Source organism: Thermobia domestica, chromosome 14 (genome assembly GCF_964235325.1).
Source record: "Thermobia domestica chromosome 14, izTheDome1.hap1.1, whole genome shotgun sequence".
Taxonomy (NCBI): domain Eukaryota; kingdom Metazoa; phylum Arthropoda; class Insecta; order Zygentoma; family Lepismatidae; genus Thermobia; species Thermobia domestica.
Genome location: NC_137467.1, coordinates 172128362 through 172272540, shown reverse-complemented (window position 1 = coordinate 172272540; position 144179 = coordinate 172128362). Strand labels below are relative to the sequence as shown.

Genomic DNA, 144179 nt, shown 5'->3' with positions numbered 1-144179 from the left:
TTCTGATCATCAAGCCTATATTGTTTCTCTTCGAGCTCCAGGCCTAAAGATTGAAAGAGGTAGAGGGTATTGGCATTTTAATACATCTCTTCTCGATGATAAACTTTTTTGTGAGGAATTTCAAAATAAATGGAAATATTGGGTGCTTCAACAAAAATGTTTTCTAACAATAACTGAGTGGTGGTTTCAGTACCTTAAACCTCGTGTTGCGAGTTACTGTCGTTGGTTTTCCTCGGAGAAAAGCAGGGATCAACGAAAACTTTATTATTTTTACTATAGATGCTTGAGTGAAGCACAAGCTGCTGCGACACATGATCCAAAACATATCACAGACGTTAAAAAGTACAAGGCCAAATTACTGAATATAAACAGGCAACGGATGGAAGGTATGAAAGTTAGAAGCAAAGCTCCTTTCATTGATCCTGAAGAAAACCCATCCTTGTACCATCTGATTCAAGAGTACAAACGTGGCAGTAGAAAATTAATTACTAATATAAAAGATGATGAAGGAATAGGTTGGAATTCAATAGTAGATATCAAAAGAGTTTTCCAATCATATTATACAGAATTATATGGAAGATCGGCTTTAACAGTTATTCCAGAACATGTTATGTCTCAGATTCCCTGTGTTTTAGATTCTGATACGGCGAAGTACATTGAATCGCCTTTTAGTGGAGATGAGGTGCGACAAGCTGTTATGACTGCGTCAAATGGAAGATCACCTTGAATAGATGGTCTTCCTGCTGAATAGTATCAAAAGTTTTTCCCGATAATTGGTGAAACTTTAACGAAAATTGTAAATGAGCATTTTAGTGAAATTCAACGTTGAAATATAAATCACCTGGAGTAACCGCTTTTATTCCAAAGCAGGCTAATCCTACAAAAGTATCTAATTATCGACCAATTACGCTAATGAATTTTGATTATAAAATAATGGCACGATGTTTAAATAAGAAATTAACCAGTTATATTGACTCGTTAGCGGGACCCTTTCAATATGCTTGCGTTGGAAAGAAGAAAATATATCACATTTTACAGTGTATAAGAGATGTTATTACTATGTTCGAAGATTCCTCAGGAAATAATGCTCTGTTGTCAATTGATTTCCATCAGGCATTTGATAGGGTTAACCACGAATATTTTTGGCTAGTATTAAATAAACTTGGCTTGGGCGCAAGATTTATTAAGTGGATTCGCGTGCTTTATGATGAAGCTAAAACCAAGTTAAAAATTAATGACTTTTTTACGGAGCCGGTTTGTATTAGAAGAAGTGTACGTCAAGGATGCCCATTAAGTATGACATTGTTTGTAATATCGTTACGTCCGCTGTTAGACAGTATACATAATCGCCTTCAAGGTATTACTTTCAACAATCGAACTCTGAAAGTGTGTAGTTATGCAGATGATGTAACTGTTTTTCTTAATAATCCTTTAGATCTTTCTACATTACAAGGTTGTCTGAATGAATATACAGCATATTCTGGTGCGATGATTAATGTAGGTAAAACTCAACTTCTCCCGCTTGGCACACAAACACAACAAAATTACTGTGGATGGGTAACTGTATCTTCATATTTGAAAATTCTTGGTGTTAAATTTAATTCTCGAATCAGAGATACTATAGATCTAAATTATAATATATTGCTCAATAATGTACGTCAAGTTCTACAGATGAATAAGTCACGCCAATTGTGCTTATTATCACGTGTATATTTCATTAATAATCATGCATTTTCAAAATTATGGTATATTTCACAGATTCTTCCAATGCCCAATATAGTAGCAAAGAAACTTACAAGCGTAGGTAATTGGTTTCTTTGGTATGGACATGTTTTTCGTGTAAGGTATCCGTACACATGCTTACCTAGAAAAATTGGTGGTCTTGGTCTTGTCCATGTCGAATACAAAGCCAAAGCCTTTTTCAATCATAGAGGCAAACAGAGCATGATGAACGATTCTGCAGGAATAAGTTTCGAAATTCTAACAACTCTTCTTAAAAACATTGGAATTAATTTGCCAGTTAATATTCAAGTAATTCCAAATTCTTTCTGGTATTATAAAGATGTTGTGTGGGAGTACCTTTATTGTAAGGCTGAGTTACAAGACAATCAGTTGAGCTCAGTTAAGTCTCTGTACATAAAACTTTTGAAAAATCTTGAACTCCCGCCTTCTAAATTAACAACTAAATACCCAGATGTAAATTGGACACAAGTGTGGCAGAATGTATTTTCATCTCATGTCAAAAATTTACTTCAATCAACGTGGTATGCTGTAGTAAATGATATAGTTGACACAAATTCTAAAAGACATCGTTTAAAATTTGGAGATACGAACAGCTGCATGCAATGTGGTCAAGTAGATGATATAGAACATCGTTTAACAAATTGTACTGCAACAACAGAAATTTGGAATTGTTACCAGAAATTAGTTAGTAAAATTTGTCGTACTGTTCCAAATATGGTGCATGTTCGAACATTATTAACACCAGATATTAAGCTCTTTCCAAGAACTAAGAATAATGCTGTTATGTGGTTGGCTGCAAATACTGTGCATTACATGTTATTATGCTATAAGAGTCATCAGCAACAAAAGTATTATGATTACATTTATGATCAATATCGTCATTTTCCACCAGTTAGAAGAAAAGAATTATTTGCAAATTTCCTAGAAATTGTTATAAAAGATTGGCTTTCTTAACTAAATATTCCTTATACAAATACTTTTCTTCACAATGCATATTGTTTAAAGATAAAGTGATATCCTAACTGCTGAGTTTGCTACGTATGATCAAGAGCTATTATAAGAGTGAAATGATTCTATTTTTGTGATTTTTATATTTGTTTTAAATACTTTTATTGTTTTGTAAATGTATATAAATTGTTAATAAAAGTGAATTTAAAAAAAAGTGGGTTAGCGCAACATACTAGTAAGGAAAATCGTTGTTGGCGTGGGTTCAAGTCCTGCTTCAGGAAAGTTTCTCTTACTACTTTTAAAATTTTTTTATAATACTTCTTTCGTTAAAATAAGATTAAAATAATACTGAAAAAGTGATTTAACGATTATTTTTTAAAATTTTCATTAAACTTCTTTCATTAAAATAAGTTTGCCTTTGTACTTGTACAGATCCATAGCAATAATAATAATAATAATAATAATAATAATAATAATAATAATAATAATAATAATAATAATAATAATAATAATAATAATAATAATAATAATAGTAGTAGTAGTAGTAGGAACTGGTTAGAATGCAATTGAGCATTCGTTTCCGTGCGATGTTGCCAAACCTAATGCCTTCTGGCTAGGGCTGAGTGTATTTCGAAAATATGCGGTACGGACTAACAGAATCACCCGATATATGAAGTAAAAAGGTCAAAATTTGCTTTGTAACAGAGAAAAACTTATTTATACTTAGAATTCATGTACAATTTTAAGTCTAAATTGGAACATGTCAGCTGGGAGGAATTTTTTTATCCTTTTTATGGGCAACATTTTACGATATATTGTGCATTGTTGGCTATAGTAACTTCGAGCTGCTCAAGATGCTTCTTTTTTCTACAAGCTGCAGTTAAAAAAGTGTTTACATAAATAAATAAATAAAAACGGACTAATCTGATAAAGCAATTTAGCGAAAACTCATAATTAGAAGATTATAATTAATTTTTTAAAGACCAGTCCGTATAATCAAATGGACAAAATATAATAATTTTTATATCCAAGTCTGATAAAATTTTTTTAAAAAAAATTAATTTTATGTATATCAACAGAGATCAACAATTTCAGAGAAGACCTAATTATTTGATTTCAAGGATTATACGGAACCGCACTGACAAGGAATTTTAACTTAAATTTTGGACTATTAAAACAGAATACATAAAACAATATAAAACAATCCAACAATGTGTAATAGGGAATACAGTTCGAAGCTGCCTAAATAAAACCTAAACCCTACTTTTGGGTTAAAGAAAGAAAGAAAAGATATGATCGTCAACTTGAATGTCCTGCCCGTGACAGAAAACTACCAAAAGTTATTGTATTGAATTATTAAATTTGAGAATGCAGTTCGTACGTAGTAGAAGTATCAATTTGCACGTGCAATTTACATTCACAAAATTTTGAACTAATGCTATTAATATTTCGATTTATTTCAATTTGAAAACTTGTGCTGCCCGTGACAGTGGGCAAGCCACTGGTGGGAATATGTGTGTACATTAGTTTTTTATTATGGAAAATGATTCCGTGTGTACTAAAATAACGTTTTCTAAGCACGAACATTATATACTTAAATAGAGAATTATCTATTACTGTCAGTATGATGTTTTAACTTAAAATAAGTATCATATAAATATTATCATTAGCGTCAACTTTTTGTTGGTTTCAAGCGAGCAGTGGATGGGAGTACGTACAAAAAGGCCAGTATGGAATTTTGTGAAACAAAAGAAAGTAGCTGTAGATGGTGCTGCTGATTTCGTAGCAGCTTTAAGCTCTTCGTTTCAAAATATATTTGTTTTACTACTATCATCAGCAGAAATGGAAGTAAACAAAGAATAATTGAAGTATAAGACATTTTGAATAAAAGACGGGAAAATGCTCTGTCAATTGAATGTCTCCAATCAAAACACTTTTTCCCTGCGATTTGACAGCGAAAATTTGGTCCTTCGTCGAACTTTTAAATCAGAGCTTCATCCGTGTAATTTTTTAAAATTCCTAACAGATGTTTATTTAATTTTGAAAATGATGATTGCGAAAGCTACGAAGCTATCCTGAGCGACGACTTAGGTTTGGATGGTAACAAGACTTGTGTTAGGACAGCTGTTGAAGATATAACACAAGGAACATTTTTGTTGGTGGAATTTTTCTCTAGTGGACATAAAAAGAGAACAGACAGGCATCCATCTATCGCACAAAGCCCAGTGGAAGAGGACGAAGAAGTCAAGGTAATTTGTTTAAAGGCCGTCAGCGATTGCGGTAAAAAATTTTCAGGAGTGTTGAAGAAGCTGTGTTTTACGTGCATTTCGATCAAATAATCCTTGTGATACCAGTAGTGCCGTGCCGTGGGAGGGGGGCAAGTGAGGCTACGTCCCCGGGCGTCAAAGTAAGGGCCGCAAAATTCGGGAGGAAAAAGAAAAGATATGTATAAAATGGAAGGAAAAAAGTATTAAAATGTGCTCAACATCAAGGAAAAGCAGGGTTTATTTTTGAAAATTTTTTCACGCTTCGCGCCAACCATGGTGGCGTTTTGCGGGTGGTCTGTTGACCTCACTCATAATTACTGGGGCGCCGTCGTATACTCGCGCCCCAGGCGCTGATTTTCCACGGCACGGCACTGGATACCTGCACCCAGGGTGTCCGAGAAGTCCTTCCCTGATTACAGAAATTGATAACTCAGGCTAGAAATAAGATAGAAATATGAAACTGGTGTTGAATTGTTTACAAACTATAAAAGTTTTGGTCACATCAGTACACTTCCACATGAGCACCCTTGGTAGCACGGTAGACCTCATCCTTGACATAACCCCATAAAAAGAAGTCTAATGGGGTTATGTCAGGAGAGCGTGGAGGCCAAGCTGTTGGTCCATCACGACCAATCCATCGCCCAGGAAATGTTCTATCGAGATAGGCACGGACGTCCAAACCCCAATGAGGTGGTGCACCGTCTTGCTGAAAAACGACATCGGGGCGATACTGAAGCAGCTGAGGAACAGCATACAGCTGCAACATATCCAGGTACACTGCAGATGTGATGGTATCCTCAGCGAAGAAGAATGGCCCGATAATTCGATCGTGCAATAACGCGCACCAAACATTCACCTTTGGACTGCCTCTGGTGAACTCCCTGACCTCCCTGGGGGGTTCTGAACCCCAAATGCGTACATTATGGCGATTCACTACTCCACTGACAAATAATGTCGCTTCGTCGGAAAAGGCAATTCGTCTGAGATAACCATTATCGTCCTCAATACGTGATAGCATTTCGACCGCAAAGTCATATCGACGTGTACCGTCGTTGGGCAACAAGGCCTGAACGAGTTGCACTTTGTAAGCACGAAACAATAAACGTTTGTGTAAAATGTCATGGATAGAGCTTTTTGGCATCTGTAATTCACATGAGGCCCTGCGCACCGATTTCTTAGGACTTCTCAGAAAAGACTGCCATGTATGCTGAGGTTCTTGGTCGACCAGACCTCGGAAGGTCAGCAACCGACCCTGTGTTCTTGAACTTCTCATACCAGGCTTTAATGCTCTTGACATCAGGTGGACTCCTCTCAAATGTTGTCTGGAACTGTCTCTGCACCGTGGTTAATGATCGTGTCTCATGGTACCACAGGAACACTGTGCCTTCTCCTGGTTGGTTGGCATGGCTTCTTGGGCTTCTTACTTACGTACTACAAACCTAAAACAAAAAAATTGAGACTTGGTAAAACAGAACAAACCTAACACAGACAAAAACTTTTATATTTTGTAAACAATTCAACACCAGTTTCATATTTCTATCTTATTTCTAGCCTGAGTTATCAATTTCTGTAATCAGGGAAGGACTTCTCGGACACCCTGTATTTTATATACTGTTAAACAGTGTTTGTACGAATTTCTCTACAAGATGGGTGTAAATGGGCAAGCAGAAACATTTCCTAAAGAGTAGGTGGTGAGAAATAAGTGTACTACATATTATTTTTGCGTCATAAAAGCGAGCCTCAAGTAAAGTAAATAGAATTATTTGTGTACAATGTTACAGCAGAACAACAGAAATTGACTTATTTTCGATTTTATTTCACTTTTGAAATCATTCTTATTGAGATTTTGTGTGTTGATTCACACGGTGTCCTGTCCGTGACAACCATGTGTCCTGCCAGTGACACAATAAAGTTTGTTTTTTTTATTAATACAAATGTTTGACAATTTCTCTTATATGAAGTTTGTTGAAAAATTTCATCATTTATGTTGGTATTGTAAGTTGGGTTTTTCAAAATACATGTTATGGCAACAGTGTTGTGAGTAGTAGAAGTTTGTATTCTGTGATCGATATTGCACTTGCACCTGACTTGCACAAAAATTATGGTAATCAATAAAGGTTCTGTGGTTTAATTCTTGTGTGTCATTTCACAAATCAGAACAGTGGTTATGGGCCCCAGAGAGATAAGTATTTAAACCCAGTGAAATATCGGTGAAGACGAGAAAAATGTAAATGAACTGGTTTAAAACTGTTAAAATTGTATTTGTGATTTTGATGTCTCGCAGTCATTAGGATCGATCGTTTTTTTCTCATTGGCGCAAAACTTGTACGAGATGGCGGATACAGCAAAAATTTTGTTTCCAAAGTTAAACAATAGCAATTACAGTGTTTGGAAATATAAAATGCAGTTGCTTCTCATGAAAGAACTGTGGGATGTCGTACAAAAGCCAAAACCGAAATCTCCTGATGCAGAATGGTGCAAGAAGGATGGGAAAGCTAGGGCAACGATCGGATTGCTAGTTGAAGATAATCAGTTAGTTCATTTACGGCGACAGGAAACTGCAAAGGATTACTGGAAAGCCTTTAAGTCATATCATGAAAAATCGACTTTGACAAACAAGGTGTTTCTGCTGAAAAGACTGTGTCGTATGCAGTTAGAAGAAAATGGTGACATAGAAAAACATATTAATAGTATGTTAAACATCGTGCATCAACTTACCGGACTAGGAGAGACATTGGCCGATCATTTGGTAGTGGCGATGCTATTATGCAGTTTGCCGGACAGCTATGAAACTTTGATAACAGCATTGGAAACACGTCCGGAGAACGAGCTAACACTAGAATTAGTCAAAGGAAAGCTCATAGACGAGTACAAGAGGCGAAAGGAAGTGCAAGGTCACAACAGGAATGAAGAAAGTGCCATGAAAGTGGACTCAAAGAAGAAAGGGATTGAGTATAGCCCGCTCCCCCCAGTGATTTTTAACGAATCATAGTGATTCTGACGATTCATACTAGTTCATAATGAATCGGAATCGCATGTTATAAAGATTTAAGATGTAAATCTTGCTGTAAGGAAGCTTTAGTATAAGTAGTAGTAGTTAGTAGCAGTAGTAGTAGTAGTAGTAGTTAGTAGCAGTAGTAGTAGTAGGAACGGGTTAGAAGCCCCGCAGGGGTTTGTTGGGTTCTGTTCTTGATATACGTATTAGTATTAGTAGTATCAGTAGTACTAGTAGTAGTAGTAGTAGTAGCAGTAGTAGTTAGTAGCAGTAGCAGTAGTAGTAGTGACTCTTCCAGTTCCGGTGACAAAGAACTGGGGGGAGCGGGCTATACACAAGCCGAAGAAAGTGCAAGGAAAAGAAGAGAAAAGTGTGTGTTTCTGGTGTAAAAAACCAGGTCATTTCGAACGTGATTGTGCAAAATTTAAAGCTACCGGTAGTAAAAAGAAAAATTTTTCAAGGGCAAATAAAGTGCAAAGTGCTAGTGAAGTGATTGTAGAAACGCATTGTTCACAAGAAACACAAGAAAGTGAAGATGCATATGTATGTTTTAAGGCTAGTGCAAGGGAAGTAAATGTAGGTGAATGGTATGTAGATTCTGCTGCTACTTGTCACATGACAAATGATAAACAATTTTTCAAAACATTAAACTATAATGCAGAAAGTAAAATTTATTTGGCAGACGGTCGAATGTTAGTAGCCAAGGGTATTGGGGAAGGTGTTTTACTGTGCAAAAATGAAGCTGCTAAAAATGGAAAATGTAATGTTGTAGTAAAGGATGTTTTGTATGTGCCAGAATTAGATGGTAGTCTCTTATCTGTGAATCAACTAACAAAAAAGGGTTTTGATATATATTTTTCGGGGAAAAAATGTCATATTAAGAAAAATGGCAGCATGATCGCTAGTGCTACAGAAAACGGTTCTTTGTACAAACTAGATGTTTGTAAACAAGAGTACAGTAATGATACACAAGCTTTAAAGGTTACTCAAGGAGAAATAAACAATTGTATTCATGTGTGGCATAGTAGGTTAGGACACAGAAGTCCAAAGGTACTTGAAAACATGGTTAAAGATGACTTAGTTTGTGGGGTAGTATTAAAGCAATGTGATACTAAAAAGATATGTGATGTTTGTGTACAAGGGAAAATGACAAGAGAGCCATTTTCGGAAAGCAGCTATAGGGCCAAAGAAATTTTAGATTTGGTACATTCTGATGTTTGTGGGCCTATGCAAACACCAACTCCAAGGGGAAACAGGTATATTTTAACATTTATTGATGATTGTAGTAGGTATACTGTTATTTATTTACTGAAAAACAAAAGTGAGGTTGAAGAAAAGTTGAAAGAATATGTGCAATTCACCGAAAACTATTTTCAGAAGAGGCCAAAAGTGCTACGTACAGATAATGGCGGCGAATATACATCGACTAGTTTACGGGCATTTCTTACGCAGAAGGGCATAATTCACCAAAAAACGGTACCGTACACTCCCGAACAGAATGGTGTAGCGGAAAGAAAGAATCGAAGCATTACAGAAATGGCACGGTGTATGCTAATTGATGCAGACATGGAAAATAAATTTTGGGGTGAAGCTGTACTAACAGCAAACTATCTTCAAAATCGTCTTCCCACTGGAGCGTGTAAGGTGACACCATATGAAAAATGGTTCTGCAAGAAACCATATCTTGGACACATAAAGGTTTTTGGATGTATTGCATATGCGATTATCCCTAATCAGCAAAGATCGAAGTTAAATGCCAAGGCAAGAAAACTAATTTTAGTTGGGTATGAAGAAAACACAAAAGGGTACAGGCTACTAGATGTCACTACAAACAAAGTAGTGATAAGTAGGGACTGTCATTTTGTTGAGAATGTATCGCATGAAGTACCAACCTGTGAAGATTGTACTGTCTTAGACACACAAAATCTTCCCAAAGAGGATGCAGTATTACAAGACGAAGATGATGACCTTATACCGTTAAGTTTAAATAACGGTGAAGCATGTGAAACTCCTGAAACCTCAGAAAGTACCGGTAGCTACCATGGAGAGAGACCTCAAGATGAAATTTTTACCGGTAACAATTTAGAAGCAGAGACAGTGAGAAGATCATCGCGTTCCACCAAAGGAAAACTACCTGCCAGGTATGCAGAGAAGGTGGTGGTAATGACACAAGAAGAACCAAGAAACTTTCAGGAAGCTATGAGTAGACCGGACAAAGAAAACTGGAAGATGGCAATGAAAGAAGAGATTAGTTCTATGCACAGAAATCAAACTTGGGATTTGGTGAAATTACCAGAAGGAAAGACAGCACTAGGTAGCAAATGGGTTTATAAAATAAAAGAAAATACTGACGGCAAAGGCTCACAGTATAAGGCTAGACTTGTTGCGCAGGGGTTTTATCAAGTCTCGGGGGAAGACTATGATGAGGTTTTTGCACCGGTTGTTAAACAAACCACTTTGCGTGTGTTACTTACTGTAGCAGGAAAAAGAAATATGGAAGTGAAACATTATGACATGAAGACAGCTTTTTTGTATGGGGACTTACAAGAAGAAATTTACATGAAACAACCTGAAGGTTTTGAGCAACCAAGTAAAAAAACCTTGTATGTAAGTTGAAGAAGAGCATATATGGTCTTAAACAGGCTGCTCGATCTTGGAATAAAAAGATAAATGATTTCCTTGTAAATAATGGGTTCAGGAGGGGAAAGTCAGATCCTTGTTTATATTCTAAGGAAGTAAATAATACTCATGTGTATGTATTAATATATGTTGATGATGTAGTTATAGCTTGTACCGATAATAGGATTATTGATGAAACACAGCAGTTGCTTGCAAAAGAGTTTCAGATTCATTGTCTTGGCGATTTGAGCAGGTACTTAGGGTTCGAAATCAGCAGAAATGTTGATGGATATTTTGTGATTTCGCAAGAAAGTTACATCGATAAAGTGTTAAAAAGATTTAGGCTAGAAAATGCAAAAACGTCAAAATTTCCATTAGATCCTGGTTACATTAGAAATGTCTCATGTGTAGAATGGAATGGCCCATGTCTCTATACAGATGCCACGTAGCAAGGAAAAGTAGAAAAGAAAACAGCCATCCAATGAAATTATATCTAGTGCGGTGATGGACGTAATAAAGAACAAGATTAGTATTCGTGAATCGGCCAAGAAATTTAATATTTCAAAAAGGTGTTTAGCTTTCCATGTTGCTCAATTTAAGAAATCCTCAGCGAAATCATATGCTTACTCACCACGGTATGATAATCATAGGGTGTTTAGTGATGAACAAGAAGCTATACTAGTTAACTACGTAAAACAGTGTGCCTTTATGCAGTATGGACTTACACTAAAAGACATTAAGAAACTTGCGTATCTCTTTGCGAAGAACAAAATTCATTATCCTTCTACGTGGGACAGGGATCAAACAGCTGATGAAGGGTGGGTCAAGTGGTTCAGGGCTCGTCATGTGGCTGATATCTCACTTCAAACACCTTAAGCTACCAGTCTTTCAAGAGCTACATCCTTTAACAAAGGAAATTCTTTGAAAATTATATAAATTTAATGGAACGCTATCATTTCGATCCCTCAAAATGTTGGAACATACATGAATGTGGTATATCAACTGTTCATGTTCCGCCAAAAGTTCTCGCTCCAAAAGGTGTTAAGACTATCGGAAGAATGACGTCGGGAGAAAGGGGGGAAAATGTAACAATGATTTCAGCTGTAAGTGAGATAGGAAATAGTGTGCCTCCTATGTTTTTATTTCCAAGAGTGCATTTCATATCCCACATGCTGAAAGGTGCTCCCTCTGGTTCTATTGGTGATGCAACAGTCAGGATGATCCAATGAAGACATGTTTTTTTAACATTTGAATCACTTCATAAGCCATACAAAACTATCACCAGAAGACCGTGTACTTTTACTACTCGACAATCACGAAAGTCACATGTCTTTCAAGACAATTTGTCGTGCTAAAGAGACGGGAGTGGTTATGATCACCTTCCAAACTCATTGTTCACACAAGCTCCAGCCTCTAGATAGGACAGTTTTCGGTCTTTTTAAATCGTACTATAATAGACCAGTATCAGATTGGATGTCATCAAGCAGTGGGTCAAATCTAGATGATAAAACATCAGGTAGGCCAGTATCCATATATGAAGTAGCTGAGTTCGCGGGAAAGGCATACCCATTAGCGTTTACTCCATCAAATATAACGAGTGGTTTTCGAGTGACGGGACTTCATTCACTTAATCGGGACATTTTTCTGGATCACGAATTTTTACCTTCGTCAGTGACTGATCGCCCAGAACCATCAACGAATCTCGCAGAGTCTACAGAAGGTGCTCAGTTTTCGACTGTTTCAGGTTCAGTCTCTGGATTTACAGATTTCTCTACTGCAAATGAACCTTCAACATCGAATAGTGTCACAAATCCAATGCCTTCCGGAACCATTGAAAACCACCCCGTTGTCACGCCGGAACAGATACGTCCTTTCCCGAAGGCTGGAGTACGTAAAACTGTAGGGACCATTAAACGTCGCAAAGGAGGATCAAGGATTTTAAGAGATACGCCCGAGAAAATGGAAATTGAAAAAAAGAAAAGGAAGAGGAAAGGTAAGCAACAGGGACATAGGCGCCGACTTTGGGAGGGCAGGGCACTTTTGCCCCCCAATATTTAAAGGTGGGGTCCTCGCCCCCCATATAATCCAGTTGAGGAAGAATTACCAAAGAGGAGCAAGAATTTCTGTTGTAAATTACGTCGTGCCTTTAATTTAATATTAGGAACAGCCTTCTTATTCGATGAAAAGCACCGCTTTCAAATCGGCGTTTAACCTTTTTAGAATTTGAACTTCTTGAGGTAAATTTTAGACTTTCACTCTTAAACAGCTACAGCTTCCTTACTATTTATCGTAGGATCATGGTTCATACCTCGTTTTTCTCAGGATAGATCATACATTCCAACGGTAGCACTCTTGTCCGTATTGTACACCAGAAATAAGAAAATTGAAAAGAAACATGAGAAACATGAAACCAATAACCGACAGTGAGGTAATAATTTCCTAGGAAATTTTTACCCCCCTAAAAAATCTCCGGATTTAAAGGCATCTTGGACAGAGTGACTGCGTCTGTTAAGAGATACTACAGAGTTATATCAATTTATAATATAACATTTGAGTTTGTCTTTGAAGTAACCAATAACTGACAGGGGGTAATAATTTCCTAGGAAATTTTTACCCCCCTACCAAATCTTCGGATTTAAAGGCATTTTGGCCAAAGTGACTGTGTCTGTTAAGAGATTATACGGCGTGGTATCAAATTATAATGAAACATTTGAATTTGTCTTTGAAGTAACCAATAACCGACAGTGAGGTAATAATTTCCTAGGAAATTTTTACCCCCCTACCAAATCTTCGGATTTAAAGGCATCTTGGCCAAAGTGACTGTGTCTGTTAAGATATACTACAGAGTGATATCAATTTATAATATAACATTTGAGTTTGTCTTTGAAGTAACCAATAACCGACAGTGAGGTAATAATTTCCTAGGAAATTTTTACCCCCTACCAAATCTTCGGATTTAAAGGCATTTTGGCCAAAGTGACTGTGTCTGTTAAGAGATTATACGGCGTGGTATCAATTTATAATGAAACATTTGAATTTGTCTTTGAAGTAACCAATAACCGACAGTGAGGTAATAATTTCCTAGGAAATTTTTACCCCCCTACCAAATCTTCGGATTTAAAGGCATCTTGGCCAAAGTGACTGTGTCTGTTAAGAGATACTACAGAGTGATATCAATTTATAATATAACATTTGAGTTTGTCTTTGAAGTAACCAATAACCGACAGTGAGGTAATAATTTCCTAGGAAATTTTTACCCCCCTACCAAATCTCCGGATTTAAAGGCATCTTGAGCAAAGTGACTGTGTCTGTTAAGAGATACTACAGAGTGATATCAATTTATAATATAACATTTGAGTTTGTCTTTGAAGTAACCAATAACAGACAGGGGGTAATAATTTCCTAGGAAATTTTTAACCCCCCTACCAAATCTCCGGATTTAAAGCCATCTTGGCCAAAGTGACTGTGTCTGTTAAGAGATACTACAGACTGATATCAATTTATAATATAACATTTGAGTTTGTCTTTGAAGTAACCAATAACCGACAGGGAGGTAATAATTTCCTAGGAAATTTTTACCCCCCTACCAAATCTCCGGATTTAAAGGCATCTTGACCAAAGTGACTGTGTCTGTTAAGAGATACTACAGAGTGATATCAATTTATAATATAACATTTGAGTTTGTCTTTGAAGTAACCAATAACCGACAGGGGGTAATAATTTCCTAGGAAATTTTTACCCCCCTACCAAATCTCCGGATTTAAAGACATCTTGGCCAAAGTGACTGTCTGTTAAGAGATACTACAGAGTGATAACAATTTATAATATAACATTTGAGTTTGTCTTTGAAGTAACCAATAACCGACAGTGAGGTAATAATTTCCTAGGAAATTTTTACCCCCCTACCAAATCTTCGCATTTAAAGGCATCTTGACCAAAGTGAGTGTGTCTGTTAAGAGATACTACAGAGTGATATCAATTTATAATATAACATTTGAGTTTGTCTTTGAAGTAACCAATAACAGACAGGGGGGTAATAATTTCCTAGGAAATTTTTACCCCCCTACCAAATCTCCGGATTTAAGGACATCTTGACCAAAGTGACTGTGTCTGTTAAGAGATACTACAGAGTGATATCAATTTATAATATAACATTTGAGTTTGTCTTTGAAGTAACCAATAACCGACAGGGAGGTAATAATTTCCTAGGAAATTTTTAACCCCCCTACCAAATCTCCGGATTTAAGGACATCTTGACCACAGTGACTGTGTCTGTTAAGAGATACTACAGAGTGATATCAATTTGTAATATAACATTTGAGTTTGTCTTTGAAGTAACCAATAACCGACAGGGGGGTAATAATTTCCTAGGAAATTTTTACCCCCCTACCAAATCTCCGGATTTAAAGACATCTTGGCCAAAGTGACTGTGTCTGTTAAGAGATACTACAGACTGATATCGATTTATAATATAACATTTGAGTTTGTCTTTGAAGTAACCAATAACCGACAGGGAGGTAATAATTTCCTAGGAAATTTTTACCCCCCTACCAAATCTCCGGATTTAAAGGCATCTTGACCAAAGTGACTGTGTCTGTTAAGAGATACTACAGACTGATATCAATTTATAATATAACATTTGAGTTTGTCTTTGAAGTAACCAATAACCGACAGGGGGGTAATAATTTCCTAGGAAATTTTTACCCCCCTACCAAATCTCCGGATTTAAAGACATCTTGGCCAAAGTGACTGTCTGTTAAGAGATACTACAGAGTGATATCAATTTATAATATAACATTTGAGTTTGTCTTTGAAGTAACCAATAACCGACAGGGAGGTAATAATTTCCTAGGAACTTTTTACCTCCCCTACCAAATCTCCGGATTTAAAGACACCTTGGCCAAAGTGACTGTGTCTGTTAAGAGATACTACAGAGTGATATCAATTTATAATATAACATTTGAGTTTGTCTTTGAAGTAACCAATAACAGACAGGGGGGTATTAATTTCCTAGGAAACTTTTACCCCCCTACCAAATCTCCGGATTTAAAGGCATCTTGAGCAAAGTGACTGTGTCTGTTAAGAGATACTACAGAGTGATATCAATTTATAATATAACATTTGAGTTTGTCTTTGAAGTAACCAATAACCGACACGGGGTAATAATTTCCTAGGAAATTTTTACCCCCCTACCAAATCTCCGGATTTAAAGGCATCTTGAGCAAAGTGACTGTGTCTGTTAAGAGATACTACAGACTGATATCAATTTATAATATAACATTTGAGTTTGTCTTTGAAGTAACCAATAACCGACAGGGGGTAATAATTTCCTAGGAAATTTTTACCCCCCTACCAAATCTCCGGATTTAAAGACATCTTGGCCAAGGTGACTTTGTCTGTTAAGAGATACTACAGAGTGATATCAAATTATAATGTAACATTTCAGTTTGCCTTTGAAGTAACCAATAACCGACAGGGAGGTAATAATTTCCTATGAAATTTTTACCCCCCTACCAAATCTTCGGATTTAAAGCCATCTTGACCAAAGTGAGTGCATACACTGAGAGATCACATTTAATTATATGAAGTTTTAATGTGACTTTTGACTTTTCCTTTGAAGTTACCAGAAACTGACAAGGGGGTAAAGATTTCCAGGGGGTATAATTTTCCAGGGGGTAAAAGTTTCCAGGGGTAAAAAATCCCTGTGACACCGGCTCAGTTGGAACGATCCATCGACTCGGCTCAATTGATCCGATGGCTCGAGCTTTCTCGGTTGGATGGGTCACCTACTCGGCTCATGGGAACCGGTTCGAGCCAGCTAAGTTGAAACTAGTTCATCGGCACGGTTCGACTCAGCTCAACTAAGCCGATGGGTCAAATCGGCTCGGTTGGGTGAGCTGTTGGCTCGGCTCGTTTCTCGGTTCGGTTCGGTTCGGTAGTGAATGAGCTATAAGCCGAGCCGCTTGAGCCGTTGAGAAGCCTAAACCCGGTCCCAGCTGTTTTGAACATGTTTGGCTGAAGCCTATAACTTTTAACAATTTTTGGCTCGAACCCGAATACTTGCCCCTTCGGAACTCAAACCCAGAACGTGACCTATGTCCATGCCTCCTGAAGACTTCTCGACGACCGAGATCGACAGTCAATTAGCTTTTACTATTCAGATACAAAACGCATATCTTTTAAAGATTTTACACGGTGTTGATATAATAATAATAATAATAATAATAATAATAATAATAATAATAATAATAATAATAATAATAATAATAATAATGGCATTAAAAGTTTTAAACTTGCCCTAAAATTTGGCGAAACTTACTTAAATTAGAGATTTCGGGGAAATTGTTCTGTACCTTCAAGACACATCTCTGCAACTACCAAAATTTGAAACTAGAGCGTTCCACTGAAGTTTCATGTAAAAAGTATTCTACTGTGTTTTAAGGAAAATAACTGTAATAAAAATAACTGAATATCACGCAACAGTAAGGCATATAATATACTAATTTTTAGGGTATGCAGAGGTAAATATAAAAGCTTTGCTACAAAAATACCTACACAGACCATAATTCAATGAGCTCTGAAATACAATGTAACGAAATAGCCTATGAGATTCAGTCTACAGAACAATTGTTACTTAAATAATGGACATACACTATTTCGGGAATCGAGACAAGACGAAAAATGTTTACGATACTTTCCGTCTCGTCTCGATTCCCATCTCCAAAGCGAGACGTAAGTTTTGAGTTAGCCTTGTCCCGTCTCGAATGTAAAATGTTAATTCTCATGTTATTTTGTTTGTTTTAGAAACAAGATGAGAAATTCCTCTTCTCGTGGGCAACATTAAACCAAACCGAAATATTCTTTCCAAATGTCACGTTTCTGCTTGTAACGGTATGACCAGGGCGATAATTAGGTCCTAGCTTTTAATCTTGTACGAGATAATAATAATTATTATTAGTTTATAATTATTACTATTATTATTCCTGAAGATTTGATGGTTCAAGTATTGAAACATCCGAGTATTCAAATATCTGAATATAATAAAACGTATGTCATCGCCGATCAATCGCCATCAAAAATCCTAAAGGAAAAAAAATATTGCGACGTGGATTCGCACAAGCACCTTGACCACTGAACCGCGATCGCAACGCGGTAAACGATTCGTCTTTATTCTGGTTACGTTAGGTTTCTTTGTCTCCACTTGCAAACTTGTATGTTATATTTCTTCGATTGAAAATGTCTTTCGTATTTCTTTCCTGATGTCGGTAAAGTTTACATTAATAACTTGAGTTGTTCTTAAACCGTTGGTTCACAAGTTTGTTTTTTCTCCACACGAAACTACAAATATGACAGATTGAATACTCGTACTCTCCATTTCTTTCAAAGCAGTCGCCATTACCTGGTCAAAGACTTATTTCCGCCATGATTCATATTAACCAATATAAATTCATTTTTCGGAAGCAGAATTTTCGCTTTCCGGATTTCGGATAATTATGGAATTAAGTTAAACTACGGAATTCAGAAAAATTCCGGAACTCGGAAGGGATCCGGAATTTAGAAAATTCCGGAATTGAGAAAAACTCCGGATTTCGAAAAAATCCGGATTTTTCGAATTCCGGAATGTTAACGAAATCACAAATGTCTAAATTCCGGAATTATTCCAAAATCGGAATTTTCCCAATTCCGGAATTTGTCCGGTTTTACTTTCGGGAGTACGGAAAGTAAAAATTCCGGAATTGGCTATCCCTAGTTTATACACAACCTTTCAGAACAATAAGCAAGTAGCTGTCTACAAAGAAACAAGTAATGCAAAGCATTTTGTATCCTGCAATACGTCATGTATTAAAATCCGACAGGAATTTCAGTATCTAACCAGAAATTGCATGTATCTGGCTACTGGAAGCTGAGGTATGAAGAATTGTATTGCGTCTTATCTTTTTGTGTCTTATACAACCCTGCAAACCACTGAATATCTAAACGCCTTTCGTTAAATCCAAGTTGTAGTACCCACAGTTTCATCCATATGTGTCTATATGATCTTGTTACTAAAGCTTATTGTATGATAACGTTAGTAAGTCTTTCTCTGCTCTCCCGTAAAGTTGTGATACGATCTACTACATGATACAGAACGAATTATCAATTTAACCAAGTTGTATTACTATACATCTGCTTCCGCCTCTGTCAACTCTGGTCGATCTCGTTGATTGCGACATATTTGCTTTATTATACCCCTTTCTTCGTTTACTGAACTAAACAGTAACTATTCTGAAATATACTACTGCGCATGCCTCGTAGATAAATGTTTCTGATTCCAATAGTTTCCGTTTTGTCCAATCAATATACTTTAACTTATTCTTTTTCTTATGACCCTTTTATTACATTATATGAAGAGCATGTAGGTCTAAATACCTCATGTATTACATAGAATGTAGGTTTAACTCTTCCAGCAAAGAAGGAACATGTGATAATAGTATACAACCCACAGAAGTGATAGCTGGCAATACAGTGGTCGAAATCCCTAACGACACAGGGGGTGACCGGTGTCCTACCCGCTGGTCTAGTGGCTAGCACGTGCGCCTTTGGTGTATGGTGTCCTGGGTTCGATTCCCGGTGGAGAGCATTTATAATTTTTAACTGTCCTCGATGTTTCTGTGTTCGTGTCCCTTCGTTATAAGTTATTAGAAAAAGCAAGTTAAACGAGTGAAGCAATTAAAATTAGCAATAAGTAAGTTACTGAAACACGTTCGTTGAGTCAGTTAAAAAAAGTGGTCAAAGCACTGGCTTTTCGCGCCGTCCATGCGAGTTCGAATCTATCTCGACTTGATTGTTTATCCATTTGAGATAAAGTATTTTTTCTTTTCGCTACAGGTAGTCCTTCTTTTCGTATTTTTCGCCATCCTGCACAGTTAAAGTGACTGGCTATTCTTATTCTTTCTACGAATGATGGATCTTCTCTTTGGTTTCATACACGTAACGTAATGAAAAGACGTTGTTGATAATAATAATAATAATAATATGAAATATTACTAGCTAACTCGTGTGGTATTTCGACAATATAATTTTATATTATTATGTGGAAATAAGTAAGGCTGTCTAGCGCCCCCCCTTCTAATTTTTTCGATGCACCTTATGGGTCCACGGTGTCCAACGTTGGTCCCATCCCACTATCATCTCCTGTTCTCTCGATATAAGTTATCTACATTTTGCCTAAAGAGGGCTCTGCCGTGGCCCCATAACTCCCCATGACATGACTCTTCGTTCATTTTGTATTGAAATCGCTTTTTTTCCTGATTACTATGAGTGCATACTGTCCAACGTTGCTCCCATCACTATACAATTTCCGGTTCTGTCGATATAAATTGCTAACATTTTGTTTGTAAGGGAGATATGGCGTTACAATCATTACGTTTGAAGAAGAATTGAGGAAGACATTGCCTTGCCACAAACAACACCTATTATTATTATTATTATTATTATTATTATTATTATTATTATTATTATTATTATTATTATTATTATTATTGTTGTTTTACTTACACTAATGTTGCCTACCTTTATGTGCAATGCAATGTGTTACTATAAAGCAAATCAAATAACACTCGTCACCATTCACGCTCCCGAACTCGAAATACATTATTTACAGCTCTCTGTGTTAGGGGAAAGCACATTTATTATATTATTCTTTCAAATAACATTTCACAATTTATTTCACTTTCAAGGTTTAATTTCATATGGTCACTAACAATCATCTTGTTCCGATAGGAAACCTGCCCCCCCCCCTCCTGCAAAAAAAAAAAGCCTGACCGTAGCGAAAGGGCGTGAACCTTCTTTAGGCGATTAATCGGGTCAAATATTTCAATAAAAGAGGATAAGTCCCTACACACAAATATTTCAGTAAAAGAGGAAAAGTTACTCAAATTTTTGAATACCTATTCATGGGCGAAATTTGGTTCCCTTGGAACTTTTTAAGAGTTTAAAGGGCCGCCATTTTGAACATTTTCATCTGACTATTCTGGTTAACGAACTCATCAAGATATTTCAACAGTTAATGTTTGTGCTAAGTTTCTTCTCAATCTGCTGAAAATTAGGGTGGTTATGGCATTCTCAAATAGCGTTATATATATATATATATATATATATATATATATATATATATATATATATATATATATATATATATATATATATATATATATATATAGAGAGAGAGAGAGAGAGAGAGAGAGAGAGATAAATAGATAGATAGATAGATAGATAGATAGATAGATAGATACATACATACATACATACATACATACATACATACATACATACATACATACATACATACACACACACACACTTAGCGAGAGAGAAAAAGTGTTTTGCTCCCTTCCCGCACCTGTGGTGCGTCAGAGCTAAACCGGGCCCCTTTGCAAAACTATTGACCAGCCTACCCTAAACACAAGCCTGTTATTTGTTAACGTAGAAACATGATCGAGAGGTGTAAGGCATGTAGATATTGTATTTTTAATAACCATGAGTATGGGTTCGAGCCTCTCCACTTCCATATTTTTTTTACTTTTTGCAGCTACGTCGGAATGTTCAATTTTTATTCTTTACTAATTACAAATGGCGTTTACATTCAAAATAAGAGGAATTTTGGTGGCGTTTGTTCGGATATTATTCTCTTTCTAAATGAAGACAAGAATAAAAGGAATACGCAAAGACAAAAAGTATTATCAGTACTAAACATTACCATTAATAATTGCTACGAAGGACTAAATACGACCTCTTTTACCGTCTCTCATGAGCTGTATGTATTATTAACAAAAATTTTTAAAAACGTCCCTGGCGGGGATTTGAACTGATGTACTTTGCATTTATAAGCCAGCGGCTTAACCACTACACCAAGATCATGGCGTAGTGAACATTTAGTTGTCGGCGTATTTATTGTATTTGTGTTTTATGTTCCCACTTCGACAATTTTTAGTATTTTTTCTTCGTTTAAGAGCTGTTTCTGGCTTTCTCTTTCGGTGTCATCCTTTATTTACACAATGCACTATTCGTATTCACAGCCTGTGTCCCTCTGTAATGTCTTATTCAGATTAGACTTTTCTTTTTGCCCCTCAGTAAACATTTGATTGATTTAATTCTCATACTCTCCATGGATGGAGCGCAGGAATGCCAGACTCGAAAAATAGGTGTACATTTACTTTCCTGACAGATAATGCATGGCCCCGTTGTATCTCAGGACACGAAATATGGGTTTCAAAAATTGGTTATTGCTTGGTTTTGAAAAGCGTTCAGGAACTGACAATTTTTTGTGTAATAAAGAACGAATGTCTAAAGGTTTTTAAAGGAATCTGGCTCCCTTGGTGTTATTTGTTTAACAAATAAAAAATAAAATTCAAAAAATGTCCATAGGTACGACACTTTCCCCTACAAGTGAAGAAAGAAAAAAGCGTACAATTACAGTACAAACATGAAAACGAACACAAACCGATGAGGTGAGGTGATTTTAGTTTAGCGTCCCGTTCAGCAGCGAGGCTATATGAGACGTGGATCTACTGATTAACGTGGAATCCGAACCACATGAGCTCCCGCCAGGAATCGAACCCGTGTCTCCCACGCCAAAGGCACAAACCGATGAATAACACAGAGACAAAATAATGTATGCTTGTCATTAACAGTGAGGGGGGAAAGATAATGAAATATTTCTAGAATGCATGATTATTTAATAAAAAAAAAAGGTGTAGCAAGTCAAGTCTGATTTCATTTACGTGGTCGAAGTGATAGAATACAAATCATGGGTACCTGAACTTGAAAAATTTGTTGGCTGAGGTGAGTAAATACATTTTTAACATTTTCTTGAAGGAATTAAATGGTTTAGCTTTTACTACATTTCGTCCGTCTCGAGACAAAAGGGCGTATCTCATTTTCTTAACCCTTTAGCGCGCAGCTTTGCATATATGCAAAGTTTACTTTGAAATTGTATTGCACCTTGTAGTTTCTAGTTCGGACATAGGAAAGCAGCTTTGTGTATCAGCTAAGATGCCCTTTCACTAATGAAGTTCTTAATTTCCCGCTAGATATCACAGTAAGCCAGCGTTGGACTCTTTCTTACTTGCTGCACGTGTAGTTATCATCTTGTCCTCTTTAAGCTTACTTTGCTCTTTTAGGTGGACATGTTTTGAACTGTTGATTTTTTCTGTGTTAGACAGAAGTATAATGAGCGCAAAAGTGTAAGTACGATGACATTCGTAACGTTTTATTGGTCCTATCTGGTTTTAGTGCAGGAGCAAGGGCGCAGATCCTGGCGGGCCCCCCAAAGCTCATGTGGGCCCCCTCATTGTATTTGTAATTTTACAATAATTGGCATAATTTGAATGCAATTTGTCTTAAAATCCTCATATATGCTTTCTGCATCTGAATTGGCCTCCCCAAATTTACAGAGAAATCGGCATCCTTGTGCAGGAGCGTCATTTCAGACTTTGCTTGAGGGGGGTAAAAGCACCGTCGACATAAGATTTTCATGTTTTGCACTAGTATATTAATAGACAATCGATTACAATATATGTATTCCTCAAACTCTTGAGGGGGACAATTGCCCCCTCCAGCCCCCTTAAATGACGCCCCTGTTTTAGTGTACTTTGCAAGTGTCGACGCGCAACTTTGCATAGACCCTATATACAAACACAATAAAATATAGGCCCAATATTATTTGCATTAATATTTTTTAAAACAATTCCCGTGTTTCCTATACAAAAAACACTTCAAATTTTTAAAATATCAGTTTGATCGGGAAAAAATGCGTTAAAGGGTTAATTTTTTTAGGAGACAAGTTTATTCTATCGTCTTCTTTTAAAATTTAGTTTGATGTCCTTCCTGTCAGGATGTAACTTACGAAATCAAATTAAATTTTGACAGAAGACGATAGAATAAACTTATGATAACATCTCTAAACTTTTCTCCTGGAAAAGTTAGAAAAATGAGATACGCCCCTTTGTCTCGAGATGGACGATTTGGAAGAGCAGTCCATGACCTTGGAGCTAATACTGAAAATGCCACAGTGGTTTGCTTGAGATGGTGTGGAATTTCAAACGTATTTCTTTTCCGTGTTAAGTGAGTATGAATAGTTGATATAGCAATGAGTTTCTTGTAATACGCGGGAAGTGTTGTTTTAAGAATTTTATAAATGGGAGAGCAATAATGCAAATGCCGTCTTCTGGACATTGTCAGCATGCTACTGTTGTTCACAATTGGCAAAATATGATCGAATTTTCGTACATTGTAATAGAAACGGATGAATTTTATATCTTTTGAATGAGAATAGCATTGCTTTTTGTAAGAAGTAGGCCATATACAAAATCACAATAATCAAACAAAGACAGTATCATTGTTTGTGCCAGGAGTAGCTTTTTTTTTTTTTTTTTTTTTTGGATAGACAGTTTCGTATTTTGTACCAGTTTCTTAGTATTCCCAGAGCTTTTGAACATTGGGTAGAGACGTGATTATTCATAGAAAGCTTATCATCAATTTGTACTCCAAGACTTTTTACATAAGGTGAATAGCTAATGTTTGAGTCAATTATTTGCAATTCAAATTTTTCAGGAACAATTTCATTCAGCTGATTAGCGGAACCTAGAACAGTATAAGTGCATTTTAAGGGATTAATAAGGCCGTTATCAATACACCAATAGCATTAAGATCTTGGTTGAGGAGTCGAACAAATTCTGGTAAAAGAAGGAACCTCTTGGTTAATGTTTCTATTTGAACCCATAGAGGTATGCACAGTGTGATTTTTAATTCTTCAAATGCTATAGCAGCAGTGGCGTCTCGTGACATAATTTTTCGTTATTTCATACCCGTGAAGAAATTCTAATGTAGAATTCTGTCGGTATTCTAACTAACAAAACAACAAACACAATGAAAGTAACCATATATATCTACACATAATACCCATTCATAACAAACAGGACAGTGAGGCAAGATGACGAAGAAAATATTCATTAATTCATTATTCATGTGTTTACAAGCGGAAAAGTACAAAACTTACAAGTATGATTCATTAAAGTGTCTACATTAATTCCTTGAAATACTAACATTCTCAAACAAAAGGGAAGTCAGATACATCACATTATTCAATAAAGTACCGAAATCGTCAACATGCCCCACAGGTGGGGCAAGATAACTAACACTGTGGGGCAAGTTGACAGAATAGTAATATCACAACACAAACCTGAGAAAGCACCACAATCAGTTTAAGGAATGTTACCTAATAGTGGAAATTAGCATGCATCGCACACAAACTTGCCTCCCTCATAATTCGTGCCACCAACCTTTACATCTCGAACACTGTATCCAGTCTTCATGAGGTGATGCCTCACAGTCAACACACTGTATCCAGTCAACATAAGGTACTCCCATGTGAAAAAAAAATGCGCGTATACTGTAACTCACGATTTTTCTCAATTATTTCATCTTCCTTATGTTTATGGGTAAAATTCAGTTATTAGTATGTGGAGATAATAGAAAGCAATCCATCTAAGGAGATATTTCCAAAAAATATAATAAAATAATAAAAATATAAGCAAAAAACAAAATTATGTTCGGTTTTGTGTATACTGGCAATAATGTTTTCGAGGGAATTTTTGGAGTAGCACAGCACGATTGTAGAGGGAATTACAGAATTGGTAACAGAACAGGGGGACAGTTGAATCAAGGAACAGGAAAGTGGAGTAAAATATTGCATTCATTGGCTTAAATCTAGGGTGTAAATTGTCTGCCAAATATAAATTAGCTTCTGTAACCAAGATGTTGTACGGAAATATATAAACAAAGAGAAAAACTGTTGTCTTAAGTTTGGAAGTGGCATGCTCTATAGCCATGAGCATTTATTTCTTAAGAAAAAGATAAGCAACAAAAGAAAGTCTGTGTGGTCAAGTGGGTAGAGTGACGGACTAGTAATTCTTATACTGTTTTGACCCCAGATCGAATCTCATCCGATCCTGTTAAAGTTTTTTTACGAAACATTATAGAAGTGTATAATTTGTATGTTAATAAAAACTGAAACAATACAATAAAGAAATAACTTTTTGTTTCCTCTGATGACGTATTTATTTAGAATTAGTGTACTATTAGTAATAGCCATTGGTTCTTTTATCATCCTCTTTTCTTGACAAAAAAAACAAAAAAAAAAACAAATTTGTCCCCAATAAAGTATGAAAAATATATATAGACAGAAACAGACATCTTAGTATCAAACGTGATTTATCGTGATGAAATAAACAAGTTTCCCGTTATTAAAAAAGAAAACTATAGAAAATCATTGAATTTGGTCTTTAGGTTTTTAGCGTGCTATATATATTCTTTATAAGACTGTACTTTATAAGGCAAGATGTGCGATCATACCCACAAATTTAGCTAGTGGGAGAAAGATGTTTTCGGCACAAATATTTTACAGGTCTAGGTGCATGAAACACCAATACGCCATGGTCTTGACCTTCGCTTATTTCACATTATTATCCGACATATCATAGCAGGTAAAAAGGAGCATCAATCGGCAAGAAAAACTGCAAGTTGTGGTCTTAGTCTGTTTTTGATGCTCCGGACTCGATCGCCTAGCACGCCCGTCTATACCTTGACTCATACGTCTATCATTCAGTGCAGGCACATATCCAGCTTTACTTTTCGGAGGGGGCCCAACACGAAAGCTCGTAAGCACGTAATTCTAATGTTTCAAAAATATCAATAATAATAATAATAATAATAATAATAATAATAATAATAATAATAATAATAATAATGCAACAGTTCTGTATTTCTCTTAAACATTTCTTACTTTTCATTTATGAACCGGTCAACCTGCATTCTAACACAAACGAAATAAAAAAAAATATTTTCTAGAGACATGTAAGGAAAACTGTCTGCTACGTATATCACATAACAAAAATAGCAAATGGCAATGAGTGTATCGTTCTAATACAGTAATGTTATAAACAGAACGGAAACGAAATTGTAATCCCATTTAAAATTGTTCTTTAATTCCACCTGGTATCAATGGCATTACGGTATATTCTTACAAGTAACACTTCTCAAGTGTAACACTCCGATTTTGATAAAATTTGACAGGCAGATACTACACATAAAATAAACGAATACATGTTTTTTTTTATTTTCTGCGGAAAAACGGTTTTAGGGGGCAAAAGCCCTCACCCAAAATTTTGAAAGTTAACGCCCGAAAGACAAAAAAAGTGGACCAAAGTGAACGAAATTGTGCACAGATATGGCAGACGTAAAATGAAGGAATACGTGTTTTGTATTTTCCTGGAAAAACGGTTAGGTGGGGCACAGAGCCCTCCAAACCTTTGATCATGAAATATCAATTGTGCTAGTAACAATATGTCTGATGTGTTTAAAGGACGAAGAATTCCAACGACACTTTGTGTATGGACAATACGCAAAAACTAAACGAATGCCTGCTTTTTTATTTTCTGCGGAAAAATGGTTTTAGGGGGCAAAAGCGCCCATCCAAAATTTTGAAAGTTGACGCCCGAAAGGCAAGAAGAAGTGAACCGAAATGAATGAAATTGTGCAAAGATATTGCAGACGAAAAATGAGGGAATATGGGTTCCGTATTTTCCTGAAAAAAGAAAGAAAGAAAAATGTTTGGGTGGGACACAGACCGCTCCAAAACTTTGATCGTGAAATATCAAAAGTGCTAATAATAGTATGTCAGAAGTGCTTAAAGGACATGAAGAATTTGAACGACACATTGTGTAGGGACAATACGCAAAAAACAAACGAATACGGGTTTATTTTCTGCGAAAAAATGGTTTTAGGGGGCAGAATTCCCCACCCAAAATTTTGAAATCGTGCATAGATATTCTAGACGTAAATTGAGGTAATTGTGTTTCGTATTTTCCTGGGAAAAAAAGCGGTTGAGTGGGGAACGGACCTTCTAAGCTGTTGATTACGAAATATTAAAAGTGCAAATAAGTATACGTCAGAAGTTCCTAAAGAGTATGGAGAATTGCAACGAAACTTCGTATAGGGACAATTTACAAAACAATAAATGAAATGCGTTTTAATTTGTACGACAAAACAGTGTTGGGGCCTAGAGCCCCTCCAAAAAAAAAAAAAATGTAAATATTACCGTAAAAGTGCAGGAAGGAATGGACCGAAGCAAATGAAATTGTGTGTAGATGTTGTATAGACTGTATGTAAAATAAGGATTTTCGTGTTTTTAAGATGTCCCTATCAATTTTGGCACATCAACAACAAACAGGAAATTAATCGGCACGTGTTTTTGTTTATGCGGAAAAACATTATAAGGGTTAAAGTTGCCTCGTGATATACTACAAAATACGCTAACTGTTTGTGCTTGTCGTTGATCTGCCAAATTTGAAGAAATCTGATGTAGACGCTTGTGAAACAGGAGAGGCTTTATTTTTCATATCCAATATCTACAGACAATTTCATTCGCTTCGGTCCTCTCCTTCCGACACTCAACGCCTCGGTCCACTCAACAGTTTTTTTTTCTTTTCAGGAAAATACGAAGAACGTATTCTCTCATCTTACCTCTACAACATTTGTGAACAATTTCATTCAGTTCGGTCCATTTCTTCTTGCCTTTCTTGCGTCCAATTTCAAAATTCTGGGTGGGACCTTTTGCCCCCTAAAACCGTTTTTTCACAGGAAATAAAAAAGCCGTATTTGTTTATTTTTTGCTTATTGTACTAACACAAAGCTTTGTTCCAATTCTTCGTGTAAATTTAGGCACTTCCGGCATACTGTTATTAGCACTTTTGATATTTCATGATCAAAGTTTTGGAGGGGTCTGTGCCCCACCTAACCGTTTTTTCCAGGAAAATACAAAACACGTATTTCCTAATTTTATGTCCGCAATATCTGTTCACAATTTCGTTCACTTTGGTCCACTTGTTTTTGCCTTTCGGGCGTCAACTTTCAAAATTTTGGGTGAGGGCTTTTGCCCCCTAAAACCGTTTTTCAGCAAAAAATAAAGAAGCACTTATTTGTTTATTTTATGTGTAGTATCTACCTGCAAAATTTTATCAAAATCGGAGTGTTACACTTGGGAAGTGTTACTTGTTAGAATTATAACAACAGCTCATTGTCCACAGTTTGGACACTGACTCAAAGTAATCTGACATAAAAGAACCTCAAAAGGGAAAAAGTAGGTTTATTAAAAAGTGCTTGAGGTTTGGTAAGGGACAGCTTCTAGGACCTCACGCTGGATACGTCACTGAGTCAATGCATTGTATTTGTTTCTTGCAAAACATGATAATTAGATGCGTAATATGTAAAATTATATCATAGTTTGACTTTTAATAGGTCTTTCCTTAATACATCCATATTATCCGTCGTTCTGCCTGCCTGTTTCATGTCGGATAAGCGAAACTCTACTGTATTTTGAAAGATAGCATATACACAGGGGCTAGAGGTCTGCACGGGCCAGAATTTTTAGAACGGACCCGGCCCGTCCCCTTTAATTTATAATCTATAGGCATTAGCGGATTAAGGGCGGAGCCAATGGAGCCCAGGCTTCGGGGCCCCAAGCTCAGGGGGCCCTTTAAAATCCCTCTGTTTAATACTAAAATATAGTAATCAACTTATTATATTATAGGCTTCAGACCGATGCTATTTTCTTCCCCCGCTCGTTACGCTCGCGGTATCGCTAGATTTAAGTCTTTCTATCAGCAGCATTTACCTGTTAATAATGAATGCAATTATTTAATTGTTAATAATGAATTTAACTAAACTAATTATTCTAAACTTGGAGCACATTCAAATATTACAACATAGTTCTCTGTAGTTCCATATGCCTATGAGGCTGTGGAAGGCAGAAAAGAAAATTTATGCACTGGAACTATTCTTAACATAGTGCCCCCTTAAAACAGTCGGTTCTAGGTCCCCAAAAGCCTTAATCCGCCCCTGTCTATAAGCAATATTTCACGAAAAGCTGGTATTTTTTTAACAAATGTGTTCGTCATCAAGTTTTCATAAAGTAGTCCCTTTCTCCTTTAAGTAATTTCAGAGCCCACGGTGTTTCAGTGGTAGAGCGTTCACCTTTGTGCATGGAGTCCTTGGTTCGATCTATGCTCGCGCCAAGTGAACCTTGTGCTGGACAAACACTGTGCGTGGGTTTTCTCGAGGTTCTCCCGTTTTATCCCACTTTCTTCACTCGATCATTTTCATTCATTTCTTATCATCACTGTCTCCTTTAGCCTATCCGGCATAATCGTGGGACGTAAAACTTAAAGATTTCATTTCAAATCATTTCAATCAAAAAACAGTTGCAGGAAGTATGTAATTTCGAATAAAACAAACTACTATATACAATTCTGAGTATATTATTCTTTTATGGAATTCTCGTGAACCTTATTTCTAAATCGAAGGGTAAGAAGACTAAATTCACTCTCTTATTATTATAGATCCATTTCAATTGAAGCAGTTGGAATAGTTGGAAAAAAATAATAAAAAAAAACATACCCTATATTCCAGTGTGCCACAATCGGTATAACACGGCACACTGGTGTGTCCAGCAAAGTGAACTGTGTGACGCAAACTTTTTCCTATTATTTGCAAGAATATTTGTCGAGCTTCTGTTATTTATTATTATTATTATTATTATTTGGTCTAGGAATTAATTCGTGCGGGTGGACAAGAGATGGCGCAACGAACGGAGCGTCCCACAGTTCCGTGTATCCACACATGTGTTGCAAACCCCTGTCATCGCGTATCGTTCGTAGTATAGGGCAGTGGATTAAAGCGTCAACAACACCAGTTTGTAGTTAAGTGAACATGGCGCAATTTGTGCCTGATAAAGTGTTTTTGCGGGGTGTCCTGCTGCATTACTTTAACATGCAGAAAAGTGCGACTGAAAGTCATCGTATTTTGGTGGAAGTGTATGGTGACCATGCTCTAGCTGAGCGAACGTTTCAGAAGTGGTTTGCACGGTTTAGAAGTGGTGATTTCGGCTTGGCAGACCAAGAGCGAGCTGGACAGCCAAAAAAAAAAATTCAAGACGAAGAATTGACAGCATTGCTCGAGCAGGATTCGTGTCAAACGCAGGAACAACTTGCAGCACCATTAGGCGTTGATCAAACAACAGTCTCCAAACGCTTGAAAGCCATGGGAATGATTCAAAAGATGTCACATTGGGTTCCACATGAATTGAAAGACAGAGACGTTGAAAGACGAAAAACCATTTGCGAATTGCTGCTTCAACGACAGAGCAGAAAGGGGTTTCTGCATCGAATTATTACAGGTGATGAGAAGTGGATCCATTACGAGAACCCTAAACGAAAAAAGGCCTGGGTGAAACCAGGTGAACCAGGTCCATCACAACCAAAACGAGATATTCACTGTGCAAAGGTTATGCTGTGCATATGGTGGGATATGAAAGGTGTGGTGTACTATGAGCTGCTGCAACCGGGTGAAACTATGAATGGAGAACGTTATCGACGACAATTAATGCGTTTGAAGCAAGCTCTGGCCAGAACACGACCAGAATGGGAGAACAGACATGATAAACTTATTGTTCAACATGATAACGCTCGCCCACATGTCGCAAAACCGGTCAAAACCTATTTAGAAAATGTCGGATGGGAAGTTTTACCCCACCCGCCGTATTCACCAGACGTTGCTCCTTCGGACTACTACTTGTTCGATTGTATGAACAACGATTTGATTGGACAGCGGTTTACTTCTTCAGAAGATATCGAAACATGGGTCTCTGACTGGATCGCTTCCAAGGATGAGGACTTCTTTCGCCACGGAATCCGTACATTGCCTGACAGATGGGCGAAAGTGGTGGCTAGCGATGGACAATATTTTTCTTAAGGTATTTATGTATTTTGTGTTTGTACTACAGCTTCAATGTGTGCGTAAGTAGTAGTCCCCGGCGTATATTGCGCCGAGTCAGCAAAAATTTCTCGATTCTGATTGGCTGAGAGAGGTCACGTGACGTTAGACCCCGCCCACGCGGGAAATTCAAATTTTCAGGTCACGTGGTATGACGTCATGAGTCACCCTGCGGGGAAATCCCTCACTAATTTGTTCCCTTTTACGGGTAAGATGTGTGTTTCTGATTGGTTGATAGCTGTCACGTGATTTTAGACCCTGCGATATTTGAAATTCGTTCCCTTTTACGGGTAAGATGAATCCTGTACCTTGAATTTGATTGGTTGATAGCGGTCACATGATCTTAGACCCTGGGTTTTGAAATTTGGGTATCCTCTTTGATGAGTACTTTGGTACTACGATACATGATCTTAGACCCGCTACACGCTGAACAGGTCACATGGTATGACGTCATGTTTTACCCTTGCGGGGAAATCCATTACTAATTCGTTTCCTTTTACGGGTAAGATGAGTGCTTTGGTACCTTGATTCTGATTGGATGATAGAGATCACGTGATTTTAGGTCCTAGGATTTTTGAAATTAGGGTGTCCTTTCTGATGTATACTTTGGTATCTCGATTCTGATTGGTTGATAGAGGTCACGTGATCTTAAGCCCTGGGATTTTTAAAATTCGTTCCCTTTTTTTACGAGTAAGATGAGTGTTTTGGTACCTCGATGCTGATTGGCCGACAGAGGTCACATGATCTTAGACCCGCCACACACCACATGAGTGAAATATAGAGCGATATGTCGGTGATCCTGGATTTTAGAATTTTGTTCCCTTTTATGGTTATCCTTAAAGTTCCCATGGAGGGCTCAACCTCCTCCTTAAATAACCCTTTTTTTTGGTATCATGATATTGTACTGAAGTTTACATTAAATATTATCGTTCTCTTTGACAGATAAGATGATTACCAGCTTTTTTACCTTGATGGAGATCCTGTCCTTGAATTAGTAGCCTATGTCTCTGGAAGTAACAATGGTGAAAGAGAGGTGTCGCTTGTAGATTTCTTATAACACATTGTTGTGAGTTTAAGCGATTTATTGCTCAGTAAGCGCTTCATTAATGGAAACAGTGTTGCCAGATTTTTTTTAACCTAAACTGCTCCGATTCTTTTCGAAACGGTTCCGCAGAGTGCAAGAAATTTTAAACTAAAAAAATTTTTCGAACTAAAAAATTTTAAACAAAAATTTTCAAACAAAAAATTTTCGAACTAAAAAATTTTGAAACAAAAATTTCAAAAAAATTCGAACTAAAAAATTTAAACTAAAAACTTTCGAACTAAATTTTCAAATCAAAAAATTTTCGAACTAAAAGGAATTTAAAAAATTTTCGAACCCAAAAAAATTCGAACTAAAAAAATTAAAAATTTTTCGAAAAAATATTTTAAACTAAAAACTTTCGAACTAAATTTTCAAATCAAAATTTTTCGAACTAAAAATTTTAAAAAAATTTCGAACCAATTTTTAAAAATAAGTTTCGTACTAAAGATGTAAACCACATTTGAAAATTTTCAAATTAAAAATTTTTTCGAACTAAATTAAAAATCAAATTTTGGACACTAAAAAAATTCTTTAATTATTTTTTCGAACAAAATCATGTAAACCAAATCTTGAATATATTTTCCACCTTAAATTTTCAAGATTACCATGATTTGAAAACAAGTGTTCAGGGTTTCAAGAAATAATAAAACATTTTTTTTTCAACTTGTTGTATTTTAACGAAAAGTATGTACTCTTCCTATACATGTTTATTAACATAATAAATACAGGATCTAATTAATGAATATGTTGGACGCGTCATCATCTTTGAATGTTGTAGACGTATCCTGTAAAGAAAAAGAAGAAACGACGGATTACTTTAAGAATTTCCTTTTTCTGAAACAATAAAAATGAGTCAATATTGATAAGAGAGAAATAAAACTTACTCGTAAATGATGGATGTGCTTAGGCTCATCTTCCCCCTCCTCGGGTACATTTCATCCACTGATGATGGTTTACGAACTTTTTTCTGGGTACTGCATTTTTCTAGGTGTTGCTGCTTTATGGTCAAGGTTCCTCCTTCGGTACGAGATGACTGCATTTTCTTCCACTGATGGTTGTGTTGATGGTTTATGAACTCTTGTGGGTACTTCATTTTCTTCTTGGTGTTGCTGCTTTGTGGTTAAGGAAGGGAAAGAAGAAAAGGAAAAGGAAAAAAAGAAATGGCGGCCTTATTGGGTATTTACAGTTTTTTCTTCTTCATCTTCTTTTTCCAGTTCCATCTTCTGTTTTTTAACGTACCCGTACGGAACCGTATCGTAGGAATTGATTTCTTTAAATCGACGTTTTGTGTACTGGATACTGTACATTTTTTCTTCTTTGCGTGTGACGATGGTATGGTCTTTAGTCCTGCATATCTTATGGGGGATAGTGATGGTGACTTGTCCACGGCATTGATTTGTAATCATTTCTTTTAGTGTGTTGAAATTTAATTGTTGTCCTGCATTGTAATTTAATGTAAATCCTCTAATTTTGCATATGTAACTGGTGACGTTGGTATCCGGATTGTATATTTCTAGGCTGTAATTTTTTGGTCCTCCACTGACAAATGTCTTGATGTATGCTCGTGGTCCATAAGACTCCATCTCGTCCGATAAGCATCCCAAGTACGTTGAAGGTTCAATGGTTGGCTCCCCGGGCTTCTCCGTAAATATTACAGAATCCGTGTCGAAATATAAAACACGTTCCTGCAACATTTCCAGGTACTTGTACAGTTCCAGACGTGCCTGACATGTTGTAAATGCACCTAACACGACATTGGTGTTTCGGTTTTGAACAGGCACATGTTCATTGTACTCCCAGAACGCATACAACATCGTATCATTGATGGGTACAATTTGATGGAGTTTAATGTCGGGGGAAGTGAGTTTTTCATAAAATTCTTCCGGCCGATCAATAATTGTGGTCTGGCTAAAGTTTGATCTTTGCGAAAGTTTTCCCCAAAGAGCATTAAGACAAAGCTTAGATAAACTTCTTCGTGTAGGATTATTTTCAATTTTGGACGGATCCAATGCAATACCTTCACGCTCCAGGACGGTTTGTATGAATTTTGATTTGTCTTCTTCGGTCACACAGGAACTGGGCCAGCCAGACGCTTCCATTTTTGATTTCAAAAATGTATTGATATATTCCGTGAACAAGCCACCTGTTTTCGTGATGGGATCATATTGTTCAATGTCATAATCCCAAATTTCAAAAATTTCCACTGGTTGATATCCTAATTCTACTGCTTTCTGGATTTCATATGATACCCAAGTTCCAGTGAGGCACCGCTCCTGGTCGTTGTGCGTACACGTTGCTGTAGGGTCTGGGTTCATTTCTTCGGCACACGCAGCACACAGTGGAAAGAGTAGTTTCTTGTTACATCGGTAAGGCAGGAGACCATGATAAAGATGGCGACTTGGTAATATCGTCATTTTGATTAGACCATTGACTTTATTTATTGGTGGTATATTTTCATCACCCTGTAGATAAATTCGTGGATGGCCTACAGGGTATTTAGCACACTTATTGATGTAAGGATAAAGCGAGACAATATCGAAATATTTTATTACTTCCCCCGCTTTTTCGTCGACTTGGTGGTACAATTTCACGCAATTGGTCCTTCCTCCAAAAAAGCTATCTCTTGGATTTAATGGTCTGCGGTTCATGTACGGGTGATTCTTCAGATACGTCGCCATTGCAGGATTTTGTTTTAAGAACTGATTAAATTCGCACTCCCACATTTCATGTACAATGTACCCCAATTCACGCAGTCTTGCATTTTTTCTTTGCGTTCGTTCATAACGGAATTCCATAGTGTCTTCTGGATTGCTGTAGATGGGCTGATTACGGCCTGTAGTAAAACATACTTTACACCCGTGGTAAAAGCAGCCGGCATGCTCGTAGACGTGCTCCTCTAACGTCTCAGGATCTTGGTAGTAACCATCAACATGGAATCCCGCAATAAACACTTCTTTTTGTCGGGCCGCATGTAAGATTTGTTTTTCTTCGGTTTTTTCAATGTAGGCCAGCCATTGCATTGCAGCGATCGATTGGGTACTTCTCCATCGATAGCCATGTGCCGGTAGAATTCCTATGGTGTTGGGTTTAAGGAAATTCCGGCGAAATACTAGATTGGAAGCACTGGCAATCGTGATCGTCTCCAAGAAGGGATTCACTTTGGTTTCTGTTTCAAATGACGTCATAAACGAAACGCATGCTTGTCGCAGTACATTGACATCTTGAATACAATACTTGAGAATTTCTTTCTGGAAATCAAACGTGTCATTACGATGATCGTTGTACCACTGCATGAACTTGTTTCTGTCTTCGACGGCCATTTCATCTGCACCATAATACTTTGTTTCTGGAAGTGGTCCAATATACGATTGATTCTCCTTGGTGTTGAAGAAATGCGGGAAGTAGCCTTTGGTTGCGGGTAAATTGAACGCTTTTGACAATTTACTTAATGCCATAGGTAGGAAGTTCAACGAGTCAATGAACGTCAGATTATTCAAGGTTAAACTCAGTATCTTGGTCCCATTTAATATGACGTCAGGTCTCCATTGGCATTGTTCTACCATAGCCTTTAAAATAAAATGTCCATCGTATCCCTTAGCGTTGTGTGCGACACAGAAAATCCTATTTATATTGGGACGCCGTTCCCGCAAGTACTGAAGAAAATCATAAACTGGATCCTCTCCTTGGAAAATATGCTGGCGCTGACCACACGTACTGCAAGACTGCTGGATATTATTGTTTTCAACACATGCATAACATACTTGTTCTGCAACCAATAAATTTGGAATGTGTACATACGTATTATCGCCAATATTCGTGTCCTGCATAGATTCTATATCATAGAATATCAACAAGGCTTTCTTTGCGTGCATGAGTGAAGGAACACCAGGTTTCAAACATTGTCGATCAGGAAGCATAAAACATTGATGCGATCCTGGAACAATCTTGTTACAAACATTGCAAAAGATCTCATTGCAATCATGAAGGCGTTGTCCAGTATGCACAAAAGAATAAACTCTGTAACATCTAGTACATTGCTGCACCATTTTGCATACAGGTTCCCCTTGATGATATACAATATTACGATGATTGTTAAAACATTGTTCGCCGTAAAATTGACGATTGCAGTCGTTGCACTGCACTAGCGTTTGGTTCTTGTCGCATAGAGGTCTCTGTAGACATTTGGAGCATGTTACAGGACAATTTTTCACATGTTCATTGCGTTTACTATACTTTTTATGGCACGCTTCACAGTAGAAATTGGTTGCAAAACAAGCAGTTAAGGATTGGATGATGTCAAAATGGCCAGCCAAACAAATCAAATTTATGGGAGTGCGATTTTCGTCGTTGGGCCCCTCGTACATGATGTCACGGCCTGTGAAACTGGTATACACAGTAATTTTATATTCTTTGAGGTATGCCTGGAATTGTCGTATTTCATTTACACTGGCACCATGATCCAAATTCACTCCTGCATTTGAACATAGCGCATCGACTTCACCGTCCACAACACATTTTCTCTGATGTTGATATTGTCTATGTCGTTTCACATCTACATTCTTGTATTTTTTCAGGCCAATAGCAATAACAAGGGCGTACGCCAGGCACCTTGAATCTTGATTTTTTACACGTACAATCCCTCGCTTGCAACGTAACAATTCTTCATTTCGAAGTACTCCTTGCCGCAAACCGCCGCCGTAGCCACGTGGAATATCGACACGATGAAAATGAACAGTGAATGGCTCGTGCAGGAGAAATGCATTGTTACTTTGTAACACTCTTTCAAAGGAGGCCCACATCGTTTCCAGTGTTAAGTTTCGTGCTTGGCGAAAACTCACCCAAAATGGTTTATTCGTATTCCGTGGTGATATTACGGATAAACCAACCATCGCCTCATCGTCGACATTGGCTAACAAATGGTCTAGCATTGCTTGGAAACTGTTGTGTACATACTGTATGATATCGGTTCCTACGGGCGGTGCGTTGAATTGAATTTCGAGCATTCTGCCCTCAATGTTAAATCGTCTATAATGGCGCGTGATTTCATTGCGAACAGTAAAACCCGATTCGGCCATGTTAATAAAAGGAGAAAACAAACAAACAGGTACGGTAAAACAAATATGTAATGGGGAAAAAAGGAATTGTGCAGCGTGAATTTACTACAAAAGAAAAGAAGAAAGAAAAATCTTAATCACTTGATAACATTCATGATAAATTCTTAACTAAACAATTCATGTAAAGGTCCTGAGTTTGATTCCCTGGCGGTGACGTTCAGAATCTCATTATGAAAGCACGTGTACTAAAAATCAAAGTTTTTTTAAAAAATAATTATGTTACTGAAATGAGTGTTTTATTGCTGTCAAACTCGAGAGCATTACATCAGCATGTAACTGACCTACCATTCTATAGTGATAAAAAAAGAATGCATGAATGAATGTTTCAACAGTACTGAGATGTGACAAAGTACGCGTAAGCATTTTTTCTACTCACAACGACCTTTAAATGATGCGTTTGCAAGTTGAAGAGATTCACCAACCATTAACGTTATACATACGTAATTGTCAAAACAAAATCTGTATAGCGTAAATCTTTTAACCAAATATTCATGCACTCTTTTTTATTTAAGCGGTTAGCGTACATGCTTCTAACGTGGAAGGTCCTGGTTCAATCCTCGGTGGGTTTGCTTTCCACGTCGGGGGCATGTCAAGCCTATTCTGTAATTTAATATTCTCACGCGTTATCATATATTCTTTTCAAAACTAAGCTAAATGGTTGACGTGCACCCCTCATAATACATAAACGTACATAAATCGTCTATAATGACGAGTGATTTCATTGCGAACAGTAAAACCCGATTGGACCATGATTAAAAATGAAAACAAACAAACAGGTACGGTAAAACAAATATGTAATGGGAAAAAAGGAATTGAGCAGCGTGAATTTGAGTTGATTTTTTTGATTTTTTAGTTTAGCGTCCCTTTCAGCAGCGAGGCTATATGAGACGTGGACCTACTGATTAACGTGGATAAAGCACTCGTAAGCATTTTTTTTTCCACTCACAACGACCTTTAAATGATGCGTTTGCAAGTTGAAGAGACTCATCGAACATTAACGATACACATACGTAATTGTCGAAACAAAATCTGTATAGCGTTTTTTTTTATTATTATTGTGACTAAGCGGTGTGGCTACGGCGGCGGTTTGCGGCAAGGAGTACTTCGAAATGAAGAATTGTTACGTTGCAAGCGAGGGATTGTACGTGTAAAAAATCAAGATTCAAGGTGCCTGGCGTACGCCCTTGTTATTGCTATTGGCCTGAAAAAATACAAGAATGTAGATGTGAAACGACATAGACAATATCAACATCAGAGAAAATGTGTTGTGGACGGTGAAGTCGATGCGCTATGTTCAAATGCAGGAGTGAATTTGGATCATGGTGCCAGTGTAAATGAAATACGACAATTCCAGGCATACCTCAAAGAATATAAAATTACTGTGTATACCAGTTTCACAGGCCGTGACATCATGTACGAGGGGCCCAACGACGAAAATCGCACTCCCATAAATTTGATTTGTTTGGCTGGCCATTTTGACATCATCCAATCCTTAACTGCTTGTTTTGCAACCAATTTCTACTGTGAAGCGTGCCATAAAAAGTATAGTAAACGCAATGAACATGTGAAAAATTGTCCTGTAACATGCTCCAAATGTCTACAGAGACCTCTATGCGACAAGAACCAAACGCTAGTGCTGTGTAACGACTGCAATCGTCAATTTTACGGCGAACAATGTTTTAACAATCATCGTAATATTGTATATCATCAAGGGGAACCTGTATGCAAAATGGTGCAGCAATGTACTAGATGTTACAGAGTTTATTCTTTTGTGCATACTGGACAACGCCTTCATGATTGCAATGAGATCTTTTGCAATGTTTGTAACAAGATTGTTCCAGGATCGCATCAATGTTTTATGCTTCCTGATCGACAATGTTTGAAACCTGGTGTTCCTTCACTCATGCACGCAAAGAAAGCCTTGTTGATATTCTATGATATAGAATCTATGCAGGACACGAATATTGGCGATAATACGTATGTACACATTCCAAATTTATTGGTTGCAGAACAAGTATGTTATGCATGTGTTGAAAACAATAATATCCAGCAGTCTTGCAGTACGTGTGGTCAGCGCCAGCATATTTTCCAAGGAGAGGATCCAGTTTATGATTTTCTTCAGTACTTGCGGGAACGGCGTCCCAATATAAATAGGATTTTCTGTGTCGCACACAACGCTAAGGGATACGATGGACATTTTATTTTAAAGGCTATGGTAGAACAATGCCAATGGAGACCTGACGTCATATTAAATGGGACCAAGATACTGAGTTTAACCTTGAATAATCTGACGTTCATTGACTCGTTGAACTTCCTACCTATAGCATTAAGTAAATTGTCAAAAGCGTTCAATTTACCCGCAACCAAAGGCTACTTCCCGCATTTCTTCAACACCAAGGAGAATCAATCGTATATTGGACCACTTCCAGAAACAAAGTATTATGGTGCAGATGAAATGGCCGTCGAAGACAGAAACAAGTTCATGCAGTGGTACAACGATCATCGTAATGACACGTTTGATTTCCAGAAAGAAATTCTCAAGTATTGTATTCAAGATGTCAATGTACTGCGACAAGCATGCGTTTCGTTTATGACGTCATTTGAAACAGAAACCAAAGTGAATCCCTTCTTGGAGACGATCACGATTGCCAGTGCTTCCAATCTAGTATTTCGCCGGAATTTCCTTAAACCCAACACCATAGGAATTCTACCGGCACATGGCTATCGATGGAGAAGTACCCAATCGATCGCTGCAATGCAATGGCTGGCCTACATTGAAGAAACCGAAGAAAAACAAATCTTACATGCGGCCCGACAAAAAGAAGTGTTTATTGCGGGATTCCATGTTGATGGTTACTACCAAGATCCTGAGACGTTAGAGGAGCACGTCTACGAGCATGCCGGCTGCTTTTACCACGGGTGTAAAGTATGTTTTACTACAGGCCGTAATCAGCCCATCTACAGCAATCCAGAAGACACTATGGAATTCCGTTATGAACGAACGCAAAGAAAAAATGCAAGACTGCGTGAATTGGGGTACATTGTACATGAAATGTGGGAGTGCGAATTTAATCAGTTCTTAAAACAAAATCCTGCAATGGCGACGTATCTGAAGAATCACCCGTACATGAACCGCAGACCATTAAATCCAAGAGATAGCTTTTTTGGAGGAAGGACCAATTGCGTGAAATTGTACCACCAAGTCGACGAAAAAGCGGGGGAAGTAATAAAATATTTCGATATTGTCTCGCTTTATCCTTACATCAATAAGTGTGCTAAATACCCTGTAGGCCATCCACGAATTTATCTACAGGGTGATGAAAATATACCACCAATAAATAAAGTCAATGGTCTAATCAAAATGACGATATTACCAAGTCGCCATCTTTATCATGGTCTCCTGCCTTACCGATGTAACAAGAAACTACTCTTTCCACTGTGTGCTGCGTGTGCCGAAGAAATGAACCCAGACCCTACAGCAACGTGTACGCACAACGACCAGGAGCGGTGCCTCACTGGAACTTGGGTATCATATGAAATCCAGAAAGCAGTAGAATTAGGATATCAACCAGTGGAAATTTTTGAAATTTGGGATTATGACATTGAACAATATGATCCCATCACAAAAACAGGTGGCTTGTTCACGGAATATATCAATACATTTTTGAAATCAAAAATGGAAGCGTCTGGCTGGCCCAGTTCCTGTGTGACCGAAGAAGACAAATCAAAATTCATACAAACCGTCCTGGAGCGTGAAGGTATTGCATTGGATCCGTCCAAAATTGAAAATAATCCTACACGAAGAAGTTTATCTAAGCTTTGTCTTAATGCTCTTTGGGGAAAACTTTCGCAAAGATCAAACTTTAGCCAGACCACAATTATTGATCGGCCGGAAGAATTTTATGAAAAACTCACTTCCCCCGACATTAAACTCCATCAAATTGTACCCATCAATGATACGATGTTGTATGCGTTCTGGGAGTACAATGAACATGTGCCTGTTCAAAACCGAAACACCAATGTCGTGTTAGGTGCATTTACAACATGTCAGGCACGTCTGGAACTGTACAAGTACCTGGAAATGTTGCAGGAACGTGTTTTATATTTCGACACGGATTCTGTAATATTTACGGAGAAGCCCGGGGAGCCAACCATTGAACCTTCAACGTACTTGGGATGCTTATCGGACGAGATGGAGTCTTATGGACCACGAGCATACATCAAGACATTTGTCAGTGGAGGACCAAAAAATTACAGCCTAGAAATATACAATCCGGATACCAACGTCACCAGTTACATATGCAAAATTAGAGGATTTACATTAAATTACAATGCAGGACAACAATTAAATTTCAACACACTAAAAGAAATGATTACAAATCAATGCCGTGGACAAGTCACCATCACTATCCCCCATAAGATATGCAGGACTAAAGACCATACCATCGTCACACGCAAAGAAGAAAAAATGTACAGTATCCAGTACACAAAACGTCGATTTAAAGAAATCAATTCCTACGATACGGTTCCGTACGGGTACGTTAAAAAACAGAAGATGGAACTGGAAAAAGAAGATGAAGAAGAAAAAACTGTAAATACCCAATAAGGCCGCCATTTCTTTTTTTCCTTTTCCTTTTCTTCTTTCCCTTCCTTAACCACAAAGCAGCAACACCAAGAAGAAAATGAAGTACCCACAAGAGTTCATAAACCATCAACACAACCATCAGTGGAAGAAAATGCAGTCATCTCGTACCGAAGGAGGAACCTTGACCATAAAGCAGCAACACCTAGAAAAATGCAGTACCCAGAAAAAAGTTCGTAAACCATCATCAGTGGATGAAATGTACCCGAGGAGGGGGAAGATGAGCCTAAGCACATCCATCATTTACGAGTAAGTTTTATTTCTCTCTTATCAATATTGACTCATTTTTATTGTTTCAGAAAAAGGAAATTCTTAAAGTAATCCGTCGTTTCTTCTTTTTCTTTACAGGATACGTCTACAACATTCAAAGATGATGACGCGTCCAACATATTCATTAATTAGATCCTGTATTTATTATGTTAATAAACATGTATAGGAAGAGTACATACTTTTCGTTAAAATACAACAAGTTGAAAAAAAAATGTTTTATTATTTCTTGAAACCCTGAACACTTGTTTTCAAATCATGGTAATCTTGAAAATTTAAGGTGGAAAATATATTCAAGATTTGGTTTACATGATTTTGTTCGAAAAAATAATTAAAGAATTTTTTTAGTGTCCAAAATTTGATTTTTAATTTAGTTCGAAAAAATTTTTAATTTGAAAATTTTCAAATGTGGTTTACATCTTTAGTACGAAACTTATTTTTAAAAATTGGTTCGAAATTTTTTTAAAATTTTTAGTTCGAAAAATTTTGATTTGAAAATTTAGTTCGAAAGTTTTTAGTTTAAAATATTTTTTCGAAAAATTTTTAATTTTTTTTAGTTCGAATTTTTTTGGGTTCGAAAATTTTTTAAATTCCTTTTAGTTCGAAAATTTTTTGATTTGAAAATTTAGTTCGAAAGTTTTTAGTTTAAATTTTTTAGTTCGAATTTTTTTGAAATTTTTGTTTCAAAATTTTTTAGTTCGAAAATTTTTTGTTTGAAAATTTTTGTTTAAAATTTTTTAGTTCGAAAAATTTTTTTAGTTTAAAATTTCTTGCACTCTGCGGAACCGTTTCGAAAAGAATCGGAGCAGTTTAGGTTAAAAAAAATCTGGCAACACTGTTTCCATTAATGAAGCGCTTACTGAGCAATAAATCGCTTAAACTCACAACAATGTGTTATAAGAAATCTACAAGCGACACCTCTCTTTCACCATTGTTACTTCCAGAGACATAGGCTACTAATTCAAGGACAGGATCTCCATCAAGGTAAAAAAGCTGGTAATCATCTTATCTGTCAAAGAGAACGATAATATTTAATGTAAACTTCAGTACAATATCATGATACCAAAAAAAAAGGGTTATTTAAGGAGGAGGTTGAGCCCTCCATGGGAACTTTAAGGATAACCATAAAAGGGAACAAAATTCTAAAATCCAGGATCACCGACATATCGCTCTATATTTCACTCATGTGGTGTGTGGCGGGTCTAAGATCATGTGACCTCTGTCGGCCAATCAGCATCGAGGTACCAAAACACTCATCTTACTCGTAAAAAAAGGGAACGAATTTTAAAAATCCCAGGGCTTAAGATCACGTGACCTCTATCAACCAATCAGAATCGAGATACCAAAGTATACATCAGAAAGGACACCCTAATTTCAAAAATCCTAGGACCTAAAATCACGTGATCTCTATCATCCAATCAGAATCAAGGTACCAAAGCACTCATCTTACCCGTAAAAGGAAACGAATTAGTAATGGATTTCCCCGCAAGGGTAAAACATGACGTCATACCATGTGACCTGTTCAGCGTGTAGCGGGTCTAAGATCATGTATCGTAGTACCAAAGTACTCATCAAAGAGGATACCCAAATTTCAAAACCCAGGGTCTAAGATCATGTGACCGCTATCAACCAATCAAATTCAAGGTACAGGATTCATCTTACCCGTAAAAGGGAACGAATTTCAAATATCGCAGGGTCTAAAATCACGTGACAGCTATCAACCAATCAGAAACACACATCTTACCCGTAAAAGGGAACAAATTAGTGAGGGATTTCCCCGCAGGGTGACTCATGACGTCATACCACGTGACCTGAAAATTTGAATTTCCCGCGTGGGCGGGGTCTAACGTCACGTGACCTCTCTCAGCCAATCAGAATCGAGAAATTTTTGCTGACTCGGCGCAATATACGCCGGGGACTACTACTGCGTACCAACCGCACGAATTAATTCCTAGACCAAATATTATTATTATTATTATTATTATTATTATTATTATTATTATTATTATTATTATTATTATTATTATTATTATTATTATTATTATTATGAACGATTCTTCCATGGATCAGCTGTCTGTATACGGTTAAGCAACCACAAGTATCACATTGAGGGAATGAGTATAATTATTTAGTTTAATAGTAATACAAAATCTATTTGCTTGTATATTCTACCGGGAATAACTGCATCCGTCTAGAAAGCTAGGACTAACAACAAAGGGATCCGAAGTTGTGACCACACACCGCCCCAAATCGTGAGTGCCACAAGTTCCCTTCTACGCCTTAGCACAATAAGGGCTGTTGCGTTCAGAGAGAGAGAGAAACAACTTAATTCCATTGCAGTTATATGCTTATTAAATGTTAACTTATATTTATAAATTATGTAAGTGATCGTATCGTTTTCTGTTTATTATTATTATTATTATTATTATTATTATTATTATTATTATTATTATTATTATTGTTATTATTATACATTTCTTATTACGTTGATTGCCATGTGTATGGAATTCCATACACATGGCTCTCCTCTGCAGTAGAGCGTGATTATTTTCCATACGCAAACAATGTAGATATTCCAAGTTTGTTGTGTTCGTTCTATAGCTGTGTATGTAATTAGATACATATGGCGTAGAAATCAAAATTTAATGTCCATGCCACGTATATGCAAAACCATACACAAAGACATTTATGAACAAAGACATTGAGTTTGAGTTTAATGTCTCGCTCAGCAACGAAACTATATGAGACGTTGGCCTACTGATTAACGTGGACTCCGAAGCACGTGAGCTCTCGCCGGGAATCGAAGCCGGGTCTTCCACGCCAAAGGCGCGTACGCTAACCGCTTAGCCACTAAGAAGCTCATGAACAGAGACATTTAAAACAAAGGCGAAAACAAAGATGTGTGATGTGATTTTGAGTTTAACGTCCCTTTCAGCAGCGAGGCTATATGAGACCTGGACCTACTGATTAACGTAGAATCCGAACCACATGAGCTCCCGCGGGACGAAAACAAAGGCCTTTGGAATTGACAATAATCGTTTGGACATTTCAGTCGCACCTACCTAATATTAACAACATTTCTACGATAATTTCGTAACATTGTATTATTTCTTTTGTTGATTAGCTTGGTTAGGCTTATTTAAACACTTTTTTCTTTGCACCGACGTGTCACATCTCTTGGATGAAAATACACTAGCTCTCACTGGAAATCAAATCCAGAACCAATGCACTTGAACCATTTGACCACAACAAGGCACATTTAAAAAGAAGTTTCGATTTTGTTCGGAAAATTGTGATTAGGTGTAACATTAAAAATATATTTAAGAAAGGATACTGAGCAAACGCACTGTACGTTCTCGCTCGAATTTTTTACACTGACTTATGTTAGGCTGTAACTATTATTGAAACATTTATTTGGGAAATTGGGAAATTGCGAATAAAATAATGTTTTGGAAAACTTTGCTAGAAGAAACTTCAGGCCCAAAAGTAAAGTACCTATTGGTCATATTTTCTTTAGAAATAACTTGATCCATATATTAGAATTATTAAGGATATAATTGTATGTGAACTATAAGCAAAAGCGTCTGAGTAATTTCTGAGAAAATCATGAAAAAAGTCACCCCTAAGAATAAATTATCCCTTGTGGATCTTTTCAGGACAAACGAGCTATGCTATATTGTTAGTGTTTTCGTAAAACATTTATTTATGAAATACGAACACAATCGCCTGAGTCGTTCTTGAGAAAATCGCAGGGTAAAACTTACTGTCAAAAGTAATATACCATTTCTAGTTTTTCCGGATGAGGGAATTATACCATATAGCTAGGTTATTTATGTCACATGTATTTATAAAATATGAACAACAAACATCTCCTGAGTGTTTTTTAGGAAGGTCATCGGGAAAAGCTTACCCCCAAAGGTAAACTCTTCTATCTGTAATTTTGACAGTATATCGAGTAATTTTTAAGCAAATCGTCGGGAAAAAAATTCACTGTCAAAGTATCTCTTTTGGATTTTTCTTTTCGGAACAAGCGAGTTATACCATATTGTAAGATTATTACAGAAAATATTTTCTGAAATTAGAACAAATTTGTTTCAGTTATTACTGAGAAAATTGTCCAAAAAAATTCAACCCTTGAGAAAACCACTTCTTCTGTATGTTATCGGAATAAACGATTTATGCTGTATGTTAGTTTATTAATGAAACATTTCTTTACGAAATATGAACAAACTTGCCTGAGGCGTTAATGGAAAAACTATCGGGGTAAAGCTCACCCTAAGATTAAGCTACTCCTTCGAATGAGTTGTTTGTTAGGTTATTAATGATACATTTATTTATGAAATGTGGTTGAGAAAATTCTGCAAAAAGAACGCATACCATACAGTAAATTACACCATATATATTTTTTTCAGAAAAATTATTCATATGCGGTGGAGATTCGTTAATAAAATATATATTTATAAAAAGTAAATAAAATCGTCACAGCTTTTTTTACTTGAGAAAATTGAATTGTTTTAAATTTTAATCCTTCAGTGAATTACCCTTACTTTTAGATGTCGAAGAACATAAAATTCGAAAGATAGTATGTTATTAAAACGTTATGTCTAGAATTCGGTCCAGATACGTTGAACAGTATGGCCTCTATTTGAGTGCGTGTAAAAGCGTGACGAACCGAGAGACGAATAGATGGACAGACATCGAAAAATCATTTTTTCGATATGTAGGAGCCATGCAACTTGAATTCATTAAAATCTGGTATTCGGTTTTTATAACTATAACCACACTTTCTTCTTTCGTCGCTCGAATGTGAAAACGAATAGGCCTACACCGACACGTAATGTGATAATTTGTAATCCCAAAAATTTAATTTATGTATAATGTGTTGTCACGCTAGAAAAAGAAGCTTATGCATGTTAGATCATTTTATTATCAGTTTTTCACGCTACTGTATAATTCGTCGGAAGCATTCGTGTTATTCACAAAGAGAGCTGTAAAATTTAGTTTTGTTTAAAGAAAGCATTCTTGATTTTTTTTACACAGACTTGCATTTGTTGCACTTGTTGATATGAAACAAAAGGAGAGAGAGAGAGGGAGAGAGAGAGAGAGAGAGAGAGAGAGTCAATACTCTAAAAAGGAACACACACACACAGAAACACTAGAACAGACAATGAGCTATGGCTGTGATTGTGTTCGTCACGCTGTGTGTAAAGCTGCAGGTCGCGCTTGTTTTGTTTTTTAGAGACACACTCGCAGTGAGTTAAAGTTTGAAGTTACTTCTGCTGTGTTTAAAAAAAAACGGAGAGGGAATGATTAAGCATACCATACCACAAACTAAAAACAATCGCTATTAGTAATAAATAGTAAGCTAATTCTGAATAAATACGTCATCAGAAAAACAAAATGTTATTTCATTATTATATTGTTTCGGTTCTTATTAACATAAAAATTATACACTTTCTACAATGTTTTGTAAAGAAAAAAAAATGAACAGGATCGGATGGGATTCGATCTGGGGTCAAAACAGTAAAAGAATTACTAACCCGTCACTCTACCCACTTGACCACACAGACTTTCTCTTCTTGTGTATCTTTTTCTTAAGAAATAAATGCTCATGGCTATAGAGCATGCCACTTCCAAACTTAAGACAACAGTTTTTCTCTTTGTTTATATATTTCCGTACAACATCTTGGTTACAGAAGCTAATTTATATTTGGCAGACAATTTACACCCTAGATTTAAGCCAATAAATGCAATATTTTACTCCACTTTCCTGTTCCTTGATTCAATTGTCCCCCTGTTCTGTTACCAATTCTGTAATTCCCTCTACAATCGTGCTGTGCTACTCCAAAAATTCCCTCGAAAACATTATTGCCAGTATACACAAAACCGAACATAATTTTGTTTTTTGCTTATATTTTTATTATTTTATTATATTTTTTGGAAATATCTCCTTAGATGGATTGCTTTCTATTATCTCCACATACTAATAACTGAATTTTACCCATAAACATAAGGAAAATGAAATAATTGAGAAAAATCGTGAGTTACAGTATACGCGCAATTTTTTTGCGCATGGGAGTACCTTACAGTCAACACACTGTGTTCAAATTGTAGTTTATTCCGATGTTCGTTCTAGAAGTTGAATCTAGCATTAGGATCATCAAAACTAATGCTCTTAGCTGCTTTCTTTTGCTGTTCCAGCTTCAATTTCTCAAATGGTGGTGACGTGATGATTGCTAAAGTTTTGATTCTCCTTTTGCCAGTCTGTTTCCTATCAGATCTCTTTCCAGGCTTAGAATCTGGCTTTATGGTTTCTGAAGTAACACAAACTATGTTTGAGTTTGAGTTACGTTCAGTATGCTGATCCTTTGGTTGTGTTACTGATTTCTGAATTATGTTTACTCCATTGTAATTGTGTTCATTTTCTTTTGAAGTGACGATTGCTAGTTATATTTATTTTGTCAATACAATCGCTGATTAAATTTTGCTCACTGTGCTGATCCTCTTGTGTCACTATTTCCGTCATCTCTATTGGCATTATATTCATTTCCTTTTGCAACTCGAATTTGGTATTCCGTTGTCGTCAAAGGTAATAAGTCGACATCAGAAAATAACTTTGAATTAAGAGGGAAGATTCCAGTAGTTTCAAATGCTTTTATTGCAATGGTGACAGAAGCTACTGTCAAATAAGCCTTTGCAAAAAGAGGAGCAAAGTGACAATGTCTTATTTTTCTTCCTGGATGACTTACTAGCCACTCTTCGACGAATTGAGAGAAGTATGTTTTAAGGGGACTGTAGAAACAAACATCAAAGGGTTGAAATTTGTGTGTTATGTATGGAGGGAGGCTTAACATTGTGACATAATGTTGACAACTCAAATCAATAACTGCAAAGGACCAATGTGGCTCATGGTTATTTATGATCAGAAGAATAGGGTTCTCTTCAGTTGGAGACGAATAATGAATAAAGTGTCCTAACCATTTCACAAATAACTAAGCATTTATCCAACTTAATTCAGAAAATAAACATAGGTACCAGAAGGAGTTGCATCAGCTGGTTCTTCTTTGGGAGGTTTTCGCTTAAAAATCGAGGTTGGAGGAATGAAAGAACCTCTTGTACTCATACAACACACAGCTGTAGCAGATTGACCTCACTCATCATTCACAACCTTACAGCCTTTTGGAGATAACACTGTAGGCATTTTGTTCGGAACAGTAGTAAGAGATAATACATTGGCGTTGTAAATGCGTTCAGATGTGAACTTCTTCATTCACTTCTTTAGATTCTTATAAAAAATAATGTTCACTTACTCCCTATTAAAGCCATAAATTCTCCCAATACTTATCGCATTCGAATTTCAAAGTCTCAGGTTAGGACTCCTACACATGAAATTATTCAGCCAGTCCTTTCCTGCCATTTTAGTATTAATGTCAAACTAATGAGGTAGGCCTATCCTATTCCTTACTGGAAATTCATACCCAAGTTTCCGTATGGTGGAATTTGTCAGCCCGTAACTTCTATTGTGCATTTCGATTGCATAACTCATAAGTAGCGATTCTTGACCAGGAGTAAAAATAGCTCGATATCTTCCACCATGGACTGGAAAAGCCTGCAAAGACAAACATAATACCTCAGTTTCTGTTTAATTCTACGTAATCTGAAAAGTGAATGAATTAAAACTCAGCAATTAGAATGTTCGTTGAATCATTCTAATCTCTCTCCACCCATTAAATTGATTCAATGTGTAGGAGACGTACAGAGCATAGAAACACTATATTTTTATAAGCTAGAACCAACAAAATGAATGTCACTCTACACTAAAAACTTATACTTTTCTTCCTTTCTTTTCTTCTCTTGGCAGAAACAGAAGGTTTCTTGAATTGGTATGTTTTTGTCCCATTCAGACCCATTTTATAAAATTAATTCGTATGTCATTAAACTCAGTTGAAAGACTTATGCAAGCAAGTTCAAGATTATTAGGATTAAACTTCCAGTTGGCCCAGAAATGGACTGAAGTCATTGCTATTTGTCCCATATTTGCTACTAACTCATTTAAAACAGGGTTGCAGGGCACAGTCACCGCCACTGCAAACTTTAAAATGTGCTGATACTGACAGAGTCGCAGAGCACCCTTTGATAGCTTTTGCTACTCAGTCTTTTGTTTCTTTTTCTAAATCAGGAAAATGGATTGCTAACTCGCACAAACACGCTGTTATATGAAGAATAATGGTTAATTCGAGAGATGAAAATGTAAAAGGGAAAGGTGAGTCCCGCATAACCATACCCAAAGGTGCTAAATCCCCCCCCCCAATTTGGCAACGCTACTGTTTATTATTATTATTATTATTATTATTATTATTATTATTATTATTATTATTATTATTATTATTATTATTATTATTATTATTATTATTAATAATAATAATAATAATAATAATAATAATAATAATAATAATAATAATAATATTGTCTAAAACCAAGATATTTTTTCGTTCTACTTATGGGTTAGAGCAGCGTTTCCCAACCGTGTGCCGTGAATGGGCCGCTGGTGTGCCGCGAGGAATCGAAACAAAATTATTAATTTTATAGCAATCAAATTACAAAACGTAGGGAAAAATGTATATTTGTATTTCACATTACTATAAACCTCTACTATGAATCTACAATTTTAAGTTTCATACCAAATTACTGTTCTGTACATTTCTAGTGTTGAAAAAAAGTATCTGTTATCATTGTTATTGTTGCATTATTGCTTCTTTATAGTTGCAGACTATTTCGTAACTTGAAAATTTAAAATATCATTCAATCCTCTCGACAAATTACCTACATTTGTGTTTTAAAAGCAAAAGAGATTTGTTTGTTCTTTCGTTATTTAGTGATCTTCCTTCTTTAGTAAACGGTTGGATACAGTTTTTAAAAAGAAAGCGTGTTTTTAAAAACCTGAGTCCAATTGTTTTCTATTTTAAAATTATAATGAAAAATAAGCATAATGATTTACCACGGGGAAAAACAGTGATAGAGCTTTCTTCTCTGTGAGAAGTAGATCAATAATCACAGAAAAAATACCACTGTGTTTTATATTTACAAATAATAATATGTATAAGTGTGCCGCGAGAATCCAAGTAACACCCGTAGTGTCCCGTAAGTTGAAAAAGGTTGGGAAACGCTGGGTTAGAGTAACACGATTTTCAAGTGACAAGGAAGTAGCCAACTTTTTTTCTTTTTTTTAAAATATACCATATGAAACATTTCACATATTGAAAACTTACCTTATTTTTCTTCTTGTAATATCTTCGCAGCGTAGTTCCCGTTACTTCATATTCTTCTGCGGCTGCATTGATCGATAAACCGCTGTTAACAGCATTCAAAGTATTTTTTAATGTTTCATGGTCCCTTGAATCATGCATTCCTCTTTCGGTTTTTCTTTTATAATTTCTTACCATTTTCTTTAAGAACGTAAACTGGAATGGAGAAATAAAAACAATGTTAATAACTAAAGCCCACAAAAATAAATACAGTAGAGCGTCGATTATCCGAACGTCGGTCAACCGAACGACCGCTTAACCGAACTGTGTACTCGCTCGCACCTGTTACTCTCCCACCCTACCGTCCTTCATTCCTCTCACTCCCAAACCAAGTTTCCCACAGTAGTCGCCGCACTGAGCCACCGCTGGCGGAACATTGCTTCTAATGGACCTTCATAAGGCGCTGCTGACCGGCCAAGCCGCCAGTCGCTGTGTTTCAACAATCAGCACACTTCTTTTTATGAATAAATTTACTGTATAGTACTTCTTTTTGGCAAATAAACATGTACAGTTCGATTATCCGAACAAACCAGTTTTCCGAACACCCATGTCCCCCAATTACTTCGGATAATCGACGCTCTACTGTAAATATCCTACAGATGAGAACAGAACAACAACTTACATAATATAACTGTGGAATTTGAACTAAATTTACTACATTGTGCAAATTAGGGATGCGCACGAGACAAGATTTGTGGCTGTCTCGTCTCGAAATTGTGAGGTAAAAGTGGTCTCGACTTGAAAAATGTATATTTCTCTATTGGAAGAGCCGTGTCTCGACTCGAGTTTTGTCAGGAAAATCCTGTCTCGACTCGTCTCGTGCGCATCCCTAGTGTAAATAAAAAGAAAAATACACTAATATTTTATTTCACGCTAATAATTTCTATACACTAATATTTTACGTGTAAATCACCTGTGCACTACATGTAAATCGAATACGTGCTACTTGTAAATCAACTGTGCGGTGGGTGTAAATCACTTGTGCAGGACGTGTGCATTTCTCATGTACTGCGCACGTGAAGACGTTGAATAGGACCTGTGACGCTTATGTGTATCACATGTACAGGCGTGCATTTATACAGATGATGCACATGTTGCAATTGTACATGTACTATACGGGTACTGTACGTGCATTGTGCTGTTTGGGTTTGAAGCAATGAATAAAAATTGAGCGAATGTGACTTTTTTCTAAAAGATTATCATGAACCTTAATAAAAATGAAAATGCGAACGAGTTCTGATAAAATATTTGGCATGCGAACCATGCGTGCACCCAGACAATTTTGTTGGGATGGATCCAAAGTTAAAATGGGGTGGCGCTATGTCTGTCTACTGTTGATCCGGTGTAATTTTACACCCCCTAAACGTTAGTACTCAAGGGCGCCCATTAGGGGGGCAAGGTAGGGCGATCGCCCCCCCCCTAGAAGAAATTGTACTTCGGAATATCGAAAACTCAATTGCATTTTTAGAATAGTTACAGCAAAATTTGAAACTATATTTGAAATGTCGCTTATACTTGTTCCCTTGGAAACCACAACATGGGCGCCCTTGTTAGTACTTGTTAGGATCTGCCACCTATATTCTCAAAAAAGAAAAAAAAAGGAAGATTTAGGTTGTTTTTATAGGAAGAATACCAGGGGTGGGTCAAGGGGGGCGATCGGGGCCATCGCTCCCCCAGAACAGGAAACTTTTATTTTATATATAAATAAAGTCCATCTCAGAGTTTGGAACTCTTAAAAGTAGTTCTAAGTAGCAGTATTACAACCCACCGCTCCTCCAGATATTCGTCCTGGATCAGCCCCTGAAGAGTACAGATGAAATGCAAGATCAAATTTTTCGGCAGCTCAACCATTTTTGTACTAAGACTAAACAATTGTAGTTTTATTATGAAAGTGCACAAATGTATATCGAGTTACAAAGTTTCGAGAGAAGGGATCCGGACGCGGTAGTAAGTTCACCCCTGCTGCTCACACTAGTTTAAATTCAGCATAGTATTAATGTGTTTCTTACAGTTCTCATGTTTCTTTACTTTTTCAATCAGATATCCCAAACATATTAAACCTTTCAGGTCCAGTGCAAATTCCATTCAGAAACAGGCATGGAAAACAAAACAATGTTAATTTCATTTCATAATGTCAACCATTTCTTGCTTTAAACCAACTTTGGTCGAATATGTCTATCTTAATTTCCCACTAAACATTCACACTCCGTCAATGTAGTAAATGATATACAATTCTCTACACGATAAGGTAAAGACGGATTTTCATGCAAGCGTTCGTTGCGTTCTTTGCTTGCAATGTGGCTGAATAGCCAATTGATAAAGTTATTTAAGTACGGTTCTACGTGTAACATAACTTTCTGTTGGCTACACATAGAAATCGCAAGCAACGAACACTTGCATGAAAATCCGCCCCAATGGCCCGGAAAAATGCTTCCGTGTCAAACACACCTTAGATTCACTAGTATTGAGAGAGTATTTTAGGTAAACCTAATGTTATAGACAGATTATTTTCGAAACAACTATGACTTCTGTCTCGAAGCTAGTCAGCGAGCCGGAACTCTGTATATAGCTAGGAGAAAGAGAAGGCTTCCGGAAAATGTAAAGGAGGATCTTTGAAGGATGGTTGGTAAGAAAGATGGTAGAATACTGCACATTGACTTTTGTAGGTTAAAATCTAATGGAAAAGTTTGTTTTTGCTACGATGAGCCTTTGAGATTTTTAAGCCAAAGCGTTCGTTATTTTCGTATAATTGAATGAACTCGTATTTATCATTACTCTTTCTTTCTTACACAATAATGAACTCTTGTCACAACATTGCACTATCCTGCACGCCTGGGGCCGCGGTAACTCAGTGGTAGAGCTTTCACCTATGGTGCATGGGGTCCCTGGTTCGATCACAGCTCGCGCCAAGTAAAATTTGTGGTTGACAAACACCGTGTCCGTGGGTTTCCTCGGAAATCCCCCGTTCCCTCCCACTTTCTTCATTCCACCATTTCATTCATTCTCATAATCACTATCTCCTTTAGCCTAGCCGGCATAACTGTGGGACGAAAAACTCAAAGATCTAATTTTATATTCTGCACGCCATAAGCGTCTCTCTCTTGCAAATTAATTGCTGCAAATGATTATTCCTATTAATGGAGACCGATAATATTTCTAATGCTGCTTGTAGACGATCCAAGAAAGCTTGAACAAGATCATTCAATACCTCAAATTTACACGTTCAAAGGAGTATTGTTCAAGACACGTGAACGAGGGTCTCGAATGGTCTTGAAACAACTTTTACACGATCATAGAGGTATTGAATCATGTTTTATATACTTGTTAATAGGTGGCAGTCCAAAACAAGTGACTGAAACTATGAAAACAAATGAAAGCGAAACTACGTACTGATGTAGTTCAGATCTACGCATGAATAGCTATAACATTAGCATATCTTTCCTAACTTTCTGCAAGCATTTGGAATTTAATAGATTACCCATATATTAAATCATTTAGAAAACAGGTCAATTGATTTTGTAGCAACCCCTTCAAATTTTCACTAAGTATTTTGCTCCTTTTATATTAAATGCGGGTTAGGTTAGCTTAAGTTAAAAGAGTAAAGTGCTGCTTAGATATAGAATCCCTGTACTAAGCTTTTTAAAAATCTGATTCTTCAAATGGAGTACTGATGGCAGAATCACACTCAAAAAGAAAAAAAATCGAAATGTTTCCCAAAATTGTATCACGAGGCAATGACTACCTTTAGATGTTATTTATGGTATGGCATCGAGGACTGTTTAGAGAAAAGGCTGAAAACGCACAAAAACCAAACGGAGCAATGATAACATATTTTTTCAGCCACTGGACTTACCGTCCATATCTGCATCTCACTTTTTTCACAACCTATCCCATATTTGGTAGTGGTTAAGAATAACCCGTCAAACAAATAGTAATTTGACTGTTGAAATGTGTGAGTGCGTATGAAAGAGGATGTTTGGGATAATAATTTCCATTGTCGGAACATGCCTGTATAATGTAGGAAACAAGTACTTTATGTTTAGAAGTTTAATGTTACCAGTATCAAATCATTACAGTGGCTCAGTGGTAGAGCGTTCACCTCTGGTGCGTGGGGTCCCGGATTCAAACCCTGCTCCCGTGAAGTGAATTTTGTAGTGGACAAACACCATGCGCGTGGGTTTATTCGGGATTCTCCCGTTTCCTCCTACTTTCTTCGTTCCACCATTTCATTCATTTTTCATTATCACAGTCTCCTTTAGCCCAGACAGCATAACCGTGGGACATAAAACTCAAAGATTTTCATATTACGGTAGATGAATCTGATTTCTGAGGTGAACATGTTGTAGAGTATATTATATATTAGGCGATGTAGATGAAGTAGTAGTAGTACATATCCGTATTACAAATCACTGCCGTGAACACACTGAATACATGCATATTTATAATTGGTATGTTTCTAATTAGGCATCAACAATGATCCACGTTAAAATTTTGGATACTTGTTTTATAATAATTTAAATAATGACTTCCCCAAAAGCATGAAGAAAGAAAATTATGTATGACGCAACAATACTCTTATTTGAGCAAGATGATGATATTGTCAATAGCATTGCAGGAATCTTTACAATCTGACGTATGTCATATACTCTTTAGCTAACAGATGTAACCTTAGGATTACGGAGAAAAATATTCCAGCAATTACATTCTTTTCTTTACTTATGAAGCATGAGCAGATGCCTAGGCTGATACTACAAATAGATGAAATGTGCGTTTACTGAAAATATGGGTTCTACTGACATTGGGTAGTCTATATACCCTTCGTATGCTAGGGCCAAGGGGAAAGGAGGAGATAAGATTTCACATCAGGTTACGTCATGCACTGTCACATACCGTCATTTTCATTAAAAATGGAAAAGCCAAGAGAAATCAATTTCATCTCTCTTTCCTTTGAGGCAGTCGGAAACAAATCATTACACTTATCAGCAAAAACCGCTTTTTACATCGGATTATTGGGGGAACCTTCAGTTCCAATGTTGGGAGGACATGTCTCCCAATTTCGCCGGGATTTGTGCCCATACCTACAGCTGAGACAATTTTCCAGAGTGAGGAGAGGGGAATATTCTCCTCTGGCATTTATTGCAATTTGTGCTCAAGTAGCGAGTGTGGAATTAGTGATGAGCGCAAGAGTCTTGGTCTTGCAGTTTTTGCAAGAGTCTTGCATGCAAGACCAAGACCAAGACCAAGACCAAGACCAGGTATCCCGATGCAAGACCAAGACCAAGACCAAGGGGTGCAAGACCAAGACCAAGACCAAGACCATACCTGCAAGACCAAGACCAAGACCAAGACTCTTGCGCAAGAGTCTTGCACAAGTATGGTACTACTTGATTTTTTATAGAATGTAAAAAGGAAGGGGAAAAATCATTACATCTTTCACGTGAACTTCTAGGCTCCAGTAAAAATACCACTGGAGTGAATGTGTTCCCAGTAGTTTATGCAACCCATGTGAGTCGATCTGCTCCTGTAACGTATACCTACAGTATGTCGTTTTTTGAATCGGTTGTTCACGAGACGACCGTCAGCATAATTCTATGAATCGTTACAAGCTATAATAACTTCAATGTCTGATTTACTTTGGTCATCATTTGATCATTCACGACGGCCGATGATTAGATTTTGGAAAATCATACGAAGAATAGTTGTGTCCATAAGAAGTGGATAAGCAAAAATAAACTAGAGCATGTTATGGACACGGTAGCTCAGTGGCAGAGCGTTCACCTCTGGTACGATCGCAGCTTGCGCTATGTGAGCTTCTTTGGTGAACAAACACCCTGTGCGTGGGTTTTCCCGTTTCCTCGTACTTTTTTCATTCCACCATTTCTCATCATCACTGTTTCCCTTAGCCTCAGTGTAATAATCGTGGAACGTTAAAGTAGATATTTCATTTCATTTCAAAACATATTAGTGGTGTTCTTCCAAAACTAAAGAAATGTAGTATTGAACATCGGCAATTCCGTACACCACAGGTGCCGACTACATGGGTATGGCCTTGGCTCTGAGGTTCAAGCATCCATTGGAAATTTTTAATGTGTATTTATAAAATTAATATTGAAATAACATTTTCATGACATTGACAAAAACTTAGCGCATGTGACCGCAAGTTTGATTTCATGGGCGGATACTTATACGTTGAATAATTGTTTATCAATATAACTTATAGCCCCTTTAGGTATACGGCATATCTAGGATTCAATGATATAACATTCTATAACAATAAATAATCTATATTCACAACTGAGAGTGATTTCGTACTTATTTCAAATAGTTTGAAGTTTGATGCCGTTATTATGTAGGGGAGACCGGGGCTAGTTGTTACAATTTTCAAATTTTAATTTCTTGTGAGGTACATACTGCACACAGAGATAAAAATAAGCTCACATTTTATACATCGGTCCTTTGTCAACATTTTAGAGCGAGTATTACTTTGCTGTGCATTGTGTAAAACCCACAGTTTTCTACTTTATGCACGTAGATGAAACGTAACAATTTACCCCGAAGTCGGGTAAGTTGTTACACACGCTGGGGCAAGATGTTACAAAATACATGTTAACTAGAAACTTACCCTTATGTACATAAATTATGAAACTGCAGAAAAGTCAAAATAAAAAATAAGCAAGAACGTATAAAGTTTTTAACAAAGAAACGTTTAATTAGATAATGATGTATTTTTGTTGTAGGCTATCAATAATTGAGACAATAACATATGCTACATTTTGTGTTAATATTAATATAGAGTTGGCATATGAGTAACTTGCTTAACAAAACATCAGAATAAATTTAGTTTATTTTTGATAAAAAAAAAAACTCTCTCTTGATTTTCATACTCTCTAGATATTATCAGTTAAAGAATGGGCCTAATGGCAAATGTGAAAGGGTAGGTTAATTAGCGTTGTGTCACTCAGAATTTAAAAATGACACACAATAAGGAGACTTAATTTTCATCATCTGTTGTTACGTTATTCCCATCAGAGGAACAATGAATACAAATGTAAAATTGATCATTACCTGCACATCTCTCATGTGCCCATCTTTTACATTCTAGAGATTGAACCCAGGTTTCTCCAGGCTTACTCTTTGAGTATGTACCTAAACAAACTATGCAAAGGCAATCTTCATCGTCGTCTTCCTCGCTGGAAAATAGTGTAATTCTTTTTGGCCTATGCCTATGTGATTTCTTCGTTCGCTGTTCTTTGAATTGCAGCATTAATTTCTTTTTGAAACATGCTTCTTTCCTTGCTTTCCTTTCCTCCTTCTCTTGCTGCTCTTTACATAACATTTCCTTAACCGGTGTATCCGTGAGAACTGCAGATTTCCTTTTCTTTCTTGTTTGTCCTACGTTCTTTCGAGGGAGAGCCTTTGGAAAAGGACGAACTGTTTCTGGAACAGTAACGGTAGTCCTATTTTCATCTGGAGAGTCTATGGCAGAACATTGTCCACTTGTTGAAGGCAAGTCATTTGGATGGTTGTCAAAGTTGGACGGTACGATTTGTTGATTACTTGGTTCGACAGGGAAAGATCTTTCAGTAACATTAGCACTCAACAAATCAGGCTCTGTGTACACATTTCGATTGAAAGGCCATATACCAAATTTCTAAAACCTGCCACAATATTTTTCGGACTCAAAGAACAAGCAAGAGCTTCCTTTGCAATGCATGGAACGTCGTAGATTGATATGGGTGTTCCAGGATGCGAATTCATCCAATCAGAGCAAGCGGTATAATAATATTTCTTGAAAGGGCCATACACACTGAAGTCTAATGGCTGAAGGCGGTGGGAAATATGGGGTGGAAATGATAGAATACAATGCCATTCTCTTTACAGAAATCCAGTACTGACAGGGACAAATAAGAAATATTGATGTCCAAGGTTACTAGAACGGGAGAGTCGGGAGAAGATGGCACATTTCTATGAAAATATCGCATCAATTCTAGAAAATTTGGACCCATTATCCATCCAGTAGGATGAGCAGCGCCTACACAACTAGCTGGTCCCGAACTAATGAAGTGGAGTTTGAACTGCACGCGGGGGAAAACAAACATTGGAGGCACGAAATTTCCTATCGCATTTACTGCAAGAACCATGGTAACAACTGTCTCTCCTATAACCAACAAACTGAGTTCTTCCATTTGATGTTTGCTCACTTTCTTTCTTTCTCTTTATGTATCTCTGCAGTGTCAAAATTTATGTGATGTTCTTCTGCAGTTTTCCTGAGCGATTTACCCTCTTCAACCTCCCTTGCTGCTGTCATATATATTTCTTCCTTTGCTTTTCCTATCTCTGTCTTCCTCTTGTACGTTCGAACCATGCTGTTACAGAAAATGAATGCAGGCTACATTAGAATAGTTTATATATGCAGTATTTTATGCGGGGCACATTGTTACAGTGTAGCAACTTGCCCCAACGTCGATGCCACAACTAGCCCCGTCCGACGCCATTTTACATCATTTCATATTACGCAAAAACTTCAACAAGTAACACGGTGATAGCATGCAGGCTTATAGTTAACGAACATTAAAATGAAAAGCATATATTACATACAACTTACCTGCTGTTTTCTTTGTAGGTATGTACAAGGAAACGAAACTCAAAAAAATTACTTTTCACCACAGAAAACAGGAAATTCGCTATAACACGCTTCAATGAGGAAGCTCAACAATGGAAGTAACTGTGCTTCCTCTTCCCCAGCCGCGTCACGTGTTACGGTGGCTGAATGGCTCGTTCGCGTTGCCAATACCACGAAAAACACAGTGTTGCAACAACTTTTCTGTAACAACTAGCCCCGGTCTCCCCTATTTCTAATACAGTATAAGTCAAAAGTATTTATATAAATTGAGTTTACACAAAAAGACATAAACAGTTGAGTCGTTTTCAGTTTTCACTCAAATTATTCTAAAATATTGGGGCCGCGGTGGCTCAGTGGTAGAGCGTTCAGCTCTGGTGTTTGGGGTCCCGCGTTCGATCCCAGCCCCCGCCAAGTGAACTTTGTGGTGGACAAACACCGTGTGCGTGGGTTTCCTTGGGGTTCTTCCATTTCCTCCCACATTCTTCTTTCCACCATTTTCATTCATTTTTCATCATCCCCGTCTCCTTTAGCCTAGCCGGCATAATCGTGGGACGTAAAACTCACAAATTTAATTTCATTTCATATTCTAAAATATTAAGAGGTTTAATTATTATTATTTTAATTTTTTGTCTCTTTTTTTGTGGTCAATATTGCAAAACATATTATCATCGTCATAATAATAACTATTCTGCTATTATTGGCAGGTCTCTTGCTGCAGCTGAGAAGCTTCGATGACTGTGGTCCTCAGCTAGTCTCTTCGTCTTAACGTAGCAATGTTCTGTCTTAATATCTTTCTTCAACTACAATCTCCTTCGCCCCCTCCCTCTAGCACGTCCCTCATAATACAGTTCCTCCTCAGCCAATGTCCTCCTCTTAATTACATCTAAAATTCTTCTTTTCTCCCCGACTGCTACTATTTCTAACACCTCATTCGTTTTCCGTTCAACCCAGCTGATTCTCTCCTTTTTTCTCCATGCCCACATTTCGAAAGTCTAATTGTTTCATCGTTTTTGCGTAATGTCCTTGTTTCTGCCCCATACACTACATATTAGAATCAGTAAAACAAAATTTCAATAGTGGGAGTTTGTTCAATACAAAGATGTGCTAATCGTGGTTGGAAAGAAAAAAATCTGACGCCTTTAGAGTGTAAAAATAATTTTGCAATTTATGGTATTTCAGTAATCTGTGCCGTCTTGGTTTTCTTTCATGCGTCTCACTGTCAGGGGTAGCCTCCCCAGTTTGGGAACCAGTGGAGTATTGGATCTGTTAAAACATATAGAAATATTACGAAATGTTGTGATTTATCTTATAAGCAGTGAAGCGTGATCACCCATTGAAAAAAAAAAGTTAAGATCATCGCCTATCATCACACTTACACGAAGGTAAAATATATTACATTTAGAAATATACATTGTATTTCCCTCACTATTGACGCAATGTAGGATTTATTATCCCTTATATCCAGAGGAAAATTTACTTATGAAAATCATAGATTTCTTAAAAGCAAAACTTGCAAGACTCTTGCAAGCAAGACCAAGAGTGGGTGTGCAAGACCAAGACCAAGACCGCATGTGCAAGACCAAGACCAAGACCAAGACCACCCGGGTCTTGGTCTTGGTCTTGCATTTGCTCATCACTATGTGGAATTAATACATATTAATAAGATTACTAAACGCACTACAGCACGAAGTTCAGTTTGAACTACTACAGAATACGATTCTTTAAAAAAAAAAAATACATGTACCGGTAAAAGCCAAGAGAAATCAATTCCATCTCACATTCCTTTATGGCAGACGGACACAAATCATAACACTTATCCCAAAAAGCACTTTTCACGTCAGATTATTGGGGGGACTGTCCGCCCCGGTCCAAGATTGGGGTAAATTTCCCTCTCATCCGCCCGGGATTTGCGCCAGTGCGCCCCCAATATTTTCTTCAAGTTTGCGCCAATGAAGGTGTGTACCACAGCTGCTCGTAATTCCTGCGTTGTGTGATATCAAGTGTTTCTTACTTGCTGCTTTATGAAACGCCAGAGACCATTGTCTGCTGTATTCAAATCGGGACTTCTTGAAGGCTAAGCAAACGTAGCTGGTGAAGATGGTGGTCAGAGAACCTCTTCAAATCCAGCAGCCAGGAAACGTCTGATTCAGGTAATTGCACACGTGAATCGTGAAGTGGGCTGGTGCTCCATCCTGTTATATCACAACAGTGTCTTTACCAGTTACCAGTAATCAAGCAATGTTACTAGACAATGTCAAGTAATGTTACCAAACAAATGTGGGTAAAACCTAAAACCGTCGGAAAACACCAATTTGGGGCACGCCCACTTCCGGACCACCCTATTACATTAGGAGAATTATGTCTTAGCGCATCAAGTACAATCTCCAAACCGAAGTAAGTTAAAAGCCAAACAAAAAGAAAAACAAATTACCATGTTCTTTAAAGAAGTGTTACAACCAGGGGTAAAGTAGAGGGGGAACGCGGGATACGCCATTCCCTCAGTTCCAGAAAATATCTGTGGCGTCCTCTTACTTTCTGAAAATATTACAATGGGCAGAGCAATGATGTTATAAAATAGAGAATCTGCCCATACAACAAAATCGTGAAGATCTGCCCAGTTCATATGATGAAGATACGTATGGGCAGATCTTCTATTTTATAACATTCTTGGGGCAGAGATAGAAACGGAGGACGGCATGTCGTCATGCCTCCTCCTACCTTTTCAGGCCCACTTTTACCACTGGTTACAACTGAACGTACGTTACTGCAAGCAATAAGCCTACTCATTTTTTTCTATCTCGCATGTGTTGAAGAGGAATGTTGAAATAAGAAAATCAGTTCCAAAATTTCCTTCAAGTTCTCACAGTATAGCAGGTAAGATTTTAGGACTGTAGCAGTGATACAAAGTACTTTCTTAATTTCACAAACTATTCTCTTTTCTTACAAATATACAGTTTATTTAGACAAGAAAACCTTATCCGAAATAAAAATCGGAGATTATACATACTATATAAACATTTTTGGAAATAAGTTGAAATGCAGTTCTATCCTGCATTAATTTTAGTCTCTCGGACAGAATTCTAAATCTCATATCCCCTTCGTATGCAGGAGCGTCATTTCAGATTTTGCTTGGGGGGGCAAAACCCCTTGATATAAGTAGAATTTCGCGTTTTTCACTCATTTACTACTATTCTATTGATAAAATCTATATAAATCTCAAACTCAGGGGGGGGCAAATGCCCCCTGCCCCCCTTAGATGACGCCCCTGTTCCTCGTATGACCTCGGAAAACTGTAATTTTGTTTGGTCCTTTGTATGGGGCTCTACTGTACTATGATTCTCTGCACGCTTTTTTCTTCTGGCAGTGGGAGAGAATAAGGCGAAGATATTAGCCCTTATTCCACAGCAGTTTGCGTAAATATAACACAAATTTTAGTTTGTGATTGTCTGCACAGTAGTATGATTACTTGCAATTGTAGCGCCGCCAGAACTCGTAAGGGGTTCGAGTTCAAGCGAAACCACCGGTAGGACTTTTCGGATAACGTTCTGATCTTAATAAAGCTACTCCTATCCTTGCGAAAAGACAAAAGCTCGTCAAATAGTCGCTTTCTCAATCTCACAAAATATTACGAGGTTCCTGAGACAGTGTCAAAGCAATAAACACGATTAATACGAATAACTAATGGTTCTCTGGATCACACCGATAGCAGTGGTCTGGACAGGGAGCGGTGTGATTTATATTAAGCCTGAGACGACGGCCTCAGCACGAGAAGGGGTCGTTCAACCTAAGAGTAGCACAATAACTCATTAACCCGACAGAGGTTATATTGCAATATCACAGAAAGATACTTAGTAGTTAACTGTCCGCTGTGATGTCTACTTAGACACATTAATTGTTAATGAAATATATAATAATATCTATAATTAAGGTCTGGCCACACAAGTGGCTAATAGAATCACTTCCAGGTTTGTACATCAAACAGAGAGAGGGAGGCGTAACAACCCATTAACCCGACAGAGGTTATATTACAATATTAAAGAAAGATACTTAGTATTTAACTGTCCGCCGTGATGTCTACTTAGACACATTAATAGTTAATGAAACACATAATAATATCTATAATTAAGGTATAGCCACACTAGTGGCTAATAGAAACAGTTCTAGGTTTGCACATCAAACAGAGAGAGGGAGTTCAAACACATCCCGATATCAATGAGGACATCACGAGGGGCGGACTAAACAACAAAGCAAAAGTGCGCCTCGTTAGTATTGACAGGGTTCAAGCAAATGGGCAGTTACAGCAAGTAGATTAGTAGAACGACCAAACGATTAGAACCAAGGATCATTTTAATTCAATTAAGTAATTTACTAGGGCTTAAGAATATTCATTTATGTACTAAGTATTAACCTAATTGAGGAAGCGACTCCCCTTGGTTAAATGAATTACTACATTACAATTAGCATATTGAAAAGCCGCAAGGATGGGAAGTCGGTTCGTTGAGATGAACAAACGAATAAGGAACACATGATTTACACTAAGAGGCACTTTCCTACCAAAGCCCTCTTACACTATGCACTGGCGACACACAACACTACTGCAAATCAAATTACACAATTTAATCAGAGATGACGTAATTAACTCCTTCACTACAGTAATCTCTTGGAGTTGGCAAACTAGTAGCGGTAGTTGATAGCCCGAGCGGATTGGCTGAAAAGATGTTACTCTTACCTGTGGATGGATGCAGAGAGGAGGTCGGCATCTGGCATCTCTGTCGATACAGGATCTTGACTTACCAGGCCCAACGGTAGTCCCTTGAAAGGGGGACGGGAGTCCCCAGGAACTGACAGGACTAGGATCTAGAATATTAGTAGATTTACTCTCACGACGATCCACTTTAAGGTGACTTACCACTTAATCGCAGTGCGTGATCTTAGCGGAGGCGTCTCTCGATAGCTAAGAGAGATTGGGAATTTCATTGGATCTGTGGTAGTAATAATAATGTGGAAGCATTATGATTGTGTTGCGAGTTATTTATTATCAGAGAGTTCAGTTTGTTTACAGACCATAATATCAAACATTAAGAAGGACCACGAACAGTTCACTAATTAAGATTAAATTCAGGTTCCTACAGATCCATGATTTATATATATATAGGCGTGGCGTCCAGGAAACAACTCCACGAAATTAGGGCGAAGTAATTAATTTAGTCTATAGAAGAATTCAAGTATTGAGTAAGTGTACGATGGCTCTCTGGGAGAGCTAGTAAAGAAAAAGTACTTACTCACAGTACACAATATCAATTCCAAAAGGTTGGCGTGGAAACGGTCGTCACGCCGGATACTCGATATAGCACTGTTTAGTCTTTTATAACTTCACAATTCAACGAATTTCACTATATAACACGAATGTCCCGAAATATTTGATTGCCACTAAAAGAAGTTCTATGCCTCTGAAAGAAGTGCAGAGGACGCTTCCCCCCCCCACGAGGGGAAGAGAGAGCACGGACTATGTGCTCATCGCGTGGTTGGATGGTAATTCACCACTCGAGAGATCATCCCCGAGGTTTTATGTGTCAAGCTTGGATGTCTCAATCTTACGCCAGATTGTGCAATCGTTAGAAAGAATTCTTTAGAATCTGGTTGGATGTAAATGATGTAATGGTTCGGAACACTTGGTGAATTCTGATTGGCTAGAGGTGATCTCATACTATTTATGATAGGCGCGCGACATTTCTGATATCTTATAGAGTTTCCAAAACGCACACACCTTCACAAAAGAAAAAAAAATGCAGACATGGGTTCCAACTAAAACCAGTTTAGATTACACAACATTATACAAAAAAAAAAAAAAAAAAAAAAAAGGTGAAGCAAACCTCTTCAAGTGCTCGGTTCAAAGTTCATTCTAGCAGCTGCGAAAGTATTAGGTCAGCGCTAAATATAGATTCTGGAGTAATATCAGAAGTAAGATTCTAAGAGGGTTTGGTAACATTAATATCCGACTGATGATTCACCGTAAAACAGAGAAGTTATTTCAAAAGGGGGGGGGGGGAAAGAGAGAGAAAAATAATCTTATCGTCTCGTAGTTGGTCGCTAGAATTGGGAAGGGTGTCTGGAGCAGAATGCGACAGACATCTATCTCTGAAAACCTTTCGTCTTCACTAGAGTTTTAAGAAATAAGGTTGTTCCGCTGGATTCGTAAGTGAAGAAGCTTGAGAATAAATCTGGGTGATAATCACATAACAATTGATTTAAACAAATTCTCGTAGGTTATACAGGGAAGAACTTTGTCGTGGAGTACAGGGTGTTTGCAAAAACACCGCAAAAAGTTTGGTCGAAATTTTAGCCACGACACAATATTATTTGCATTGCGTTGCGGTGTGCCAATTTAATGTTATCGTTTCAGAATGAGGCTCATTCTTGTTTTATCCATGGTAGAAATAAGACATGATGCCTTATGCAGAGTCGTTTTGACGTATTATTAGCATCGTACTAAAAGCGTGAGTACTGCAGGAAGCATATGTTAATCGATCTCTTAAGTAAGACGTTAATCATACGTCAAAACGACTCTGCATATGGCCCATGGTTTCTTATATCTACCATGGTTTTATCTCTTTCGTAGGTCTTTAGTCACACTTTCTGAATGATAATTGGTGAATGGTAATTTGTGAGATTGGTAATCAGTGAATAGCAATGGTGAATAGCGATTTGGTTAAGGGAATTTAAAACGAAGAATGAAAAGAAAGCATATGAGAGGGCAAGAAAGATTGAAGGAAAGAGGAAAGAATGATTTATATACAATACAGAAGTGCTCATTCCGATTGAGTGTTCGCAAAATTGCGTACCACAACGCAACACAAAAATATGGAAACTATTTATAACTGCTGTGCCCCTAACGTAATATAAAAGACAACTTTAGCGTTGTGTAGATGTAAACCGTTGTGAAATGAGAGCCATATACATATTCTTTTACGTGTAAAAATCTGCTTAAGTGTGTTGTGCATATAGAAAACGTTAAAGTTAGTACTGGCATTTTGGTCAAGTCTGGAGCGGCAACACTGGTCTCTTGAAAACTGTAATCACCACTGCAGACCAAAATCTCATCAAAATGATACTCGAAGATGAAAATTACCAATAGGATAATTTTCGTGTTTGTTGAGTGTCGTATTCTGGTCATAGCATGAGAAAACAACCGTACAGGTATTATTTTTTAATTTTGTATTTAGTGGGTACATGACGTACATGTTGATTTCTTTTAATGGGAAGTATTCTGTGGCGAGATACACCTGTTCACGGTGTTTGGCAGCTGGAAGAATATTCGCGTTCAATGTTCTCGAATGTTTCTCCTTGTGTTGTAGGTATCTGTTGAAAGATATATAAAATTAGTATGTTTGGTATAATTGTTTCTGGTCGGTTAGTGCAAACAGATTTCCAGCAAGTTGGGGAAACTCAGTTTCTGATAACGATACCAGATGCTGATAGTTTAAATCACGTTGTTGTTTTCCTGACTGGTGCCCAGCCTTTTCCAGATGGAGTTGGAGGATCTGTGTACTTCAGCTGGCCGGACCCTACGGCTCCACCGACTTGGCAGCTTCTTGGTCATATTACAAACGCAAAACCATCAGCAATTTTTAAGATTTCGAAGTTGAAAAAGACTGGTTTTGGGAGTAATGATGGAGTGAATGGATTTACCTTTAATCAACCGCAAATAGCGCATAATGCTCAGATAGGAATCTCCGTGGAACCATTGACAACGATTGCACAACAAACACCTGCTGTTTCTGAAGCAAGTTCTGTGAACTCCTTCATTGAGTTTAGTCAAAAGATGTTAGAAAACTTCTTTAATTATGCTGCAAGTTTTTGTGTGACACAGAATCAGATGACACCGAATCTTTCTGAAACGTATGTCCCATTGTCCACAGTGCAGAACTGGTATTCAACCTTTCAGAGGCGTTTGCAAGAAAACCCAAACTTTTGGCGATCATAAACTGATAATATTAATTGACGTTACATATAAGTGATAAATGAAGTGTCTTGTATAATAATAAGACTATAAACAGTGCTTTAATCTTTTAAATATGTATTGTGTATATCATATTTTGTGAACAATTTGCATGTGTTTTTTGAAGTGCCAGTATCTTTTTACTCCTCAAGTAAAAATGTTGCAGTTTTTCTTGTATATATTTACGTTCGAAAATGTTACAAGAAGTCTATAAATTCCTGCTATAGACTTACGTCGTTTGAGGTATACATTTACGCATATACACCTACCCTGTATATAGGCCTATATTTCGCTATTGTCAAAGTGCACTCCATATTTTACTAACGAATTTGGATTGGTGCTAATGTAAGACTATTTAACTTAGAAATAATAAAAGTAAACAGTAAAAATTTCTTCGGGTGATTTTGCTTGAAGCAACATTTAATGACACCTTCGATGTTGATTTCATTCAGGGTTGGCTGGTTTAAACAAACAAACAAACAAAAAAGAAACCGTATATTATTCGTATTATATTCAGACCTAAATTACCCATTCATTACTCGGAAGATAATTATACTATGGTTTTCTGAGATTTTTTTTTTTTTTTTTTTTTTATAGTTTTATTATTGTTATGGAATTGCGTTCAAAGAAAAATTCTAAATATGGTTATGTTTTAATAATGTTTACTATTGATAAAATACATCGAAATGCCGTACTTTTTGTATGGGGGGTCATGCAAGGCTCATGAGAGGCATTCATTGAAATAATGAGTATCTTTCGTATCTATCTATGAATAAATGGGCCAGAACCAAAGTGGACTCAAATAATTCGTATCTTTATTCACTTTTCTTACTTATATGCAAATTAAGCCCTATTTCTTTAGCTTGGACTAATATATAAAAGTCGTAGTGAACGAGCTTGGATTAAATTAGTTCCTCTGTACTCTGCAGTATTTTGAAATTGTCCATATGTAATTCTGTATAATGGTTTCATTCGTGCAACTGTTTAGTTTTTGTCCTTCTGAAATGACTCTTGACAATTAATTTAACAATTATGTAAAGACCAATACAAAGTATTTTTATCAGGGGTCATCCATGAGTGAGTCGGCAGACGTATCGCATTTCTGGCCAATTAGTCCCGGTATCAAGTTCAAATAGGGGATAATTTCTTTCGGGTGTAAGCCAAGAAGCGGTTTTTATTCCGCTTTAAGCTTATGTGACCCCTTCTAGCATAACCCAGTTGTTGCATAATAACACCAGCGAAACTTATTTCTGTCCGTATGTGATATAAATTCATGAAGCAAATTATTTAAACCAAAAAACCTGGTTAAAACAAAAACAAAACAAAAAATGGATTTTTTTTTTCAATAAAAACCATGGTTTTTGCCATCCCTGATTTCATTATTATTATACAACTAAACCTAACTTAACATTATCAGGGAATATTGTTTCCGTACAGATTATTTAAGACACACCACTCGAATTGGCATAAATCGAGCCGACGGTCCTATCAAATTTTGTCATTTTTTATATTTCCAGGATAGGTTAGAGCTTCGTATTCCTTTTAGCAGAGCGTGCACTAAATTAGGACTCCATTACCACTTGCAGATCGGCCTTAGGATGCCTCAGTATAAATATAGTGTGGACGTACGGCATAAACACTACAGTGCATAAAATACGAACCAATTTGTTCTAGGTGGCCACTAAAAGCACGAATGCTATCTAACCCGAGTCAGGGCAGGAGCGCAGTAAGGGTTTCCGATCTTTAGGGGGTCCGTCCGTAGGGAGCAGGCGCGTCAGCGAAGGGAGGTATTCGCATAGACGAGGATAGTGGAAGAGCACAGTTACACGTACAATACGTCACTATAAAATTCATTTCAATGTGATGTGCATTGATAGTAATTACTTATACTCACATACTCTTTCACGGAATATGTTTCACATCGTATTTTACTTATAACTTTGCTATTTGGTAGGACCGTCTACTCGAGTGTACCCAACTAAAAATGCACAAATGTTGTATAACCGAGTCTGGGCAAATCTAAGCTAGTGGGCCGTGTGGGGATCGTCCGAAAGGAACAGGCGCGTCGGCGATCGTGGGTAGTGAAGAATGTATTTTCATAGTGATACAGGTTTCACACAGTGACGCTATACTTGTGAACATAAAATACAGCATTTTGTACATTGTGTAGAAAAACTCTGCCAGTAGGAAATGGTATCTAATACAGACTCGTGTGCACTCACCTATTTTTTTGATCCTCGTAAAGCACTTATAATGATAGGTATTTTTGTACTCGATGCAGTAGTTAACAAGTACTTACCACAAAATTATCTAATTGTGAATGTTTCTACGAAAAGTTAGGTTACGGTACATTATGGGAGATTTTAAGCAGATATAAATTTGGCAAAGCTTCTTCCATTACACAGATTGTTAGCATTAGTATAGTAGTTCCTTAGCGAAAACAGTAAAGTTTGGAAGAGGAAAATAACGTGTGTGGAGTGAAATAAGAAATTTCGGTCTTCAACTTATGTGCTTTACTCATATGTTATTGAAGCAGCAGAAATGTCTTAAAACGTAACAACAGAAAGCCTCTCCACTTCAACGACTGCCTATGACTGACCAGAAATAAACCCCACACTGAGTTTGGTGTCATTCTACGCCACTTACGGTGATACAACACTGGTCAGCAGCTGTACGCGAAATTTGAAATGATTTTTTTTTTTTTTTCTGGTTTAACGTCACAGTTTTGCCCGTTAAGATAAAGGAGACAGATGGATAATAAAAGTAAATGATTGTGAAGTTAAATTTTGGTGCTCTCTCACCAATAATCAAACCCGGCACCATGTGCTAGACACTAGATCGGTGGATAAGTGTACAGAGTATACCCATGTGGACTTACTCGGATTTTTTTTTTTTTTTTTTTTTCATAAATACTCTTACTATCATGCTTTTAGGTACTGAGATAATGAAAAGATTGTGATTAATTCATCTCTTATGAATTCTTAATACCGGTAATTAATATTTGAAAAATTAACGGTGCTGGTCAATTTTAGATAGACAGAATTAAATACTAAGACCAAACTTACGTTGAGGCAAGCCTTTTTTCGATCGAAAAAGTGTTAAAATTTCGTAATTTCTAATAATATTAAGTCAGGTTTGGTCCCGTCATCTAAACATTAACCTTATTCTTAAGTACATTATTGCTTGTATATCCCATATTGTGGCAGTGTATGAGAGTCTGGTGAGAATTTTCTGGCCTTCCCTCGTCCTGTCAACATAAAACCTGATGTGTAGATTTATAGGAAAGCCTAGCATTTTATGGTGCAAATATACTTTTTTGATGGTTTTTTAAGGCTAGAAAGAGCGATGGTGGAAGCTCATACAAGTTCCACAGCTTTGGATTGTCTTGTGTCACGATCCTTTGTTGTTTCTCCAGGGAAAGTCGGCAAAGGACACTCATCTTGAGATGTCACACACATTGCAAGAAGCAGAGTCCCTTCTAAAGCTCCCATCAAAACTTGGGTAGCTCGTTTCAAGACTGGTCATTTCACAGTTGAGGATGAGATCTGCGGAGCGACCTTTGATCTAAACTGACCTGATCCTCATGTGATACTGCTTCGAAGCTACAGCCCCGATATTGAACACCTGACGGCAACGTGTTGCGATAATTATCAGCAATATTCTGAACATGCCGAATGTCTGAACAGTGACTAGAAGGATAGAGTTGAAGCATCCAAGATAGTTTATGTCCATTTTGAAGTTAGTGCTCCGGAGTTATTCGCCTGATTAGAGACCGAAAATGAAGCTTGGCTTTATATGATACTGAAACCAAGGGTCAGTCAGTAGAATGACGCCACTCCGGGTCTCTGCGACCAAAGAAATCCAGCGCCCACAAATTAGAAAAGTAGGTCGTGACTTCAATTTTCTGGGACAAAATCAGCATTATGTTGTTAGACTACGTATCTCGACGTTCTAGTACCACAAACGAGTATTTTGTTAATCTATTGGACCAGCTGTACGAGGCAATTAAGACGGAACGCCACGGGAAGGTGTCCAAAGAGATTCTTATTTTACGTAATTGCCAACTTACACGCGCTGCGCTGTGGATGCCAAATTGATCACTCTGCTATTCCAGTTGGTCCACTATCCCACATTCGCCTGAACTTGCTCTCTGTGGTTATCATTTGTTCCTAAACTTTAAGAAACACCTCAAGGAACATTAGTTTTTAGAGTATTTTTGACGTCCAATTCTCAGAGATCCTAATGTAAGGCACAACAAAAGGTATTTGATTTTCGTGCATTAGAGTAGCTGCAACATCGCTGTATCAAGTTCATCAATCTCAGGGAAATATGTTGAATAACTGTATGATTTTTTTTCCCTCTAGCTCTAATCTTCCTGGGCAAAACTACAAATTTTTCAACACCTTTTCGTATTTTAAGCAGCAATCAGCTCGAATTCGAACTCAAAATATCGTTTGAATCAATTCCTTTGTATCTTCAATCGCCACAGCAAGCCAAAGTCTTGACTAATTGTCTCATCTCCAAGTATCGATTCGAAGTTGTAAATTATGAGAGCATTCAAAATAGCTGCTTAGTCAGTTATTATTATTATTATTATTATTATTATTATTATTATTATTATTATTATTATTATTATTATTATTATTATTATTATTATTTTAATCTTTATTTTCGCTATGAAATTTGCCAACAATGTGCTGATTCTATATAGTTCACTTATTCTAGGTGAATCAACTAATTTCTAATCCAACTTAGCTAAGGCTAACTGCGAATTTGAGTGTTGTCTTCTCGACCTCCGTCACGGAATCGGTAGCTGAAACGAGCATGCAGCACAGGGTTAGCAGACAGTCTGTGTGAAAGCCCGAAATTTTAATTGAGAGAGTTTAAGTATTTCGCTCTTGATGAGACCTTGATACAATCACCTCTACATGTTGGAATCTACAACAATAGATTCCTTGTATTGCGTAGGAATCTTCGAAAAAAAGTAAGACCAGTTTAACCCAGTAAGTATTACTTCCGTACCGAAGAAAGAAAAATAGTTCGGAATCACTTATTTCGAGGAGTGGGTAAGTCATACTACCGTTTTAATGAAGTAATATTGTAATTCAGTCCTTTACACTGACACAGAGTATGTGATGATCGTCAAGATGTAGTATATGTTGCAGAAATAGAAGTATTCATTTTTTTTTCAACAGAGCCTATATAAGAAAAGTAATTCACTCAACTAGTCTTTACGATCATTAATCTTCAGAAAAACCACATTTTGAATGGACCTAACTTTGAAATGTAACAAGGAACCAGTGGCAAAGCGTACTATGAGGCTCTGAGACCGGGCCTACCCTGTTTTCTGCCGTATATTTTCTTTCATTTCTTATAGAATAAAGTCAATACTTCAACATTTCGTTTCTTTGGTAAAAAAAAAGTAGGTTGGAAACACTTGAAGACCCTTCCGTCTGAGCCTCACCAGCTCGCTAGATAGGCTTACGGGCTAATGCTGCTCAGGGAGCGAAACTGTTATCGCCTCTGGGATTTGAGTTTTTGCGTTGAAGCCATCTTTCAATGCTAATATGTTATTAAATGATTTCTTTAACACAGAGTAAGAAGTTTCTGTATAGAATTATGTATTTCTATTAGTGATAGCTTGTTTAACTTAGGTATATACTCTTAGGAGTTATTCAGAGTGGCCGTTTTTTTTTTTCCTACATGGGTCCTGGTCCATAATAGCTTGTAAAATATAAGTCTGATACATTAAACATGTATAAATTTAACAAACGCTACCGTATAGGATAAAATAATAATATTTACGTGTAACTTCATTTGAGGTTTACATTTCATAGATTCACTGGGATGTTTACTATTTTGTTTCGAGGGGCTTTGCTAACTTTATTCCTGGAAATATGAAAATTCTGCAATATACATAAAACAATAAAAAATTGCGATAAAATTTCGATTAGTGTTAAGCCCTGAAGCCATCCCCTTAAGGTTGGTGTAAAGGGACAAGTTTTGCCAATAGATGTCACTACAGTCCGCATCTCTCTCATGCATTTTTTACCTTTCACGAAAATTTACAATTTCTCTTACACATTTTAACGTACAGACTTCAATATTTGGAGAAGGAACTTCATAACCTATCGAAGGCAACAATCCGTGCCGATTTCTTATTAGAATTTTCTTCATTGTTGAAACAGTTATATTGTTAAAGGTTTGGATATCTCTTTCAACAAAAAAGCCTTTTGACAATGAAGAAAAATCTAAATAAAAAATCGTTACGGATTGTTGCCTTCGATAGGTTATGACATTCCTTCTCTAGAAATTTGAAATCTCTAGGTTGAAATTTCTAAGAGAAATCGTCAATTTTCGTGAAAGGTAAAAAATACATGAGAGAGAGACGAAGACTGTAGTGACATCTATCGGCAAATCTTGTCCCTTTAAACTAACCTTAAATATTCCCCTGCATAAAATACAATATTAAATATCTTGCATTGATTCAAATGAAGTTCCTTCTGAGCATTAACATTTCTAGTGAAGTCATTATCACGTGATATATTAATTAAATACAGTATTGTACTTACTTTTTAAAGTGGGAGATGTAAGTAACAAACGCTTATCCAAGAAATTTGACAGCTAACACTAAGAATTTACTTTCTTTTCCTATCCCTCCATTTTCAAATATACATTAAGGTTAGTGTAAAGGGACAAGTTTTGCCGATAGATGTCACTACAATCGTATCTCTCCCATGTATTTTTTACCTTTTACGGAAATTTACAATTTCTTTTACAAATTTCAATCTAGAGACTTCAAATTTTCAGAAAAGGAACTTCATAATCTATCGAAGACAATAATCCGTGCCGATTTTTTATTTAGAATTTTGTTCATTGCTGAAATGGTTATCTAAATCTTTAAAAATGGAACTCTTTCAACAATAAAGGAAACTCGAAATAAAAAATCAGCACGGATTATCGTCTTCGATAGATTATAAAGTTCCTTTTCTAAAAATTTGAAGTCTCTAGATTGAAATTTGTAAGAAAAATCGCGAATTTTCGTGAAAGGTAAAAAATATATGGGAGAGATACGAAGACTGTAGTTGTCATCTATCGGCAAAACTTCTCTCTTTAAACCAACCTTAAATGAAAACAGCAAGTGAGAAGGAAATTCCCCTTGCAAGTCCCAGACAGAATATAAACTGCACTTCAAAATATTTGTAGTGAAGCTAAATGGGTATTAGTTTATCGGGCCTACCCTACTTGTGGGATTACGTTTCGCCACTGCAAGGAATAACGCTGGCATATCTTTAAGTAAGTTAATGTGGTATCTTGTTGCGCCAAAAAGTGTTCCTTTTTAGAATAGTGTGGCCCAGCTTGTGCAAATTGCCTTGGGACTCAGTATTCTTCGTCAAAGAGAATGTTTATGGTGATGTAATATGAATTCGATTATATTTGCTTCTGGTTTTTGAAGGTTTGACCGATGAAGTGATCCACTGTTTCCCAAAATATAACGAGATTTTTTTTTTTTTTGGCGCAACTGAGGTGGTTACCATATTTATTTAACAGAATTTTCAGATATTAGTAACATTTTCATTAACATCTGGGTGAAATAATTTGAACATATTCTGCAAGAGGCAATTTATTACAACCATCGCATTAGATACACTGAACCACAATATTCGCACCAAGCGCATATTACAGAAATCGCAGATCATTATAAATATCTATAACCATATGATAAAGTGTAATTAGCGAAAGATCTCCCAACTTTTGAAAAGAAAGAATCATATAATCAAGTGATATACAGTAGAACGTCAATTATTCTCATGCTCAAGAAAACATGCCTACTATATTTGAGTCAGTTTTGAATAAATTTAAACAATTTGTTCAATTGTGAATTGGATTTAGTTTCTATTATTATTATTATTATTATTGACCGACAACCTTACAGAAGGAAAGTTAAGGAGCAGACTTTGCATCAGTTAACATGAAAAGATGGGAATACCTGCCATCGGACGATCAAATCTGAAAGAAAAAAAAATCCAGGATAAATAATGGTACATATTCTAATTTAAGCACGTCTGTTACGAGTATTTGTCTTTTGTTAGTACCGTGCAGTCTTTATATACAAAATACAGTACAGTTGGATCTCAATAACACATTTCTTTTTTTACATTTCCATGAACTTTCCATAACATACAATGTTAAAATAATTTCTATAAGTCGAATGCTAAAATTTACAACCTCGTTAAGTCGAATTTTAGGGGTTCCATAATCATATTTAAAAACTTCGGTGACTCGAAGCTGTAACTCTATGCTTTTACGTAATTGTCATTGTTGTTGATGTGTACTGTAATTGTGTTTTACTCATGAAAACCCCCTTCCACTTGTTTCTAGGTCAATAACTCTTCTTCTTTGGAACTTTTACAATTTCGAGTTATAGATATTGAACGAATAAAACTTCGAGTTATAAAAGTTATATGGTCACTTTTAATGAGGAGCGCTGAACCTCGGTATCTCGAATTTTTGTTTTGGCCACCTTAATAACTCCAACTTTGATTGCTCGAAAAGCTCGATAATTGGAATTTTTATGTATTCCCTTTAGCTTCGTATTATCGAGGTCTCACTGTATATTGTAGGAAAAAATAAATGTTCTTTCCTTTGTTAAATAAATGTGTATTTAATTTTATCCGCACAATCTCCAATCACAATTGATGTGGATAAACGAAGTTCTACTGTATACAAAGCACACTGCTATCTACTGTTTTTGAATATTACTCAAGTATTACAATTTGTAGAAATAAATAAATAAATAAATATGTGAATTGTCTCGAACTACAGACTGGTGCACCACATACAGGAAAGGAGTAATACAGCTACGCATATACGTGGCAATGGAAAAGAAAACGTAGCACATTTACAGTGCCATTTGCTGAGATTAGTCCTGACAATCAAGCTGAATATTGATGAGAACAGGAATTGGCAAAACACTCTGTCGGTTTGCGGGGGCTGGGGCAAAAGTAAATTGTGGGGCCAATGATGTGGGCGAGAACAATATCCATCATGAATAAATTATTTGGTGCCAACTTGGACTATCCTATCAATTACAGTGATGTTCCACTAAATTTTTAAACAGGGGGACAGTAGTAATAACAACTACATAACAATACTTGGTATACATTACGCTAAATTTCATATAGCCTTAAATCCATCCTAATGAAAAGTCTCCTGACCTAGGGTAACTCTTATTATCAGAGCTACAACAAAATGTAAGAGGCGAAATCGTCTCCAAATATGATGTTTTCAATTTCAAGTGAAGGAATTTTTTAAATCGGACGAGTCGTTTGGGCTGTACATTCTTTATACGCCCAATGTTAAATGAAAATGCAACGTTGCCATTTACCTGGACCCATAACAAAAGTAGATGATGTTACTGCCTTTTATGCTAACATGTCTATGGCCAGTCCCCATTTCAAACAGTAACTTCATTCACTTATGTTGTGAGTTCATGTAAATGGCAACGTTGCATTTTCATTTAACATTGGGCGCATAAAGAGTGTACAGCCCAAACGGCTCGTCCGATTTAAAAAATTCCTTCACTTGAAATTGAAAACATCATATTTGGGGACGGTTTCCCCTTTTACATTTTGTTGTAGCTCTGTTGATAACAGAGTTAACCTGTGTCAGGGGACTTTTGAGACACCCTGTATAATGGAAACCTGTGTATAGATGAAATCTTGAGGTGGGATAGTTACATTCTGGATTCCTTGAACTAGAGTAAATAAATAAATAATCCATTTCTAGCTTGTCAATATCTAGAAACTCATAAGAGGTCTTTAATAATTTAAATGTGTGTGCAATATTATCTCTGAGTAATAATACCTTATTATTTTACTTCTATATTTTGACACTCAGTTTCCGTTAGCCGGAATAGAAGAGCAAGTAAATAATATAAAAAGAAAATTAATGGTACCAAGGAGTATTAACTGATAAGCTACTACAAAGTACTTTCTAATTCTTTAAAAAAAAAAAATGTAGAATAAGCTGGCTGTTGTTTTGCGTTGTACGTACACCAAATGTTTATCTGCTATTCAGAATCAAAAATGCTTTAAGATAGGTTCCATCTAAAAGCGGATTAATTATATGGAAGTACGAAGCAATGGATTGAAGTAGTGTGACGTCATATCCGTTTAGTTGCTATGGTGATTACTTTTTTTTCGTTCTTCTGTACTACATGTGAGAATACTAAATAAAATAAGGTGATCTAATATTTTGGATTGTAAACATCGCAGTAATAAGAATATTGGAAAGGTTTTCCTTTTTACAAAGATAAAAATAGCAGAAGATGAAAAATCAATCAATTGTAGCCTCTTTTAGCCCTCTCCTCTTTTTACTTCTATCGTAATTCCTCTCATTTCCATCAGTATATCGTTCTTTTTCACTTCAGCCATTATTCCAACCAGTTTCTCTTTTTCTTTTTAGATACATCTATTATTATTATTATTTTTCCCTTTTGTTCCTGATACTTCGCTACTTTTTTTCTTCGATTCGATCCAGCTTATTTTCTCCATTCATTTCCACACCCATAGGTCAATAACCTCTAATCTTTTACGTCACTTTTGGGTAATATCCATGTTCCGTCCAAGAGAGTACAATTTCCACACCAAACATTTGATGAATCTTTTTCTTACCTCAATATAATATACTTTTCTCTTTTTGTAAATGCTTCTTTCCATTCCTGTCCATCGAGATCGTGGTGGCTCAGTAGTAGAGGGTTCACCTCTGGTAGAGGGCTTAATAGAAATCAAGATAAAATTCTTATGGGGTCCTTGGTTCGATCCCAGTGAACTTTGTGATGGATAAACACCGTGTGCGTGGGTTTTCTCGTGGTTCACTCACAGGCGGATCTTGCTTGCGGCCGGGGGGCCTAGCCCCCCAGTTTTTGAGTGAAGTTATTGTTTATATATAGTTTATAGTAAACTCATGATATACCTATCGTAATCTGGTTTTTGTCTGCCCCACCCCCAGTTTTTACCTTCTAGATCCGCTATTGGGTTCACCTGTTTCATTCCACGATTTCATTCATTTGGCATCATCACCGTCTCCTCTAGCCTAGCCGGCATAACCATGGAACGTAAAACGTAAAGATTTCATTCGCATTTCTGTCCTTGCTTTTGTTTTATATTTGAATTAATAATATTACCTACCGAAAACTAGTTATCTGTTATGCTTTTTCCCTTTCTACGTATATATTTTATTTAGACCGCTTTTTTCAAATCGTCGTTGCTGCTATTTTACTAACGCAATATTCACTTCGTATTCTTTGAATTTTCTGATATCTTATTAAACCTTTTAGGATGTAAAATTTTGACTTTCACTCAAACGGTTACTGCTTCCTTACTATTTATTGTAGGATCATGGTTCATACCTCTTTTTTTTGGAATAGAACATCCTTTACAACGATACCACTTGCTTGTCTGTATTATACACCAGAAACGAGAAAATCGGGGAAAACTGGGAGTTTTTTCGAAAAAAAAAAATCAAAATTTTTGCGACCCTCGGGCCCAGGCCAGGGTTGACGTAGAGATTAAAAAAAAAAAAAAAAAGAAAGAAAGAAATGAAATGAAATGAAATACCCGAAGGTGCACACAAACTGTATGCAAAATTTCAATCTGATATCTTGAAAACTAAGGGCGGGAGTTAAAAAAAATGCCTTAAAAAAAGTAACGCCCATCCGGTTCCAAAACTCATCTGGGGTGTTCTTTGGCCCATGCTTGACTTGACCAATAATAATAATAAAACGGTTTCGATTTGTGTTATATGAGCTTAATAAGCGTTTAAACACAACACTACTCCATGGTACAAATTCGTACCAAAAATCCCAAAAGAGTTAAGTTTCTGTTCCGATTCCGCAACTAACGCCATATAATCTGTAAATTGTATATATAGACCCCTTCTGTGTGTAAACACTTTTTTTTATTATAGATACTTGTTTTAAATAACATTAACAACGGCCCTCTCAATTTCCCGTTTCGATTGTTCTTTCCTGTGTTATTCCTTCACTTGATAAGAAAAAAAATAACAGTGATTACCGTGGTAACGAATAAAACATGACATCTTTATTCCAATCTATTGTATGAAATATTTTTAAATGTCTGTACTTTTACTGAGAAAAGTTTCACTGTGGTATGGTATTTATAACATCTGATTATTTTTCTAATCATTTGTATAGGGAAAAGGTGATAATCTCTCAAAATGGCTAACAGAATTCAGTTTGGAGGAGCGACGTTTTTTGCTTCGTGTCATTCTGGAGAATTGTGTGGAAGTAATGGCCTTCCTTTGACACCGAACTCTGTTACCATCTACGGTCGATCCCAGTTTTTGAAGACAATTGTTCATCCGTATTTATGTTTGTACCTGGATATTATTAGAGGAAAACATGGTAAGTTTGTTTGTAATTGAATTATTAAAAATTGGCAAATATTCATAGAAACTCTGATACATTTTTCTTAGTTGAATACTATGACTAACGTCATAATGCCAATATATAGGGGGTATCAAAAGTTCGGAGTCATAGGCCAGCTCCATTATGAGTAAAGATACGAAAGTTGTTGGAAATAGGTGGTTTTTCAGTCGGAAGTGGCGGAGTTTTTCCGATCGTATTAGCCGTTTGGGCTTCACACTGGTAAGATACTCTATCTTAAAACGGAAGTGACTATGTTTGTGACTTGATAACTCTTGATCCACCCAACCGATCTCGATCAAATTTTCAACACGGGTGAGATTCGGGCCTGGAATAGTTTTTATCTTTTCACTTTGACGGTGCAATTTTGGGAAGGGGAGGTTTTTAAAAATAATCGAAAATGATCGATATTACTGTCTGTCGAATCCATAGTTTTCGGGGTCGCTGAGACCAATAGTGACACTTCCGATACCGTTTAGATCAAGGTTAAGCCTTTTATGTCCAAAGTGAAACTATTCTCCCCGTGCAAAAAACGATTATTCTGCTAGTATTGAATAAAATGAAAGATTGCCAATTCAGGAAGCTGTTCTATTCGGCCCTCATTATACCAAAAATATCTCAAACCTTTAAGGAGATATGATTAACATTACCGAAGTTTGCAACACTGTTTAAATTATGTAATTGTGAGAACTTGTAATTACAGCTACTAATAGCTATTGCTGTAGTGCTATAGAAGAGAAGGGAAACAACAATCATTTTAAATATTTTCTACAAATATGCCATTTTCAGCAGTGTTGCGAACTTCATCAATGTTATCATATCTCCGAAACAGTTAGGGATATCGAAGTGCTGTATAAAATAATTTACATATGCATTACAAACCATGCAAGTAACTATATATGATGCTTATCTCAGCGTTTTTTTTCGAAATAAAGGCTTTCAAAAAAATTAAAATTTTTAAGTTTTGGTAACTTCATTCCTATTTATTCGAAACAAGTCATACCATGACCATGTACTTTCGGTATGTATTATCCTGTGCATCTCCGTTGTGCTGTATGTGCGTTCGAGGCTTGCAAACTTTGGATGTTTGTGATAGTATAACATTCTTAGTTTGAAACACTGAATAATAAAAGTGATATTTTAATTTTATGTTTGACATGTTGATTTGAAATATATAATAACCTGGCGTAGTGCCATTTGCAAACATATAACTGTATTGGGTTGGCAACACTGTTTGTTGGGTCTTTCTCTTTAATACATATAAAGATGTTCCCCTCCTTATAGTTGCTTCGTGCAAAGTTTCGCTTTTCTCTCTCTTTTTGTTGGTCCATTATAGCGGATGATTGAGATAAATTGTCCACCCTGTATATCTATTTTCCGACGTTTGCTTCATCGTTTTTTTCAAGCAACTCCCCAATTGTCCTCACTTTGGTGGTTGACCGTAGGAAAAATCGGAAAAAAACGTGAAGTTTAGGAAAGAACACCGAACAATTTCTTAGGGACCTATTTATAGACTATGCCCACTCAAGATCGTGCCTTGAATAAAATTTAGTATTTGGGAAAATTTCAGTCTTCAGACAACTCTTATTCATAAAGACGTTTTGAGAATTTGTTAGCGAAAACGCATCTTGATCAAAATTGCTATTCCTGTCTTGTATGAATTAGCGAGATCGAAAGCATTGTCTTGAGAAATGTTTATGAATAAGGTCAAAATGTCATTAAGACCTTCTTAATGAAAGCCTATATCTCGAAATCTTGCCATAGTTGAATTATGAAACAGCAATTCACTTCTGAAGACAAACTTGAGGGAAAAAAAAACACACATTAGATGCATCTATAATTATGAATAGAACCCTTAATATGGGTAGATCAATATAGAAATATAGTAGGTGTACTTGAATGAACTAAAATTTAAATATTTGGCTCTATCCGATCAAATATCAGATGGTTAAAAAGGCTAAGGTTAAAATAGACTTTCGAAGAAAGCGTATAACACAAGGAGTTATATTTTACTTTTAATCTGCCAATAATACAGCGTATTTTCCATCAAATTAATTCAACCTAAGTTTCTTTTATCTTTTCTTCTTCATTAACCATTTGATAAAGTGCAGTTTGGCTGAAATTTCGTTAAATTTCGTTTTTTACTTGACGTGGTCATATTTTATTCCTTTGTTTGTTTGTTTCAGAGAGAACCATAATCGTATCTCAGTATCATCAGAAAGATTTAGATAAGTTGCTAAGTGAGGGTCACCTTCAGACTTTGCCGGAGATTACAAAAGTGGCCTTTCAAATTCTTCAAGCGCTCGCTCATATAAACGACTATGGCATCGTTCATCGTAGTCTTAGTCCTGAAAATATTCTCTTTAACGAGGACGGAGATGTCCAGCTGTATAACTATGGACTCTACTACATGACTGGAGGGGGCAACGATGTCTCCTTTCCTATTGGGTACGTATCTTCTCTCCCTTCTTCGTTCTTCTTTTGTAGTCCGTAAATACTTGAGAGCATTTAAATTTAGAAATGGTAAATTATCCATTGAGCCAGTAAGTTACTGTTTACGACGCCTCCCACAACTGTGGTAGAAAGTGACAGAGATGGGAGGCAGCTACATTGAAGGAATACGTATATCAGGTGTTCTGTGCATATAGGCAGGTATGAATTATAACAATGGTGTCATAAAGTATCTATTGAAGCTTTCCTGGCGACGTATTGTGAATAGGTCTTCTCGGGCTAGCATGAGTATATATATTCCATACACTCCATTGCACCATAATATTCGCCTGAAGATGAGGACGATGTCAGCCCTCGAAACGTCGCAAGATATAACAGTATTTACCTGGCTGCTAGCCCGAGAAGACCTGTTCACAATGTTGTCATAACTTTTGGCCCAACTCTTGTAGTTGATTTCAACACGAGGGGTGGCTTAATTTCAGTTTCTATATGTCATTGTATGTTTATCGTCATTATTTCGAGTTAGATTTTTGCGCCTATTTTCAATTATAAAAACATATTTCCTTATTTTCAATGTTTTCAGTTCTTGAATTACGATCTCTACTAATGATATATATGATGAGTTTCTGTTGCAATATTATATATTGTTTTTCTTTTAAAATACTAGGCATCCGAAATACACAGCTCCCGAAGTATATTTATCTGGCCGACGGTCGATTTCCGGTCCAAAAGTTGATGTGTGGTCGCTTGGAATGGTTATTGCGGAACTAGCGCTGGGGAAGAAATTCTGGCCCGATCTTAAATTGTCACAATGGATACGGAAAATATTAAGCCTGATACAAACCAGTGGCACAGTTCTTGAGAGACTTGCAAGGGAACATAACTGTTGGGATAGTTTACAGGTTAGTCACTCCAGTTCTTTCGTCGTACGATATTTTTGCGTTTCATTTTCGAACGACAATTTTCCGAATATCTAATTCGGAGTTGTTAGCCATTAGTTTATGTAAAATGTAATATTAATGTCTAGTTCATTGTGCATTTGCCTTTTATTATTATTATTATTATTATTATTATTATTATTATTATTATTATTATTATTATTATTATTATTATTATTATTATTATTATTATTATTAACAGTATCGGAAATAGTATGTTACCCATGGCTAGACTGTTATTCTGGGAAAAGTAATGATTTTCAAAATGAACAACCAATATATCACTGTGGCCAGACCGTCATTCTGGAACAACTAATGATTTTCAAATTGAACAACCAAAGTACTTCAATTTGAAAATCTGTACTTTACCCAAAATGACGGTCTAGCCATGGGAAACACACTGTCTCCGATACTGTCAAACATTGTTTTAAATGAGAAAGAAACGTCTATTTTATAATAGGATACATTTAATATGATCGTTATGCTGTTTTACGATGTGTGTGTAATGAAAATACTATTTTACAAATATTTGAACAGTTCAATAATCAGCATCCTAAGTTGAAGTTCACTCTCGAACGTGAATCTGAAAACTGCCTTCCTTTTTTAGGTTTACTGGTAACCAGATCGCACAATAAATTTATAACAAAAGTATATCGAAAACCCACTTCGTACACTACCTATACAACAACAGTCAGCCCATCCACCACTGTACAAGGCCAATAATAGGAAGAATTTCTTTCGTAGGGCATTATTAATTTGTGATCGTCCAAGTGATCTACATGGTGAAATACAGTGTTTATATCAAATAGGAGAAAAGAATGGTTATAAGTTACGTACCTTACAAAAATTGTTTAATCAAACACGTAGATTCCTGCAAGTTCCTGAAAAAGCTGTTCCTAAAGAAACGAAAACTTGGGTAGGAATTTCTTACTTTCCACAATGATCGACAAAAATTCAATGTATTTTTGCAAAGGACAACATATCTGCTTCCAGTATCTCCCTAAAAGGTTTAGAAAGGCATTTCACCGGTCTTAAAAGTTATTTTGTTGATTCACTAAGTAAGTCAGGTGTTTATCGTTCTCAGTGTGTATCTGACTCTGAATTTGAATCTGACATATATAAGTCAAACCAAGCGCAGTATTAACACCCGAACTAAAGAACACATTAGATAATCAAAAAAGTCACAAGGAGAGGGTATGTCGGGATTGTCACTTCACCTAAAGCAACATACGCACAATATAAAACAGGCTAATATAATAGGTTCAGGAAAAACAACGAGAGATTTAAAAAATCATTCTTTGTTCATAAATATAAATCAGCTTTAAATGTGGATTCTGGCAAAGAGCTCCTTCGTAGCTAAGCGGTTAGCGTACACGCCTTCGGCGTGGGAGACGTGGGTTCGATTCCCGGCGGGAGCTCAATGTGGTTCGGATTCCACGGTATCAGTAGGTTCACGCCTCATATAGGTGCGCTGCTGAACGGGACGTTAAACTAAAAATCAATCAAAATCCGGATTCTGGCAACATTGATAAAATCTGTCTGCCTAAATTTAATGTGTATTTTGGTTGTGGGAACAGTGACGTAGCATAGACGCCACGCTTCTTTCAAATTCAACTCTTTCTTTCTTCCATAGTGCTCTGTTCGTTCTTTTAAGTACTTATTTTTTGCGTTACGTTCATTTGGTGGTATGTATTCCTGTTCCCATGCCATATTTCTGTTATCCGTTTTTATCGTTGTTACCTTACAAGTGTCCAAAGAATATTTAGTTTTCGCACGGGAGGATATATTGGTAAGTAACCAATTTATTTGGTAATTTGTTATTAATAAACTTGTTTTACTTGAACAGGAGCTGCCTCAACAACTGAAGGACTTCTTAAATTCTTGTTTATCAGTGAAACCAACTGAAAGATGTATTCCAAGAGAACTTTTGAAACACCCTGTGTTTAATGGATTAGAACTAGCGCCGAAAATTCCTTCCAATAATTGCTTTCCTCTATGTGACGCGTTAGAAGGAAATTTAGACAGCGGCGCTTTTAACATATCTAAGCGAAATATAGGCACAGATTATTTGTCCGGATTGAAGCTTCAACAGCTGTATTATCTGTGGCAACTAGCTGGAGGAGACGCCGAAACGGAACTGAAGAAACAGGGTCTTATCAGAAGCAAGCCTCCTATTCTCTCGTTACCAAAGTAAGTATCTCCAGTTTGCTGATAAATGCTTTAGAATACATAACGAATAAATCAAATATGAATAGTCCTACCTTGTATTATGAAAAAAATGAAACGGAATCTTTGAGTTTAATGTCCTACGATTATGCCCTTTAGGCAAAGGTTGACGATGATTTAAAGTAATTGAATGATGATGCAAGAATTAGTGGAATGAGAAAGTGGGAGGAAACAGGAGTACCCCCACGGGCACGATGTTGTTCATCACAAGTTACTTGGTCGGGGATTGAACCAAGGACCCCATTCACCAGATTCAAGCGCTCCACTTCTGAGTTACTGTCCCCCCCTTGTATCATGAAGTAGTTAAACTTCAAACAGTTTCGATGTGCACTCACACCTTTTACAAGAAGCCTAGTTCATTACAGTTTTGAGAAATGCAGTAGTTTAATGTTTTAATTTTTCTCTCAAAACTACAGATAGGTGTGAACCTACCCAGATGTACCCAGTTTAGCAAGATTTATAACTTATTGATGAAAGTGTCAGTGCATACTTGGCACAAGGTAAGACTGTTCGTTTTTAAGTTAAGTATCTCCAACTTTACCATCGATTTATTAATACAATAGTTTCGTCTTGTAATAATTTTTCAAAACGTTTTCGGTATTTCCTACTATATTCATCTGTAGATGGGAATCCCTGCACTAAAAAATCAAATCATGTCATCAACAATTGTGTAGGACATGTTAAAAGTCGCGTGGCACTTCGTAAGTTTTCAAGGAGAGTAGTTTTCGTTTAAAGGTTTTATAGGAATTAGTATTCCATTCCAAGAGTTTTTATAGAGTAAAAAATTAAAACGTAAAAAGTGACTGACTAGACCGGGACTCGTACTCGGGACCTCCGGCATATTGTGCCGATGCGTTAACCACTACACCACCCAGTCCACTTCTCAGAACAGCTCACTCTCCCACTCTGGAGGTCGGTGCTCTCCCCTCGGACCAAGTGAGTTGTACCACAGACCTCTGATGTGATTGGACAATCCTGTGTCCATACACCGAGCACCTTATGGCGGTTGTGGTTTCATATATACTAATGAAAAGTGGAAACAACCGATTTATTTATTTATTTTATTTAACAATTACCAGATACAGCTCTGAGGCCATTTTATACTGGATATCTAACAATAACAACAATGGAGAGGATTTGGGAAGGTATCAGCCAGGGCCTGTTTTTAGTAGGTACCATCGCGGCATTTGCCTGGTAGGATTGAGGGAAACTCTGGAAAACCCCAAACAGAATGGTCGGCAGCGGGAATCGAACCCGCGAGCTCCGAATGCGAAGCCAACGCTCTACCACTTGACCTACTTCGCTCGCTTCGATTTTTTTATATTGCACACCAAATCTTCTTATATTACACTTCGAGATGAGAGGACCGACCTCGAGAGTGAGTGGCTGTTCTGTAGAGCGGACTGGGTGGCATAATCGTTAACGCATCGGCACGGTATGCCGGAAGTCCCGGGTTCGAGTTCCGATCCAGTCAGTCACTTTTTGTTTGAAAAGTATGATGATTTTCTAGTAAGGAATACTGATCAAAGTAATAGAAACTACCAATATTCACTAATTCGGCTACAGATATAGTTTGGAAACAGACTTCCAGGCGACATCTTAGAAGGCAGCGTGCAGCTATTAAGTTTGAAGAACGTAATTGTTTTCTCAAAGAAGATTTTCAAAGACTGTTCTTAAGAGATTTTTTCTCACTAATTTCTGCAAATTCCATATACATATGAATTAATTACTAATTACATTTAACTTGAAACAATTTAGCTCAACCAAAACTGATATGTCATGTGTAGCTGTTTATAGAATAAGAAAATATTACTGGTGTCGTAACATTCCTCAACATAGATGACTCTTACAAGCAAAGAGACGAAAAATGTCAACTGAGTACCGATTCCTAATAAAAATCGCAATTCAAAAGCAGTAAAAGAAACCAAATAATTTCATTTGTGAACAGTGCTGCAGCGATCGGGCCATGAGTTGAATATTTCTTCTTAATTTAATCTTAGAAATATAAGGTGGAAGACCCATATCATCGTCCCATACAGAACAAACCTTAAACTGATTTTGTCTTAATTCCTGTAATGATTGCCAACTATAGCTTCTTAGTCTACCATATTGAATCACAGTCGAAAAGTAATCCACATATCTAAGACTCCTGGTTATCCCTCCGTACTTACACTCCTGAATAAGTCGTATCTGAATAAGTCGTGAACTTCAGGCAAAATATCTGAGATGTATTTGAGTTCTTTGTAATCTATACTAATGAACGCTATAGGATGCATGTTGAACATTTAAAAAAAAAAAACAAGAGCTCCTTCGTGGCAAAGCGGTTAGCGTACGCGCCTTTGGCGTGGGAGACCCGGGTTCGATTCCCGGAGGGACCTCATGTGGTTCGGATTCCATGTTAATCAGTAGTTCCCGTCTCATATAGCCTCGCTGCTGAAAGGGACGTTAAACTCAAAATCAACTCAACTCACTTTAAAAAGACAAGGACATCTTACTCAGCGAATTCAGACGAGATTAAACCATTATCCCTGTATTAGATTATACAGTTTAAAGTTTCACTGTCCCTTTCGTCGGTGTGTGGTAGTCCACTACACTGCTAAACTTCTGCCATGATATCCACAATATTCAGATCTCACAGAACGTTTAGGACTCCCTAAAATCTTATTTATTCTTTTGACTTTCCACGAGTTTTGTTTTAATTGTTTTTATAAATCTTTTGTTTTGTCATATTCTTTCGTCGAATTTACATTTCAGTTAATCTTTTGTGGGACGTAGTCGCTAACACATTCGCCTTCGGCGCGAGCGATCCCTGGTTCGATTCCCGGTTGGGATAGTCGGTCGAAAAAGTGCAAGCCATTCGGAATAAGATTTTCCTGGGTTTTCCTCATTTATACCAGGCAAATACTTGGGATGGTACCTAATATTGTAAGGATCCCCACATCACGACAGAAGCACATGTCAATACAACACGTGTTATTGATTATAAACAGTGTAGCAGACGAGAAACCGACACGGAAGACACCGAGGGAAGCCGAAAGAAGACGGACCTCACGAAAGGACTTGAAGAAGGACAAATAAAAGCCCAACCACCGAGGGATCTGTCATCAGTCGATCAACTGATTAACTAACCAATACCTGCCCTAAGGTCGCATTGAACTAGGGGTACACCTTTTCGTAACCCGAGGTCGCATTGGACTAGGGATCCTCCCTACAACCAAGCCTCACGAAGCTGCCTTGGGCTGAGGGGCTTTCCTTCAAGACTCGCCAGAACCTGCAGGTGCCTTGGAGACTGCCTTCAGAGAAGGGATCCGTGCAAAACACCTATTTCCTCTCATCTGGTCAATAACAAGATAGACACTATTTTACTCTTCGTAATCAAAGACATTGTAATTAGCAATTTTTATAATAAATTGGTGAAGGGGAAAAGACTAGCCCGGACCGTCATTTAGTCTTTACCAATAAAACCATTGCGATATACAGGTCACAGGCTGTTTCCTTTGTTCCCTTTCCTCAAATAGTGTGATCGCCGAGGGACATCATCCCTCATACGGGATGGGCTAACATGGGTATATATTCCGAAAGCCCAGAAATCACATTTTTAATCCTAATCAGCGGAACCTTTTTAGAAGCGAAGTCTCTTTTAATGAGCTACATTATCAACCATTGATCGTATCGTGACGGGAAATTAGGCCTCGCTGCTGACTTCGCATTCAACCCTAATCAACCAGTCAGGGTAATAAGTTTTCTGTAATTGTCTAAATTTATGAGGTACATATAAATTATGTTATTTACATTAAAGTTAGTGAATTAAATTATTTTAGATTTTAGAATTTCTGTTATTTGTATTTCAGTGTTGTTCTTCTGGAAGGCACTATGTTTGGCCAGCGGCGGGACAGGTCATCGATGTTTGATCTAAGAGTTGTTCCTCTTCCTTTAGAGGGATTATACCATCGGCTAGAGCATCTACCTCCAAGCTCTTTCTTCCCACTCTTAGAGACTAGGTATGAGATAAATATTTGACTTCTTAATTTGTAAATCTTAAAGTATGTCGTAAGTTTTATAACAGTGAGGAGCCAAAAGGTAACCGAAGAAAATTAAGCAACGCGGGATCACAGTGCGTTGATCACGAAATGTCACAAAATGAAGGCGTCTAGGAGCGGCAAAGTGCTTGGCTCGAATGGAAGAAATACGCACAGGATATGTGTAATTTTAATTAGGAATCCTTTGGCACTTTTTTTTTTTCTTTGAGACAAAGAAAATGGTAGAGTGCCCATAATATAAATCAAATGCAAATTAGGAAGGCAGTTGTTGAAGTCCAAAATGTTGAGGCTACATGAAGTAATAGGAGTCTGCTGATGGCACTGTTTCTGGTTTGAGAGGAGTTAAAGATTATATTCTGTGATTGCTAGGATAAATAGTAACCTGAAGTGTGTAGTGTTGGATAGTAGCTAGTAGTTCAACAGGAAATATTCAGTGTGATGCATATCAATGTTAAAATCGAGTTTGCGCAAACAGCTGGATGTTTACGGATATTGTAAAAGATGTTATAGTCAATGTGCGATTGTGAGATGAAGTACTTGAATAAAGAATTAGTCTACGAGTCGAGAGATGTGTCCTTCTGTTGCTAGTTGTAGTCACGTATTCCTAGCTTGCATACTTCGTATGAGTGAAGCCCATTTCTGAACTCATTTATACAGATCTACCTCGAAGATCAAGAAACCTTTAAGCACCTACACGTCAGTCTATATCTAGTTTAAGTGGAAAATCTTCAAAGTTTTAAGTGTTGCGATGTTCTGTTATTTGGATAAATGGAGTAATTTGGAGTGATATAGGTTTGTAGATGATAAAAAAAATATAGTTAGTTATAGGATGAAATGTAGAGTAGGAAGATGTTACCGTAGTTTAGTGATTGGAGCAGTGGACTCACGTCCACGTGGTCCCGGATTCAATTCCCAGCCAGTGTTCTCCAATTTTCGGCGTCCACTTTTCGTCGTGAGGCAAACTGGGGAGTCACGTGAATGAAAGACATGACGGCCACTAGGTCGGTTTTGTGACAGGGCGACGCAGCGCGCGTCGCTAGGCAGGGTAGTTTAGCCGATCGCTGACAGATGGCGTTGGAGTGGCTGAAGCCTCAAATGGGTTATTACGCAAACTGTATTTTTTTAATATGGAAACTTTAACAGCGGAATATAATTGTAAGATATTATACCAGTAGTCTGTGCATCAGAAAGTTGCAGTGATCATCAGCGGTTGCAAGGCGATAAAGTAGTTTGCAGAGGTTTCGAATAACAAGAACTACAGCCCTCTAGTTCTTCACAAGAGAGTGCACACGCAAAGGAAGTTCAGCATCCTTTTATTCACAACACACTGGTGGTTAGAAGAGAAGAAAAAAATAAGTCGAGCGGAAGAAGGAAGAAAATAAGGAGTGGAAGGGGAACAAAAAGTAACAAAGAAGAGAGAAATATGAAGGATCGGCATCGCTGAAAAGCAGAAAGTGAAAAAATGCCTAATAATAGATGTAAGTCACAAGAGAATGGTTACAATGTCAATAGTACCAAATGTCCTATAATAAGTGAATTATTATATAATAGTGCATAAGTTTTTTTTTCTTTTTTTAATAATAATAATTGAAACAGAGTGGAATCTATATATTAAAATGCTAGGTTTATATGTTTGTCTCCAAAGAAAAGTTTATATGTTTGTCTCCAGTTCTTTCGACAATGAGATCTCGAAAACCACAATGTTAGAAACGTGCCGTTTTCACTGGTAGATTCCAAAGTTTGTGTAGATTGTCTAGTTTTAATTGAATATTTAAAAAAAAAAAAAAAAAAAAAAAAAACGTGGTCGTTATTTCTTTATTACATTTTTAGGGCTACACTTGAAATATTAAGAAAGTAAAGCATCATATCCTACGAGTTGTACATTCCAACACCACATAGTTCTATATAGGGGTTGTATATCTCTCAGGCGTTTGTTTTATGGCCAAATAATAATGAAAAACGAAGGATAACTATTTCTCCAGTCTAAGATGAATCTTTATTGTTTGGAGTGTTTTGCCCAATGAACACCATATATATCATTGACATTATAATTAATTGTGTGTGTAATATATTTTCTTATTAAATACTGCATGCAAGAAGAAAGAAAACACTGGTCATACATGAATTAGAAACTCCAACCGGATGTAGGTTTAAATCTTGCAAACGGTGCGAGATATTGAAAAAATAATCGAAAAAGTCTCCCCTTTATGGTATCTCTTGCTGATTTTTATCAAGACATCTTTCACTTGTGTCTGTAAAGGGACCTGTACAGATGATGTGAGGAATGACAAGGAGATTCATTCTCATATGTGAATGATGCACTGGCGGTAAAGAGCCCAGGTTCAGCTAGTGGAGAATTAAAATCATATTTTCAGTACAAATGTTTGCGCACACGAAAGATAAATGACGGTAACCTGGTCAAGGTGACATGAAATGGAAAACAAACTTTCTCATAACTACGAATCGAAAAAATAATAACATCTAGTTAATCTCGATGTGTGTCTGGAAGAAAAGGTAGAAACATAAAAACGTCTGGTGACGATCACCATGAATACCATATATCATTGACATTATAATTAATTGTGTGTGTAATGTATTTGCTTATTAAATAGTGCATACAAGAAGAAAAAAAATAGTGGTCATACTAGACAACTAAAACACGGATTTTTCAAAATTGGACAGAAAAAAATAGCAGCGACCAATATTTCATTTTTTTTTTCAGTGTAACAACAATATTTATCAGAAATTATTATTTGGACTTTCTAAACTCAGAAATATAACGTCAAAAACTTTCCAAAAACACACAAACAAACAAACAAACAAATAGTGAATATGAAAAGACCAAAATTTTCAACCAAAGCATTATTTGGCTTCTATCTTTCGATCATTCGTCGATCACTCGACACCCAGAGCTTCGAAATGACAATGGAGAAGTCTCCGAGTAGCAGTCGTCAGAACATTAACTACAAGACTTAGAAAAGTATATCTAAGTATCTCATCATTAATGGAATAAGTATGACAACTTAGCATTTCACATGTTTTTGTAACATTTGTATGTTTCTTTCTTTTAGTATTTTATTTGAGTGTTGACTTATATGTAAATGTTTCGTTTATATTTAGAATTAGTTTCGTTATGCATTCTTATCCTTATTTTGTTTAGTTTCTTTTATTCCACTATGTGTCACATCTGAATGAAATGTCATGATTAGGGCTCGGAAGTTGAAGACATAAAAACTGCCTAAAAAGGACCTTTAAAAAGTCCTTAAAAAATCTTTAAAAAAGGACCTAAAAATTGGAAAAAAGGACGTAAAAATAATTTAATTAGAATTACATATTTAAGTAATATAATGCTCAAGAAATACAAGCTTCTGGTAGGTTAACGGTCTGTCCTTCTTCCACAAAATGAAGTACAAACTAAAATAAGAATAGTTGTCCCCCCCTCTACCTTGCTGGAGAACATTGTTACGACTTCTTATCTGACTTGTGATTGTTGCAGATCTGGTCTTATCAGTCCAGTCGTTGAAGAATGTCTTATCATTGGAATTTTCTTTACTAAAGAAAAGATGTTTAAGAGGTGGTGGTGATTCGAGTTAATGGCCAGTAAATGTATTGTCGAAAGATAAAGTAAAAAAAAAAAAAAAAAAAAAAAGTTAAGAACTATGAAAAGAAAAAAAAAGAAAAAAACAATAAACAAAAAAAAAAACGCCGAAAAAGGCAAAAAAGGACAAATAAGATCCACCATTTTCTGGCCTACAACGACCCAAAATGAACATATATTATGTTAAGCCTCGTCTTCGGGCACTCGTAAAAAAGATGATTTTTCCTCAACTTCCGGGCCCTAGTCATAATCATTTGGGTGAAGGTCTCCAAGTGCGAAGCAATGCATTATAAGCGTACTATACCACCGAAACAAACCGATTCATCTAAGGTTCTTGTTTTGTTCTATATTATTCAGTGTCTTTTATTTTTTTTAAAAAAAATATTTTACAAAGAAGCTGGTTGTAGAAGCAATAAAAGTTAGAAAAAAGATGTAAGTTTAAGACGGTAAGTTGAGGATAAACATCAGTGGGAATGGATAAATGCAATAAAATAGAGAATTGCGGATGTAATGCATAGTAATTAATATACTCTGCAGACAATGGAAGAAGAAGTTTAAGCTTTCATTTTTGAATATAACCGAGGAAAATTTTGGAATATGTAGTTTGATCTACAGTGATGTCATGTCAGATTTAGTTGTGTGGTAAATTTAGAAAATATTGTAAAATTCTCTTTTAGAGTAGAACATAATGGTACATGGAAATATTTGGACTTTCTCACAGTCACCTTTTATTATAAAAATTCCTCCTACGTACAGTAATAAAAAAATACAAATATTAAGTCTTCCTTTGATGTTGGTGAGATTTGTAGGAACGCAGAGATCGAGTGTCCTAGGATGATAGAATCTAAGGTTCTTGTAGCTAAGAAGTGGATATTAGTAACTCTCAGAGACCGAGCGTCCTGGAGAGAAGGATAAAACTCAAAGATCAGGCGTCCGAGAGGGTGGTGAGGTTAATACGAGTACCAGACATCCAAGCGTAGGATCTCCAAAGACCGAGCATCCTAGAGAGTGGTGAGATTATTGCAAGGACCAATTGTCCAAGCAAAGAGAAGCTCTCAGAAACCAGACGTACTAGAGACTAGTGGTGGTGATCAATCGATGAAGATTGATGCCTTCTGTGATGTGGCTTCTTTTATTCTAAAATGTCGGCCGAATTCGTTGATCTTCGTTATTTGACGATTGAAGACGATAGTTGCTGACGTTTTCTTCGTGGTTGTCGTCTGAAGTTGTTTACAGCCAGGACATGGTGTTGGGAGCACGTGTACAACATTGCAATATTCGCACTATGTCGCTAGGGTAAATATTTGTGTTCAGAGTATGGAAAGTTTCTAGGAAAGTTGTATATACTTCCGGGATATTAGGTCATATATGAGTAGTGCGCAGGTCTGCAGTGTTCTCTTGTTACTTGTGCGAAATCGAATAATGTAGAACAGTTTGTAGGTATAGATAGTAAGAACTGCGTATTTAGATATATTATGCCCTTTGACTAAAGAAAATTTTGCGACTCACCCCCGCCTCCTTATTTATGTGGAGTGAAGCACGGTGGCTCAATAGTAGAAAGATTACCTCTGGTGCGTGGGGTTCCAAGTTCGATTCCCGACCAAGTTTGTGGTGGACAACATCGTGTCCGCGGGTTTTCTCGGGATACTCCCGTTTCCTCCCACTTCCTCATTTCACCAGTCCTTCTATTATCATTCAGTTGCCCTGATCATCGTCTCCCTTAGCATAAAATACATAATAGTGGGACGTTAAACTGAAATATTTCATTTTCATTTTCAATTAGGTGTAAGCGAAGACAACACAATACTGATAAAAGATAAAATATTACTTAGGTATAATAATGTATGTCTACGGTACAAAGTAAATACAGGATTTACTGGAACTTATAAATAATAATCTACAGAAAATACAACATTGTATTGTCATTAACTTTCCAACTACAGCTAATCACTTTACAATATAGATCTCTTAAAATTCTCACTCGTGGACAACCTGGCTCGGACTCCTGTGGCCCTTGCGTATATACTGGTATGGATAGTAACAATACATATATAGTAATTTACTAATAACATATAATTTCCACAATGTGTGAGGATTCCAACAAGGGAAGAAAGACTGTACTCTCACTTCCTGCAATATCACATTAGGTATATTGTATTAGTTGAACTTATAACAACTTAACTTTTTTTCTTTGTACATATATTTTCACTGTGGACTGCTGTTATTTTATATTAAACTTTTGATCATTGACCACCTTATAGCAAGTAAAAGATATTTTCTTTTTAATTCATATCACAGGGTGTCTGTCGGTCACGAAAGTCACGAAAAAGTGACGAAATCAGAAAACGGTCATGAAAGTCAGGAAATTTTGCTTGTGGGTCACTATTTTTTTCATCTGCACAAATATAAGTACAGATTGGAAAATTTTGTTCTATAAAACGTCAAAATTCGCCACTAAAAATATCTATGGTCTGCCTTAGACCTACCAAATCGCAACCAAAGCGCGCTTCTATCGCATACATGAAAATTCAGCCTAATTCGTACCCAAATTCGCTCTTGAAAATGTTACGAACTTTTATGATTTGGCAAAGAAAAGGTCACGAAAAAGTCACAAAATTTCATTTTGGAATTTTAGTAAACACCCTGTATCAGATATTGTACAGTCAGTGACAAAAGTTCTTTTCGTTTGTTGAAATTAATTTCGAAAATAACTTCAGAATGGAAGGACAATTTGAATACATTTTTCAGTAAATTAAAAAAGATGTAATTTTCTGTGCGTTTACCACCGTTATTCCCAAAATAAATTTTAACAAACAGAAAGAACTTTTATTGCTGACTGTACAATAGCGCTTACAAGTAGTATCAGTAACCGAATTTATTGTGAATATCTTTTGATTAAATTGATAACTTATAGTACGTCTTTTCCTGTCTTAAATAAATCAGGTTATCTTTAATTTATTCAAAACTAGCGAATGCGCATTTTTCGCACTAGGAGAATAAGTTTCATTTTGAACATAAAGAACAAACTATGGATTCGTCGATCACTTTTATATACTTCCTCCCCGTCTCCGCAAAAGTTGCACCGCAAAAGTGAAATGATAAAAACCATCCCAAGCCCGTACCTCATCTACGTTAAAAATTTGATCGAAATCGGTCGGGTGGTTCAAGAGTTATTAAGGTTGGTTTAAAGGGATAAGTTTTGCCGATAGATAACACTACTGTCTTCGTATCTGTCCCATGTATTTTTTATCTTTCACGAAAATTCAAATTTCCTCTTACAAATCTCAACCTACAGACTTCAAATTTTTAGAAAAAGAACTTCATAATCTATCAAAGGCAGTAATCCGTGCTGATTTTTAATTTACAATTTTCTTCATTGTTGAAATGGCTTAATTGTTGAAATGGATATCCAAACCTTTAACAATGGAACTGTTTCAACAATGAAGAAAATTCTAAATAAAAAGTCGGCACGGATTGTTCCTTTAATAGGTTATGAAGTTCCTTCTCTAAAAATTTGAAGTCTCTAGGTTGAAATTTATAAAAGAAATTGTAAATTTTTGTGAAAGGAAAAAAAAAAATACATGGGAGAGATACGAAGACTGTAGTGACATCTATCGACAAAACTTGGCCTTTACACTAATCTTAAGTCTCAAACATAATCACTTTCATTTTTATTTGTATAGATTGTTCTGATATTTATACCGAAGATTTAAAAAAAAATCCAAAAATAACCTGTTTTCAGTATGAGCGTACAAATTTTGTAATATATTATATCGTATTTGTAGTAATTTGAGTCTCCTTAATCTTATGGTAGTGCTTCCCTTCTATCCTAAATGTGTTTACCGAGGTCATACTTTTTCTTGAAACAGATCTTCAAAGTCGGAATCAAAGAAGGAAAAATCCGAATCATCCGATGTTTCAACGCTACCTTTGATCATCAGGGAAAGAGATACGGAATACCAGTTTCACAGAATAGTCCTGTTTGAGCGATTACTTATGGTAAGTTTTTCGTTCTTCCCTTTTCTTTGTTACTATATTCGTTACGACTAGTATGTGTTGCTGTCATTTCTGGTCATCTCGATTTCAGCTACTGATTGGTACATATATCATCGTTGGGTAATATTTCAGTTAAACAAAAATTAAAGCTTAAGAGTTAATAATTTTGGGCTATATCTCATGAACCATATAGTTAAAGAAAAATTAAAGCTTAAGAGTTAATAATTTTGGGCTATATCTCATGAACCATATAATTAAACAAAAATTAAAGCTTAAGAGTTAATAATAATTTTGGGCTATATCTCATGAACCATATAGTTAAACAAAAATTAAAGTTAAGAGTTAATAATTTTGGGCTATATCTCATGAACCATATAATTAAACAAAAATTAAAGCTTAAGAGTTAATAATTTTGGGCTATATTTCATGAACCATATAATTAAACAAAAATTAAAGCTTAAGAGTTAATAATAATTTTGGGCTATATCTCATGAACCATATAATTAAACAAAAATTAAAGTTAAGAGTTAATAATTTTGGGCTGTATCACATGATCCATATAATTAAACAAAAATTAAAGCTTAAGAGTTAATAATTTTGGGCTATATCTCCTGAACCATATAGTTAAACGGAAGAACCCAGAGAAAACCCATGCACGTGGTGTTTGTCCACCAGAAAGCTCACTTGGCTTGAGCTGGGATAGAACGAAGGACCCCATGTACCGGAAGTGAATGCTGTACCACTGAGCCATCGCGTCCACTAGGGTATACTTCAATAGTAGGTTCATCGTAATCTATGGGGGTATCGCATAACATCAGTTTTTAGGTTTAGAAAAAAAAGATTCCGTTTTCCACGGTTTTGTCGAAAATACGCATGAGGGTTGAAACTCACGCCGGTAATTATGTTCAACTTAACTAAATCTATCATTGATATACAGTATGTCTCATCTGTGTACTTTTATCTTTTCGTTATACTCATGAAAGAGTTCCTGTTACATGAGCATTGTGTGCTTCAATTCTACAATATTTTCATGAGTCAGTGAATATATAAGGTCTTCCTTCGCTTCCATCTTCTGTCAAAGTCGTACTGACTCAAAGCTTATATATAGGATAAAGATATAAAGGAAAGTACATTTATAAGAAGCTATCAGAGCCGTGTTTATGAGGCCGTACAGATCCGTGTTTATATTATAAGAGCCTATATAGATACATGTTCATGAGAGCGTACAGATGTATTTGTAAGAGGCACTTAAATGGAACTTAGCTGAAACTTCTATTAAAGTGACGCTATCCTTCGATCACCTTGGACCTATACCTAAACTTTCAGTAATGAAAGGCTAAGGAAATTGTTTGCTTGGTTTCTGAGTAGGGTGTTTGGACAGGCTGTCGAAATAATCGCCCTGAAAGAAAAAACGCAGATAGATAAGCAATTTACTTACATATGAAGCAAAATTAGAAATTAATAGACAGTTCAAAACCTCATAAAATTTTGTGTTGAGAGGGGAAGCTACTTTACGGACTTATTAAGGTCACCGACAAAGGCCAGCCATAAACGACGTGACAGTAATTACAAGTGGAAGGTTTCTCTAGTAAAGGACAATGTTGCCGCCTGATAATATGTCCAGAAGTGTTTGTGAACCGATCAACCGGCGTGCAAGGAGCACAGCGGACGCCTCAACTGAGTATTTAGAGCGTGGCAACAATGCAACGCATCCTCCTCCAAATGTGAGTTTTCATGTCTTATTTTGTTTCGAGTATAATTATTATTTTAGCAAACCAAGCTCGCTTATCTACTGTCCATTCAGTTCACCAAACCTCCAGATGTCAAGATTAATCATCGAAGAGTTAACGTCTCATTTTCCCGTCTCGTCTCATATAAGTGTGTCGTCTTTTTTTTTCTTTCTTTTCCTCCAGATTACTTACAACTTTTCATGGTATCTTTTTCAAACAAATCTGTAAAATGTATGTATGCGTTTCGCAGGATTTTTTTTTTTTTTTTTTTTTTGTGTGTGTGTGTGTGTGTAAACACAGGGGTCTTTAACATTAAAATGGACAGTAGTAGGCATCATTGAAAGCACTACAAACGCATTCACAAAGATATAATTCACATATTAGCTCCTTACAGTCAACATTCGATAGCTCTTGTCTGTGTTACTATAGTGCCCTGCTTCTAATCAATTCACATACGTTAATATTTGTGATTAAATGAGCAAGAGAATACTGTAAAAAGTCATAGAAGATAGTTTACAAGATTTAGGGTAACTTTTATTCAATTTTGTTTTCATAGTAAAAAATCTGTATATCTAGAATTAACACTATACTTTTACTTTCTTGTACAGGGGTATCCCTATAAGAAATCGTCTATAGTAAAAGAGGCGTGGAAAGACATTCCTCCATTCTACAGAGGACACGTATGGGCTGCATTGTTGCAAGTGGAAGGAAATATAGAGGAATTGTACGCTTCAGTGGACAAAGAGACTCCAACATTCACAGATAGACAGGTTAGTATTACTTTTTTTTAGTGTGATTCCAATGAGGATATTAGAGACCTGCACGGGCCGAATGTTTCGGCTCGAGCCCAACCCAGCCCGAATGTACCTAGGCCCGGCCCAGCCCGGGCCCGAAAAGTTTTGGAGATTTTCGGCCCGATAAGTTTTTTTTTTTAAATTCTTGGTCCAAGCCCGCCCGGGCCCGATAAATTTTAGAAGTTTTTGGCCCGACCCCGACCCGATAAATTTAAAAAAAAATTAGCTCGAGCCCCAATCTTTCTCAAAATTTAGTATTAAACTTGACCTAACCCTCAGAAACATTTTCTAAACTCTGGTTCACAACCTGACTCTTGCCTTCCGAGTGGTACTATTGCCTCCTAGAACTTTGCCTGTTATCGAAAGAACAAAAACTCCATTTCCTGTATCAAAAATCTAACTTAATTAATTTTCAGCATAAAGTGAAGATGGCAATATTGTTTAGCGACAGGCAAAACTTTACCACCCCTTCTTGTCATATTTTGGGTTCAGTGAAGGTCAAGGTCAGAGCTCAATTTACCGTGCAATGCCTGCAATCCTCTATAGTGAAAGTGGAGCCGCTAAGCAACACAAACTGTAAATAGCTATTGCATTTTTGTAACATTTTTCACGGGCACACTTGTTCAACGTTTGGCTTTATTCCATTATCGTTTAACGAAAGTCAATAATTATTAAAGAATTGCAATTAATCGGCCCCAGCCCGGCCCGACCTAAAGAGAAATCACTGTCGGCTCGGCCCAAAGAAATAACGAAGTCGGCCCGTGCAGGTCTCTAGAGGATATAAGAGTGTTGAATGAGTTTGACATTTCGGGTTCAGACCTTTCTTTAAATTTAGTCAGAGTGATATTTAATGTCTGTTAAGGAATTTAACCTTTTAATAGCACAGGGAAATGACACGACAAGAGAGCAGGTAAGGAAATTTATGCTACAGTGTGATGAAAAAGTTTCCAGACTCTAAATTGAAATTCTTCAAATTTATTCATAATGTAAGGTAATGAAGCACAACTTTTTATATATAGTGAACCTACATTTTACATTATCTACAATATATTTCGATTACATCTATCTAATCTAACTATATATAAAACTACATGAACTGACATAAAATAAAGGGATATTTTCAGTTGACGTGGAAAGTTGAAATTTGGCATGATTGTAGCTTTCCGAGACTAACCGACAGGAAAATTGCCAAAAGTGAATATTTTTAACTTTTGGAGGGTCTAAAGGAGGGATGAAGAATTTCCCCATATTATTTAAATGGTCGTTTTTTGGCTAATAATATCATGCTTTCGGCACTTGGAATTGGAATGAAAACTTGGAATTCGGTATGCTTGTACGTTTTCGTTATTGTTACCTAAGTAAATCACTAAAAATAGAAATTTCCAACTGTAGAGTGGTTTTATGGAGAACTGAAAAATCTTCCTCATGTTGTTTATATGGGACACGTTTTACACCCCAAAATTATTGGGCACTTCCTGTAGACCTATAATGATTAAATTTGACATTACTGTAGCCTTTCGGGTCTAACCGTTAGAAAAATTGCCAAAAGTGAATATTTTTAATTTTTAGGAGGTCTAAAAGGGTGATGAAGAAATTCCCCGTGTTATTTAAATGGGCTTTTTTTTTTTTTTTTTTTGACAAATAATCTCAGATTTTAGGTACTTGGAATTGAAATAGAAGCTTGAAATTCAATATGCTTGTACGTTTTCGTTAACGTTACCTAGGTAAATCACCAAAAATAAAAATTTCGAACTGTATAGTGGTTTTATTGGGAACTGAAAAATCTTCCCCATGTTATTTATTTGGGACATCTTCTACACCCCAAAATGTTTAGGCACTTCCGGCAGGATTAGAATGATGAAATTTGGCATGATTGTAGCCTTCCGGGACGAACCTACAGGAAAATTGCCAAAAGAGAATATTTTTAGTTTGTAAGGGGTTTGAAGGGAGGATGGAGAAATTCCCATGTTATTTAAATGGGCGTTTTTTTGTTATACAAAATCTTATCTTTTAGATAATTGAAATACGAAAAGAAACTTGAAATTTGGTAGAATTGTGCGTTTAAGAGATGCGAGGCTGTAGGCCGAGCAAACGCGGGGGACTGGGAGCGAAGCTCCAGCTAGCTTTAGACTAGTTTTAATTATAAAAGCCGAACATTACTTTTGGGAAATGTTGAAAATGGCCCTCAGCAACTTTGCCAATAAATGTTTTACTTGGTACTTTTTCGGTACGTTAGTTGGGATACATCTCGCTGTTCTGACTATATTGTGCCACAAATCTCGGAGTGTCCTGTAATGGTTGTGGTATACCATATTCTTCAGATAACCCTTCAAATAACAGTTTGGTGGACTCAAGTCCGATGAGTGAGGAGCCACAAATCTTTCAATATCAATGGATCTTGGAATGATAAGCGGATCATTTCAATGGTGATTTATTTATTTCGTTCTGTTGGAACTAAAAATAGTGTTCATTTATTTTTCAAGCATACCTATGGACTGAGTTACAGTGTTAATGCATATATATCTAAATTTACAATTGTGTCGAAGCAAATTGGCGCCACAATTCGCCGTCAAGAAATTGAACTAGACATCAATCATTGTCTCGTGAAATCGTGTCACTAGTTCATACATTGTTATTTTGTTTACTGTAGGAATGCGAGGGAACTACAGCTGAAAGATATTGCAGCAAAAGTCAGGTGATATTGTTGAAATACTCATGTACCAGGCAACTTTCTGTTCTTGCATAAAACTCATAGCAGGCTGATCTTCCTTTGTCCTTGATTTGTCAACTGCAGTGTATGTGGTCGTTGGTGCTACTGTCTGTGGTGGCACACTTTTTCCAAGGTCCCTCATTATCACATAGATTTCTAATACTATATGGGGGATGTAATCGTTAGTACGCCTTTGTCAGGTCTACTAATCACATATCTGGTGCTGGAATCAAGTTCTATCGGGACCCGATTTCTTAGAATGAAACCATAGTTCGGATTTGTTTTCAGTCTGGCGTTTGAAATTATTACTTAAGAACTATGAAAATAAATCAGGTTATTCTTGTGCTGTCGGGAGGCTAGGAAACTTTACCTCTCAACCAAGTAGATTAGTTTGTCCTGGGAATTCTGTATTTATCGGACACCTGCACTTTCTGATATTTCGTTTTCACGAAATCGGAATAAATGTACAAACTCACTTTGGTAAGTGTATGTGTCAATTAGTCACCAAATATTTACATGTTGTGTAAAACACTAGGAGTTCATGATGCTTATACAATAAAGAGTTCTTGGTTAAGATGTATGAGAAAAGTAGCTCAATATTTGATTGACTACAAGGAAAATGTTCCCTGGGCATGACGAATGTAAGAATTGCATTTCGCTGCAGCTGAATTTCGATTGAGCTGAAATTTAGTATACATATGGAAATTAAGAAGTGCAAAATCCGAAAGGACGCTACTCAATATAGGTTAAGTGGGTGGTTAATAAATCGAAAAAAAAAGTCATACATACACTTGTCAGAGACATGCAGTGTTCGCCATACACTTCAGACATACGATTATGAGTTTTGCGGATTGCAACAAATCAGCCGCCAAAAACGAACCACACCTATCAGCTCTTCTTGGCTTGCCTCCATTTCTAATGCTAGACGAACACGCTTTTCACTACCCTCACCCATACAGCAATAAACGAGCAAATATGTGTACCTGTGAGTTGTCACTATGATTTCTCCTCCCGAGATATGGCAGTATCGATAACCAGCAGCAGGGTTTTGCGAGGAATATATTTTATGGGCGGTGTTCGGCTTTCATTTGACTGTTCCTCATATGTCTTTCTTTTTGATTCAGTGGCGGATCCAGGGGGGAAGGGAGCGATCGGGGAGATCAAGAAGAGGAAACTTTTTTATTTTATATATATAAATAAAACCCTCCCAGAGTTTGAAACGGTTAGAAGTAGTTCTAAGTAGCAGTATGACAAGCCCCCTCCCCCAGAAGTCGGTCCTGGATCCGCCCCTGTTTTGATTTGATATAGTTAAGTTAATGTTAGTGTTGTATTGAAGATTAATCTATATAATAAACTTTTTGTTTTATGGTCCAGTTCATGTATATTGAATATACTGGTATTATTTTGTTTAATTCTTGCACGAATTCTTAAATATCAGTTTATAAGAAAGATGATAATCTCTTCTGTTGTTTTTTAGATTGAAGTTGATATTCCTCGTTGCCATCAATATGACGAGCTTTTATCTTCCAATGAAGGTCACCGAAAGTTCAAACGCATTTTAAAAGCGTGGGTTGTCAACCACCCGGAGTATGTGTATTGGCAGGGATTGGATTCCTTGTGTGCTCCATTCTTATATCTCAATTTCAACAATGAAGGTAAGCTGAGCTATTATTAATAATACAAATTTTTAAATTTGTTTTCCGTAGGATAAAACAATAAGCTGTGATTTAATCATTTATGTAACGGGAGAATAAGACGTACCTCAGCCTCAAACCTTACTGTTGAAAATCCTTCACTACAATTATACTTCTTCCTTTCTCTGTATATATACAATATATTAATTTAGCAATGATCAACCCTTTTAGGTTTGAGATCAGTGGCGTATTTAGGGGGTGGCTATCGGGCTCAAGCCATCCTTCCGAAATAGATAAATTTATATATAGCACGCGTATATATAACTGTATACCTACATAGACCCAGTATATATATACATCCACTCAGAAGAATGTGCATAGCCGCCCCCCCCCCTCGAAACAAAATCCTAAATACGTCACTGTTTGAGATGTACTTTTTATTTTACATTCACTGATGGTCGATTTATCTTAATATGGACTCTATATGAAAATGAATTGCATGCTTTCTTGACGCCTTCCGACAGCAAATTTAGGTTTGCTGACCTGATTCATATTTACGTTAAATGTCGTCATAAGTATTCATTTTCTCATTCACTGTTACAGTGGTAAGCCTTTGTTTTTCTTTAGTTCACTTCCTGGAAAACTCATTTGCGCCTAAAAGCTTCTATAAGACTGGTGGAAATTCACTGCCAAAAGTCTAACGAGCAGGAGAAAAAATGAAATAAAATCTTTGAGTTTAACGTCCCACGATTATGCTCTTTAGGCTAAGAGAGACGATTATTAAGGCAAGTGAATAATGATGAAAGAATTGGCGGAATGAGAAAGTGGGAGGAAACGGGAATATCCGGGAAAACCAACGAACACAATGTTGTCTACTACAAACTTACTTGGCCGGGGATCCCACACATCGGAGGTAAGCGCTCTACCACTGAGGACCGTGCCCCCTAACCAGCAAAAAAGTGCACCGTAACCTTTATACACTGTAGCGAAGTCAGCTCGATTGCTTGTTGCATAACTAATTTGTACATCATTTTCTGCCAGTATTTATAATCAGATCGAGTTCAATCTTCTTCACCTGTTTAATGTCATAGGCGAGAAATAACCATTTGGGTAGTTCTGAATGTTTTAAGCATATAGTACATGAATAAAAAAAGTAGTAAATACAAATTGTGAAAGAAAACGTGGTCAAATGAAGGCTTCTATGTAGGTGCAGTACAGAGTGAATACGTCCGACGCTGTGACGTATTTCGCTATTCGAATTGAGTCTTACGATTGCATACTTTCGAGGTACGCCAATATCGCCATCTGAAAGCCATTCAAAAGCGTTTTTCTGGATTTATTTTATTTATTTATTTTATTTATTTAACAATTACCGATACAGCTCTGAGGCCATTTTACACTGGATATCTAACAGTAACAACAACAACAACAACAACAATGGAAAGGATTTGGGAAGGTATCGGCCAAGGTACCATCCCGGCATTTGCCTGGTAGGATTGAGGGAAACCCTGGAAAACCCCAATTAGGATGGTCGGCAGCGGGAATCGAACCCGCGACCTCCCGAATGCGAAGCCAACGCTCTACCACTTGAGCTACTTCGCTCGGTGAATAAGGTACATGTTACAATCTTTGCAGGGTAATTGCCAGTTATCCGCTAGAGGTATTGTAGACTAGCCTGCAGGAGCGAGTCATAAAACAGTAACAATAATCGATAGAAAGATTGTGACACAAACCTTCGTGGGCTAACTCTCTTAACGTGTTGGCCACCTCCGACCTACTTACTAAATGAACTGATAGGATGCACATTTAATAATGAAATACTAATCGTGAACTTCACTCATTTTATAAACATTTACCATTATGCGAGTCCGCAACTTATGTAAAATTTTCTTAACGGTGGATGATGACACCAGACAGTCCTTGAAACGTACGCGGCTAAGTTAATAAAACTTGTGCTTGAATGAAGTTCAAGGTTAGTGTTTTATGACACTGTCTAATTGTTAATGAGCGAAGAAAGAAAGAAAGAAAAAAATGCGTTAGGTTTTAAACCTACACCACGAACTGTCATTAAGAGATGACTAAATTGGAACATATTCTACGAATTGTTATTTATCCTTTATACCAAGAATGTTTAATGCTAAAAAGCAGATAAGAAAACTATCAGAAAAAAGTGTGTCAGGGTGTCTACCACCCGAAAAAGTCACGAAAGTCCCCCAAAAGTCCCAAATTGGAAAAATGGTTACTAAATTCTCCAAAAAGACACATATTTAAGGTGATGGTCACGAAAAAGTACTGCTGAGTAGTTCTAAACAACTTATTTTCTAACTTTTGCTAATAAATTTAAATGCTGTTCTACCCAATGCTCTTAATCCGATAGACCAAAAGTGGAGGAACATGTCACATGTATTTAATTTATATGCTGGACATTGAATAGTTTATTTTTATTGTAATGTCTTTGCATAAATTACTGCTGTGATAGAGGTCTCTCAAACCGACCTTTCAGCTCTTTTTTTTAAGAATACTTTGCGGTCGGTGATGTCATGTGGAAATGTCATTCAAGAGAACAAAAAATGGAATTGTGTTAGATAGTATATAGTTTAAAATGGGATAAATACCGTATGAAGTGTGTTGTAGTTGATTGTAATAATAAAAGCAAGCAAGACAAGTATGGTATACCATAGATTTCCAATAAATGAGAACTTATACGAAGAAGAGTTGAGTTGAGGTGATTTTAGTTTAGCGTCCCTTTCAGCAGCGAGGCTATATGAGACGTGGACCTACTGATTAACGTGGAATCCGAACCACATGAGCTCCCGCCGGGAATCGAACCCGGGTCTCCCACGCCAAAGGCGCGTACGCTAAACGCTTAGCCACGAGGAAGTTCTTTATACGAATAAGAGTTTCTCACTATAAGCGGAACACACATTTAATGTGAGTAATACACGAGTATGTTCTTTTATAACAAGAGGATTATCAGAGTGATTTAAAAAATGAACTGTGGGTCCAAGTCTCATGTAGCCTCGCTGCTGAAAGGGACGCCAAACTATAACCCAACCAACAACCAAGCATATGTATCCTCAGTGTTACCGTTTCGTATATAACGTATTTACGCGAATCTAAGACGCCCTCAAATGTAAGACGCACCCCCCCCCCCCAATTTTTGAAGGAAAGTAAAAAAAAAAGAAAAAAGAAAGAAATCCACGAATGTAAGACGCACCTTTGGCGAAAATGAATAAAACCTACACTGCATTGATTTTAAAGAATAAAATAATAATAAACATGGGAAAACAAATAACGTTATAGGAAAATAAACAAACATTGAACTTACTGCTGGAATTTACGGTATATTCATGTGCATCCGCTGGTACTTTTTTTTTTTCCTAATGTAATTACGGTGCAACACTTGCTTGCGTCAGTTTTATAGCAATCCATTATTGGTATCATATTATCACATTATACCAGTATGTACACACGTACACAAACAAACAAATAATTATTCAGCAGTTATTTAAACTTGTTTCCTTTCTTCTGTTTTGCACTCACACTCGCAAAAAGAACACTTGACATGTTACTGCTCATTATCTGTTTCGCCAAATACACACAAAATACACATTCTTTACAGAAGCTTGAATAACGGGATTAGCAATTTTTGGCAAAACTCCATTTAATCTGGCCTAAATGCGTAACTCAAATCTAAGACGTACCTTGATTTTAGAAGCAAAAAATCGACAAAAAGATGCGCGTAATCGCGTAAATACGGTATATTTATTGCTTTTAGTAAAATACCAATAAGTAAGTGCGATTTTAATATGATAAAGTTGCATATGTTTGTTTGTAAAAGAAAGTTAATCTAGACCCAAACCCCATGATCACATTTTCGTACATACGTTTATTTATTTATTTATTTATAGCCTTGGCGTATGCATGTTTGTCATCGTTTATTCCGAAGTACCTACACAACTTTTTCTTGAAGGACAATTCAGCTGTGATCCAAGAGTATCTAGCCAAATTCTCTCATCTGATAGCATTCCATGACGCAGAGTTAACAAATCATCTGGACAGCATTGGATTTATTCCAGAATTGTACGCAATACCTTGGTTTCTCACCATGTTCTCACGTAAGTATATATCAAATATAGACAGATTTGTTTTATTTTCTAATTTATTGGTTATTTTTACCTTATGTCTCAAGGTTTAAAATGTGTAAACTGAATGACTTTTTTTTTTTTTTTTATTCGTAGCTATACTCTACGAGAATGAATAGGAAAAAAGGCCTAAATTGTAATATAGCACTGTGATGATAGATGATTGGGCATTTGGCAATGTTTACATAGTCATTTTAAGGTGGCGCTTGCAGGTACACGCACTTGCACTTTCGATCTTGTTCTTATTTGATACAAGGCGAAAGGCTTAAACAAAAGAATCTCCCGTAGTTCGACCTTCGAATTCGATTTGGTGTCCCCTATGAAACACATTAATTAACGAGAGCTATGTAGTTAGGATAAGCGGCGTCAGCGCTGAAGACTTGCTCAATTCTTAATGGAAGTCCATGTGATTGGATCCTACATTAAGATGCAGGTTCACGTCTAATATAGCCTCGGTGCTGAAGGGAACATTAAACTCCAAATCAACGTATGACCATTAAGGCTCATTTTTAAAGAAAAAAGTCACAGGGCGAAAGATTCGAAGAATACGATGGTTGGATGAGGATAGAAACTTTTCTCCGTGAAAACCACTGCATAACAAACTATATTTGGTTCAGTGTAATTGTGGTCCATAGAACAATGTTTGTGTCACCTTTCGCGCTAATTCCTCCGAACTGCATTGTGCAATTTCTGTAGCAGTTACTGGTAGAACTAATCATCCAGGTTGTATGAACTCATGGTGTATCCCCTTCTAAAAAAGAACTTACAAGGAACGCGTTAAGCAATCGTGGAGAATATCGAGTCGAATGTGACAGCCGAACTCCCGAAGCTTTCAAAAGAACTGCTGTGTTAGAGCTCCCAACAATGGAAGGATCAATTTAACTCGGATTTCGAAGGCTATTAGGGAAAGCTTTGCCATCTGTCCTACCATTTAACAATTCCAGGAGTGTTTTGGTTATTCCTCATGGTTTAGATATGAAAAACAAAAACAAAACACGAGGAAGAGACTCCTCAAATCATTGAGACATTGTCGAAGTTGGGCGAAAAAGGTACTCTCGTAATATGGTAGGATTTTAGCCAATGAGAAGTCTCCTATGTTAATCTCATCTGAAACAATTTGGATTAGTATTTGGCCTTTCAGCATCTATGGCCATGTTGGCCCGTCACTAGGATTAGGATTAGGAATTAGAATTCTGGGCTTTCATCTATGGCCATGTTAGCCCGTCACTAGGATTAGGATTAGGAATTAGATTTCTGAGCTTTCGGCATCTATGGCCATGTTAGCCCGTCACTAGGATTAGGATTAGGAATTAGATTTCTGAGCTTTCGGCATCTATGGCCATGTTAGCCCGTCACTAGGATTAGGATTAGGAATTAGATTTCCGGGATTTCGGCATCTATGGTCATGTTAGCCCGTCACTAGGATTAGGATTAGGAATTAGATTTCCGGGATTTCGGCATCTATGGCCATGTTAGCCCGTCACTAGGATTAGGATTAGGAATTAGATTTCCGGGATTTCGGCATCTATGGCCATGTTAGCCCGTCACTAGGATTAGGATTAGGAATTAGATTTCTGAGGTTTCGGCATCTATGGCCATGTTGGCCCTTCACGTATATGAGGATGACGTCCGATCACACTATCCGAGGAAAGGGAAGGAAGATAGGATTGGAGAAGGCACGAAGCGACCTGAGATCTGTATGTTAGGTACCATCCCCGCATTTGCCTGGTGTGACTGAGGAAAACCTCACTCAGGATGGCTGACCTGAAAAGGCTTTTATAATTTTTTTCGACCGAGTGTCTGCACCGGAAATCGAACCCGGGACAGCTTGGACCAAAACCTAGAGCGTTAGCGACTACGCTACGCGGGGCCACTCATCTGAAACGAAAGATAATATTCCGATCTATCATTCAAAGCTTATTCTTGTGGTTGATACTTTCGCAACGTCTGGATAGAAAGGAAGGTACGGTTTCTTGCTCTGAAGTCAGATGATGAGTAGAAGAGGGGCTACTTCAAACAAGCTTTCGGGCGAAAAAGAAACGCACTAAAATTATTGTCATAAACTTAAGTCTCCTGCATCTGGCTTTCTTAGAGGCGAGGTAGTGTGGTGAGGAACGATCACTGCTGTGACAATTGATCTTGTGTGATGATATATGCAGTCGCCAACTTCACTCTATTTAAGCCCCGATCGTGGTTTGGTTAATAGTAGGTTCCGTCCTTCATGCCATCTGTGTTGCATACAAACTCAAAGTTACATATATTTTGAACTTTTCCAAATATGTTATTTATGTATTAGTATTAAGTTCTTTGAATACGCTGTTGCAATAAAACAAATATTTTCTGTTTCAGATGTGTTTCCTCTTCACAAGATCTTTCACTTGTGGGATAAACTCCTTCTGGGAGATGCATCTTTCCCGTTGTTTGTTGGCCTGGCTATCTTGCATCAACTGAGAGACACGTTGCTCTCTTCAGGATTCAACGAATGCATTCTGTTGTTTTCAGATCTCCCTGGTAAGAGTTCCTTTGAAGCGTAGGAAAACTATACATTGTTTGTTTGCAAGTGTAACATGTAATTTAGTGATAAGGAATATTTAATATGAAAAACAACCATCTACAAATGGGGTATCTCATCCAAAACGGGATGTACTTGAACCTGAACCCACAAAGTGGGGGTGATGTATATATTTCCTGAAAGCTTGGGTCAAGGTAAGATCAAAACCGGTTACCAGAATTGGGGAGGTATCAAGCATTTCGTTTGAGGGCAGCACGTTACTCATTTTTATTAACACCTTTAAGCGTGTCTTAAAGTCCCGTTGCAACCCCGAAAAATCTGAAACGGTGAGACAGATATAAAACAGAAAAACATGTATTTCATCATTTCAAAAGTATAACGTATCAAAGTAAAATAAATTGTCCCAGGGTCCCCCGCAGGGTTTCAGAGGGGGTCCAACTCAAAAATTTTAAATGGAAAGGGGGGTCAACTTGCATATCGTATGAAAGTTGATGTTAAATAAAAGAAGATAAATCAAGTCGCGACTCTCTACGATAAGCTTGTGCAAAATAACGGTGGGTCAAAATATCAACACAATCTTCATTGCAAAGTCTATGGCCACTCGTATGTATCTGAAACGGTGGAATAGGTGTAGAAACAAAAACACGGATATGTCATTATTTCAAACGTATAATGATTCAAAGTTAAAAAAACAAGTTCCAGGGTCCCTCGCAGGGTCCCAGACGGGGTCAAACTCAAAATGTTGAAATGGAAAGGGGTTCAAATTGAATATCGTATGAAAGCTTATGTTAAGTAAAAGAAGAGAAAACAAGTCTCGAATCTTGATGAAAAAGTCTATTGCCACTCCTATTAATCTGAAACGGTGAGACAGATGTAAAAACAAAACAAAACAAAAACAAAAACTAGAAATGTATCAAAGGAAAAAGAAATATCCCAGTTTCAACTGTAGGATCCCAGACGGGGTCCAACTCAAAACTTTTAAGTGCCAAAGGGGGTAAATAAGCATATCATGTGAAAGCTCGTGTTAAATGATACAGAACTGGACATCGGACAAGTCTCGACTGTCGATAAGCATTGCAAAATGACACGAGTCATTTCTTTTGATACATTCTAGTTTTTGTTTTGTTTTGTTTTGTTTTTGCATCTGTCTCACCGCTTCAGATTAATAGGAGTGGCAATAGACTTTTTCATCAAGGGTCAAGACTTGTTTTCTCTTCTTTCACGTAACATAAGCTTTCATACGATATTCAATTTGAACCCCTTTCCATTTCAACATTTTGAGTTTGACCCCGTTTGGGACCCTGCGAGGGACCCTGGAACATTTTTTTTTTAACTTTGAATCATTATACTTTTGAAATAATGACATATCCGTGTTTTTGTTTCTACACCTATTCCACCATTTCAGATACATACGAGTGGTCATAGACTTTGCAATGGAGATTGTGTTGATATTTTGACCCACCGCTATTTTGCACAGGCTTATCGTAGAGAGTCGCGACTTGATTTATCTTCTTTTATTTAACATCAACTTTCATACGATATGCAAGTTGACCTCCCTATCCATTTAAAAATTTTGAGTCGGACCCCGTCTGGAACCCTGCGGGGGACCCTGGGACAATTTATTTTACTTTGATACGTTATACTTTAGAAATGATGAAATACATGTTTTTCTGTTTTCATATCTGTCTCACCGTTTCAGATTTTTCAGGGTTGCAACGGACTTTAAGACACGCTTAAAGGTGTTAATAAAAATGAGTAACGTGCTGCCCTCAAGCGGAATGCTTGAGACCTCCCCAATTTTGGTAATCGGTTTTGATCTTACCTTGACCCAAGCTTTCAGGAAATATATACATCACCCCCACTTTGTGGGTTCAGGTTCAAGTACATTCCGTGTAAGAGCAATTATCCCGTTCCCAGTATTTGATGAACAATTTAATCTTTTGGCAACACTGAGGACTTGAAAACCTCCTGTTTATTTTGTCTCTTTATTAATACTAATGCAGGACATTGTCGATCAATAATGCATGGATACAACAATGTAGTAGAGCCATGCTTGAAGATAGTACTGTCTGAGGGTTAAAGGATATCACCAAGTTTCTACAGCGATCGTTGTCACAACAATATTTTGAATTCTATTCAATAAGGCTTTTCTGTCGTTTGGTTTCATATAAGATCTGTACTTTGCTCAAAGAAAACAACAGATTGCTTAGAAATATACGTTAAAGATCGTAACTGAAGAAAGACCTAGTTTTTACTTTTTTTTTTTTTTTTTTTTTTTTTGGTATACAAATACTGTATTTAAATATAACTTAAAACTATACAACTCGCAAAAACCTATAGCCAGTTAGATGACCAAATACATATGCTTCATGTTATGCGAACTAGGGATCCCTCCCACCATTGGGCCACTGTACTCCCAATAAAATTATTGAAGGGCCATAATGTCATAATACTTAATGGGAGAGCAATTAAGTATTGCATCTCTGCCAGCTGTTGTCGTTGCATCTTGCTTATTGGTATTGAGTAGCCATCAAATTATTTACAACTCTGTGAGTAATTATATACAGGGCAGACCAAATCTTCCTAAATTAAACTGTTCACTATTTCTGAATTATTTCAACAAATTGCAGATAGGTAGGTGATCAATAGAGGTTTTAAAAAGGAGGAGTCAGCATAAAAAGCTGGTCGTTGTATCTATTACCTCAAGCAACTGTAAGTGCGAGTTCGAGGTTTGAGTCACTGTCAGATTTTGGTTATAACCTTTGTTATCTTGTAGCAACTTGCACTTATGAAACGTTATTTCTTCTGTTGTAGAAATCGACATCGAGCGTTGTGTGAAGGATTCGATTGAGTTCTTCTGTGCAACACCCCACAGCGTGACTTTCCGACAACACGAAAGAAGAATACGAACACAAGATACGGAATCTACTGAGAAATACCAGGAGAACCCAGAATTGGTAAGAACAACTTCCATAGCATGTAATACCCGGGTATTTTGACACTAACCCTGTACCGTAATTTCCATTATAGAAGTCTTCTACGAAGCACAAGAAGGGGAATCTTTTGCCATTTCTCTTTACGGGGTTTCCACAGGCCCTTCGAGAGTGAACACTACGTGAGGGAAGTGGTCTCTTCAGGAGACCAAAACCGCAGAAATCCTATAGCCTGCATCTGATGATCTTACCAGTATATTCTCAGTTAGAATAGCCTTGATATGTGTGGTTGTCTCCATTGGTTGCAGAAATCTGAGCATGGAATGAGACGTATGGTGTAAACGAACTTGATTTATAGCATTTCCGTACAAGTAAGGCATGTCTTCTATATAAATAGGTGTACACATATGTTGCCAATGGTATGTAGAGATAATTTTATAGTTTTTGGGTTCCTGATGAATAGTGAATATTTCTTTACAGCAATATTTTGCGATGACCATAAATCCTTTTGAGAAAGTTGCCTTGCAATGATCTGGACGGGATTTCGGTCTACCGAAGTTTGAGTTATAGCGCGATTTTATCACAATCGGATAGACAAATCCAAACTTCATCTAACAAAGCAGCGATCTTCCATTCGTCATCGGATACATGGCGCTCTTTCAACGACGGGTCTTACTTATGTCCCAGTACTGAAATATCTTCCGGATATTGTCGTGCAGTGTGTGGATCAGAGTTCTCTGGGATATGTGTAGCCATCACACATTGTGCAGGAAAGTTCGTTTAGAGAGCCATTCGGCGCAACTTCTGAGGCGCACCTGTCACTATACTTCACGCTCGATTCGACACCTTTTGGTGGGTGAACTAATGACTGGAATCTCTGGAGCCTCGTTTGTATGGAAATGCCGTAAATCTCTTAATATCTTAATCATGTTCCTAATAGTGGTCGATCCTATGGTGAATCACTTTTAGTTGCACTCTTTTTGAATTTTAGACATAGAAAACTTGGCGTGGAAACAAGGTTGGCTGGTTTAAACCAAGGTGGTTTAAACCTTGGTTTAAACCAGCTGTTAAAAAAAAAAAAAAAAGGTTTAACTCTCCCCCCCCCCCAAAAAAAACCGAAAAATGCTTTAAATCGTGTGAACTTCATGGTGACGTTTCCACATACCAAACCATCCGCATTACGTTTACTACTTTTCACCTTTCAATCAAGGGGTCCCGTGTTCAATTCCCGGTCGAACCACAACCCATCTTTCAAGTGTAAACCAAGTAGCAATTCGAGGTGTCCCTCTAAGCGAAAGTCTTCTCCGTGATAACCGTGGTATTTCATAAGGATGTTAAGCCTAAACATACGAAATGAAACCAAATTATATATTTCTACTTGAATGAATACCTGTTGTTTTATAAAGCCAAGGTTGCTTAAATATATTGATAGAAATTGGCAAAATTTATCAACTGCCTACGTAGCTTCCAACATCAGCTTGGATTAGACTTGGTTTTTATTTTATTGAATGATATCTACATACCAAATTTGTAATTTAATACCTCAGTTTTAGCGTAGTGATTATGATACGTTGACCTTAAAATTTTACATACAAATACATTTAAAGTAATGAGGATTTTCCCAATGGCTAAGGCGGGAGTTTCCCGATTTGTATATAATTCTGTGTAATGTTTTTACTTGTGTAAGTGTTTATCTTTTTGTCCTTCTGAAATGACTCTTGACAATTATATTAACAAGTAGGCCTATGTAAAGATCAGTACAACGTGTTTTTATCAGGAGCTCTTCGTGAGTGAGTCGGCAATCGCATTTGTGACCAATTAGTCCCGGCTTCGTGTCCAAATGAACAATTTCTCTTGGATGTAAGGCGAGAAACTGTTTGGATTCCGCTTTAAGCTTAGGTGACTCCTTCCAGCATAACCTTGTTGTTGCATAACAACACCAAGGCGAGACAAGCTAATTTCTGTCCATATCTAATATAAATACATAGAGTAAATTATTTAAACAAAAAAAAAAAAAAAAAAAAAAAAAAAAAAAAAAAAAAACCTGGTTTAGACAAAAAAAAAACTGGTTTTTTGGTTTTTTCAATATAAACCATGGTTTTTGCCAACCCTGTGTGGAAAAGAGCCAGGATTATCCTTTCCAAAACTTGTTCATTTTGGAAACTGTGATGCACATACTTTATGACACGGAAATAATACTTCAGAGTCGTAACTCTGTTTTGACCTTCAAACAACCCCAGTGCTATCGAAACTATGGTGATTGATGGGGACTAAATGTTGGACACATATATGCGACTCAACTACAGGGTGTTACAAAAATTTGTCACAAAATTTTGGAAATAGATTCTCATATCAAAACAAGAAATAAAGTTCATATAGACCTGTGATCGGAAGTGCATAGTTTTGTAGTTACAGGGTGCCGAAAACGTAAAAAAAATGAACTTTAAAGGTCCATGGTTCCATTACTATAGAACCGATCGTAGTCGGATCAAAACATCACTGATGAACTAGTATGTGAACTATCCAAATATCCATTTTTCAGAACTTCCGGTACTTGCACAATAATTTTTAGAGGTGGTTTGGGAGTACTTGATCACTCTCCACCTACATTTGTAAAAATTGGTGTGCAAATACTGCAGCATTCTTAAACGCGGATATTTGGATAGTTCACATACCAGTTCCGTAGTAATGTTTTGACCCGATTACGATCGGTCCTATACTAGTGGAACTATAAACTCTTGAAGTTCACGTTTTCGGCACCCTATAACTCCAAACCTATCGACTTTTGAGCACAGATCCATATGAGTTCTTTTCTTACTTTGATATGGGGAATCTGTTCTCGAAATATTGACATATTTTTTATAACACCCTGTATATAACGTAAATAAAAATATAATCTGATCAAAGCAAACATTTATTACTACTAATGTGTATTGTAGCTTCGACAATATATCATTATCTTCATCAGGCACATTCTGGTAAAGGCAAAGATATATATTGCTGAAACTGTAACACAGTGTATTAATACAAGTTTTTGCTTTGATAAAATAGGGGTATTTCTTCTATGCACTTGTACATATGTGTTTTTTCAATGATGAATATGGCAGATACCCGTAATTATCAAGTGCTGTCCCCTGGACATATTTTACGTGGCTACAGTCTCTCAAACAGGGGGTGCACGATGGTTCAGTGGTAGAACGCTTACCTGTGGTGTGTCGGGTCTCTAGTTCAATCCCCAGCCAAGTAAGTTTGTGGTGGACGAAATCGTGTCCGTGGGTTTTCTCGGGGTACTCCCGTTTCCTCCCACTTCGTCATTCCACCAATGCTTCCATAATCATTGACTTGCGTTAATCATCGTCTCCCTTAGCCTAAGGAGCATAATTGTGAGACGTAAAACTCAAAGATTTCATTTCATTTCATAGTCTTGCAAACAGTATTTCACGTTGGTAATTAATAGAAGTTAATTTTTTTTTCTTTCTTTCTTCTGGAGTATTTACCCAGTACAATGTAGTGTTTCAAGTTAATGATTAGGTCGTGTTCGTTGGTGTTCATGAACTGACCCGATATGTTTAAATTGCCTCTTCACTCTAGCTTTGTTGTATGGAAAACCATCTTGTCTATATTTCAGCCGTTGATTGTGGGTGTTGCAAAGTGTAGTATGGGTACTGTGATTTAAATCCACTGTTTAATAAAGATACTTACCGCCTTATGCAGAGTCGTTTTGACGTAGGATTAGAATCATACTAAAGCTCCGACTACCGTATGTTAGGCGGACTCTTTAGTATGGCGTTAATCACGCGTCAGAACGACTCTGCATAAGGCCCTTAATGTATAGAGAATGTAAGAGTGTGTTATTTCATTAAGATTTAATTTTCTTTGTAGGAAATGGATGCAATCCCTATTCCGGAGCTTCAGAGAGAGAAATGTCCTCGTATCAGTGGTGCTGAACTCCTGGAATTACTTGATTTACAGCATACACGCTTCTCTCGTCCGAAAGTCATCGTTGTGGATATACGCAATCCCGAAGAGTATCCTTTGCAAAATAATGATTATAAACATATAAATCAAACAACACAGATATATATATACTATACTGATTTTTAAAATTAAAAACAAAAAAATTAATGAGATAAGCGTGGTAATTAAATACACATTAGGCGGACTTCTTAGTTTTACGTAGTTACGCCAATGGCCGGTACGTTACTTCATGTATTTTTTTTTTTAACGCACGCCTTCTGTGATATCGCAGATATGTGCGTAGTTATCAGGCTACTACAGCAAAGAATTAAGTATATAGCATATTGTAAAGTTCTGCTTATGCAGGTATAGGTAGAGAAAATTACAGTTCGGAATCGTTTTTTCCTACTACCAAGTTTTATAGCAAAATCTTCTTTTCTGTAAACAGTATATTACAGAAATCACTATGATGTAAAATCCTCTAATACTTGAGTGAAAAATGCTATCCCAAGGCCCGAGAAGCCTAGGGATGGATCTCTACAGAGTTCCAAGCAAGCTAGGTGGAGTGGATTTAGAATTCCCAATGCTCCACGCAAGCGGAAGGGGGGGAGAAGGGTAATAGTATACATGAGATGGCACTATGCAACTACATGCTCCCGCTTTATTGCGAGAATTTTAGTGGTAATATTATTCTAAGAAGAACTTACTCTACACTATTTTATCTGTGAATTATGCAGTGGTAAGAAGAACATCGAAAATGTACTTTCGTAGTGATAGAAACTGAGATATGAATAATTTGTGAAACGTAAACAAAACTTGTATTTGTGTTTCCACTAGAAGTATTATTTTAGTATTTTAAATGCGAGTTAGCCCTCTGGAGGAAAAAGAAATGTTGAATCCAGTCTCCAATGGATAAAAGTGTAAAGCTGTGCCAAAACAATAATAGCTGTGTAGATTTCATTTTATTAGTTCGTAGTGGATTCTCAGAATTTTGAAAAATATATTACAATAAAGTGGCGGCCATTTGCAATCTCATAGCTGCAATCTCTATGAAAGTCAGCGTTGCCAGCTTCCCTGTTTTAACTCTACGGTTTACGCTGAAATTATGGTTTCAGAAAAATCGCATTGATATTGAAAATTATAGCTTCTTTGTGTTAGAATTTTGTTTATGTTATACAATGGAGGGTTCATTTTGTATTAATTGTGAAAAACTGCAAAGAGAACTGAATGCAAAACTAGAAGAAATTCTATCGAAACAATTAATAATAGACATATTATCTAAAGACATTCTGCAAAATAATGGACAGATCTCTCAAAACGAAAATACAAGTGCATCCTGGAGTGAAATTGTAAAACGCAATATTAATGTACACCCCAACTCGCAAGAAAGCAACACCCTTGAACAGGTGAAAAGAAACAATGTCCCTCATTCAGTGCATAATAGTGTCAACCAACCAATAGCTAAAAACTCATCGAAATTTGTTGGAAATGTTCGGCAGAAGAAAAACAATGTAAATGTAATATACAACAGTAAATACGAAACGCAGTTATTGGAGGACAAAGAAAAGGTCGAAACAAATAAAAGTAAACCGCGATATAATCTGAAGTCGCAAACTATGCGTAATGTAAAAACCACACAATATCAACTGGTAGGTTCACCAGAAGGCATTAGAACTCAGAATAGATTTGTAGTGCTTGAAGGTGAAATGGTCAAAGAACATTTTAAAAGTAGTACGTCGCAGGACAGGAAAAGTATTCCGAAATTCTTTGAAGATGGTGAAACCCATAACAAGCTGAGAACAAAATTAGACGTAAATGTGACTCGACAAAACAACAGAAGAAATAGGAATGCTGAAGGGAGTAATAGACAGGAAAGTGACCTGAAGAAACTAGTTATATTATCAGATAGCCAAGGTCGTGGGTTAGGTACACTTATGAACAACAAACTAAACAAGGTAAGAACAGTTAACTTTGTTAAGCCAGGAGCTCGATCTGAGCAAGTGTTGAAGGACTGCGTACAAGAAACAGAAAAACTCACAAAAGAGGATTATGTGTTAATAATCACTGGAACTAATGATGTATCTAAAAACGAAGCAAATAGTGTAATAGCTGCTTATGAAAGTGTATTAGGTAAATTAGGTAATACCAATGTTCTGGCTTGTACAGTCCCTCACCGGTACGACTTAATTGATAAATCTTGTGTCAATTTAGAAGTGAGGAAAACCAATCAGGAAATCATGAAATTATGTAACAAGTATACTAATGTACATATTGTCGATCTTGCGTCTCTCGACCGAACGCACCATACTCAGCATGGTCTACATTTAAACCGCAGAGGTAAGCTTTTCATTGTAGACAAGGTAAATCAATTAATAAGTAATAAGTCCAGTGCAAAATCATATAGTACAGTACAGTATAGAAATGGGCAAACAAAATCTTTAGCCTGCAAACAGGTTACTAATAATACAAAGGTAACGTCTAAATGTACAGTTGTAAAAGATGCCTCTAGAGCTTTGAACACATTTCAGTTCTCCAACGTAAGTTTTAGTTTAGCTATGGGGAATGGATTGCTTGAAATGCACAGTGAGGATAGCCAAATGTTGTTTGCAGCAAAAGAGATGCTTCACAATTTGGGGCGTACATCAGTGACACTAGTAAATCTTAATAGTGAGAAGCCAGTACATAACCAAACATGTAACTTTGAAAAAAGGAGTACAGATACATCTACTGAGAGTTTGCAATCCATGGCTTTCTTTAATGGTAAGGCAGAAGGCAATGAAAACGTTTCGGAACACAACAAAAGAAACGCAAAAGTTATCCTCCCAATTTCTCAATGCATGACACCACAAAAGAAACATACACATTCAACAATAGGCGCCCCAAGTAGTAGTACGCGTGTGACCAATCGACAAAGGCGATTACCCGAAAAACTCAGGAATAATGATTTTTTATGCGACGAGACAATAATATCATTTCTAAAGTAGTTAATGGGGAACATGTATCTAAGTTTGATGAAAATCTAAGCATCAAAGAGATAACAAATGCTCCACTCATCGACACAGATACCTCTTCTAGGTCAGTATGCTATCAATCAAACCAATATAATACAGTTGAACTAAAGGTACTACATCAGAATATACAATCCATTAGAAATAAAATAGACGAACTAGACATACTAATCAGAAACGACACTGAGCTGATGAACCCAGATGTAATTTGTATTACCGAACACTGGTTGAGGGAAGATGAAATAGAGTATACAGTCCTACCAAATTATATATGTGTTGGTGGATTTTGCCGGACATTCAGTAGGTGCGGTGGTGCTTTAATGTTTGTGAGAAAAATATTAAAGTATAAGGTAAAAAACAACAGCATGTATCTGAATGAGGAATAGACATTTGAGCATGCAGTAATAGAAATCGAAAAATCAGGACATAGGTTCATTATAATAGTCATCTATAGAACACCTGACAGCTCCTTTCCCCGTTTTATTGAAAAATTAGAACAACTGTTAACTCTAGTTAAGAAAGAAAGTAAACCAATCGTATTATGTGGCGACCTAAACATTGATTTCCTGACACCATCAAATCACCTAACATTATTATCAAACACTTTGCAATCCTTCGGCCTACAACACACTATAAACACTCCAACCCGCATTACAGAAAACTCAGAATCTTGTATAGATCAAATTATAATAGATAATGAAACTACTTCCTTTAAAGCAAATAATCTTAACACATCACTCTCCGACCATAATGCAGTTCAAATAAACATAACACTTCAACCCCAAGATCGGAAAATTGATAGAAAAGAATGTAAGTGGGGAAGAAACTTTCATGAAACGAACGTGGAGTACTTTCAATATCTTCTTAGCAAGGAAGACTGGACGGACACACTACTAGAAAATGACGTAAACAATAAATACAGACAGTTCATTAATACAGTTAGGCACTATTTCGAAATAGCCTTTCCACTTAAAAAGATAAAGGTATATTCTCACAAAACTAGATGCAACTGGATAACACGAGGCATAATTAATTCCTGCATGAGAAAGAAACAACTACATACAATTGTAAAAAGGACGAATAATAGGAAACTAAAAGAATATTTTAATAAATATAGAAGTATTCTTAAAGGTGTAATAAAAGAAGCAAAGAAAATGCACACATCAAATAGGATATCTAAATCTGATAACAAGAACAAAACACTATGGCAAGTAGTAAATGAACAATCAACCGCATCAAAAACGCAAAAAATAGAAATTAAAAAAATAATTCAGCATGGCCGAGAAATAACAAATAAACAACATATTGCAAACCTACTTAATGATTTTTTTGCCAACGTTGCGAAAAAATACTCAAATTCTAAGTCTGAAAAGACTAACAACATAAAATTATCTAGTAATTCTGTATCTATATACTTAATACCTACCACAGAGTTAGAAATAAGATCAATTATTAAAAAAATGAAGACGAAAAAATCTTCTGGGCCCGACGATATTCCTTATTACTTGCTTAAAATGTGTGCCGAATATTTTCTTATACCGTTGACTGATATATGCAATTCCTCTCTTGAAACGGGAACATTTCCAGAAGATCTTAAACTTGCAAAAATAAGACCTATACACAAAAAAGGATCAACTACTGACCCAGGAAATTATCGTCCTATCTCTATTCTATCTGTTTTCTCCAAAATTTTAGAAAAAGTTATGTATAACAGATTGGTGCCCTTTTTGGAAAAGAATAATATCTTCACGAAGAGCCAATTCGGGTTTAGAAAGTGCAAATCAATTAACAATGCTGTAGTTGCTTTTCTAAGTGATATATATAAAGCGAGAGAGAGAAGAAATAAAATATATGGAATTTTTCTGGATCTCACAAAAGCCTTTGACCTTGTTAATCAATCAATTAACAATGCTGTAGTTGCTTTTCTAAGTGATATATATAAAGCGAGAGAGAGAAGAAATAACATATATGGAATTTTTCTGGATCTCACAAAAGCCTTTGACCTTGTTAATCACAAAATTTTATTGAATAAATTGCGTAATTATGGTATTAGAGGTCATGCTAATTTATGGTTCCACTCCTATTTGACTAACCGCATGCAATATGTAGAAATAGGTCCAACCAAGTCAGAGGTAAGACACATTAGGCACGGAGTTCCACAAGGATCAATATTAGGTCCTATACTTTTCCTTATCTACATTAACGATCTTCCTGATTATATAGTTCCAAACAAAAGCGTACTTTTTGCGGATGATACAAATATTTTAGTTGAAATTCCAAATAACATTTGCTCCGAGGAAATCATATTTAAGAACACGACAGATAAAATTACAGAATGGATAAAAGCAAACCAACTTAACTTAAATGCAGCGAAAACAACTATAATGAGTTTCAATGAAGGAAAACTGAACTCTCTAAATATACATCAAATACGTATAGACGGGGAACTCATACAGGTATCTGACTCTTGTAAATTTTTAGGGATAAAATTGGACTCTAAGTTAACATGGGACGATCACGTGAATGATTTGTTGAGGAAACTAAGCGCGAAAATATATCTTATACGTAAAGTTAGTAAGATTCTAACTACAGAAACATTGAAAACAATTTATTTCGGATTGATTCAGTCAATTCTATCGTATGGAATCATTTTTTGGGGTAATACCTGTTATGCAAAGAAAGTGTTTACTATGCAGAAGAAAATGTTACGAATAATGTTATCAGTCCCGTTTCATACACCAAGTAGACCACTGTTTCAGAAACTTAAAATATTACCATTGCCGTGTATATACATTCTAGAAACAACATCATTTATACATATGAATAAAAGAAACTCTCAACTCAACTCGGACCTACACGAATACAACACAAGAACAACCAATCATATTCATATCCAAAATTTCCGTCTAACAAGAACTCAAAATTCGTTACACCACATAGGAATAAAACTTTATAATAAATTACCAGATCGTGTCAAACGAATGCCAAACTTGCAGTTTAAAAGACACCTCAAGTTACTGTTACTCAAACATCTTTTCTATGGTTTAGATGAATATCTTCACTGTGATCTTTCTTTATAATGTAAATATCAAAATTTATTTGAATTTTAAAATATATAAAACAAGGTAAATTTATATTTTCTCTAAAAGTACACTTAGTTTGTTTTATTGTTACGTATATATTTTATATTATTACTTTATATATTGTATTATTATATATTATTTTTTTTAATAATTGTAATACTAATTGTAGCGTATCTCTTGCAATTATTATTATTATAACTTGTAATAGTAACTGTATCTCTTGACGAAGCCATGAACGCTAAGTTCTTACGGCGGAAAATGAAATAAATAAATAAATAAATAAATAAAAGTCACAAAACTCCACACAAGTGGAAGAGGGGGGGGGGGTTAAAAGTCACAAAACTCCACGCAAGTTAGGTGACTAAGATTAGGAATCCCAACAGAGCTCCGAGCAAGCTAAGTGGGTAGAAAAGGAGCCCTAGAGCTCCGAGCAAGCTAAAGGCTTTAGGTTATGTTCCTCTCAAAGCTCCAGACAAGCTGAGGGAGTGGAGATGGCCAGTCAATGAGATCCTCCTGGTTATATATGTGCTTTAGTGTGGCGGTGGCGCTGGTGTTCCTGTAGTAAATCGTAGTAGGACACACATGGTTAATGCTTGTAAACATAAGCATGTCTAGGTTGTTTCTCAACAAAGCCATGTGCGGGATAGTACAATACTTATGCATATTTAACAACGTAGTAGTTAATATAAAATGTTGTGTCAGGTGATAATGATTAGGTTGTTGCAGGGAACATTTAAATTGTCAGTCACCGACAGTGTTTAATTGAAGGATGTTTTAAAATAGAGGATCTGCCCATATGTATCTTCATCCTATTAAATCAATGAAGCCAAAAAACAACCGAGCATCGCCAAGTCTGATTGGCTACTCTCGTTTCTTGCATCGTCTGATTGGCTACTTTCGTTTCCGGCATGATTGTTGGCTCAAAACATTGCGATCCTATTGGGCAGAGTAGGGGTGACGAAACTGTGACTAATGGCTTTAAGATTTTGTTGTAAGGGCAGATCCTATATTTTATAAGATCCTTGGTTTAATTAAAGGAAGTAATCGGTTTGGAAGTTTTGAGAATAAAGTTCAGGACTGTTGCTGCTACCAAGGTTGAAAAAATCACGATTAAAAAAAAAAAAATCATTTTTGCCGATTTTTTCGATTTAATTCGATTTTTTGATTTAAATCACTTGTACTTGATTTTTTTTTTAAAAAAACAGTAGAATTTAAATATTCGGTTTTCTTATTTGTTTTTGATAAGTTATGGAGGTTTTACAGTTTCTTTTAGTTATATTAAAAAGCAAAATTGGTTTTTTTCCGATATTTATGGTGTTTTCTCATACGTGACAAATTAGAAGCAGTACATCATTGTTTTCCCAACTTGTAAGAGTGGGTGGTCCATCTTGATCTCGGCAGTTCAAATTTCAATGACTGGACGAAAGAAAGACAACGTATGGCTTTCTTTTATCCGAATTTCAACTACAAACGAGAAAAGATTTCATGCAAAATGCAAGGTATGCCGCTCGTAAATGCAAGATCATGTAATCTGGCTGAAGAACCAGTGAAAGATTCTGAGGGTGACGAGAGTGGCATTAAAAATTGGCCAATTTTCTTTAACCTTTAAACGCCGACCAGGGATTTTAACGAAATCGTAGACTCACGTTAGGAGCCCTAGTGACCGCCCCCCCCCCCCCCTAATTATCACGGAGTTATGATTCATACATCATTGGAAAACGTATGGATCGTAGATTCCAACGAGGTAACAATTGTGCCTTCTTTCTCTATTCATAAAAAAAAGAAGAAAAAATAATTGAAAAAATCCGGGAAAAAATAAAATTTAGGAGGTCCTGGCAACCCTTACAACCACCCTACGCTGACAAAATGAATCTCATGTGTAGGCAATACACTTGTGACAATAATAGGTAAAAATGGTAATCATTGCTGGAATACAAAGCGAGATAAAAATTCAGAACCAAATTCCTAATAAAAACGCCATGTATAGCATTTTGGAAGGGTGGTTGCAGACCGTCACGTTATCAACTCTGATAACTCCCCTAATTATCACAGAATCATGATTAATACATCGTTGGAAAGCTTATGGATCACAGATTCGAAAGAGGTAACACTTGTGCAATTTCTGCTATATTAGTAGAAGAAGAAGAAAAAATTCGGGAAAAAATGTTTTTAAAAAATAGAATTTGAAAAAAATAAAAAAATGATTAAAAAATTGTCAACTTTGCCCCTTTCCTATTCCACACACATAACCAACAAGTACTTTTGCAGAGTATTGGCGTGTAGTGGACTATTTCATTGTTTCGCATACCAATTATTATGACTGTACCTCCAAGGGGGAGGGGGTTGCCCCCAAATAAAACTTATAAAAAACAAATTTTAACCTCCCCTCCCTCAGCCGTGGTACCCCCACGTACATAAAATGCATATCCTTGGAAGGCTTCATCCTTCGCAAACACATTTATACCAAAATTATCTTCATGCCTTAATTAGGGGCTGAGCTATGAAGGTTTAAAGCTATGGCGCAGGGTTGCGTCAATAGGCGTTTAAAGGTTAATATATGTGAAGAACATCGATCGAGAATAGACGAAACGATACAGCAGAAAGTGAAAAATGTAAATATTAAAAGAAATGTAGAACACATGGTCCAAATTCTTAAGCCGATCTCTCTTGCATTGGACAAAATTCAAAGAAATAAAACAATATCTGATGCTGCAGGAATATGCAAGTGTCTTCGTGAAGAGTTAAAAGACGCACTCCAAGACAAGAAAATGGAAAATAAATATGAAAATAGGTATAAGGAAGCATTAACGCCTGCCTATTTCTTGGCCTACCTTCTCGATCCGAAACAGCGAAAATTCAAATTAACTGCCGGAGAAAACGATGTAGTCATCGGTAAGCTAATGTTTAAAACAAATTATGAACAATAACCGAATAGTGTTTGATCAACACTACCATCTGTCTTGATTACTGTAACAAAAGCTATTCTTACCTTGCATTCTGGAAATAAATATCAAAACAGTTTCAGGGCATCACTGGCCCCTTTACCAAAGTTTCTTCTTCCATTATGTAGTAACTACAAGTTGGTAATAGGTGCTGCCATCCGTAAAATCTTCTATTATTAGCACGTTGATTGCCGCTTGACCCACCGGTGAGACACTGGACTTTCACTCTTGTTGCCACGTTGACTGGTGAGTAAATTTTTTTTAGTTTTATATGGTAACATAATTTTCATTGGCCTGAGGATGTCTGCTCAGATCAGTTTCCAACCAAAACATGCATTCCGTTATTGCTGTAATGTAAACAAATACTAACTTATGGCTCGCTTGTGCAAATCACCTCGTTCGTGTCGGCAGTCAACGTGTTAAGTATACATTCTATAGCTTCCGTAAGTAAATAACTTTTATATATATTTATTTTTATTTTGTTATTTCAACAATACATGTAGATTGTCCTTAACTATGTGTAGATACAATCGAGGTGCTGTACCAACCAGCATCAACATTCCTTCGACGACAGCGTTTGCGTCAGATGGAGAACTTAATCCAAGTCCAGCAGTCAGCGTCCTTAACAACAATCGAGGAAAGATCATTGTTGTGGTTGGAACGAGAAATCCTGCAGCTATTCATGTAAGTAAAAGTTTTGTAGTTTATTCAACTAACTTAAAAATATAATCTCTGTTTATACATGATATAAATGATTAGCAGCCAAAAAATATTGCGGTAAATAGTAAAGCGTCGAGTATTGAGTAGCGCAGTTATGCACTACGCTTCATGGATTAGAAAGAGAAAAACTTGAGCCTAATAAAGTACAAAGATTTAACAGGGTGTCTATCGGTCACGAAAGTCATGAAAAAGTCACGAAATCAGAAAACGGCCATGAAAGTCAAGAAAAAGTCACGAAATTTAGCTTTTGGGTCACGATTTTTTTTTTTATCTGTACAAATATAAGTATAGACTGGAAAATTTTGTTCTATAAAACGTCAAAATTCACCCCCAAAAATATCTATGGTCGGCTTTAGACGCTACCAAATCGCAAGCAAAACACGCTTCTATCGCATGCAAGAAAGTACGGCCTAATTCGCACTCAAATTTTCTCTTGAGAATGTTGTAAAATTTTATTGTTTGGTAAAGAAAAGATCACGAAAAAGTCACGAAATTTCATTTTGGAATTATAGTAGACACCCTGTTTAAGAAAGAAGGAGAGGAAATTTACATATTTTAACACGCTTCTGCTTACTACACCTTGTAGCAACCAAATACTTAATAACTTCTAAATATTTCGAAAAGCAGTATAACTTTCCTTTATCAGCAGACCAAGGCTTCTAAATCAAGCATGTGATGGGAAAGTCTCACATATGAAATGTACAGACTTACTTATGGTACTGCATGCCTCTCTCCCGATTCAGTTTTAAACAAGAGACTTAAAGAGGAACAAATAACCGTAGCGTTGGAAGTGCTTGTAGAGAATAATTATTTGTCTGGCCCTGCTGCTGATGACGTAAAACGACTCTACAATGAAATTTGTACTCAAGATTGTTATCACAAGAATGAAAAATTTTGACGTGACTAAGAATCGTTTAGTTCACTTGTGGCTCTTTATTCTTGACAACACTAACACTAACAACAACTTTTCAGCATTAGTCAAGAAAATTCTAGTGTTATCACGGAAACGCTTCTGTTGAAAGCACTGTCTCATTGAATAAAGAGTTTCTTCTGGATAATCTACACGAAGAGTCTTTAGTTCCGCAGAAAATAGTACATGACACTCACGTTCCATGGAAGTGTTCAGGCAATGCCAACCTCAAAACAATTAATTCGTGTAGCAAGAAATGCAAATGCCAGATGAAAAAAGGCTCTCAGAATGAAGCAAAGAACAACGGAGACAGAGAAAAATCGTTCGAAAGAAAGAGAGCAGCTGCAGAGTTGGAAGAACTGAAGGAAAAGAACGAAAAATCCTTGAGAAGGCAGCAAAAGAAATCAACGAAGTTGATGGGCACATAAAAATCTTAAGAAAAAATCCAGTAATGTAATCATAATTGAAAATCTCATGTAGATTTTAGTGTTCTGGATTATAAAATTATTCTGTATTTAGTATTCTACATAGAAATCCTCAATGTTTGTCAGTATTTGTATCTCGCAACGATATTCTTGTCAGTATCCATACATCTGTGTGTATTGTCGTGTATGTATTAGCCCTACGTCATGCCCTAGAATAATAAAAAATCTAATAGAAGTAAATCACATGAATAGTCCAGTTTGTGTAACTGAGTATACCTCACAAGTACATGGCATGAAATGCAAAATCTTTATACGCATTTTTGTGTATTATTATGTATGTTTTGTCATTCACACTTTTTGTATTTGAAGATATATATATAAATTAGTTGAAACAAGGAGCGGAGAGGATGGCTATAAGGGGAGATGGAAGGCCATCAGAAAGTACATTGTATTTAACAACATTGTTCTTGTCAAGAATACATAGGTACTTATTTTAGCGCTGTTCATATTTTTATATCAGCTGTCGCAACTAAGAGAAAATATAAAACTAGAAGTGTTTAGAGAATAGCGGTTACTTAACTTCACTAAAATATAGTCTGGAAAATTTTCTGTTTTGGTCTGGAAAACTTGGAAAAGTCAGAAAATTTTATTTGTCTGAAATAGTAGACATCGTGGTACAGTCCGCAGCAAAAAACCTGCAACATGAGCATGTAAGTTGATTGTGAAACTGCGCCTAACAGCCCAGTGAATCAACATAACGTCTAAGTGGCACGAATCACTCCAGGAGAACCCTCGGCGTCCTCCTCTGCACACTTATTTTGGAGCAAAAGATTTTGTCGTTTCACAATAAACTTACATGCTCATGTTGCGGGTTTTTTGCTGCGGACTGTACAACTACCATAAGTGATACTTTTTTGTTGAAAATTACATTTTTATGATATAAATATTTGTTAGCATTAGTTAGTATAGTGATAAATAATAATGTGTTGAAATAACAGTGAATTTTTGTATTATTTTAATAATAGTTTAAATTGTTTTCATAGTAATGATGTTCGTGATATATATTTTGCTAGATCTTGGAATCCATATTGATTACTTATAGTTGCGTAATCATAAGTATACATTGCTATTCTTCATATCTCGTTGTTTACTAAGATTAAATTACTTACAAAAGTTACCTGTTCATCTTTCGAATTAAGTATGATCTCAAATTATAAAGTAAAGTTAAGAACTGTTGTGAAACATATTCATTTCACAGTTCGCTATTTGCTAAATAGTTTCAACACTGTTAAAGAACACAACTCAGAACATAAGTGTATTGTTGCTGATAGTCATTTTCATCACTTAATTGTTGATCACAGACAAACATTGTGCATTATATTTAATATATGGATATTTTCTTCGTTTGTAACCTTTAACTGATAATAATATGCAACAGGATAAACACAGTGCATGTCTAAATAATAATCATGAATTTATTTCTATTCTGTTTCAGTTTGCGAAGTCTTTGGTCCAGCTAGGCTATGCGCGTGTATGCGTCCTCCATAAAGGAATTGAAGTTCTACGATCAACTGGAATTCTTATTGTTCCTAGCTCAATGTAATTTTGTTAAGAAACTGGACAGTATTTATAATGTGTTTATATTGTAAACAGTTCTTTCCAGATGAACGTCAAGTTAATTATATATTCGTAATACTCAACTAGCGACATTCTCAAGACCAAAGTAAAGCTGCTTTTCTGTTACCCTTTTTCATTAAGAGTATTTACTGCGTCTCATCTCTTATTTATATATTTTCAGAATAATTGTAAAAGCAAAACAACAAATTGTCCCAACTCTTTCAAAGCATTAATTACTAAAATGCTTTCGATATGTTTGTAATTGTCGGCTTCGGTTAAAACTGTGACTTCTCAGTTAACTCAAAAGAATATTTCCCAACAATGAGTACAGCATATTGAAACACTGATAGTCCCGTTACGGTAGTGTTCATTAAACACAAAAAATTTTGAAGATAATTAGCCAGATCGTTTTACATCTGTAAATATTATAATGTGACCAACACTCAAGAAACAGTAACAATTAAACGTAGGTGGCATTTGTTACTGCAGCGAAGACAAGACGTTTAGTAGCCGTTCGCGATCTCTTGTCTAGGATTCTCCTCTGATCGTTATTACGTGGGTCGTTCAATATGTAAGTTTCCCTAAGCTATAAAATATTTATATTTTGTAAACTATACATACATGGATATCCTTCCTCATCTCTCCACATAATCCCCATTGAGATTCAGGCATTTGTTTCATCATTGCGCTAATTTGCCCAAACCCTTTGGGGGAAAAAAAAAGGGGGGGGGGGCTCTGGCTATTTAGCATTGTCCTCACATTCCGCTTCATTTTTTCATCTGTTTCAAAACGTTCACTATCCAATGCAGACTTTAACACCTGAAAAAGATAGAAGGAACTCAGCGCTAAATTGAGACTGTATGAAAAGTGGGGCAACCGTTCCCACCCTAATTCTTCAATTTTGTGCTTTGTTTACGTGCTGAGTGGAGGTGGGACGTTATTGTCAAGAAGAAGAGACTAGATCGCTTATGTCAAATTGCGTTTCCCTGTAGAAGTGGTCAGGTTCGACATAAGCCACCTGGTCTTCTGTCAACTGGTGATGAAGATGTGAAGCCGAATGTAAGGAAAGTGCTAAATAGCCAGAGCCCAGAGTTTTTGCGAAGGGTTTGGACAAATTGCAGCAACGGTGACACAAATACCTGAATTTCAATGGGGATTATGTAGAGGAAGAGAAAGGACCCAACTTTTTTTTTTTTCCAGCTTAGGGAAACATATATTGAACGACTCACGTACATGTGATATAAAGAAGGTACAATATATGAATGACAGTACATCAGATGTCATCTGTTCATCATCGCAGCATGGAAAGACTCAGTGAATAAGTCGCAATATCGTCACTTCCAATAATAACAGATGTTCCAAAAATTGCATGTTCCGTTCCAAATAGTATGGCTGCTGCATAAAGAAGTATATGATTCATATTTATTTCTATGCAACACTTTACTTTACCTCCCTTATTTTTCATCTGTTCATTTACTCTCTAAAGTCTGTTGTTTTGAAAAATTAGACAAAAATTTAAGCAATTGTCCGTACAAGACATAACCACTGCATGGTCCACGTAGAGCACATTTCTTTGAAATCCATCCGAAACATATAGGGAGTTTGGGGTAGTGATGACAAACTTAACAAAATTTAACATCCAATCTGAATGCCCGGATATTACTTTTGAAGTGTTCGGGTAGTAATACCAAACTGTTCTGTAGCATCCTCTCTCTCTCTCTCTCTCTCTCTCTCTATATATATATATATATATATATATATATATATATATATATATATATATATATATATATATATATATATATATAGTGTGTGTGGAAGTAAAGTTCCTCTTTCTTTTAGAAAATATTTCAAAATAAAACGATGATTATTTTGATCTTCAGAGTACATTTTCAGGGAAAACTTTTGTTAATTTTAAACGTACTACTCGGAATGTCTCATATGATACCAGAAGTTCGTCATGCCTCAATCATCCAGTGAAAATAAAGTTTATTTTAGTTTCAAATGGGATGATCGATCACAGAAATAGAAAAGGCCACCATAATTAATTCTCGATTCTTGTATTTGCCGCTCTGTGTACATATATGAGATCTCACCAATGATTTCTTTCACCCCACTATTCTTCATCGTAAACTTTTTCCTATCATATTCCACTTCTTTCCAGCCAACAGTGTAGTTGCACTGGAATACCGCTTCTCATGTGATTGACGAAGTCAAGCATTGTCAGATATGGGTTAGTGGAGATATGGATGACCGTTCGTACTCATCACATGGTACTGGCATTGCGGCGCTCACCCATCGTCGTGAGGACGAATGGAGAGCTACTTGAAAGAAGTAGCGAACTTCGGTCTAGAAAGCCAGCATTAACAGTGGGGAACCGATATGCTGACCACATATCATCCCAAAGGCCACAAGCCAGCTGGTAGACTCTAACCCCCTAAGGTCTGTTACGCCACGAGTTGAAATTTCCCTTCTTTCCACATTCTTTTGTATTTCCTGCCGCCATTTGTTTCTTGGTATTTCTTTTGGCCCCTTTCCTGTCATTTTCGTTCACAGAAACTTCTTAGGTAAGCGCTCTTCTTCCATTCTTTCCACACATCCTTACCAGCGTTATCTTTTCGTATTCTTCCTTGGAAAATCTTTTGTTGAACCTTCTTTCTGATGATTTTATTCCTTATTCGATCTTTTCTTGTCTTTCTGACAACGTTTCTCTCTTTTCGTCATTATTCATTTTTCCGCAGCGTAGGGTGTTATGAGTGCGGTATATGTGTATTAATATGTTAGCTGTCCTAGATATTTGTTCTTACACATCCCACAGGCTAGCTAACATGCTAATACATGCTAATACACGTCGCCCTCATGAATATGCACCTTTCCTATCTATGAGATATAAGAAATTCCACCTTAGATACGTAAATTTTACAAATTAATTACAGAATTCTGACGAAGTTTTAAAATAGGTTCTGAAATGATTAGGATGTATTAGCTAATCATAATAAATGGACAGTACTAATAGTTATATGAACTTTAGTGTACAGTGGAAAAAATCATGCACTAGATGTTTGAATTTTGTCCGGTAGATGTCAGCCGCTGGAGAATGTTTCTGCTATCTAACAGTGAGATGTGTAACTTATACTACCTGTGTTTTAATTGGAGAAAACTAGATATGAATAGCTACATTTAAGTCACCGTTACCCGTGACGATTTTAACGAAGTGGTGCCGTTAAAGAAGTTGTCCGAAATAATCCCTTTAGCTATCTATTGCAAATAATAATAATAATAATAGCTTTCGTTCAAGAGTTGTGTGGAATAACGGACGGACGTATGTCACGGTTACGAATTCACTCGATGACAGACACAGACGTAATACATTCGTTCTTTCATATATTAATAAGGATTGCAATGGATCCTTTTCGAGCAGCGAATTTCATTAAGAATAACATCTGGAAAACAAGACATTTGATTATGTGCATAGCTTATATCTAAATAAAACATAAATCCAAATAATCGTAAAAGTACAAATGCTATCTTGTATTATGAGTATTCGTGTAAATACTGTTTACATTTTTTTCTAGCTTAGGAATTTGATACTTTGTTTTTAAATTGTTAAGGGTATGATGAGAGTAGCAAGTTTGAGTAAACTAGTCCTTTCTCTTAGCGAGACGTTAAAATAGTATCTAATAAGCGTTAGCAGGAAGGTACGCAGGAATTTATTTCGGGAGGGGTTCAAATTCAATATCAGGATAAATTAAATTAAAATGAATAAAATCAACCCTAAAATTACGAAGGCTGTTCGGAAAGTAACCTCCGATTGATTAAAAAAAGAAACAACAAAATAAATAATAATAATTCATTATATACATCTGAAAACTACTTTTTTGCTCTATTTTTCAATACAGTTTCCATAAACATTCAAGCACTTATCATATCTCTGCATTAACTTAAAAATTCCATCAGCTTAAAAATCTCCCGCCTGTGCCTTGAGCCACAGTACTTCCTGTAGCCTTACCTCTATGTCACTATGTCATATAACACAATCCTGGAAATTTGTGGAAATTCATCGGAAAGCTCCGAAATTGTGAAAAACGACGATTTTAACGAATTTTTCCATCAGTTTTCTGAACGAGTTCATGAGTGACCACTGATGGCCTGCCACTCCTCTCTTCGTCATGAACGTTTGTTCGTCCACTTTTAAATGAACGAACCTATTCACGAACAACTCCTTCACTCATTACACTTGGTCCATACACGGCACAAAGTTCCAAATGAATAGCTGCTGCCGAAATTTGTTTTGCCGTGATAAAACATGTAACCGCTCGCACCTCGCACTTGGTGGAGTTTTCTATTGCAGCATACATTGTGATACGCTACAAAAGTGGAACTAGTGATCAGACAACCTTCACTCTACCACGGCTGAATGCAGACTAATCTACCGCGCACGTCTGTGCAAAGATAGTAGCGTTGGCCTCACTACTTCACGCATTCTGACCAGTCGGACATTACTTTCCGAACGCCCCTCACAGAAAGTTGGGATTTCAAGGGGAAGAGAAATACGGACCCCCAGCTGCGTACGTCCTTGATCATTATTGAAACACACACAGTATAATTTTGTTTTATTTGGATACTTAGTAAGAGATCAGCTTTACTGAGGTTTAAAAGTTTAAATGACGAAAAAGATGGGTATACTACTTTTCTATATTTTCCAGAAATCTTCAGAAACCAGTGTTCAGATACTGTATTTATTTACATTACATGACAAATTATATGTATGTTTGTATTTTGTATGTATCTGTGTTGAATTTTGAGCTTGTTTATTATTTAAAAATATCTAATTGTTAAAATATTTATTTATATTAAAAATCTAATTCATCAAATAATTTCGTTTTACTTCCTAAGTCCTGCATACTAAATAGAGAGTTTTGAATAAATGTGTTTGTTATAGGGTCGCCAGATGGAACTGAAGCAAAGCCCGGATACTAATGGCATTCCTATATCTGGAGAGAAATTTCAAACTGAAGATTTCTATGTGTCATTACCTTCGATAGTTCTAATATTTATAACCACTATTACTATCACTACTATTAACCAAATGTATACTGAAACAAACTAAGTGAACACAAAATATTATTGATTATATACGCCTATCCTGTTACCGTATTTAATCGCGTAATTCACACACTTTTTTGAACATTTTCTTTATATCTAAAAGCAGCGATTTATGCGAGGGAACAATTTTGCATATGTTTATAATGAAACTAAAATGTGATATCAGTAAGGAAAATATATATATCACTGAAATTTACAATAGTTCATTTTCCATCATTGCGTCCTTTGTCAGAACTGTAGTTCTTCCCTGATTCACCCACATTTTCCTCAATCTCCTACCACAAAACATTCGTCCTCATTGACTTTCAGCGGATCCACCATGTCCCATTCTCACTATCTAGGAGCATATCTGTTTAATCGACGGGTGTCTCTGTCTATCAAATTGTGTGCCCCTTCAGCGATCCATTTGCATATAGCTTTCTCATGTTTTCTGTAAGTAGCTTGCTACTGGAAACACCTCAAGGTTGAACACTGATGTAAGACCGCTGAGAAAAACGAGCAGATCTGCCTTCATATCAGTCAGTCCTTCTCAGGATTAACTCATTCTTGGCCTTATATTCACCAATTCCAAGATACCCAGAAAAACGGCCAAATCTGCTTTCGCCTCAGTTTCTCCTTCTTGGGATTAACACATTCTTGGTCTTATATTCATTAATTCCAAGAATCATTCAAAGGGGTTGCAGTTAACATATCCAGACTGACAATTCTTTTGCAAGATCTTGAAAATCTACTATGCCAAAATTTTCTTTTCAAAAAACATTGTTTAAAAATTCACGTCGTGAATTATGCGAGTAAATATGATATACATATTGTCTGGTGCTTCTTGCTGCGTCAAGAAGTGTCTATTTTCTATAACCGTTTTGTGGAAATTGACAGGTCATTTTCAAGTTCACCTGAACACAAATTTCGGCCATCACAAGTTTTGTTGATATTGTTTCTATAATTTGACCACAACAGTTTCATTTCGCTCGTTCGACATGTCCAGTACTGACTAGTACAGCAAAAATGTATACTGCAATGTTTTGAGCAGGTTTGTATTTTTACTTCCTCCAAAACCACACTCCACAATTTACAATTAATATTATCCTTCCATATCGAATGTTGATATAGATTTCAAATCACACAACTCACTACACATTAGTTCCATAGAAACAAATTTTAAATTTTATCTCTGTCAAATTATTAAATAAAAACAATGCTTATTCCCACAACAATGAAAAGAATCTAAATCTCGCATTTTCTTATAATGCAAATATAATCCTTGTAAATGACTAACTACAACTATGTTAGAAGTATAAAGGGTATAGGTAATTGATTATAGGTGATTTAAAATTTAAGCCCGTAGACTTAATTCCTCGGCCTACAGAATGTGTTTCGAGCCTGGCTATAGAGCCGCGATGGCTCACTGGTAGACCGTTCACTTCTGGTGCATAGGGTCCTTAGTTTGATCCCAGCTCGCGCCAAATGAACTTTGTGATGGACAAATGTCATATATGTGTGTTTTCTTAGGGCTCCCGTTTCCTCCCACTTTCTTCATTCCATCATTTAATTATCACAGTCTTCCTTAGCCTCAGTGCATATTACGGGACTTCAAAAGGACGGAAACTTCAAAATAAAGTAATAAATAAATCGGAACCCTAGTTTATTAGAATCTATGAGAAGCAACAAAAGCACATCGAGTATACTGCCATGTCCAGAGGTTACAGTTTAATCGGCGGGATTAATTATATGTGGCTCTCCTTAGTCACCCGACTCGAATGTATAATCTTACCAAGCAACGAAGACGTAAGTGAGCGATTATTGTTCTTGTTTTGTTAGAGGAAAGTGTTAGGTTTGAATTCCATGTGTAACTATTTTGAGTACCCCCCATTTTTTCTGTAAAATGTTGGAATAGTATTGTCAACATACACACCGATTCCACTAGGCTTTCTTCCGGAAGTTTTGCTGTCAGGAGTGAAAAGAATATTTGGACAAAAAGTGTTTTGAATAACTAAGAATTAACTTTTTCTAGTAGTTTTTAAAGTCGATGTCACAAGAAAACAGCTTGTTATAAAATATGTTATATTCTTTTGTCGATGACCAACTAACTAACTAACTCTATGGCCTATGGAACCCGGTTAAATGCCGCGTTCACAAAAGCTCTCCACTGACTTCTATCCTTAGCTAACTGCATCCAGATTCTACTTTGTATTTCAATCTCTGCGAGATCCATCTTAATATTGTCCTCCCATCTGCGCCTAGGTCTTCCTGATGGTAGTTTTCCGATTGGTCTTCCAGTCAAGACTTTGAAAGTGTTTCTACTTTCTTCCATTCTAGCTACATGACCCGCCCACCTAAGCCTCCTAGACTTGACGACCCTAACAATGTTGGGTAAACCATATAAATTATGTAGTTCCTCGTTATGAAGTTTCCGCCATTCCCCATTCCCGTTCCTCTTGGGTCCGAATATTCGTCTCAGGATCTTGTTCTCAAATACTTTCAGTCTATGTTCTTCCCTCAGGGTAAGTGACCATGTTTCGCAGCCATACAAAACAACAGACATGATTATCGTTTTGTATATTTTAAGCTTCAAATTCCTCGACAGAATTCGCGACGACAAGAGATTTTGAACCGAATAGTAACACAAATTCCCCGCTTTTAGTCGACATTTAATTTCTCCGTGAATATGATTTTCCTCTGTTAATATTGATCCTAGATATTTGAAACTATCCACTTTATCAAAAGTATTATTTAATATTTTAACGCATCCATAATTTGCTGTATTTCGGTCCCGACGCACTTCCATGTATTTAGTTTTCTCTGCATTTACTTCTAGACCCATGTCCCTGCAAGCGTTTAATAAGATCTCTGCATTTCTTTCTATTGTTCTCGTATCATCATCTATTAAATTTATATCATCAGCATATGCCATAACCTGGTGAATACCGTTCAACTCTAGGCCGTCGTTGCTATCTTTGATTTTCCTTATAGCGTATTCCAGAACGGAGTTAAATAATAATGGCGACAATGCATCTCCTTGTTTCAGGCCATTTTCGACGTGAAAGCTCGTGGACAAAAATTTTCCTATCCAGACTTTACTTTGGGATTCATTTAAACATATCTTAATTAATCTAATTAGCTTTCTCGGTATTCCAAGTTCTGCAAGAACGTTATATAATGTTTCTCTCCTAAGCGAGTCGTACGCCTTTCTAAAATCAATAAATAGTTGATGTACTGGGGTATTGTATTCCCACTCTTTTTCGAGTATTTGGCGAATGGTAAATATTTGGTCGATAGTTGATCGATTTCGTCTACATCCGCATTGATAACCTCCAATAATTCTTTTGTCGATGACACTTCAAATAAGTGACTTTGCGGTAATATATAATCTTCGTGATATGACTTCTATGGAATATAAATGAAAAGAGTAGCCAGACTTGATAAGTAAGTTGTTTCACAAGAGTCTTGAGAGGATAGAAATCAAATTCGAAGTAGTATTGTTTATGTGCACAGATTGGTGGGCATCCTGTGAGTTCCATATGTAATTATTTATTAACACAGAGGACAAGGACACAGAAAGTTTCATAGATTGCAACACACAAATATTGCGGTCCTAGTTCGATTAAACTTACTTTAATAACCACGAAAACTTACTACGATAATTATTTCAATAAATTAAACTATTTTTGTTCCTTTTAAACCTTGTATTTTGTTAATACTTATCAAGGGGGCGCGGTGGCTCAGTGGTAGAGCGTTCACCTCCGGTGCTTGGGGTCCCTGGTTCGCTCCCAGCTCCGCCGTGTGGACTTTGTGGTGGACAAACACCGTGCTCGTGGGTTTTCTCGGGGTTCTCCCGTTTCCTCCCACTTTCTTCATTCCACCATTTCACTCATCATCACCGTCTCCTTTAGCCTAACCGGCATAACCGTGGGACGTAAAGATTTCATTTCATTTTTAATACTTATCATTCATTTCGCAGAAATTAAAAAGACACTTCCATTAATTATGGCTTCCTCACTTATTATATATTTAACAGCATATAGAGTTATATAGACTGCACACAGACATTATTTGGGATGTTATTGTACAGTCTACGTATTACAGAAGCTATTTCCAATCCATACTGACAGTTTCTACAAGCGATAGTAGAGCTACCTAGCGTGAAGTGAATGACATCACTAGAAACAGGACCATTCTTTTTTCTTAAAAAAACATTTTCTCGCCTCATGGTAGATGGCGTGAAAGATGGCTCTGCATTTGGCGTGAAATCAGATAATTCAGAATTGTTGTTCGTGAGTTGGGTAGCAAACATTTTAATGGCTGCATCTCTTTGTGGTCTATAGTTATGTACCTTAGAACCTACCCTATATTTTTTTTATTTGACACTCATTTAATTCATTCATTCTATTCAAAAACGGCTCTTGTCTATTTACAGAAAATCCCAGAAAATTAAAAATAAATAAATAAATAAAATGTAGGATCTTCATGTTTTGTAGAACTATTAATACTTCAGTGTATTCATGTGAAAATCCTGAACATCCTCAAATACTTCCAGTTCTACAAAACTTATCTATTCTACAGTTTTTCTCGGTTTTGTGCGATTTAATATAAATAGCCAAAAAGCCGTTTTGGAACTAGACGATTCAATTGAGAACTGTATTAATCTAATTGTTGGAAGAGGTTTGTTTATCAGTCGCTTCATTCATTGATTTAGAATTAGTTTGAAACGCATTTTATGTCAGATTTTTGGGTGCTACTGACTAAAAGTAGCCCGGAGAACAGAGTTTCAAGGTACAAAGAAACATAGCAAAGGAAAGGAAATATTTCGCTAACCTCCTTATAGCAGATGTTGAAAATGACACCATTCATCAATCTCTTGACACTTTGAACCCTGTTCAACAAGTTACAAAAGGCAGATCGAAGCTGGGCTGCTGGAATTGCTGCAATCTCATAAGAAATGTTCTGCTTCAGTTTTTGAAGACTATAAGGTTTGTTGCGATACACCTTAGTCTTGAGGTTTCCCCATAGAAAGTAATCGCACATGGACAGGTCAGGTGACCAGGGTGGCCAGCTAGGGCCGACACCAGACTGACTTCTGCTGACTACTCTGTCAGGAATGAAGATTGTGTAAATGTGATCCATGGTTCGGCGGGCTGTATGGGAAGTTGCTTCATCCTGTTGGAAGTAACCATAGGTTTTTTTCCTCTTCCGTTAGTGCTGCCACAAATGGATTAAAGATGTTGGAAATGTAACGCTCGGAATTCACCTTCTGATGAAAGAAGATGGGACCACTAATGCGGCGTGCATATACTGCATACCAAACACCAACCTTCTGATCATGCAATGATGTCTGCTGGAAGTTATGTGGATTCTCCGCTGCCCAGAACCTGTTATTCTGTGCGTTGACATAACCACTCAGATGAAATCAGGCTTCATCCGAAACAAAGAAAAGATCCAAGTCCAAGCCATACATTCTTATCTCAGTGAACAACCAATCACAAAACTGGAGGCGTTGAGGAGCATCTGCTGGTTTTAATCCCTGAACAACGGACACACTATAGGGATACATTTTAAAGTCCTGGTGGGGTATTCATCCACGTTACAAATTGTTTTTTCAGGTGACAAAAGACGTGATATGCCGATCTCTTGCGACAGTCGTCGGGTTGATTTGGTAGGACTCTAGCATTTTCTGGGAACTGCATCCACAATTTCAGGTGTTTGGACACGCTTCGGAATATTTTTTTTTCTTTGTTCAAAACAGATCCTGTCCGATGCCATTTTCTGACTAATCGTTGCATTCCACTCTTTGCTGGCACTTTGGCACCATGGAATTCATGAGCAAACAACTGACCACACTCTTTCCACAAATTTGTTTTCACGTAACTTTCCACCATGAACACCCTCTGCTGCACTGCGAGTACCATCTTCAACTCTGCACTGTTTAACTCACACTGACACAGCCCGCACTAAGATCTGAACCAGTGGTGTGGTTCCATGCATATATTCATGTCCAATCGTATCAACTCGTCCAGGCCACTTTTATTTGTCCCACCCTATATATATATTATGTAGTATACCGGAGAAATTCGAAATGGTTCTGATTTATGGACAATCTCATGTCATTGAATTTCCTTTAAGGCTTTTTGTAAAAGATGAAAGTTTATCAACAAGTGCCAAAAACTCGTGAAAACATGATAGAACGAATCTCAGCATATACATTTTAAGTTGGGTACAATCATTCGAAGCGCTGGTCAAAAAATGCATGTAAGTAGTCAAGTTGGAAGTTGACATGCATGAAAGTTGGAAGTAGTCAAATTGAGCATTTACTGTGACTGAAACATGAGAGGTACGAGGATGTACCGAAAACAATCACCCCTATACTAAGAAAACGTATAGAAAACAGGTTCCGTCGTATCAATTTTTGATTAACTGTGAAGCATGATTAAATAAAATATGGATCTCCTTACTGAAATAAATAAATAAACTTAACTACTACTTGGTAAATGTAGCACCATTCATCACGAGATGTGAAAATGTTTAAAACAAAAGACTGGTACTATTTATCGCTGATTTATTCTGGAATAAAATGTGGAGGCTCCCAATTGAAGAAACCTTAGTGCAATATTTTTTACTGATTACAACGCCATCTATCACAAACTGAAAAATTTTTTCGAATAAAATTTACTTACTCTTATTATAATAATAATAATAAACTTGGGGCTCCCACCCCAGCCTAGAGGACGGAGCGGGATAATTTTAGCACATGTTAAAAAAAATATTAATTTACATTATTTCAACATTTCTCCCCTCCGATGCTTTTTTTTTTTTTTTCAGATATTTTGCAGTTTCAAGTTAAAAACCTCGCCCATTTCTGTTCAGGCATAATTCAGTCTATATCTTTGAAACGATTGATTCTACGAAAAAAAATATCTAAGGATCTTTTTTGTGTAGAACTTTAAAAACTACGATTTTCCTTATACCTAATTTCTTCGAAAAATTGATAACTTTCGAGATAAATGCAAAAACTAGACCCCCCCCCCCCGCAAAAAAAGCTCAAATAAAAGGCACTTTCTAGGATATGATGATGATATTAAAATAAAGGTCTCCACAAAAATCCAGCTTACTCGAATGTTTTTAGCAGTTATGCCCTTTTTTGTCTAATTTTTCTGGGCTAGAACATACCTTAAAAATGAGTCTATATATTTCTTCGTCTAATGTAATTTGCATTCGCTTCTCAGGTGACATTATTTTCTTTAGCACACCATTTTCTTCGTATATCCTTAATATTTTCTTCGTATATCCTTAAGAGTCTTCATCCCGGCGAAATTAAAATACCACTAATTTTACAATAATTATGTGATATCTTCAAATAGATAAAAGATAATTGAAATATGGAACAAGAGCGCCCTAGACAATATTATTTTACATGAGAAACCGTTATCACAAGTCACCTAGTGGCTTTCCGTTTTCAGCTGTTTAGAAACGCGAAAATAAATGTCGATTTTCAAAATGGCTCGAAATCGAAAGCAGATAAGTGAGTCGTAATAACGGTTTCTCATGTAAAATAATATTGTCTAGGGCGCTCTTGTTCCACATTTCGATTATCTTTTATCTATTTGAGGATATCACATAATTACTGTAAAATTAGCGGTATTTTAATTTCGCCGGGATGAAGACTTAATATTTAACAAGAATTATTTTCAAGCTAAAAAGAAGGAAGATAAAACGCGTCCGGATTACAAACAACATCAATTTTGCTTCTTCAAAACCGGATGTTCGCCAATCCTAATCAATCTTCAAAAA

The 144179-nt window shown here is 36.6% G+C and overlaps 2 protein-coding genes across 2 annotated transcripts; both read left to right on the top strand.

Annotated features, from left to right (window-relative positions):
• Positions 1–67518: 67518 nt before the first annotated feature.
• LOC145670472 (TBC domain-containing protein kinase-like protein) lies at positions 67519–136168 on the top strand. Its single transcript, XM_081739185.1, has 15 exons — positions 67519–67672; positions 80692–80901; positions 83109–83370; positions 84041–84275; positions 86158–86501; positions 90389–90538; positions 98045–98174; positions 100510–100671; positions 104883–105060; positions 108951–109157; positions 111534–111695; positions 114511–114653; positions 118512–118657; positions 128144–128303; positions 131170–136168. Exons 2-15 carry the CDS (start codon positions 80715–80717, stop codon positions 131275–131277), a joined length of 2574 nt encoding a protein of 857 aa, XP_081595311.1. The 5' UTR covers positions 67519–67672; positions 80692–80714; the 3' UTR covers positions 131278–136168.
• On the top strand, positions 67724–68866 carry LOC145670473 (protein OPI10 homolog). The gene has a single exon (XM_081739187.1). The coding sequence runs from the start codon at positions 67860–67862 to the stop codon at positions 68457–68459; it is 600 nt and encodes a 199-aa protein (XP_081595313.1). The 5' UTR covers positions 67724–67859; the 3' UTR covers positions 68460–68866.
• Positions 136169–144179: the final 8011 nt, after the last annotated feature.

Bases quoted from the DNA above. Each gene is read 5' to 3' on its own strand.
- LOC145670473 (XM_081739187.1), top strand. From the start codon at position 67,860: ATGTTTGGTATAATTGTTTCTGGTCGGTTAGTGCAAACAGATTTCCAG.
- LOC145670472 (XM_081739185.1), top strand. From the start codon at position 80,715: ATGGCTAACAGAATTCAGTTTGGAGGAGCGACGTTTTTTGCTTCGTGT. The intron at 100,672-104,882 runs GTTAGTATTACT...GTTGTTTTTTAG, and splicing joins CAACATTCACAGATAGACAG to ATTGAAGTTGATATTCCTCG. The intron at 105,061-108,950 runs GTAAGCTGAGCT...ATTTATTTATAG, and splicing joins TCTCAATTTCAACAATGAAG to CCTTGGCGTATGCATGTTTG.